Raw genomic sequence first — 144,179 nt, forward strand, 5'->3', positions numbered from 1 at the left:
GGGGGCACAGTGAAGGGAGAAGATAAAAATAAACCAGTCATTCCATAGCTCAGCTCTCACCACCTCCTAGAATGCTATCTCTGACAAGTGCCTCCTTCAGATTAAAAAGCTGGGCATGGGGGGGGGGTGGTATGAAGGGAACAACTTGGGAGTATGTTGTCTCTGATGTGTCACGTCACCCTCTGGTACCATCTGGTACCATGGTCACAACAAGAGGATGCCTAACTGCTCCTAAGTAAGCTAGATACCCAGAACCATTCCACAGCAGATGCCCTCCTCCAATATCCTGCCAAGCCTATGCCAATACAGTTCTGTGGAGCCACTGTGTCTGACTCCAAAGTCTGACCCAAAGCCAGGGTGGTAGACTGTTGCAATAATGCACTCAAAATTTTCGTGTGCCTTGTCTCCACCCACACTGACTCTGGGCTTGGACATGTGACTTGCTTTGGCCACTGAGACAAATAGCAAACATGGAAAACGCAGAAACTTAAAAAGTGTTTGCCCACTGGAGTCTGTCCCCTTTCTTAGAGTTCTTAGAACTCTTACACCGCCATAAGAACAAGTCTAAGCTAGGATCCTAAAAAATGAGAGATGGAAGGAGTTGAACTGAATCATCCCGCTGAATGAACACTGTACCAGACCAAGTAGCCACAGCAGATTTGGCAGCTGACTTCAAACACGACAATTAGCCTAGCCAAGACCAAAAGAAGAATCACCTAGCTAAGCCCAGTCCAATTTGCCAATCCACAGAATTATGAGCTAAACAAATGAGAACAGTTTGAAGTTACTATTGGGGGGGGTGGGGACTGTGATGCAGGAAAAGCTGATTTATACAGCTTTTCACAAAGATACAGAAAAATACAAAATATGTTCATGGAATGGACGATAGAAGAGTATGCATAAAGTGAAACTATGGACCTTATGCAAGAGGTTATAAGCCCTTGAAAAGGTATAATACCCAAGTTTAGCAATCAATTCCGTGATATAATATGAAGAGGTTATTACAAAGCCCACTAATTCCAAACATCTCTCTCACCAGGGAATGCTGCTTCCCATCCCATCATTGCCCAGTGGTTACAAACCAATTACAAAGGCTTCTCAAAAGGCGGCCCCATGCTGCATTTTCACCATTTTCATAGTCTTCCAGGACTGTCTATACTGGGCACTCTGCCTGGGATGTTTCCCCCTCCACGTTCCTTTCCTACCCACTTAAAAAAATCCTTATCATTTTAGGTCCAGTTCAAAAACTATCTCCAGTTGAAATGTTCTTCAATTTCCCTAGTGGGTAAAGATATGAGCTCTGGAGTCAGACTGCATCTGTTGGAATCCCAATTTCTGCCACCTACTAAACATGTGAAGCTGGGTAAGACATACCTCTCTAAATCTCTAAATCTTGGTTTCCTTATCTGTAAAACGGGGGAAATTATGCCTATTTCACAAAGACAGATAGACAGAATCAAGCAGAGTGCACTCAGAGTTAGCACTCAGTGTTACCTACCATTTTTTAAAAAGATCTTATTTATTTATTTGACAGAGAAAAAGAGAGTGGCAGGGAGAAGGAGAGGGAGAAGCAGCCTCCCCTGCTGACCAGAGAGCCTGACATGGGGCTTGATCCCAGGACCCTGAGATCATGACCTGAGCCGAAGGCAGACACTTAACTGACTAAGCCACCCAGGTGCCCCTACTTACCATTTTTTTTTATCCACCACTGAGGTCCCATAACACTTTTATTTTAGGATATTTACAAACATAGTTAATTATATTCCTCTTTCCTTACTAGGTCTTGTAACCTTTGTGGTCAGAGATCATGTTTCTTGGTTTCTCTCTCCTTACCCAGCCCCACAATAAATACGTGCTACATGTTTGCTGAAATTCATTTAAGTCCAACTGACTGTGAGTGCTTAGTTTAGGCATTTAATCCTTCTGATGGAACTTCAGTTTGCTCAGCCATGATTCAAACTTTAATGTGTGGGACTAGATCAGTGATTTTCAAGGATTGTTGTTCACTGTTTACAATGACATTCTTTTCTCAAACAAAATTTTACATACTAAAATATGAAACAGATTCTGTGCAGACCTGTTGCACTTGAGGAGGACTATGAAGGACAGATCTTACCTGTCAGATCCCCTAATTTCTCAGGCACTTCTGCGAATGCCTGTAGCTTATAAGCACCCATCTGGACATGCCCTCTGACAGTTCAGACTTCTCCATAGAGTGGGGCCAGATCCCCAGACTCTCCATGGCCCCAAGTGAATCCAACTCTGAGCATTAACCTGTTAAAGATGAGGAAAGATATTTCTGGAGGGAAAAGAAACCCTCCAATCGTGGGAGAATGCTTCATGATAGAAGAATGACTAATGCTCATTTGACAGCACTAACACAGAGTAAGCGTAAGGTTCAAACCAGGGGATCTTGAATTAAGTCCTTTTGAATTGTCCTCTCAATTACAGGACACAGGAGAAAGTTGGTCCCTGTTAGCTATACAAGGGTCTAAAGTTTTGCAGCTGCCAACCAGAGTTTTAGGTGCTAAGAGGAACTGACAAAAGTTGTAGTAATGGGGGTACAGGAACTATTTAAGTATTTCAAGAAACCAAATGGAAATGTGCAGGCTGAGACACCAAGCTCCTTTGCAACTGGCAGGGATGACATCGGTGGGAGAACTCAAGCTCATTGGAGCTCTAATTGGCAGGTGTACATGTCTTTGATGAATAAATAAATTATTGCCTCATAAAATGAAGTTGTTTCCCAGACAATTTAAAAAAAACAAAACCATAGCATCTGTTGAGAAATCATAATAGAAAATGTTTACCAAGTGCTCACTATGTGCCAGGTGATTTATGTTCATGCCTCATCAAGCCTGTGATTACCAGCATTACAAACAAGGAAACCAAGTCAGGAAGGCCAAGTTGGTTCCTTATTGTCTGGCAGCCAGCAAACAATGGCACGGGATTGAAAACTGTGACTCCTTTATTCCTCTACTTCCCAACCTTACTCTCCAATGGACTACTTCTCTGCTGATTAAAAGGCTATTACCCACCCTCTAAGAGCTACAACTGAATGAAGGATTTGATAACATTACTTCTTTCTTCGTGGTTCTCACAATGCATAGGAATCAGCTGGGGAGGTGTTAAAATGCAGAAAGATCCTTGGCCCCAGAGATTCCGAGTCGGTAGGGCCTGAGAATCTGCATTTTAACTAGTACAGGCAGTAATTCTGAAGTAAGTGCGCTGCAGCCCCCTACTTTGAAAACACTGCCTCAGGGAAACAATCGGTGTTATCAATAAAGAGGATGTTCAGAGAGCTTTGGGCTTGCCTTTTATTTTACAATCTGAAAAGTTTCAAAACATTTAGAAGCTTCCAGACCAAGAGTTGCTCCTTAGGGTTAATAAGGACAGAATGTGGTTGGTATAGAGGGCAATCCTAAATTTGTTCCGGTCCCCCATCATCCCAGCCAGGAAGATGTCACTAATCTTCCGTGCTTGAATAGGAAGAGAAAGAAAGGGCACCCCTGTCCTTCCTCTTTAAAACAGAAAAGTAAAGACAGCAAGGAGAATGCTGATGGTGACAGATGTAAGAAGTTTATTATATATTGCAGAGATCCAGATTAGGAAAAGCTTTCTAAATCCAATTTTTCTGCTTAAAGCAGAAAGCAAATAAGGCCGTCCTGGTGTGCCACCGGCTTCACGGAACTCACTGACGGGGAGCGTGCAGGCTGTTTGAAAACCTGGCTGCGGTGCCAAACGGATGGAGTTTTGAGGATGTAATCATGGACCCCATCTTTCTCACTTAAAAAGAATCTGACTCGGGTGAAGCAGAGCAGGCAGTTGTTTTGCTGAGATGGGCTTCAAGACCAAAACGACTGGAGATGATGGGATCTGGATAGGATGGGGAGCATTCTGGCAGGCGAGGACAGAAGTGACCCTGTCTTTGTAGCGATAACAAATGACACCCGCACCCCTCCTTCTCTACTTTGTCTCCAAATTTAACATTAAATTGAGTGTCAGATGGCAAGGTGCTGTCAAGAGTAAGTGGAGAGCTCAAACAAATACGTTTTACAAGCTCCCACCTCTGCGATGATCAAACAAATCATTTTATCTGCCTGGCTGATAACTTAGCTCTTTTTCCAAGTTTGAAAATAAAATCAAGAGAATTCTGTGAAGATGGCTAAGTCATGAAAGTACAAGGAAACTGCTCTCCCCAATACTCCTTCAAGTATCTGCTAAGCCTTATGAAAGGAAACTTTTGTACAGCCACATGAGAAGCAAATGGTATGTGTGGGTGCTGGTGGGAATTTGTGAAATGATGGGTCAAAGATTAAGAATCAGCCCCTGTCAGATTTGAGTCCCATGTATCTATTTTCTCCAATTCCAATGAGCATTCAGTTTGCTATCCCCAAGCATCTGTATGTTATATGCTGGAAGTCCAACTATTCTTTGATTGAATCTGCACTTCCCAAACCAAAAGACCTCCTAGTCTCTCCTGAAGCTTCCTTACGCTTCTGTAGACCAAGGGTCTTCAAAGATCAGGAGCTGCTGGCCGGTATCTCCCTTCCCAGCTAGATTCAGAATTACTCTTGCAAGAGATATTTTCTCCTTAACCTGAATGCTTTGAGATGCCAAGAGCTCTGCTGTCCAATACGGTAGCCACTAGCTACATATGGCTATTCAAATTCAAATTTAAATTAATTCAAGTTAGATTCAATTTAAAATTCAGGTCCTCAGCCACATGCCACATTTCAAGTGCTCAATAGCTACGTGTGGCTAATGGCTACTCTGTTGGACAGAGCACATATAGCACCATGATGATATAGAATCATCTCAGAAATTTCTACTGGACCGCCCTGGCTTGGAGGGCTGGACAAACTGAGAATTGGGCACACAATTATTTCTACAAGACAAGAACTGCCGTGGCTGACCTGAGAGACGGAATGCACAGTACGCAGGCACAACACAAAGGGGCTGATGGCAAGCCTCACTTTTTGACTCTCTGCCGCCACTGAGCCAACATTTCTCCTAGTTCAAGAACAAAGGACTAGGAAAAGAATAAAATCAAGTCAAGTCCATCCAGCACAAGGTAATAAGAACTAATTCCTGCACCATCAGGGTAAAATTCTTTCACTGAAATAGATTTGCTCCAAAACCGTACCAATATGACAAAAAAACAACTGCTTTGTGTTTTCAATAAGATACAATTGGACATGGCTTTTACTGAATCAAAAAGACTACTTCAAAATAAAATTGCAGTAGCCATGTAGTAACCACCTTTTGATTAATGAAGCAGAGAACAAATCTGAAAAAACACTCCTAAAATTCAGAGAAAGCAAATGAAGAGAGGAAAGAGATTGCTCTGTAGAGAGGCCCACAAGGGAAAATAGAATAACAGTTCATTTCACACACACACACACACACACACACACACACACACACACACACACACAGCTTATACACCATACTTCTTGAAATCTGCACCAGCTGTCAAGCTTGATTGATCTCAAAATATGAGATTTCTACTTATAAAAACTTTCACTCATAAAACCAGAAGATAAAAAAATTATGGCATAAGTGAAGAGACCGACAGTTTAAAAAAGAAGAACCAATCTGAAAATTTTGAGGCAAGTAGTTCCCATTGAAATAGACTGGAGTCAAGAAATAATATATCATACTTCTTGAATATACATACTTATATACTGAATAAAACACAAGCAAATGTAGCAACTGGAAAATAGAGAAGTGTTATTGGAAAATGTCATAAATCCTGCCCCTCCCTTTTTTTCTAAACCGAATAAAGACGCTGAATAGCAAGGTATGTAAAAAAAGGAGGGAATATTTTAAAAGAGTGGCTCATAAAATTTTTGTAAATGTCAAGAGAAGATATAAGAAGCAAGGAAGATGGGTGCAATACATCAAATTCCTTTATACTAGAAGCTGAGGACAGAAAACTAGCAAAAATCAGACTTCTTATTAAAAAAGGAAGAGTGAACACATGCATTTAGCAATACTAGAATCCCATTAAAATGACAGTAAAGAAAAGGATGAAAGGTAAACTTGAGGAATTCTCCCAAAATCCAGAGCAAAAAGCCAAAGAGACAGAAAATAAGGGACAAATATGAGAAAATCAGAAAACCAAACTGGGAGAATGGAGACCAGGAGGTGTTGTGTGTGGTACGAATGGGGAGGGAGGCTGCTAAGACAACTTCCCTGGTGGGAACGGAACAGGTTCGAGATGTAATACAATAAGCATGTTATTGGGAAAAAAATGGAGGTTAAATAACGAAGATTTGAAAGTAGATGCCGGTGGAAAATAGAAAAATACAGGAAGGGGGATTGGCTCGTAGGGAGATGGATGGTCCTCATAGTGAGCCTGTGGGAATACCTGACTCTTTAAATAATATGCATGTAAAACTTTGGTAAAAAGAAAAGCTAAATTTTAAGAAGCCATGAGGTTCCAAAAGAACAGAAGAACATTTTCCCCAGAAAGATTTTATTCTTCCGATTGAAAAGAGCTGACTGTGTGAAGGCAAGATTATTGTTGAACGAATTGACTTAGGCATAATCAGGGGAAACGATTATCTACAAAGGAAAGAGAAAACTGGGATCAGGGTAATTTCGTTTAATAATTCTGCTGTCCGGCGCGCCTGGGTGGCTCCGTCGTTAGGCGTCTGCCTTCAGCTCAGGTCATGATCCCAGGGTCCTGGAATCGAGCCCCGCGTCGGGCTCCCTGCTCCGCGGGAAGCCTGCTTCTCCCTCTCCCACTCCCCCTGCTTGTGTTCCCTCTCTCGCTGTGTCTCTCTCTGTCAAATAAATAAATAAAATCTTTAAAAATAATAATAATTCTGCTGTCCATTTCCTAATAATGTGTGTGTGTTTGTGTGTAGCGTTTGTCTTTGGACAGTAGAATTTACTAAATAAAACTAGTATTTAGGTATTTTAAAAAATATGAATAAAATATGACATACAAAGTCAGAGAGAAAGACCTATAAACTTTTTTTTAATGAAAGAAACTATTAGCAACAGATACACAGATTATAAGAATGAAGGAATACCGTTATATTTGAAAACACACACGAAGTTGGTAACACTTTGGAAAAAATACTAAAATTAATGCAAAATAAAACCTGAGTAGAATAATAAGTAAAGATAAAATTTAAAAAATAGAATATCCCTCCAAAATCCCTGGCATGAGTTGCTCTTACCAATTTTTTTAAACTTTCTAAGGAAAATAAAGAAAAAAAGACCATTAAAATTTCTATAAAATTTGATGAATACAAAGATACTAAAAGCCACACAATTCTAAGCAAATATAAAAGTGTCACAAAATCTAAAGTACATGGGATAAAGACTTATAGAATCAAAATTATGTATAAATACAGATATAAAAATCTCAACTATAATAGTAAATGAAATTCGATAGTTAACTTAAAGACCTGGCCATTATAATCAACAGGGAGTATTTCTGGAAAGTAATGAAATTGTAATAATTTCACCACAATGCCAAGTAAGAAAAACCAGATTACTTTATCAAAACATGAAGAGATATTAGGTAAAATTCAATACCCACTATTCGTAAAACATCTTCAAATGGTGGAAATAGAAGCACGTCTCACTCAATGTACAAACATTTGTTTTGAACCAACAAATATCACCACTGGAAAGGAAACAGGAAAATTATACTGTTTATAGAAATCCATTGAAAAAAGTATTTGAATTAATTTTTCAAAATCAATAAAATTACTAGATAAAGATATAGAACATTTCATGGGGGAAAAAACCCCATTCCCAATAGAACACAAAATATAAAATCTGAAGATAGAATCTTAATGGGAAATGTGTGTGACCTAGATTGGGAGAGATGGGGGTAGGAGCCTTGAGAATTTCCCTGAGAAATATAAAATAAAACTTGACTAATGGAAAGACTCAGCGTGTTTCTCTATGAAAAGTCTAAATATTTTAAGAATGTCAATTTTTTCAATTAACATATTGTATTAAAGCAATTTAAATACAAATCCCAGTAGGGTTTTCATTGTTGTTGTTTAAACTGGATAAATTTATCGTAAAATTAATTTGGAAGAATTGAGGAAAAATATTTTCTAAGTGTATTAAAACATAATGTGAGGGTGAAAGAAGCCTTTCCAAAAGCCAGAACATACAGTAAAATTATCAATAATGAAAACAGTCTGGTACTAATTCCAAGATTATCCCTCAATAAAGAAAGAATGATTTCTCAACAACATAGCGGCCTCCGCTGTGGTTGCATTTATGCCTCCAGAGAAACAGGACGACTTTGATATATGGGACGGGGAAGCTTCCTTAGTCTGACTTCACCGAGTGGGAACTTTCACACCCTTGGCCAAGTGCTTCTCCAATATTCTTCCTCCATGTCAAATGATCAAGCCTCATTTCTACCAGAATAAAACTTAATACGACTGAAAGCCATACTGAATAGAATGCTCTGACCTGGCTTCATTGCTCCACCTCTCTCGGGGCTGCTCTTTACCATGGCAGGGTTTTATCTTCTGAATCCTTTATATTTTTTTTTTTTAAAGATTTTATTTATTTATTTGACAGAGAGAGACACAGCGGCAGAGGGCACACAACCAGGGGGAGTGGGAGAGGGAGAAGCAGGCTCCCCGCCGAGCAGGGAGCCCCATGCGGGGCCCGATCCCAGGAGCCTGGGATCATGACCTGAGCCGAAGGCGGACACTGAACGACTGAGCCACCCAACCGCCCCCCTTTTTATCTTTTTGATCCCCTATCCCATCCCATACCTTTTGACATTTACTAATAAAATAATGTGATATCGGGGTTAACTGTTTATGTGTTTTATATCATGCCATGGGGCAAGATAAATTCTGGAAGAATTAGATGGCTAAAAAATTTTAGAAAAATTACAAGGATAAAACTGAATGTTCATATGGTGACCTGAAGTGCTGAATTATAAAAGGATGGATTAATTACAAAGTAAAAGATCAACAAATATCACTACCTAAAAGTCTAAGCTAATATATATCTAAAACATTGTGTGAAAGAAAGGCAAATAACAGGCTAACAAAATATGTTGAAGACAATACAAGATGAATAACTTTATTCTAGAGTGAGCCCATAAAACTGATTATCTTAAAGCCCTAATTATATCTCAATAAATATGTACCAGTAAATAAGTGTTTATAAAAATATTCAATTTACTGGTGTGAAAGAGATCGAAATTAAGACCACTTACTGTTATAAAAGTAACAATTTTTTTTAATGGCAATACCAGTTGTTGGCAAAGCTTCAGGAAAATTGATATTCTTTATATTGCTAGCAGCAATAAAATTATTACAATGTATTTGTAAAATAATTTGGCACTCTTGATCAAAAGCTGTCAAAATGTTTTTGACCCAGTAATTCCATTTCTGGGAACCTAGCCTATGAAAACACTCCGAAGCCTGGAAAAATATTGACGCAGGAAGGAGTCCAGCTCAACATTCTAACTGCAAAAACGTAAAAGTATATACAAAAAAGCAATGTAATAAATTCTGACAAATCCACTGGAATTAAATATTAAGCACCGTTCAAAATCATGGTTCTAAAGATTAGGAGGCAATGTGGAAAATGTGCATAATTTTCGCTGATTACAACTCTTAAAAAAAACATGACAACAGACACATGGCAATGTACTATAAGGACATGAATACTGATATTAATACTACTAATAATAATAATATATTGGGCACCAACTATGCCAGACACCTTACAAACACAATCTTCAATCTTCACATCAACTCTAGGAGATCAGAGAAGCAGGTAACTAGATAATAAACTAACAAGAGCTGCTAGCTTCTTCCATGAAGTGCAAATGTCCCACCCAGATCACCCATCATGCAGCTGATCCTGGTGTCTCAGCCATCAGTGCTCCCCCAAAACTGCCCTCAGCTGAAGAAAAAGGTCACTCAAGGTCACACCCCATTCCTATACCCAGTATAGGACCAACGATACTAGTATCTAGTCATTGCAGAGGTATAAAGGTCCAGCTCCCCAGCTCTGAGTGGGAACAATACTGAATGACCACCCCAGCCTTTGAGCTCTTGTGTGGTCAGCTGAGGCCTCTGGTGGGACTGCTCCATAGCCTCCATTCTCCTTCCACCCCATCCTGCCGCCTACCCTTCCCCACAGGTGCTGATCCTCAGAGCATTCTCTGATAAAATCCCTGCAGTTGTAGGGATCTCTGATCCAGAGCCTGCTTTCTGGGGGATCTCAACGTGCAACAGTTAAGGCCAGGAATGGTCCAAGACAGCAACATCAAGGTGGGGCTGGGAGTCAGATCAAGGGCACCACTGCCAGGGGTAGGTGGATCACAGTTTGCGGCAAGCACACACGCCCGCGCTACTGTTACAACGTTCACAAGTGGTGAACTGGGGTGGCATACCTGTGGAAGGAGTGCAGTAGGCTAAACATTTAGGAGCTATAGGGGAAGTGGACATGTTAAGGACAATAGACTTGGGTGGCAGTTGTGGGGGACACCTGAGACTTCAGAGGAAGGTAAGGAAATGCTAAGAATGGTGAATCATCAGTTCAAAGCTAAGTGTGAAAACCATTCGGGCTTCCTTGGCGGGGGATGGAAAGGTAAAACTGAGGATCAGGACTAAGACCAGGACTTGATCACAAGAGCAGCAGAGCTCCAGAGAAGGTTCAGTTCACAACATGGGCAGGTCTACTATGCTAAGGTTAGGGCCCTGACGAGGAAAGGGGGGGACCCTGAAATATATGGCAGATCAACTGGGTTAGTGCAGTAATGCATTTTGATCCCTAGATTCCCCTGGCCTGCAGAAGTATCCAGCTCTTCCCTATGAGGGCCAGTGCTTCCCAGCATCACGCCCATATGTTGCAGAGGCCTCTCCCCTCTGAGACAGTACACGCGCCCCAATCCCCGGGATCTGCCTCCTCTTTCCTTCATGCCCAACAAACAGGATCAAGTCAAAATATAACCTAGGATTTAAAGCTAGAAATGATAGTAAGAAATAAAGAATGATAGTATACGCAGATAAAAGGGACAATAAATCAAGAACACGTAACAGACGGTCTTACTTGGTTCTCTTTGTTTCTCTGAATCTAAAGATTCCTACTGGCCATTTACTCTCACTGTCCTCTCACCCATCCTATGACTGGCCTCTGGCTCCGTCCTCCGTGTCCAACCTGCTGCCCATTTAGTTAAAAGGCACCCTCCCTGCACCCCTTGGAAAATCAAGTATTCTGGTCAGAATCTTGTGCCCACCCCAAAAGGGGGCAGAGCCAGAGCAAAAAAGGACAAACTGTGGCACTGAAACTTAGCTCTTTAGCCCATGACCCTCCTGCAACAATGATCTGTAGATCTGGTCAGGAATGGTAAGTTTTACTGGCAAGTCACAATTACGGGATCAAATAGTGCTTGCCTTTTGAAAATTCATTTTCTTACAGACCAACCTGAGGTTGCACTGAAACCACTCAAGTTTGCATTAAAATAATTTATCATCCATATGTTAACAATAATGGCAATATTTGCTAGACATCTTAATATCAATGTAGTCTGCCTTAACTATTTCAAAGGATCTTTCATCCATTTTTTTTCACTGCTATATGATCCAAATTCAGATGCCCCTCTAGTATTAGAGATTGCATGAAAATATAAAACAAAGAAAAATTAACGAAATATCTAGGGGTGGACTCAGAAGGATGGCTCACAATGATGCTACTTTAAACATCAGGATAACCTGTGCTACAAGAGGGATGTATTTTAAATATCTGGTTCTTTCTTATTTTCTAATCTGGCAGCTCCCCTATATGAATTTTGCTTTTAAATTTGTGTTGTTTATTTCTCTCTACTCACGTTTGTGCCCACCCAAAATGACTTCGTGTTTGCAGCTTTGGACAGCAACTGCGAATGCAGTTGCAAAAGAACAGGTAGCCAAGATTCAGAATGTCCCAATACGGAGCTTGTGTATTATGGGATCACTACTGCAATCTAGCTTTGTTTTGATGCCGAAATCACTCCTCACTGCTCCAATCAACTGACAAGAACATCTAGGGGTGAGGGAGGAGAGAGATGGATATGCAGTTGTCACATCAGAGAGGCACCATTGTTATAAAAGTACCTATCTTGTTGACTCCAATGCTAGAGGTCTGAGGTGCATGGTACAACTTCCGCTCTTCACTGTGGTAGCTAAAGAACTGGTGCTGAATATATGGGATCAGCAAAGCAAAATGTGATATAGTTTATGCATGTAATGTATCTTATCTAATAAAGGAAATAACCTATTCTTGGCCTCTAAAAAACAGAAAATGGGACACATCTTAATTCTAAAGTAGAGTCTTTAACATGTTCTAATTTTTATTTAAATTGTTAAGAAGCTTGATGTTATTAACATCAAGCAATAGGCGATCTTCCCATAAAATCTTTAATGTATCCCTAAAAAATGTTGAAAGCTGTCAATGGAAGAGTAAGCATCTAATAGTTCTGCCTACAATTGATTTATTTGTCTTCAATCGAGTTGCACAAGCTAATAAAAAATATATAATGACCTACATGTACCTAAAACATAGCCTTGAAATAAGAATGTTATGGAAATAATAAATCAGTTATAGTTGAAGATTTTAACGTACTTCTCTCAGAAAGTAATAGATGACATAGACAATGAATTAAATGTAAAAAATTTTAATAGCATAATTAATAAAAGTTTTACCAAATGGAGACCATGAATTCATTTTTGAGAATAAAATTACCTATGTACTGGCTTCAAAGGAAGTTTTCATAAATTCTAAAGTATTAATATTTTACAGTCTATTTCTGTGACCATAATGAGATATCAATTACAAAATGATAGATTTACAAAAACTTCCATATATCTAAAAATGAAGTAACATCATACCTATAGGTTAAAGAAATGATCACATAAGAAATTATGAAACACAGTCATTGATTTTATAGTATTGATTATGTGTTCCTATAAAAGTACTGTGTCATGGCATTTCTAACAATAAAAGTAACAGAACTCGAGGGTAAAAAATTGGTGAAAATTATGGTAGGCAGAATTCAAAGCATGACCCCAAAGATTTCACTATCTAATCTCTGGTATCTGTGCATTTGATGATATATCACTCCCATTATTCAGTTATGTTACATGGAACAGCTGACCTTAAGAAAAAAAAAAAAAAAAAGGAGATTATCCAGGTGGGTCTAACTTAATCATATGAGCCCTTAAAAGGAAAGACTGGGTGGTATAAAAGGAGGGTATAAGAGAAAGTCAGAGAGACTGGGAGCATGAGAAGGATTACATGAGCCACTGTGGCTTAAAGATGGAGAGGTTCACATGAGAAGGAATGTGGGTGGTCCTAGAAGAAAAGAGCAGACACCAGTTGACAGACAGAAAGGAAATGGAGACCTCACTTCTAAACAACAAAGCACTTAATTCTGCCAAGTACCAATGACCCTCTGCCCCAGAGGAGAACTGAGTCATGGTGGATACCTTGATTTTAGCATAGTGAGACCTGAAGACGAAAATCCAATCACACCATGCTGGACTTCTGACCTACAAAAACTTCTGTAGTGTTTTAAGCCACTACAGAAGTGGCTTAGAAAACTAATACACAACACTTTCAAAAACACCTAAGAATAAACCTAACCAAAAGAGGCAAAGGATCTGTACTCAGAAAACTATAGAACACTCATGAAAGAAATTGAGCAAGACACAAAGAAAGAGAAAAATGTTCCATGCTCATGGATTGAAAGAACAAATATTGTTCAAATGTCTATGCTACCCAGAGCAATCTATACATTCAATGCAAGTCCTATCAAAAAACCATCAATTTTTTTTCACAGAGCCGGAACAAATACAATAAAATACATTTTTAAATAAAATTTGTATGGGACCAGAAAAGACCCCGAATAGCCAAAGGAATGTTGAAAAAGAAAACCAAAGCTGGTGGCATCCCAATTCCGGACTTCAAGGTCTATTACAAAGCTGTGATCATCAAGACAGTATGGCACTGACACAAAAACAGACACATAGATCAACAGAACAAAACAGAGCCCAGAAATGGACCCTCAACACTATGGTCAACTAATCTTCAACAAGGCCAGAAAGAATATCCAATGGAAAAAAGACAGTCTCTTCAACAAATGGTGTTGGGAAAATTGGACAGCCACATGCAGAAGAATGAAACTGGACCATTTCCTTACACCATACACAAAAATAGACTCAAAATGGATTAAAGACCTAAATGTGAGACAGGAATCCATCAAAATCCTAGAGGAGAACACAGGCAGCAACCTCTGTGACCTTGGCCACAGCAACTTCTTGCTAAACATGTCTCCAAAGGCAAGGGAAACAAAGGCAAAAATGTACTATTGGAACTTCATCAAGATGAAAAGTTTTTGCACAGCAAAGGAAACGGTCGACAAAACCAAAAGACAACAGACAGAATGGGAGAAGATATTTGCAAATGTCTTATCATTTGGCTACTATCCAAAATCTATAAAGAACTTACCAACTCAACACCCAAAGAACAAATAATCCAATCAAGAAATGGGCAGAAGACACAGACATTTCTCCAAAGAAGACATACAAAGGTCCAAAAGACACATGAAAAAATGTTCAACATCACTCTGCCTCAGGGAAATACAAATCAAAACCACAATGAGCTACCACCTCACACCAGTCAGAATGGCTAAAATTAACAAGTCAGGAAATGACAGATGTTGGCAAGGATGCAGAGAGAGGGGAACCCTCTTACACTCTTGGTGGGAATGCAAGCTGTTGCAGCCACTCTGGAAAACAGTATGGAGGTTCCTCAAAAAGTTGAAAACAGAGCTACCCTATGATCCAGCAATTGCACTACTAGGGATTTACCCCAAAGATACAAATGTAGTGATCCCAAGGGGCACCTGCCCCCCAATGTTTATAGAAGCAATGTCCACAATAGCCAAACTATGGAAAGTGCTCAGATGTCCATCAACAGATGAATGAATAAAGAAGATGTGGTAGGGGCGCCTGGGTGGCTCAGTTGGTTAAGTGGCTGCCTTTGGCTCAGGTCATGATCCCGGGGTCCTGGGATCGAGCCCCACATCGGGCTCCCTGCTCGGCGGGGAGCCTGCTTCTCCATCTCCTTCTGCCTGCCTCTCTGCCTACTTGTTCTCTCTCTCTATCTCTCTGTCAAATAAATAAATAAAATCTTTAAAAAAAAAACACAAGAAGATGGGGTATATATATATACAATGGAATACTACTCAACCATCAAAAAAATGAAATCTTGCCATTTGCAGTGACATGGATGGAACTAGAGGGTATTAAGCTAAGCGATATAAGTCAATCAGAGAAAGATAATTATCATATGATCTCACTCATATGTGGAATTTAAGAAACAAAACAGGATCATGGGGAAGGGAGGGAAAAATAAAATAAGGCAAAATCAGAGAGGGAGACAAACCCTAAGAGAGTCTTAATCATAGGAAACTGAGGGTTGCTAGAGGGGAGTGGGCTGGGGGGATGGGGTAACTGGGTTATGGACATTAAGGAGGGCACGTGATGTGATGAACACTGGGTATTATGTAAGACTGATGAATCACTGAACTCTACCTCTGAAACTAACAATACGTTATATGTTAATTAATTGAATTTAAATTTAAAAAGAACATGTACAATTTTATGTAACACACCAAAAAAATTTTAAAAATTGCTACCCAGTTTTAAACATGTTAAATACCTAATAAATAAATACTATAACATAACACGTGCTTTCTTTAATTTTTGTCTACAGAATTCCATATATCTTCATGAAATTATACTTGCTAGTTTTGTTATTCAAGCCATCTGCATCTTTGCTATTCTTTCCGTATGTCTGATGTATCAATAAACAAAAGAGGTGAGTTGAAATTCCCCACTATGATGGGGGCTTTATCAATTTATCCCTATAGCTTTATCAAGTTTTGCATTATATATTTTAAGGCTATTTTATTAATTGCATAAATGTTTGGAATTGTTATATTTTCTTGGTGAATTTTATAGTGACCCTTTCAAACTGCAAGGTTGCTTTTTTGTTTAAATCTACTTTTTCTGCTACTGATATATCAATTTTCTTTTGGTTACTATTTACATCATATATCATTTCTCATCCTTTTACTTTAATTGTATATTTCACTATGATTTAGTGTATTCTAAATAACATAAAACTGATTCTTAAAATCTATTTTGGCAATCTCTGTCTTTGAGAATTAATTTATATTTATAGCGAGTATTTATATATGAGGATTTATTGCTAAAATTTAATTTCTAATTTTAATTTATTAAATATTTTCTGTGTTCTTTTAATCTCCTCTCTTGCCCTTTTTTTAAAAATTGATCTATGGCTTCCCCCTAGCAAAACAAAAACTTCATCTGGCTCTCCTATCCCTTGGTTTCTCTACTTACTCACATGCTCCATTCCAAACTCTCATGTTAATACTCTGTAGAATTTTAATTCTAGGTTATCCAGTATATGCTTTCTCATTTTCTTTCTCTTAGCTTTAACTTTAGAGACCAAAAATACCAAACCTTTGTCAAATATTTGGTTATCCTCATTATCCTTTCATCAAGATGAAAAGTTTTATATATATAAAAGTTATATATATATATATATGCATCTATTGGATTTGTTTATCTGACTACTTTCTTCAAAATTATTATCAAATATACCACTTGAAAATATATTCTCCCATTCAGTAGGTTGCCTTTTCATTTTGTTGATAGTTTCATTCACTACACTTTGTGTAGTCCCAATAGTTTATTTTTGCTTTTGTTTCCCTTGCCCAAGGAGACATATCTGGAAAAATGTTGCTAAGGCCAGGGTCAAAGAACTTACTGCCCATTTTCTTTTATAATTTTTAGGGTTTCAAGTCCCACATTTAGGTATTTAGTCCGTTTTGAGTTTATTTTTGTATATAGTGTAAGAAAGTGGTCCAGTTTCATTCTTTTGCATGTAGCTGTCCAGTTTTTCCAACATTTATTGAAGAGACTGTCTTTTCTCCATTATATATTCTTTCCTCCTTTATTGTAGATCACCAAGCCCTCCCCCCCGCCCACAAATACTCTGATTAAAAATGGGTGACTCGGTTGCTTAAGCATCTGACTCTTGATCTCAGCTCAGGTCTTGATCTCAGGGTGGTGAGTTCAAACCTTGCGTTGAGCTCCATGCTGGGCATGGAGCCTACTTAAAATTTTTTTTAAATTAAAATTAAAAACGGGCAGAAGATCTGAATAGACATTTTTTCAAAGAAGACATACAGATTGCCAGCAGACGTATGAAAAGATGCTAAACACCACTAATCACCAGGAAAATGCAAATCAAACCCACAATGAGATATCGCCTCACACCTGTCAGAATAGCTAGAATCAAAAAGACAAGAAATAACAAGTGTCGGTGAGGATGTGGAGAAAAAGAAACCCTGGCGCACTGTTGGTGGGAAATTGGTGCAACAACTGTGGGAAACAATATGGAGGTTCCTCAAAAAATTAAACACAGAAATACTATATGATCCAGTAATTCCACTACTGGGTATTTACTCAAAGAAAACTAAAACAAAATAAAACAAAACAAAAAAACCCCATTGATTTGAAAAGGTAAATGCACTACTATGTTTACTGTAGCATTATTTACAATAGCCAAGGTATGAAAGCAACCCAAGTGTCCATCAGTAATAGATGAATGGATAAAGATGCAGGACACACACACACACACACACACACACACACACACACACACACACAGGAATATTATGCAACCATAAAAAAGATCTTGCCATTTACAACAACATGGATGGACCTAGAGGGTATTATACTAAGTGAAGTAAGTCAGACAGAGAAAGACAAGTACCATATGTTTTACTTATATGTGGAATCCAAAAAACCAAAGAAAAGCAGCCTTTTAAATGCAGAGAACAAACTGATGATTGCCAGAAGGGAGACTGGTAGGGGGATGGGTAAAATAAATAAGAGGGATTAATAAACACAAACTTCCAGTTATAAAATAAAGAAGTCACAGAGATGAAAAGTGTATCATAGGAAATATAGTCAATAACATTATAATAACATTGTTTAGTGACAGATGGTGACTACACTTATCATAGCAAGCACTGACTATAGAATTGCTGAATCAATATGCTGTACACCTGAAACTAACATAATATTGTATGTTAATTATATTTCAATAAAATATTTTAATGTGGATATTTGTATTTGAAACCATATGCAGGCTTGTAGACCTGCAAATACTATTGTTATGTGTTCATATTTGATTGATAATATGGCTGGATATAAAATTTTAGTTTTAAAATACTATGGGTCCTTGTAAGAGAAAGGATAGGAGATTTGACACATAGAGACAAAGCGGGAAAGTCTATGTGAAGATGAAGGCAGAGGTTGGATGCATGCAGCCCCAAACCAAGCAACAGCAAGGACTGTCAACAATCAAAAGCTATGAAAAAGGCGTGGAAAGGATTCTTCCTCTGAGCCTCGAAAACGAAACAGTCCTACCTACACACTGATTTCAGATTTCTGACTTCCACAACTGTAAGGAATTTCTGTGTTTTCGGAGCCATGCACTTGTGGTACTTTGTTATAGCAGTCATAGGGGACTAATACATAGGGGTTAATTGTTTCTTCCTGTGAGAACAGATCCCATTTTCCTGGCTCTTAATGTGTTCAGTAATTTTGAATTGTATTCTAGAGAATGTAAATATTAAGTGGTAAAACCCCTAATTATGTGACATCCCTTCAAAGACTGTTGACATTTTTGTTTTAGTAAATAATTTTCTTGGTTAGACTCAGACTGAAACTGTCACAACTGAGGTGGGGAACATTCAGACTTCAGTTCAATTCTTGGCTTTAGCGGCATTATGTTTCCAATTAGTTTCAAGCATTCATGATTTAGAGATTGGTCAGGAACTTGGGCTGTGATTAAACACAGAATTTGTGGCGTTCCTCTTCTCTAGCTCTTTCCTTTTCAGGATTTCCCCCTCATACACTGGCATCCCTGATTGACCTGGGCTCCTTCCCCTAGTTCCTCTGTCCAAAAATTCAGAGGGCTTTGTATCAAAGTTTTAGCTGCCACTGAGCCACAGACTTACCTCATGGGAGTTGCTTGCTTCAAGGTTCAATTCACCTTCAAAATCTGCTTACTTCATTTCAGTTTCCAAAGCCCTCAAGGAATTTTTTGGCATTTTGTCTAGAATTTATAGCTTTTCTTTATGGGTTAACTGGCTTGTTAGATGTCTGCTTTTCCAAGTCAAAGCCTTCAATATCACTGTGCTAGTGATCCCAATGTACAAGGTAGACAGCCCGTATGCTAAGGTTTAATCTATGGTCGACTTCAGGGGTAGGAGAGAGTAGCCCATGTCAACTAGCCATGTAGGCAAGAACTAGAAACCAAGCTAGAACATGGGCTTATTTTAATTTGTCTCTGATTCCAGAGCTGAAGCTCTTAGAGACTCTCTTACAATTGGCTGAAGTCGAAAGTAACTTCTGTTTTAGGTTTGGTAGTTGTGTAAATATTGGATCCTTTTTAGAAACTAGGACTCAAGATTCTGTTTTCTTCCCTTTAACACCAGTTTTGTCTTAATACTAATTTCTAAAGTAATAGGAATCATACATATATACCTTTATATTCAGAGCTCTATCATATCCATCCATCAAAAAAAAAAAAGCCAACTTGTGCCTTTCACAAGCAGATAGTCCTCTCTGAATATCAGAAATCTGTATTTACAACTATGCCATTCAGGGCATTTATGAACAATATGGTGTGTGATAATGTTAAACTACTTCATGCTGCATTTATCAAATGGCTGGTAGTAATTAATAGCCTCCATGTGAAATCTCATTTTTTTAAATAGCAGAAAGGATTTTTCCCAGATCCCCTAGAGGAAACTTCATCAACCATTATTTCCTTTGTCACTTATAAAGGAAAATAGTGAGCCCAGGCAAACTCCAATTTGAATCTGTTCATCTCAGCCCCTGCCTTGCATTAGAATTGAAAACGTAATTTCCAACCCTTCTTCACAAATGGAATTGTTGTTATTATTCAGTTTTCCACATGTGAGAAGCTGTCACCTCAGCTTCAGCGCATCTCCATTTGTGACTCCAAAACCAGACTCACAGGTCTGAACACACACTGTGCATCTCAAGTGAAAAGGTAATTTCTCTCCTAATGCATCAAGAGTCCTACTGATAAAAGCCAAGTCCCTGGTTTGAATATTTGTTCCCATCATCCCCTAATAACATATTAATGCATCTGATGCCCTCCACATATGCCAGACATCTCTTCTCCTTGGATAGTTCCTGACAGGGGATCCAGGAACTGTTATTACCTTATGCCAGAAGGATGCTACTTAGGGCAAGATTATATTTAATTCTCAGTCCTGCTTCATGGAAACTAGCCTCTGGCTGCTATGGTCTTGCTAAGACACCTCCTCTCTCCCTAACTATGAGCATGACCCAGTCCTTTCTTACAGAGAACAAAGTTCATTACTCTCTAGTTCCTTTCTCTCCGGAGACTGACCAGCCAGAATAGATTTGATACTAGAAACAGTCTGAGACCCAAGAGGTAACTTCAGAGGTGGGCATGAAGTTGTTAAAGGTATCCCACTCAAAGGACATCAGCTAATAATCATCCTAAGCATAATGGGTCAAAACAAAACACTGTAAGCATTTCCAAATTCCAGGAGTAAACAAATTTATCTCAGGAGTGAAGATAATTTTTGAAGGTCAGAGGCTTGCATTGGGTTTTCTGCAAAGAAGGAAAGAAACTGAAGCGAAGAAGAACTGAACTGATCTGCATGATAAAGCAGGTCCTTTGAGGGAGAAGCTATTGCACTATAAATTGAGTTGAGGTTTCCCTGAGATATCAGAAAGAGGGAGTGTCAGAGGGAGGCAGAATTTAAGTAAGAGAGAAAATGAGAGGGAGGATTCTGATCTGAATGAATTAAAGAATGGGCCCTTAATATCATGGCAGGGATTAATGACAGGTCCAGGAGGGGCTTCCCGTGATGGCGCATGCCCAGTGATGGGCTTAGGGGCAAGAATATTTGGTTTTCTTCTGTTCTTATCCCCCTAGCCAACCCCAGTCCTCAGTCAAGTATGTGAAACACAAGTATTGAGACACAGTGGGAAAGCTGGTGTCCATACCTGAGGCAATGAAGGATGGGGAAGGCAGTCTTGCTTTTGCTATCCATCTCCTGTGGCTAGCATGAAGTGGCAGCAAAGTATCCAGAGAGAATGGGAGGCTCTGGTAGATTAGTGAGTGCCGGGAGTTGAAAAATGACAAGGAGAAACCAAACCACCCTTTTCTCAATATACCAGAAAGTCAAGCCTCAATCCTCCGGTAATATGTCTGGGACACAGTCAGGTAATGGTAACTAGCTATACCGAATCCAGTTTGTGAGAAAGGATGCGTCATGGGAAGGGAAACATGGCACACAAAAAGTCTGAGACCAAGCATGGACTCTCACATGCATGTCCCCTAATTAATCACCTGGTGTTGCAGTATTTTTATGGGCTCTGCCATTGGTAAAATTTGAGCTTGCCCTGGGTTCATATTAAAGGTGCTTCTCTCATAATAGGCAATGTTCTTCTTGATTTGTGTATGGAGTACTTTCTTACCCAGAAAAGATCTAGCTAAGGCCAAAAATTTCATCATTCTACATTGCAAGGTCCCTAGACATCAAATTCATTAAATGCAAATACTGAAGCACCCATTGCAACCCTGAGATGACTGAATCAATTCCAAAGAAGCCCTCCAAGCAATCAGTATAAACAACCTCTTGTTTCTCATCAAAGACTGTCTGAACCTAAGACAGACATAGCAGAGCCAGATGTTCTAAGAAATTGCTAGTGTCGTCAGATAATAAGGATCTTAATTTGGTTAAAAATTAGAAGAGAATTTGATTTTAGCCATCCTGACAGGTGTAAGGTGATATCTCATTGTGGTATTGATTTGCATTTCCCTGGTGACTAGTGATGAGCATCTTTACACGTGTCTGTTGGCCATCTGTATGTCTTCTTTGGAAAAATGTCTATCCAGGTCCTCTGTTTATTTTTTAATTCATTTTTTGTTTTTTTTTTGGTTGTATAACTTTATATATTTTGGATATTAGCCTCCTGTCAGATATATCATTTGTAAATATCTTCTCCCAATGGCTAAAATAAAAAAAAAAGACAAGAAATAACAAGTATGGGTGAAAATGTGGGAAAAAAGGAACCCTTGTACACTGTTGGCATGCAAATTGGTATAGCCACTGTGGAAAACAATACGGAGGTTCCTCAAAAAATTAAAAATAGAAATACCATATGATCCAATAACTCCACTACTGGGTATTTACCCAAAGAAAATGAAAACACTAATTCAAAAGGAAAAATATACCTCTATGTTTATTGCAACATTATTTACAATAGTTAAAATACAGGAGAAACCTAAGAGTCCACTGATAGATGAGTGGATAAGGAAGATGCGGTGTGTGTGTGTGTGTATGTATAAATGTATATATAATGGAATATTACACCGCTATAAAAAAGGAAGAGATAATGCTATTTGTGACAGTATGGATGGATCTAGAGGGTATTATGCTAAGTGAAATAAGTCAGACTGAGAAAGATAAATACTGTATGATTTCACTCATACGTGGAACCTAAAAATAAATAAATAAACAAAAAGCAAAATCAGATTTGTAAACAAATAGAACAAACTGATAGTTGCCAGAGGGAAGGGGGGTGGGGGATGGGCAAAATGAGTGAAGGGGACTAGGAGGTACAGGCTGCCAATCCTGGAGTGAATAAGTCACAGGAATAAAAGGCACAACATAAAGAATGCAGTCAATGACATCGTAATAGCATTGTATGGTAACAGATAATAGCTACACTTGTGGAGAGCATAGCATAATGTTTAAACTTGCTGAATCACTATGTTGTACACCTGATACTAATGTAGCATTGTGTGCTAAATCACTCAGATGAAATCGTTTTTAATTAGAAGAGAATTAATGTTTGTTGAAGTCCTACTTTGGGCCAAGCTAAGTTAGACGTTTTCACATACATGTGATCACCCAATCCTACAATTCCCCTGAAAAGTAGGCATTATGAAGAAACAGGAGCTTAAACCACATTGGCATCATGTTGGCCCCTGGTCTAACCCCAAAGCCCATGACCTTTCCACACTGACATCCTGCCTCAGAAGGTGCACATGTCACGAAGATACAGCTCAATGACTCTTTGCAGGATATCCTGATATTTCTGCATGCCATGGAATATTCCAGTGATCCCAAGCTGAGGGTTACAGCCTATTTGTGCATCATGACTTCAGTTTAGTGGGTCTTAACCAACCCTTAAAAAGTGGAATAGAATGGAATGGAATGGAACAGGAATAGAATAGAAAAGAGCACAGTACATTGCACAAAGTACAGATAAGTACTAATTTGTGAAAAAACAGTAAATATATGCCTCACATACATGTATGAATTGCTTCATTACGTAAAATATGCTTTTTAATGTGAGTTTTGTTCAAAAACATTTGAAAAATAGCAATATAAATTAAGATAGGAATTACTGAATAAAAGCATCTTAGGAAATTTTATTGGCTTCATGGTGTTCCTTATGCAGTGGGAGTCAGGAAATATGCTAAACCAATCTGATTCATAGAGAGAGGCTTCAAAAAGAATGTCTCTGGCCACAATTCCCACCACATCCTACTCTTCACATTACTGGTTCTAACCTGTGAACCCATCATCATCACCCCTACTTCCATGAGGGGGAAGGAAGAGTAGGTAGATGGATGTCATGAATAAAGAGGCCACTGCTGGACCTAGGAGGCTCGGACTTCACCTTCTCCATTGGCCATAGGTGTCCTCATAGACCTCTGCCTATGATACACCTGACCCTCTGGTATTCCAAATGGGCCACAACCCACAAGGTCTAACCTCAAAATTCCTTAAAGCCTAACACATTTATGTACCACACAGGAAGAGATCAGATACTCCTCCCCTTTTTCACCAATGACCTCATTGGCAGCCACTGGGAGGTATGTAGCAGAGGTATCCCAGCTCTGTCTGGACTAGCTAGAAGTATTTCACAGTGTTTGTCCTGTCAATGCCTTCCTGCTTTGAGACACTCTTTAGCAATGACTGGGGAGGGGAACAGCTTTGGAACATGTTCTATCTCCCTCAAAATTTTTCATTAATTCTGCTTTAAGATGACATATCTATATGCTCTTATAACTACAGGGAACATTTGCCTTCCATCTCTTCTACTCTCCCCACTCTTGAGGCATCTCGGAGCAAGCTTCTTGGCAGTATATGATATGGACAGAAAACAGAGGAAATGATCCTTGCGCAGAGCGGTAATTCTTCACAATTATACACAGCTTTATAGTTAACAAAACACATTCAATGCCTTATCTCAATTAATCATCTGTACAGTAGGCATTAACCTAACTCTTAGAATTGTCAGAACCTCAGAGATCACAGAGGCTAAGTGCCTTGCCCATGCTCACACAGCCTGTGTGTGCCAAAGTCAGAACTGAAGCCTGACACTGCTAATTCTAAATGCCAAGCTCTGGCTAGAGCCAGCAGCGCTCATGGCAGACAAGCCCTCCATTCTGGGACCTTAATAATAACAATAACAATCCCCAACATGATATCTAGTATATACTGGGTTCTGCTCTGTGTTGAGCACGTTCCAGGGAGCACCTAATTTGTTTTCTACAGCAACCATTTCAGTTAGGGAGTCTTGTTTTGCCCATTTTGTAGATGAATTAATGGAAGCTTACAAATAGTAAGTACACCAATCTGAGACCCCTTGGCTAGGAAGGAGCCATCTAGAACTTGAGCTGGGTGGATTTGTGCACTACATCATCTCACACGCAGTAAGAACAGCCTCCGGATTCTCAGAATGGAGTAAATAGCCATTTCTGGGCTATGTTTTAAATTTCCCCTGAGCCTCAGTGTATTAGTCTGGCAAGGGCTGCCATAACAAAAGACCTCAGACTGGGCTTAAAGGCCAGAAATTTATTTTCTCACAGTTTTGGAGGCTAGAAATCTGAGATCAAGGTGTCAGCAAATTTGGTTTCTCCTGAAGCCTCTCTCTTTGGCTATATTCTCCCTGTGTCTTCACATGCATATGCTTCATGCGCATGTATCCTCGGTATCTCTCTCTCTTCTGGTAAGGACACTGCTCCACGCGGATTAGGGAACCCCCTCACAGTTTCATTTAACCTTAATTACTTCCTGGAAGGCTCTGTCTCCAGGTACATTCACATTGAAGGTTAGGATTTAAACATACGAATTCTGGTCCATAACGCTCAGTTTCCTGATGGCAACAATGGGGACACTACTGTACCCCTCACCCACACTCTTCTAACTATGGTGAGGATCAAGTAAGAGGGTGAACAGAAATCATCTGGCACAGTGCCCAGCTTAGGGCAAGTGCCTGAGCAATGATTGTTTGCTCTCACCCTGCCCTCCAAGTAGGGTAGTGAGCAGAGGATGGAGGACTGAAAAAACGTGCTAATGCATCATCGCTCAGAAACCAGTCTTGCTGGTGTCGGGGGAATAACAAGTTCTTGAGAGTAAGAAAGCAACTTGCTGTTCGTTATGCTTCCAATTGCCACAGTTGGCATATTATATTAAAGACACTTAAGAGTTGGAGAGAAGAAAGCTGCTTTGCAGGCATAAAGAACTTTATGGAAATGGAGATTTTAGCATGCTTCATGTTGATTGACAGGATGTCTTCTCCTTAAGTGAGAGCCTGTCAGGCACCATATTGTTAAGAGCTTATCAAATTTGTACACAGGATATTCTTTATTGCATCATTCCATCAGAGCCTTGCAATGTTCGTGTAAAATCAAATGAAGAGTCATGCAAAATGCTGGACACTAGGTGACAAGCTCTCCATTGTCAGATGGGGACAAGCATCATCTTTTTAGAGATCAATGACTAAATGACCTGCACTATGAAAATGTCACAAACCAAGTAAAACAGCACCTTTTCTTGGGTTCTAATGCTTGTCCGGTTGCCCTTCACCTCTGTTTTAAAAATAGAAGTACAAAGCAAAGACGGACGCCAGTGACAGTGGACACATTAAATATGTGCTCATGGGTGACCAAGAGCAACTCATGGGGAAGGGAGGTGCAGGGAGAACATGAGCCAGGGTTCTAGCATGAGTTCAGCCACTGACCCCATGTGCCCTTGACCTCTCCATTCTCAGTTTCCTGCAGATTGAGGTGGTACACTGAATGATCTCCAAGGTCCACCCAACCTGGACTGTTCAAATGATGCTAAGAAGGTCACTCTCCCCACATGCAGGCCTCTCCCCTTCCCTCTTCTCTGTCTACATCCACCTCATCTCCTTTGTCTACTCCCTGTGGTTCTCGAGTCTGCCCCTTCAGCCCTGACCTCTCTTTTCAGCATCAGTCTCATGTCTCCTGGGGAACCTTCAGTAATTCCCATTGTCACTGAAACTCAAGATGCTTAGAAATGGACTTGAGTCTGTTTCTGCAATCTGTTTACTCATTCTGACTTGCCCAATTCTGTCCCAGAACAGAGGGAAGACCATAGGCCCCAGAATCAGATCTGAGTATGAAACCTGTCCAGTACTCTGGTTTCTTCTTTCATTCCCAAGGATTGATTTGGGGTTTCTCCTATGCCAGGATGTTTTGAAGATACACAGATGAATCAGATACCCCCATCCTTCAAGGAGCTCCATGTCCAGCTGTGGGACCCTGAGAAGAATAACCAACCTCTCTGAGGCAGAATGTCTCATATTTTAAATGGGAAAACACCCACCTCTTAGGGCTGCTGTGAGCTTACCAGCTAAGTTAAGCACTGTGTTCCTTTTTGGCATTTTTGCTCCCTTACCAGCCCACATGGATTTCTCCCTCTGCTCCCAGGGTCGTAAGGCCTGACTGCTCTCTGGCGTGGCCACACACTGCTTGGCCTGCACTCCCTGGACAGAGGCTGTCTTATCTCTCTAGATCTCTCACAGTTCCTAACATACATAAGGTGTTCAGGCAAGGATTATAGTTACTGTGCTATAAGGCTGACAAACTTCAGGCTAGAGAGCTTTTGAGCTCCCCGAGGACAGGGGATTTGTCTTTCTCTTCTGGCCTCAGTGCAAAGCACAAAGCCCAACACATAGTAGGTACTCAAAAAATAATAATTTTCATCATACCATAGAGAAGGCAAGGCCCCCGATGCTCACAATTCTTCACTTAAATACAGGAACCCTCATCTCTCTCTTGCATGTGTCAAGGAAAATTAACAACATGATTCGGATGAACAACAGGGAAGCCAGCACAATTTCCCCTGACTTCCCCATCACAATTAGTAATAGACTTGTTCTCTCATTTCTCCCTCCCTTATCTTTTCATTGTTCAGTAAAGAATGAAATGTGCTGATGAAAACTCACAAAAGGTGCTGAAGCCAACTGAAAAGGCAAAGAGGAAAAAAAAAAGATTTTTAGGAAAGAGGGAAGTACAATAGTAGGAATAATAAACCAAGGCACCAGGAAAATCTCTGCCAGGTGGCCACAAACGGTTTTCTATTTCTGTCCTTGTCAAGTGCATCGTAGGATGAGACCATGCACAAATACTTTCTCTCTGACAAGAGACACTTTTGTGCACTGAGTCCTTCATTAGTTCTGTTATATCAGGTGAGCTCCTGTTCCTCTGAGCAGTTTTATTAGCACTCTCGATCCTCAAAACCCTTAAACCAAGTCACCATCACACTGATCATTATTAGCATTGCTCAAAGTACACGTTCTAAAAACTCATATTAAAAATGCCCTGATTCATTTCCAACTAAAGAGTTTTTAGCCCAAGGAACTTGGCACATCTGTTTTAGAAATCAGTCATCTATGAAAGGCTTTTCTCTTCTGTACATTCTGTAGGCAGAGAGCAATAACCCAGCAGGCTTTCCTTTATCTTTGGAAAAAGGAGTCAAATTCCATTTATAAAGGAATCCTTAAAATAACTTGGAGAAACATCTGGCTCTCGTGAGTGGTCCGGGTCAGGATGGCAGTCACCAATTAGTTAACCATAGGAAAACAGATGGATTCAAGTGCCAAAGCTGTGCTAGGTGTCCTTGCCCCCAGGTTAGTGATCATATTCCTTCCTCCCCCTCACTGGGAATATGGCAGGGGCAGGGGGGGATTCCGATATGAACAATACAAGCCAGGTGATCACAGTGGAGGAGGTGGTATGCCAGCTTGGACCTGACAGGCTGGGTAGGAACTGGATAGAAGGAGGGAGAAGGGAAGGCACGAGTGAGGTCAGAATGCAAACAAGGGCCTAAGGTTCCCTTCGTTCACCCAACTGACCTTCTACTAGGTGCCTTTGTGGGCAGGTCCAGAGCCAAGAGGACAGAGGCGGATGAGCCATGACACGAATGAAGGTTAAGGTCATATAACTTTATAAAATTGGCAAAAAGTAGTTTAACTTCATTTGGCTTAGTGCTGTCTCTTACCAATCCAATTTTCCCTCCATTGTCTTTCCCCTTCGGAGTCAGCGGCCATTAGAATGGCCTTGAACATTTGGGAGATAGGACTTTTGGGAAGTTGAGTTGGGGAAACATTTCGTCTAGCTTTAGTGGAATGTATTTATGTAGAACATGATAACTTCCGAGTATAATTAAGTTACTGCTAGCCATTCTGGCTTCCAGAAACACTCCTAATACAATCCATTCAAAGAGCACTGAAGGTGAGCCAATGAACAGAAAAAAGTGAAATGCCCTGAAATCTTACTTCTTATAGGTGTGTGTGTGGGGGGGACCTGATTGGTGTTTGCCCAAACTTGACAAAAATCCTAAGAATTTACATGAAATTACCAATAACAATTTGTGAAGCTGAATGAAACTATCCTAAATCATGACTAACAAAAATCAATTCCAATCAACTATGAGAGAGAAAACAGTGGATAGTCTATTTTTTCTATAGGCAATATTACAAAATCATTGTAATAGGAAAAACTGATCAAAGAGTGTGAAACAAAAATGTACAAATAAAGAGGCTTATCTATTGATTCGCTGATTAAAACAATGAACAATTTCCCCAAAGTTTGTGACATTTGTGCTGTCAGCTTTTTAACCTTTGTCATTTGTTATGATTCCTTTTCTCATTCTAAATGGATAATTTTCTGTCTAATTTTTCATTCTTTTTCCTAAAGTAGATCCCCTGGGATCAACAGAATAACACATGATATGTTTTTTAAAAAGCGTGTAAAGGTACAGTAAGGGCCCCCGAGGAAAGCTCTCCTAAGTCAGCCCGAGGTGCTGGGAAAGAGGACACACAGGGAGAGGAAGGGCAGCATTTGGGCTGGTGTTCCCAAAGATGGCAGAGCTCAGCGTGGAAGAGTGGGTAGAAGGAGGCAAGGTGGCCCCCAGCAGATGGCCCGGGGCCTTCCGATGGCCCAGGTGGATGGCTGGGCCGTTCTCACGTAACCGAGGCCCTTTGAATCCTGCAGCGTCTACCCATGTTTTCGTGTCTTACCATATTCTGTACTTACCAAAGAGCATGTTTTCACTTGCCAAAAATTTAAAAATAAGTGTAACCACTTTTTATATCAGTAGCAACCATGGAACCAATATATACCATCCTAGCATTCGCTCCATTATTAGCATACATGAAGTGAGACTATTTTTCCTCACAGACCTCCATCACAGACCTTCTATGCATCCTCAAATGGGAGCCTGCTCATTACTGTCTATGCCCTCCTGAGGAAGGACAAAGGGACTGCCCAACCACCCACCCTCCAGAGTGATAACTAGCTCCCTCACGAACATGTTGCTATTAGTTCACTTATCTTTTTCCATAGTATACACAAAAAAGGAAATTGAACTAGAAGAAAGTGGATGATTGTATATTGGCAAACATTTCCTTTATAAAATGACCCTAGATTGTGCCTCTAAAAATGAAAAAAGAACATTGCTTGTGTACCTGCCATGTGCTGCACATTATGTTAGCCACCTTATAGACATTATCATATTTATTTCTCATTCCAACCAGTGCAATAGATGTCATTATCCCCGAGAAGTTAATTAACTTGCCTAAGATCACAGAGCCTGCCAGAAGTGACTGGCCTTGCCTGACCTGAAATTCCATTCATTTCAGTACATCCTTGCCTCCCCAGCCTCCCCTTTCGTGTTTCTCTACCTCCAAGTGGTTGAACGTAAAATAGAGTCACACTTTGGGTACAAAAAAAAAAAAAATCACCTTTCGGTGAATAATCTCAAAAACGCAGGGTAAACGCATTTCTAAGATGGTTACTTGTCTTTCTCACTGGCCTACTCTTAGTGAAGCCACGTCTTTGAGTTGATCTTCCGTTGATGGAGGAAAATCTAATTTTAAATCAGCATTTGGCCAAGAACAAGACTACCTTTTCAAGGTTTACCCAACACTCAGTGTTGATGAGCCATCCTTTAAAGAGAGAGGGAATGGCAGGGTTGAGAGATTCTAAACCAGGCACCACAAAGGCTCCTATTGAAAAAGAACAGAATCCCCTGCCTCCCGCGGCAGATGCCATTCACTCCAGGGACTGGATGTCAGCACAAGCCCAAGCAGATTTCATTCATCCTTGTCCAACCCCAGGGAGCCAGGGCGCTTTATTCGAGGCAGAATTTTCAAAGTCTCCACCATCCCCCTCCTTGCCATCTCCCTTCAGCCAGGTGGCCAGCTGATTCTGATTGATCCCAACGTGTTTCTTCTCAGGGCTGATTTTTACAAGCCTGTGAGGAGTCTCAGGCGTGGGCTTCTCCCCCTAGCACTTCTAATAAACCGGGTCCTCACGCTTGCAATAAAGCCTGCTTCAAGAGACTCTCCCTGGCTAGCCATGCAGCCCTTCAGCAGGTGATCCCTCTCTTTGGGGGCTTTCAAAACTTCAGGATCTAAAAATCAGACGCTTGGAATGACAGCACATGACATGACCCTGGAGAAAATGTGCTTCCCTTTTTTGTGGGGTGTCTGCTGTTTTAGAATTCAGGACACTGTCCTGGCTGAAGGAATCTTCAGGGGATGAAAGCAAGGAAGATGGAACCAAAAGATTTCATTATCATCGCTGGCAAGGGGTTTTGGGTTGGGAGGGGGGGATCTTGCCTGGGAGGCCCCCTGCTGTCCTGGGTGCCATAATTCTAGAGATTTAACAGTCAGAGCAGACCCGCTGGGATGGGAAGCCAGGATGATCAGCCTCTGCAGTGTTAGGAAAGCTTTCAAACGGTACAGCTTCCTCAGCCTGAAAAGACCAGAACTCAGACACAATCCAATCAAAGTCTCCGAAGATAATGATGAAGGGAAGTGAGAAGTTGTACAAGGCCCTGTTCAGCTAACCCTACACATGAGGACTGGGGAGCAGGCTCCAAATTGGAAGGAAGCCATTTGGGAACAATTGAAGGGAAATATAACCTCACACAGCAGGCAGGAAACTTATGGGACTTACCAGCCCTGGAGGTGGTATAGGCCACTTATAAATAGACTCAAAGCACGTTTAGAGGCATTTGTGAAATAAGAGATTCACTGTGGATCACTGAGGAGAAGGCAAGGTGTTTGGCGTTTGCCATAATCGTTTGAAATTGACCTAATGTGCAGTTACTAAATTTTTTGCCCCATGGCACACAAGATAGATGACATTTACAAACACAACACATACTCTCATGGTATCTCCAAATTTTGGCTCCTGGCATAGACAAAATATGAGTCATACCTCCACCACTTTATCATTTACTGAAGCAATGATAGTAGAATGCATGTGAACCTGAATAACATAGTATGGCTATAATCTGAAATTTTTTGGAGCACAGATTATTTGCAAATTTCACTTCGAGAATTCCATAGCCTTCTCATAGGCACGTTCTAACTCATGCAGCCATGGCTTCAGAGCATGCTAAGACCTCAGTGATGAAACCTCAAGAACAGGGGAGTAGACTGAGTCTGGAGCAAGACTGAGATGCTCTAGGAGGAAAGGAAACATGGCTGTGGCTTTTAGTATTGTTAAACTAACACACAGTATAGTGCCCACAAATATTTATTTAATTTATTAATTACCCAGTAACAGTAGTCTCTCTCACTTGCCAACCTAAGCCCACCCAAGGGATGCACAAGCAGTATCAATCATAGTGTCCCCAAGAACCTGGAAAAATTAGGGTATGATTCAAACTGAGCTCAATCTACAGGGAGACGGATCACACAGGCAGAGCACCTGTCCACTAACAAGTTCTACTCCAAGCAGGCCCTTCCAAATGGGTCCAGCATCACTGCCAGTAGCCAGGATTGCAAGAGCAGGGGTCTGGCCCTTCGAAGGGGGCTGGAAGGAAAAAGAAGATGTGCCAACCAAGTCAACTAACCATAGATCTGGTCTCTGGATGTGGCAACAAACTGGAAAACCAACCAAAACAAAACAAAACAAAAAAATTGTTTTTAAATGGGAAAATTCCGGGGTATTTGGACCAAGGGCCCCAAATGGGGTGAGGCCATGTCGACGAGTTACCCAAAGCAGACCAGACACCAGGTCTGCAGATTATTCCAGACAAACTCAATGATGGTAACAGGTTTCTGAAACACGGCAAGGTGTGATCTCTGCTGTCTTTAAGGCCATGAGCAAGTCTCTTAAACCATCTGAGCCTGTTTTCTAATCTATAAAATGGGCATTATAAATAGTAACTTGCAGTGTTTTTCTAAGTATTATATAGTACCTATAACAATGCTAGAATACTCTTTCATATATTGTGGGAACCTGATAAATGGTGGCTATTATTATTTAATGCTTGTCAACTTAGCTGAACCAGGTAATGGAGCTGAGACCTTGCCCTGGCAAGTCATGCACCCATGAAATTGACTCCACAGAATTTAGCTGGTTTAATTGCTAACATCTCTGGTGGCTATCTTGTCATGTGAGCATACCTACAACAAAAACAAAATTTGGAATTTGAGTGAGGGGCTAGTTAGGTCCTTCTAAAACACTGAAATTTTAATTGGTTGTTGTGGGTTGAGTTCTGTCCTCTCAAAATTCATATGTTAAAGTCCTAACTCCCAGCAACTCAGAATGTGACCTTATTTGGAAATAGGATGTTGTAGATGTAATTAGTTAAGATAAGGTCATACCGGAGTAGGGTGGGCTTCTATTATGACTGGTGTCCTCATCAAAAGGGGAAATTTGGACACAGACATGCATACAGGAAGAATGCCACTGAAGTTCTGCTGCCGAGAGCCAAGGAACTACCAGGATTTGGGAGAAAGGCTGGAACAATCCCTCCCTAGCACCTTCAGAGGGAACATGGCCATGCCAGCATCTTGATCTTGGACTGCTGGACTCAAGATCTATGAAACAATAAATTTCTGTTGTATAAGCTGCTCACTTGGTGGTACATTGTTTTGTTTTGTTTTGTTTTTTAAGATGTATTTATTTATTTGAGAGAGAGAGAGAGAGCGTGCACGTGAGAGTGAGGGGTGGGGGGCGGTGCAGAGGGAGAGAATCTCAAGCAGACTGACCACTCAGCACGGAGCCTGACCTGGAGCTCTATCTCACAATCCTGAGATCAGGACCTGAGCTGAAATCACAAGTCAGATGCTCAGCAGACTGAGCCACCCAGGCACCCTGTAGCAAACGAATACACAGGTTCATACAAAATGTCTAAATGCAAATGATTAAAAATTAACATGATGGAATCATCTTAGGAGTGTTCCCATTAGAAAGAAATTTAAATTCCTAACTTATTAGCAGCTGAATGCTATCTGTATGGAATGGTTTCGTCTTTCTGAAATCATTAGTGACTTAGTGGAGATGGACTGACTACCTTGCATAACAAGTTAGGATGAGAACCCATTTTGAAAACCCCAAACCTTCATACTGAATTCTATGAATTTATGAGCAAGGACTAAAAGGAACAATGGAAAAATCCAAGAGCTTTTGTATTAAGTAAGCATGGCAAATGGTGACTATATATAGATGATATAGACAAAGACACCCACATACATACCTACATACACACACACGTGTCCATGTATGTGTACACATATATATATACTCATATATTATCTCTAAAGCTATGGTGTCTTCTCAATGTTGAAGAGATTCATCACCATACTAGCATGGGTTGGATGTTTACCCTTCAGCCTCCTGTCCCGGCCTTGTGTCTAAGTCGGCTTATAAGTGCTGGCTGCTCCCAGAGGCACCTATTATGAAAGGCCCACCCCTCCCTGTTGATTCTGAGGGCCAAACTGCTACCCAGAAGATGCAGCCTTTAAAAGTCAGACCCACAGAAATAAGAACCCAGAAAATAACTGCACTTCAGATCCAACGATTTTGAAGGGAAGAAAAAGGAAAGTGAGAACAATTAAGAGAGTGAGAGATTGATTCTTTCCTCACAAATGAAGTCAAGATTATTCATTCTTGCCCTTTTTTAAGGACAATTAATAGGAATTTCTAAAACTCAGAATGTCGAAATCATTAGTAGCTGATCACTTGAAGCAAGAATGCAGCTGTTATGATTAATGGCTGAATTTTAAATACTTGAGACAGATCGAGGCACTCTGCCACACCACCCTGCTTGTCATATGTGCCTCCCCAGGATGCTGCACAGTGTGATGGCATCTCAACAGGTTCTTTCCTCACGAAAATTTTGTGTAATTCCCCCTGAAGAAATTCTCACTAAAATTCAAATTCACTCGTTCATCAGACAGCATGAGGTAGGAGGGTATAGTAGAAAGAATATTTATGAATTTAGAAGGGGAAAAAATGGCTTTTGGTCTTTGCTTTGCCATGTCATGCAACCTTAGGTACATAATTCAAATGCTTATTTTCTAATCTGAAAAATGGAAGTGGGGATGATAAAGCCTTCCTTTCCTGATATATAGATGATTCAGGCACAATATTATGTGTTATCCAAATATAAAGTATCAGTACCCGCTATGGGCAAGACACATAATCAATGAACCAAATGAGAGGAATGGGGTATTAAGAACGAACAAGAGCTGATTCTGACCTCAAGGACATTTCAGGCTAGAAGACACAGAAAGTCATTTTATAAATAACCAGAATTTCAGGTGGGAAAAAGGAAATAGCATAGAGGTAGAGTCCCTTCAGGATTGGGGGATGGCAATGAATCCAAGAAGTCTTCACAGAGGAAGTGATATTTGTGATACAAGGCAGCTGAGGCTTGGAGGTCATGGTTTCTGAATTTTGCTGAATATGGGAAGCCAGAAGGGAAACCAACACCAATTCCCTTGTCGAAGCAGGAACCCAGCATTCTTGTTAAGCTGCCTGAAAGCATGGCAAAAATAGAACAGGTCAAGCGCGTCTCCATATCAAACCACTTCCATCTCTCCAGTGTTACTAAAAATGAAAGTCAGGGCGATCATCTGGATGGGGATGATATGCCCTTGTTCTTGTCTATCAGATGCTTTAAAGCCCCCAAAAAATCCTTGCAATACCTCAGATGAAGGAAAAGGAGAATGCCATGGTGGGCGACTTTTTTTTCCTAATTTGTCTAAATAGAGAATAGTAAAATCTAAAGGAAGAGTTAAGAAGATGGAAACAATGGGGAAGCGTGACTGGCCCTCTTCCCTTGGAGCATGATGAGAGTAACTAGGGCTTTCCATTCCAATCCCCCCTCTGCACCTCTCTCAGTTTCAGCTCCTTAAAAGCCAGTTTTGATCACACCACCATTATGCTCAATGGACATGGCTCCCTGGTGCCTACAAAATTAAGCTGACATTTTTTTTAAATTAAAATCCTCCACAAGAGGATCCCAACCGATTTTTCCAATATTATCTTCTTTTTTTATCTTCATTATCGCTTCCCTTTGTTCCAGCCAAACTGGAAGACATGCTCTCCCTGAAACTGCTCTGAACTTTCCTTCCCCCTTCATGCTCAGACTCTTGTTCCCTGGTACTTCAAGCCTTTGTCCTATATCCACCTTTCAAACTCTTAGCCTGTTCTAGGACCAATTCAAATCTTATCCCCATCGAAATTAAATAATCACAGCATTGAGCCCCTTCCAGGAGCTCCTTCCATTTGTTCACTGAAGATGCAAACATGAGGAGCAGCTATCCTGCCTTCTAGTTGCTTCCGAAGAGAAGGAAGGACAGATGCAATTGTAAACAATTAACTATAATACACTGTGCTTGTATGTATAATGCATCATGTAGACAAAGATAAACTCTTAAAATATTCATTCTGTATTGAAAACAGATCATGGGAAGGCTCAGAAAGGTGGTGGCATTTCAGCTGAGGCTATGAGGAACAGTGGATTTCAAGTGAATGACAAGAAATAAGAGAATGGTGCATGCCAAGGCAGAGGCAAGTGCAAAACATGATCAAGAACAAGGGTAGGCTCAAAGTGGTTAGAGCCAAGAGTGTGTGCAACAGGAGTAGGGCATAGGTCTGGAAGGAAATTCTGGGACCTAGTGCATTGGCTATGCCAAAATAAGAGTTTGGACCTTAACCCATAGGTGTGGGGATCTTTTAAGGGTCATTTGAGGATCAGTGTCTGATATTACATGTTGGATAGTATCAGGTAACTCTGGAAGTAGTATGGAGGGCAGACTAAGTGCAAAGATAACAGTTAGGAAGCTACTGTTATAGTGCACACAATACATAATGAGGAGTTTGCACCATGATAGGGCAGTGTACATAAAAAAGAAGGGACACATATGAGGCTTCTCATCTATTAGGTCTTTCCTAATCTACCGCTCATTTGTGAGCAGATGTTATTTCTCCCTGCTATCTCATTTAAACCACAACCCATATCTTTATATATATTAGCATTTTTTGACTCATATTGTAGTTAGTTTTATGTTTTATCCTCCCAATATTAAACCAAAAATTCCTAAGTCTGAATTATGGTAGTTGCTCAAGAAGTGGGTGAAGGGACTTGCAAAAAATTGTCTTAGGATGGTTCAGTTGCTGGAAATAGAATCCCATTCAATATAACTTGAGGAAAGGGAGGTTTGTTATTAGGATACAAGCACAGCTCATGGAAAGTGGGGACAGGAAACAGAACCAGACCCCAAGAAGGAACTTCCAGGTTGGGGACAATTATGAACCAACTCTCAGACTCTGGATCTCTCAGTTCAGATTCTCAAAAGAGAAGATCTGACTATCTATCCCAGGTCTAGTCAACTGTGGCTGAGAGGGGTAGAGTCAAACAATACAAGCATGGCAAAGTGAGTCTACCCCTTACACTAGGGCTGATCATTCCTTGCCTGTGTAAGACATCTTTGCTAGAGATAATAATAATTTTCAAAATACTTCACAGACGTTGGTCTCAATGCTTCATAAACCACAATCCTGTGAGGTAGAGATGGGTCCTTTTTCTCTTAATCTCCTTTTATAAGCAAGTGAAGAGGCTCAGAGAAGCAAAGGGATTTGCCAAAACCACACAGGAAGTCGTTTGTAGAGCAAAATAGCTAAACCTAGGCATACACATTCCTCAAACCCAAGACTGTTTTGATCTGATATCTAATGTTTCAAAACATTCATAACTCATTCATTCACTGACCAGTATTTGCTGAGCACTTATCTGGACACATTTATATGAACTAAACCCTGTGCTTGGGATGGGAGGGAATTTTTTAAAACAAACCCATTTTACTCATGCTAATGAAGACAGAAGATATCTTTCGTTTACCACTCAAGAAATGGGCCAAATAGGATAGTGGTTTATTAAAGTACTGAAACTTCTCCCCAAAGTTTCTATAATTAGTTCAGGTACTTAGTGATATTCTAAAGTTATTTTATTCGGCAATAATATTTAAGATTAATATATTCTCACTGGTATCTATAGTAACCGGTCTTTCGGCATAGTATTAAGATTGGGGATTTATTTATATTTAGGCTTCACCCAAGAGGAAGATTTTTGTATAATTTATTGTTACATTTAGAGAGCATAAAACCTTTAGGCCACAATGTGTAGTTAATATTCAAAATTAAGTCAGTTTATTATGCATCAACTGGTAGGTCAAATTCAGCTTTGTGTGCTATAATTTATAATACAGGTTTTTGCCTGGAGCAACAGGGAAGGCCTGGAGCAGGGCTGTGAATTATTACAACTAAATCGGGCACTACCTGCTAAAATATACACTATTGCTTGTATTTCTATTGCATGAAGACTATAAACATTATTTCCAAGAGCTCTGTGCTGCAAGGACATCTAAATAAAATATCAGTTTCATGACCGGTGTCAGCATTAAGAAACTTCTTTCCTTTATTTGCAGCTGCCGCAAGCCTGGGTTTCTGTGGCAATTCACTTCTTAGCCACTTACAAAATGGCAGTTCACAGGTTTTATGACTACACAGTGTTAGCACATTTCTCTCTTTTAATGGGTGCACCACCTACACTGTAGTACACTCATGATCATTATTAAAAGTGTATTTGAAAAGCAACTTTAAATATGGCATTTAAGAAGCCAAAATATTTTAATAAAAGATTCAGTGCGTACTTAAAGTATATTATGAATTTCTTTCGTTGAATACCATTTGTGTTTTTGATCACTGTTCACCCAGCTCCTTGGCTAAGATTGCTAAACTAAAACATGGAGGAGTTCTTTTTGAACTGTGGATTTCAATTGTCTTATTTCCAAGGGATATTTTATGTCTGCACAAAGGCTAGCAAATGCGATCACCTCTTGATTATGTGAGAGTGGATTTCCTATTTAAAGATCTGTAAAAATTATAGAAAACAATTTTAATCTACATCACAAAGTAGGAGAAGGTTAAGTAAACTCCAGAACATGCATTATGTGTTGATGGCCATTTACATGATGTTTACAAAGAGCATACAATCAAAAGTTTTTAATTGCTGAATTCTGATCTAGCCTCTCCCAGTGAAGGTCAAAGTCCAAAATTAGTGTTAAAAAAACACTGAAGCTCAGCTAGTGAAAAATTAGATCACACATTCCAGGCACTTGGGAGATGAGGTGGATTTCAGCAATACTTGTCTCTCTCTTCTCTCTTAAAGGGGTTGCCAAGGGGTACATGCTATTGGCATCAGTGGGAAAAATTTAGCCAAGGAGGAAAAGACAAGGGGAAACAGATTTGCCCTAATAAAAATTAGATATTTCTTATAGTCATTATTATTCAACACGTCTTCAAAGTAAATAAGGGCAAATATCCTGGGGTGGGAATGAACTTGTCATATTCAAGGAACACCGAGAAGATCTGTATTTGTAAGGAAAGGAGTTACAACTCAAACTTTTAAATAAACTAGCAGTTTTAGTGTTGGATGCCAAATTTTAGTAACCTCTAGTAATTTACACTGTAGGAATCTAATAAATAAAGTCCTTAGTCCTATATAAAAACAAAAGTGAAAAAAAGAGAAACTAAGAAGATCTTTCATATGGATGCAACATACACGCATAAAACTCAAAGAAAAGGACTGGGCTTTTAAATCAAATCCTCATCTATCAGGAAGTTGGCCACAATCAAGCTTCAATAATCACCAGACGAAACCAGGGTCTCTCACACTTATTCCCAGTTAGTGTACCAGATGTTGCTCATAGCCAGGAAGCCAGCACATTCATGCTGCTGAGCTAGGATATCTGGGAATGCCCAGGGAGACATAATCCATGGTATGATATCAGCTGTCTCATGTGATCCACAGAGGGGAGGCAGAGAAGCAGAGATAGCTGTCCAAGCAACAGTGGTCACCTGGCTAGCTCAACTGGATGACATTTAAGGTCATTCCAACTCCGAAATTCTATACACCTATACCTCATGCCTAAAAGTACAGGGATGTACCGTTCACTCAGCAAGCATGTAACAAGAACCTTCGGCACCATGGCATGCTGCCTCCAAAATGGCAGTAAGCTACTTCAAAGCAGTGATTATATTTAATACATGTTTTATATCATTTTGGCTTGAGTATGAAGCATAAAGGTGTGGGAAGAGACCCCCCCTTTCAGTCACAGGGGCCCATCCTGCCCCCAGAGGTGCAGTTGCTTCTTGTCACCTGAAATGGAGACTCTTGAGTATGCATCTAAAGGTGAAATTTGGCTCATGCCATAAACACTTTTGCTTGCCTGACCAAAGAAAACAAATGTGTGGCTACCTCATGTAAGGAAACTCACTGCTCAGTGGGCCATGTGGACTAGGCAATCTGGAGCAGGTGTGCAGCCTGGCAGGCAGACCCCAGACAAGCTTCTGGAAAGATATAGGACAATGACTGCAATGTGCTAACTAGCTGCTTTTTGTGTTGCCTCACAAGCCATGAGGTTGAGAAGATGCTAAAACCTTTGCTACACCAGCATCAGAGAGAACTGCAGGTAGCAGCTGTTAGGTTTAGGGTCAAAGCCAGATGGTCTTTTGGGCAAGTAATCACCAACTTGGGAGCCTCCATGCTTCAGGAAGTCCCTAAGGTTTAATAAGATGCCATCATTCCATTCTTCACCTATTCAACAAATATTTGTTGAGCACTACTCAAAGCAGCTTTAAAAATCTTATATTAACCATCTACTATGTTTCCCACATTTACTAAAAGATTACCATATCTTTTGACTTGGCCTGGGATTGCAATACTTTCTGAACCCCCACCAACATGTTTGTTCCTATTTTAATAGTTTTTTTAAAATCAGAACTCCTATAATTATTTCTCTTTTCCCAAAAAATCTGTAATGTAGTACACATTAGACATAATTATTTGATAGTATCTTAGCAACTAAAAATATCATATTTCAATCAATTCTTGTTGACCATGATTAGCTTTTATGAACAAAAATTCTGATTAGGGCCTTTTCTTTTAAAAAATGGGAGAAAAGGAACAAATTACTGGTGCATGCAAAAATATGTTGAATCTCAAATATATTAAGCTAAGTGAAAGAAACCAGACACCAAAGGCTACATCCTGTTTGATACCATTTGCATGATATTCTTGAAAAGACAATGCTGAAGGGTCAAGAACAGATCAGTGGTTGCCAAAGCCTGGAGGGAAGAGGAAGATTTGACTACAGTAGAGATGAGGGAATATTTGGGGGTGATGGAACCATTTTGTATCATGGTTGTGGTCGTGGTTGCATGACTATATAGTTTCTCAAATCTCTTAGAGCTGTACACCAAAAAGGGTGAATTTTTCTGTATGTAAATAAATGAAAAGTGAATAAAAAGCAAAATTAATTTCAAATAATTAAAGAATTATGTTGTTGAGCATGCACAAACAACTGGGGCGGGGGGCTTAATTATTATTGCACTGTGTATGATAGACAAATCCTTCCTACATAAAGGTCCACAGTAGTAAAATGTTTGAGAAACCCAAGACTATAGGGAAGACCCATAGTTTATTTTAAATAGGCTCAGATTATTCAGACAGGACTCATATTCATGGAGCTGCTATAGCATGTTTGTAACCTCAGATGCATCCAGAGGGGAGAAGAGAGAGAAGCTAACCTCCTTCACCCTTTCTGCATGGGAAGAAAAAGAGTCCCCAGCACAAAAGAACAGATATCAATTTACTAGAAAGCAAACTCCACAAGGGCAAGGAATTGAATTACATATTGATGCATAGCTTGTATTCTAGGAAGTATTAGACACATGAAGGGCACTCAGAAATATAGTGTTGAATGAATGAATGAGTTGCAGCCGACCTGCCTACATTTACTCAAGTGATCATTCCCCAATTCCAAACACATGGCTATATCAGATAAAATCTAACAAAAGAATGTTGGATACATAGCAGAGTTTGAAAGCAAGGCAGGTGACAAAAATGAAGAGAGAACTCAAAGTCAGTGTGGTGAGCAAGAACAGAAACTAAAATGGCCCATGTGAGTCCTGGATCTGGATTTAAGTCCTAACAGCTGTGGGATGGGTTTCTGATGTGTGAAGGGAAAGGAGAAAGACCAATGGCTTTATGCTCCTGAAAGTCTAAAACTGATCTTGCCAAGACCCATGAAGAGCTGCCTCAAATCTGAATCAGAGTCTAGAAGAGCTTTACCCATTGATTCAGGGAAGCAGAAAGTAAGGTTGACATCCACTGCATGAGGGTGAAGAGTCACCTGCAAATAGTTGGAATGTCCAGTTTGTGCCATGTAAATCTGTAAGTCTAAATTCACAATTTTTATATTGTGTATTGAAAGTGTGGTCCTCTACCCTTGCTGAGAAATTAACATAAACATTTACTGGAACCCAGGTAAAGGCAACCACCAAGTTACTACTGGCCTGCTGGACTCCCACAGAAAGCAAGTCCCACAGAAGTGGACTTCATAACCCATGGTTACAGATAATGAAAAGTAAAACCACACCATGGAAAGAGTCCACTGATGCAACTGTTGTACCTAGATAAAATAAAGTGAGATTTGAAAGAGGCTTTAAAATAATTATGATTGAGATGGTCACAGCAGAGGCAGATGTATTACAAGGTTAATGGAACTAAAGTTTCAGGGCCTCTCACTAAAACTGGGCTTTTCCAAAGTCCTGAGAAGGAATTGAGCAATGTACTCAAGTGGCCTCATATTTTCATAAAATTTATAAAAGATATTTTAACCTTAACTGGTTAAGGTTACCTACTACTCTCCTTTCTGCCTCTATCACATTTCTATCTTATTTGAAGGCATTGGAATGGCAATGGGCCATTTCGTTTGGATACATTTAGTGTGGATTTAGTGAAATGTATTTATGTGGTTCATAGTCATTTCCATATAGTGACACGAAGGTACAGGGCCAGAGACTGGATCCCAATATAAACTTGTCCTACATTACCTGAATCACAAATAAATAGAAAAGAAAAAAAATTGAAATGTATAGAGCTAGATGCTAATATGTAAAAATTCTCTCAATTCTTACAGCTTGTATAAATTAGAGGTTTTCCCAAATTTGACACCAATTCTTAAAATGAATGATATTGCCAAAAGCTGTATGTGAAGCCAAAGCTAATTTTTATAAACCACAAATGATAAAAGTTGGTTTTATAAACCACAAATGATCAAATATGCTAAATAAAAGGCTAAGTTATCTTTTTATCTTCTCCTTTAAAATAATATTATAAATTTCTCATACGGAGAGGAGGTCAGTGATTAATTAACAAAAGTATATTGTTATTTTTCTAGATTTTGTGTGGTATTTGTGGTATTTGTCAGCTTTTTGAAATCTTTTGGTGTGTGATTTTTTTCTCATTCCAACTAAATATTCACTGCTGCACTTAATTTTGTATTTGTAATTATATATTCTTGTTCTTAAAGAGAGGCCTCTCAAAATGGACAAGCTTCAGGTCCCACAAAACCTTGATCTGCTTCTGGTTCAAAAGTTAACAGCAAGAATAGAAATTATATGGTAAAAATAGGGCAACAGGAAAAAGAAAAGATTTGAAGAATCAAATATGAAATCTAGAAATAAAATTATAGAGCCAGTGAAAAAATCCAGTGGAAGGGTTGAACAGAAAAAACTAGATAGAACCACTGAGACTAAGTGAATTATAAAAGTAAATATAAAGAAACTCTCAGAATGTAGCATGAAGAGATAGAAAATATGAAAAAGAGTGAAGATACCTGGAGATACAGTAATTTCTAACACATATATTAGGAAATCAAAAACATGCAAATAGAAAGAATGGAGAAGAGTCAATATTCCAAGAAATAATACTCAAGAATTTTCCAGACTTGAAGACAGAAGTCCTCATATTGTAGGAACACACAAAATTCTGAAAATAATAAATTAAAACAATGCACACCTGCACACATAGTACTATAACAGTGCATTATAAACAAATAGATAACTTTAAAAGCCGTTAGAGACAAAATGAGAAATTAACAAGTAGCAGCAGTTAGGCTAACTGAAGACTTCCTATAAGCAACAACAAATGTCAGAGATATTGGAACATATTTTCCAGCTAAACTAGCATTCAAGAATGAATGCTAAAGGGGCATCTGGGTAGCTCAGTCAGTTAAGCGTCCAACTCTTGATTTTGGCTTGGGTCATGATCTCAGGGTCTTGGGATCGCACCCCATGTTGGGCTCCATGCTCAGTATAGAGTCTACTTGAGATTCTTTCTCCCTTCTTCTCCCTCCCCCTCTGCTCCTTCCTCCTCCTCATGTACTCTCTCTCTCTAATGAATAAACAAAATCTTTTTTTTAAAAAAAAAGAATGCTAAATAATGGCACTTTCAGATAAAGACTGAGAGAATTTACCACATACAGATCCTTTTGGAAAGACCCACTAACAGTATACTTCAGGAAGAAAAAAGTGAACCCTGAATAAAGAAAAAGGACTTCAACAGTAATGATAAGCAAAGATAATGGAAAACTTGTGGATAAATCTAAATAAGCATTGACTGATTATCATAGTAATAATAATGACAAGAATGAGAAGAAATCAAGAAGAAAATTAAATAGTGGAGGAAAATAAAATGGAAGGCATGAGTAGAGAGCAAAGTTTAAATTCTGACATTGTTCACTCTGATAGAGTGAAAATAATGGATGAGGATTAGAGTCTACTAAATTAAAACTGCATGTTAATATAGAAGCCAATAGCCCTCTCTGTACATAATAACCAGTTACAGGAAATAATGGTAGAAAAAGAAACTTACAATAGCAAGAGATTAAATACCTAGGAAAAGACTTAGTAAGAAATGTGTAAAATCTATATCAGCAAAACTTTAAAACACTCCTGCAAGCCACAGAAGCAAACAGATAAATGGAAGGAATCCATTCTTGGATAACATGACTCAACATCACAAAAAATTGTCAGTTCTCCCTTGATTAGTTAAGAAATTTAATGCAAGCTCAGTAAAATTCCAACAAGAATTTTTAGGAAGTTAGGCAAGTTGATATTAAGTTCATAGAAAGAAATGAACATGCATGGATAGCCAGGAAAACACAAAAGAGAGAGAGGAGAAGGAGGAGGAAGGGGAGGAAGAGGGAGGAGACACAGCAAAAAGACAAAACTACAGTGGGGAACTAACTCTGTCACACAAACATTAAAACATAATGTAAAACCTCTATAATTAAAACAGGTGGTACTGGCTCATGAATAGACAAATAGACCGCCCAAATAGAATAGAAAGCCCAGGAATGGCTCCAAATACATGTGGCATTTTAAAGTATGATAAATTGAAGTATCCCAAATAATGGAGTCAAAGATGAACTTTTTTTTTTAAAGATTTTATTTATTTGACAGAGAGAGACACAGTGAGAGAGGGAACACAAGCAGGGGGAGTGGGAGAGGGAGAAGCAGGCTTCCCACTGAGCAGGGAGCCCGGTGTGGGGCTCCATCCCAGGAACCCGGGACCAGGACCTGAGCGGAAGGCAGACGCTTAACGACTAAGGCACCCAGGCGCCCTAAAGATGAACTTTTGAATAGATGATGCCAGTGGGAACTAGGTAGCCATCTGGAACAAGGTAAAATTAAATCAATGGCTCATACAATAGACAAAATAAATTCCAAATGGACTAGGAACTTAAATTAGAAAATGGAACCATGTAGGGGTGACTCAGCTGGTTAAGGGTCTGACTCTTGATTTTGGCTCAGGTCATGATCTCAGGGTCACGAGATCAAGCCCCATGTTGGGCTCTGGGCTGAGTGTGGAGCCTGCTTAAGATTCTCTCCCTCCCTCTCCTTCTGCCCCTCCCCTCTGTGCCCCCTCTCTCTCTAAAGAAAGGAAGGAAGGAAGGAAGGATGGAAGGAAGGAAGGAAGGAAGGAAGGAAGAAAGAAAGAAAGAAAGAAAGAAAGAAAGAAAGAAAGAAAGAAAGAAAGAAAGAAAGAAAGAAAGAAAGAAAGAAAAAAGAAAAAGAAAATGGAACCATGTAAATACTAAAGAAAATATGAATGTGAATTTCTTTTTAACCTCAGTGTAGGGAAAGGCATTCTAATAATGACTCAAAATCCAGAGATAACAAAAGAAAAGATTGATAAATTTTTCCATGAAATTTGTTTACAAAAATAAACAAATATTTATTTTTAAAATTTTCTTAATTATCTATGGAAAAGAAAAAACAAAGTCAAAAAGACAACTGACTACTACTACTTACAGCTGATCTCACAAAGGGCTAATATCACTAACACATATAGAACTCTTGGAAATAGACAAAATACCAAAATTCCAATAGAAAAATGGGGAAAACACATGAACAGACAACTTACCAGAAAGAAAAAGATATAAATATGGCCCCCAAACATAAAAAAGATATTAAAATAATTCATAACTAGATAAATGTGAATTTTAAAAATTTCTCACCTACCACGTTAGTGAAAGTTTAAAACTAAGACTACGCTTTCTACTGACAAAGCCATAGTGAAACAAGAAGCAATCACTCTCAAACACCACTGTGAAAATGGAAACTGCCTTTTGATGCAACAATTCCACTTTTAGGAATTCACCCTGAAGGTATACATCCAACAACACAAAAATACACCTTTAAGAGATTATTCACTGCGGCACTGTTTATGATTGCAAAATACTGAAAACAACCTAAATACCCACATATAGGAGAATAGTTAAATGAATGATGTACATCCACACAGTGGAATACTATACAGCTGTAAGAAAGAAAGAAGATTCTTCGAACTTACAAGAAATGATTTCCCAGTTTTATCTACTAAAAGTACTTAGAAGGAATGACACCACAGTAGCAAGGTGCCCACCCAGCAAGCAACCACATCTTGATTTCAGACTACAGTCTCTAAAAAAAGGAACCAGAAATCCTTGGAGAAATGGCAGATTTCAGGGCTGGCACAAGGATAGGAAAAGGTGAGCCTGGAGCATCTTGTGCTGCCAGAAAGTAAGGAAGTTATCAAAAAAATAATGGAGATACATCACAAGGACATAAGGCCAACTGGAAGAAACTCCCAATGGCAAATCTGAGAGGTTGTGAGCAATAATATAAATAATGATAGTAATGGATTAAGACCCATATGGGGGAAAAAGTGAGTACACAGGAATTTAATAATTAAGTAAGTATATATGCAAAAGGGACAGCTCTTCCTCATAGTATATTTCAACCAATAAATGTAAAAGAAGTGATGGAAATAGAAAAATCACCATTTTGCAAACACAATAATACTAAGTATGACACAAGAATCATCAATGGATGCTAAAACTGCATGAGTGTATGATGAGAATCAGGATGTTCGCATACCTCAAAATATCCCCCCCAATACACAAAATATTTCTCAAATGCAAAAGGAAAAATGGTGACTTTACAATAGAAAAGCCAGACAGACAACACCAAAAGTGATCAATGCTAACATCACCAGTAATTAAACAAACTGGTATCATCTTATACTATGAAAAGCACAACATCATGTTTGTGGTATATTTCCCAAAAATACATAATCTGAATTTAATTATGAAGAAATATCAAACTAACCCAAAGTGATGATCATTCTACAAAACTTATTTGGCTAGTACTCTTGAAACTGTCAAGGTCATGACAGATAAAGAAGTGAGGAACTGTCCTCGATTGGAGAAGCCTAAAGAGCTATGATAACTAAATGCAATGAGTGATCCTGAGTTGGTCCTAGAAAAGGACATTATAGGGACAACTGGGAAAATGTATACAAGGTTTATAGATTAGTGATTATTATTGTACCAATGTTAATTTCCTGGTTTTGATCATTTTACTGTGATTATCTGGGGAATGAAGAAGGACATGCTGGAATTACTTATAGTATTTTTGCAACCTTTTGTAAGTCTATAATTATCAAATGAAAATTTAGAAATAAAAAATATATTTAAAAGACCACATATTAAAATTTTAGAAGTACCACCAAGAAATAAAAACAAAGAAAATAGAGAAAACTAAAGCAATCAATAGAAAGCAAGAAGGGGGGCTGGAAAGAAACAAAGAAAAAGCTTGTCACATACAGAACACAAAATAAGATGGTAGAAAAAAAACCCAAGATATCAATAATCACAAGTAAAATTAAATCCACTAAGTAAATGAATATATATTATTCATTTATATATATTTATATTTATATATATTTATATTTACATATAATATAGTCATATACATATTTGGGAAATACTAACAAAATAGGAAATTGAATTTATGGCAAAAGCATAATGACAAGAGTGTATTTCAGGACAATTAACACTAGCTGTTATGACTGACAAACCTCTGAAATCCCAGTGGCTTAATAGAGAAAGTCTACTATAGGTGAGGAGGCCTGCCTCCACATTGTAGCAATGTCATCTGGAACATATGGCCTCCAAGATGATGTGGGGGAAGAGAGAAATGAAGGGCATTCCAGAGGTGACACAAGTCATTTCTCATAGTACATTCTCCAGGACCAGTCAGATGGCCCCAACCTAACAGCAAGAACATAGAGTACTAACTATACCTTCCACAAAACACACAAAAATCCACCAAGAAAATACAGCCATCATTGATTCGCCTGTGCCCAACAATATCTTCTCACATAAAGCAGAGAGTGACAAAATTGCATTGATAAGTTGACAAATCAACACAGCTAGTGGGAATTTTTTTTCACACATCACTTAGTAAGAGATCAAGCAAACCAAAAATTAGCAAATAGACATGAACAGGACTCATATCAATCTTGGTTGACTCATGATACAGAGTGCCCTGCGACCCACCAAGCAGAAAATATGCCTTCTTTTAACATTCAGGCATAGACCTACCAGGTCACAAAGGTTGTTTCCAGAAATTCCAGAGAATCTATGTCATAATTCACTATATGACTACAAAGGAATCAGAATGAAAATAAAACAAAAAGAAAAAAAAAGCATAAATTTAGAAAGTACAAATCACTTCCAGGTAACTAATGAATTAAAGAAAAAAACTCATAATAGAGGTTATGAAATATTTGGAACAGAATAAAAATGACAGCACTATGTATCAAATTTATGGGAAGCTGTGAAAGCAGAGAATTATAAAGAAATTTATAGTCTTAAATTCATGTATTATATATTGAAAATAAACGAGTTAAACATTCAATTCAAGAAGTAGGAGAAAGAAAAACAGATTAAACCCAAAGAAAATAGAATGGAATAAATTTTAAAAGATAGGAAGTAAAATTCATAGAGAAATATATTAATGATCTGTAAAACTAAAAGCTGGTTTTTCAATGGCTGGTAGGAAAGAAAAATTTAAAGCAAGTCTGCCCAATGACAAAAGAAAAAGTGAACGGTGCCTACATAAGAGTATCCTATGAAAGAACAGAATTCTTATAAATTCAAAAAATTATGTGACATGGAAAATTATAGCTGAATCAAAATACAGAGAGATAGACATGTGAGTACACGTAGAAATACGTGTGTTTTCACACACACACACGCACACAAATTAGAACGTCTGACTAAACCAATAACCATTAAATAAGTTGAATCGCTACTCAATAATTGGTGTTCCACATGGCAAAAGTAAAACTGAATTCTTGGCTTATACTGTACACAAAAATAAATTCCAGACATATTAAATGCCTATATATAAAAAAACAAACATTTATAAATTATTATAATAAAATACAGAAGAATATATTTATGAACTTGGGGTAAAGCTGGCTATCTGCATTTGAATGCAGGTCATGTAAAGAATTCCTAAAATCATTAAGAAAAAGACAAATACACCACTTGAAAAACAATCAAATACATGGAGAAGCAATTCATAAAGGAAGGAAACATAACGTCCCTAATAATCTGTTAGTTGCAAATTTAAAACTACAAGGTATCATCAGGTAAGTTAAATAATACTGGAGAGAATGTGAGAAAACAGTAACTCTCATACAATCCTGGTAGACATATAAATTGGTATAATCACTTAGGAAAGCAATTTAGCAGTTAAAAATGTGCCTATCTTTTAGTTCAGCAATTCCATTTCTAGTCAAATATCTTCCAATATCATCATTCCTCCAAAAGAAAACCCATCCAAATGGTTTACAAGTGAGTTTTATCAAACCCTCAAAGAAAAAACAAAAACAAAATGTCACATATAATCCTTATATTATCTAGTTTCAAGCAAGTGGGGGGGGAATGAAAAATTATGCTATTCATTTTATATGATAGCTTGATATCCAAACCAAAAATCTTGCCCCATTTTCACAGAGAACGGTACAAAAATGCTCACTGCAATACTATTTGAAATGGCGAATATCCACAAAACGGAAATGCCCATCAGTAAGGAAATGGACACATCACAGAGAATTCACCAGATGACCTATGATGCCGCAGTTAAAATTAAGAGACTAGAGATCCGTATTGACACCGACAGATTGCAGCAACACAAAATGAGTGAAAAGAGAGTTGAGAACCCTAAGGTTGGTATGGTATCATTTGGGTCCTATAAAAGTAAACAGGTAAATAGATACCACACCATATTCCTGTCAGTGGAGAGGAAAAGAGGAGGCTGAAACCAGAGGGTACAATTCTTAAATCTAGAGATTTAAAAAAAGAAAAAAAAAAAGACGAAAACAAAATCAAGTTCCCTGTGAATCCTTCCGCCCAGGCCCGCATCCCCACTGAGGGTCCCCACTGAGGGTCTGCGCCAGGACACCAGCGCAGGGACAGTGATTGCTTTCGCCAAATCTGAATCATCAGCATAGGAGCCAGCAGCCTGGGGGCCACATTGTTGCAGCCAGAAATATTTTAAGTTTCCCAACCTTCTCCCCTTCCAAGAACAGCTGGCTTTCCGGATTTCCAACAGGGATTCTTTTTAACATCGCCTGGGTCCCTGGCAAACAAACATCTGTAGCTCTCTCTTCCCTTTTCAGGCTCTGCTTTCATCTTTGAAACCCTGACCACATACAAAAGTTAGTGTGCTCTGCTTTGCTCTACAGGACTCTCCTTTCCTGATGGAAAATTCCTTCAGGGTATTATAGCATGGTAATTGGAGTGTGGTCTCTGGAGTCCAGTTGTCAGGATTCCCACTCTGTCTGTGTGACCCTGGGCAAAGCACCTAACCTCTCTGTGCCTCGATTTCAGCCTCCATGAAATAGAAATAAAAATAGAACCAACCGGGATGTTTCTTGGGAGGTTTAAGTAATGAGTTCACGTTTGTCACATACTTACTATGCATTAGTCACGAGGCTAAATGCTTTACCTCTCTTAACTTAGCTAATCCTTTCAGCAACCCTATGAGGTAGACATTTTTCTATCTCCATTCTACAGTGAAGGAAAGAGAAACACAAGTAGGTAAAATATTTTGTCTACAGTCACACTGTGAGCAAACAGCTTGACCCTAGCTGGTGGGTCTTTGGCCCCTATGCTATACTGCCTTCATGTATAAGGAGGATAAAGAGGTTCTTCTGTAGGGCTTCATAGTGCTAGAGACACACAAAACACTCAATACATATTAGTAGTAGTTGATATCTATACCCGGGCTCTTCAGCATAAAAGCACAAACAGTACAGAAGTTGCCAGGCACGGCCTACCAAATGAATCACTGAGCACATAACTCACTCTTGGGGAGTAAACCCGTAATGTCGAGACCTGTTTGTGAAGGGCAATGTAAGAGAGGGTAAGAAAGCCATGTGCTATTTGGATAGCCATGGCTCTATCTCGGCAAACCTACTGCTTGGGCAGTCTGACAGTGAGTACCATGGCTGGCAAGGAGCATCTGCCCTACATTGCTCATTTCATGTGCTGGAGTTTTTCTAGGCCATGTAATAATGCAAGCTCCTCAAGAGTAGGGACTTTCATGTCACCTCCCTCCATCCAGTGGAGAACTTATATTCTCATTGGAGGATGTGTTTATTGTGTTTTAAATAAATAAGTGGTTGGCTTCTTTAGAGACAAACTGTTTCAACCCAAAAGACAGAGAATCTCTGAAGCAAGTCAAATTTCTGAAACATGGTGTTGGTTGGGATGCTGCTTTGGTGTCTATGGGACCTGAGGAATGAATCAAAGTGTAACTCCTCCCTAAACTAAGTGAATGACTAGAGAATGCTTTTGTCAATTACGGCATGGCCATATAAAGGAATATTAAGAAGCCAATAAAAATCACAGTTATAAGGGTTTTCATGATATGGGAAAATGCTTGTGGTATAAGGTTAAGTGGAAAGTAGGAATAATTGCATGTAAATTGCAATCTCCACTATACATAAGATAATCACAGAAGAAAGACTATAGGAAATGCAGTAAATGCTAATAGTGTTTGTCCCTGAATGGCAAGATCCTCAATGATTTGTGACTGTCTTTAGATTTTTCTGTTTGAAGTTTCTACAATAAGCACTTAGGACTTTTGTATCGGAAAGAATGTTAACTTTTTCAAGTTTTCTTCACACATTCCTACCAAATGTAGCTTGCTACAAAAACTAGTACCACATCCAGGGTCATCTGCCAAAGACAGCGAAGGATTAAAAGCACCAGGGGTCAGAAAGCTCTTTCTGGGCTCACATCCTTCCAGCCACCAGTTAGGGCAGCTTGGGCAAGTCACTGAGAGCCTCATTTTCTTCTTTGGACAAACAGGAGCAACAGACCCACCTCACCCAGATATCGTCAGGACTATGTGATGGAACAGAGGGGAAGGGGCTGTGGAAACCCATGTACCCTCTAAACTTCAGCTGGTTTCACTTGCTCTGTCATGATGGCATATTTTTTGAGTATTGGCCACCCCCCACCCCAGACACACACACACACCCACACACACACTTTTCTACTTCAGTACGCTTATGTGGGAGAGAACCCTTAGTGTACCTGCCTTCTACCCACCCCCATGCTGGGCCACACTCTACCACTGGGATCCTGCCACCTCCCCAGCACTGTCAGTACCTCACCAGTGACCTGCTGCTGCTGAGAGGCTCACGGCCATACTTGTTTATCTAGAAGGGGTTAGTGTTTGAGCAGAACAAGGGGTGACATCATCTTGGGTGCCACCATGAAGTGGGCACCAGGCCAGGGCAGCCTATGGCAGGTGCAGGAAGAAAAACAAATGCAGAAACAAGAGCACCAGAGGAGAGAGGGAAGAAGATGGCGGATATTGGCTTCTAGGGCACTGGTCTCTCCAAGAGGACCAGCCAGGGTGGGACAAAGAAAAAGCTTTCTTAGCGGTTGGTTGACTCTCCAAGATCAGCCCTGTTGATCAGTGCCCGATTCACGAACCTAAGGAATCCTTAATCAACAGTAACATTTTACGGTCCTTATAGGTGGCAAAATATTTTGACATACATTTTCTCCCTTGATCTTCACAACATGTCTGTTTGGAAAATACCATATTCTCCATCATAAAGATAGAAAAGAAAATCAAATCTTGGATAATTCGAAGGTATCATTCAAGACCATATACTCTACTCTCAATTAGTCAGTCGGATCTCAGTTAATCAAACTATGCCTGGTCCCAATTCCTCTAGAGTCTACAAGTAACAGATGTCTTGTGTAAATCTGCTAATACTGTTCCACCCATACTTTCCAGACCCAGCTATTTGGGGGTTTTGTTTGTTTGCTTTTTAATTTTAACCAATTAAAGGAATTACATCACTACTTGGGATTAGTCATTCATTCCCACATTTATTAAGAGACTATAATGCATCAAACACTGTTCCTTGCAATAGAGGGTTGGAGGGACATGGAGGAATTCTACAGGATTGCTGTCTTACTATCTCCCTCGTCCTCATTTTGGTGGCAAAAATGCACCTCTCACATCTCTCTCCTCTCTCCCCCTTCATCTTCTCTCTCCTGGACTGTTTCAATAGGCTTAGAACAGGTCTCTGGGCCTGCGGCCCCACCCTGCTCCTGTCTATGTTTTTACAGCTGCTCAGGGCCATGCCTCTCCTCTGCTGTAGCCCTCCACTTGCTCCGCATGGCCTCAGGATAGGCCGCAGGCGGGGGTCCCTCTGGGTCTTTTTCTTCTCTCGGCCCCCCATTCCTCGCCATTCTCCCTGACACTTCAATAATGCCCCAGTGATAAGCCACTCACACGCCTCCCACACTGTTGTCTTAGCTCATCCCAGCCTCTGCCTAGACAGCGCGCTCTGCCTGCCATGCTCCCTCCTTCTTCTTGCCTAGCACATTTCTATTTAGCCTTTTCAACAAAACGCAGACATTCCTGTTCCTTAGAATGCTTTTCTGACCGTCTTCCCTGCCTCCCAACAGCTGCATCTGCCCATATGGAGCCGACCCCTGCCGTGCCGCACTGCAAACCTCCTGTACTTGTCTGTCTCTTCTTCCAGACTGTGATCTCCCAGAGAGCACAGCGAGTTATCATCACATTTTAGCACCTAGCACACGGCCTGTCTGGGACATAGTAGAGGCTCAATAAATAGTTTTTAAGTGAATTAACTGAACAGAGGGAACGAACAGTATTCTTAATCATACACTTACTCCCCATCTGAGAGAAAGTCTTCTTTTGTCTTCACATATCCTTTCGCCTGGTAGAGGGTAGGATGGAGGAGGGACCACATGATTACACATGCTATCTGTTCTCTTGTATTAATCGTAAAAGTATGCATTACATCCACATTCATTACATATCTATTGAAAGCGGAACGCTGTGTTTGATTTTGTGTGCAGGAATTACAAAACAGTTTCTGAGCTTCTACTATGGGCTCTGCCCTTGCAGGCATACAATAGCATTAATTATGCTTTCTACCTGCAAGGAGACAGGTCATTCTTGAGAATACGATCTGAGCACTTGGCTGGGAGGATGCTGTACCCATGAGTCCAGACGTGGGGATGAACAATCAGTAGAGGGGGCCATCACGGCAACGAGGGCAGATGAGCTGTCTGGGGTACAGAAAGCAGAGCTAAGAGCAAAAGCTGAAGTCTTGAGTCCTGCGCTCCCTGAGAGCTGAGCAGATGAGGAAGAGCAGCCCTCCACCGTGTGAAGTGCAGCAGGGAGGTCAAGGACAAAGGAGATGGTCGACTGGTAGACAAGACAGATTCCCTAAGGGCAGTCAGTCTGGTTGGACTGTAACTACCGAGAGGCTGGGGCCATTTCTGTAGCTCCTTTTAGAGCTCCATAAGTGTTTTTCTATTATTGTGTTTTCATCAACTGATTGACAACGTGGCTTAAACAGGCTCGGTGAGGCCCTTAAGCCAGAGCAGATCCATTTCTCTCTATCGAGACAGGAGCAGGTGGAGCAGGGGTAATTTCCCACCCCTGGCCTGCAAAAATCAGCTCCCTGCACATTATGAAGCACCACCACATCAGTATTCCAACCCCAGAGTCCCTCCAAATACCCATGTAAACATTCATTTACATTTAGATTGTGCTTCTCTGGATTCAGACTCTTTCCCTGAAAACTCTAACAATCCAATTATCAAGAAAACCAACATGTCATTTCTAAGCCTTTTGGGTGGAGCCCTTCTCCTCCCCCCAGGAAACTCCTCTGTTGAGTGTGAAGCAGCTCCAAGTGTCCCTGTCTGGATGGATTTGGTCAGCATCCCGGCATATTCAAGGAAAAAATTAAAAAGATATGTGTTCTTCCATAGGGAAAGATGAAGGCTGGGGAAGCATGGGCTCAAATAATTCCTCTCATTTTGGTGGGTAAAGAGGGAGGGGTTGTCAAGGAAAACTTTAAAGAGGAAAAGCCTTGAAGAAAACACTTGGGATGGCAGAAAAAGTTCTGCTCTAGAATTACAGAGAGTTTACTTCAAATTCCAGCCTCGTGGCTTATTTTCTGAGCTTCAGTTCATCTCTACATCTCTACATGGCCGGGGCGTGGGGGAGGCAGAGAGTTTCAGTTAACTGGGTTAATATGTACCTTAAAAGGCTGTCCTGATGACTAAAGAGAGCAAAGTATATGAATATCTCTGGCACCAAGTAAACATTCAGGAAACACTATTTGCTTCTTTGTGAAGGATAGGGAAGGTGATTGGTGGAAAGCAGGGAGAAACATCCTCCTGGGAACTGGGAGCCTCTGGCTCAAAACACAGAGGGCTGGGCAGTGAAGGAAAACATTTATCAGTTCAGTGCCTTACCAATTACTTGCCCCAGTGAAAATAGGAGCTCTTTCACCACATCTCGGGGACTAGGAGATAAAGGGCGAAATTTGAGGACAGGTAAAAAGGGAAGTACTTCTTCATCCAGCAGGTGATTAACACTGGGAATGGGTCAGACCTGGGGATGCACCAAATCTATTCCCTCTGAGATATCAGCAAGTAAGTTCTACTTACTAGAACTCCAAACCAAGTCAGGTGAGGAAAATAGAGAAAACAGTAGGAGTCAAACAGCTGACACAAATGCTTCACATTCCACACGCACACATGTCAGAGCACCTACACACAAGCAGGCCCTGGTGTTGTCATTGGCGTGCAATGAAACTATCAGACCAATTTCTGTGAAGGTTCCATATGGTTAAGGAGTATCCTCTCTAACAGATGTTAAAAACCCAAGGACATTCAGTCAATACCTCCATAGCATCTGGTGGTCCAAGACGCCTTCACAGTACCCCTTCTTGTCAGCAACCCTTACAGCCATTTTTGATGGAGAGAAGATGACTCCATCTTGCTGGATATTTTGGAAATGGGATAAATGAAGAAATTGGGATGCAGGGAAAAATCTGGCCCAGAAGCATCAAAACCGGATCTTCTTAGTGCTCACCTTTCATGTGGCTTTAAGCCTGCCTCATCTCATTATCCCTGTCTTCTCATTAGTGTAAGGAAGATGTCATCCATGTAATACTCACAGTAAATGTCTGGGTAAGGGGTACTAAGAGCTGACATTTGTGTAGTCCCCCAAAACATATTCACATCTATTTTCTTTTAAGATCTTCACAGCACTGTTGAAAGGAAGGCTGAGAAAATGGCAGTTTCTTCCCTTCACAGCTGAGGAATCTAAAATTCAGAGAATTTAAGTGGCTTCTCAAGAGCAAGTCAAGAGTAGAACTGGCCCCAGGCCCAATGCCCATTCCACTCCAACCCACTGCCAATTTTCGCTATAAAAATTGATTGTAAATTATTCATAAAATATGGTGTTTCTTTTTATATAATTTTATTGTTTCCCACTTTAACCAAAGTATTGCATATTCATCATAGAAAATTTAGAAAGAACAAATAAGTAAAAGGAAGAAAATCATGATTACCCGTAACTCCACTGAAATACAATGTTGCTTAAAGAAAAAATAAAAAGACAATATACCACTCTACTGAACCACATCCTATATGATCCTGAGATACTGCAAAGATGAAAGAGTTCAAGAGTTGCACTGGGCAGCAACCAGCGACAGCACTTTTGAGGAGAATGGCTGTAATGAGGAGTGACAGGGGCAGTTGTTAAAGGGGAACGTGGAGTCAAAGAGTTTTAATTTTTAAGATAGATCTGTATGCTGTTGGGAATGATCCAGTGGAGAGAGAAACAGTTGATGTTCTAAGAGGGAAAAGAGAGACGTGCTGGAGCAGTACCCTTGAGGGGCAGTGCCTGATTGGAGGGGTAGGACCTCTCGGGTTTTCAACCATAGCGCAGACAGACGAAATGGCACAGGATGGAAGGGGCTGCGGGGAGATGTGCTGGTGAGTCAGTGGAATTTCTTCGCTGGTCCCTTCTTTCTTAAAGTTTTTTTGTTTTGTTTTTGTTTTTGTTTTTGTTTTTGTTTTCGGTGACATAGGAGGCAAGGTCTGATGGAAGAACAAGAAAGAGATTTGGGAGCTTTGAGGAGAAAGGAGAAAGTGAAAACAACTGTCTCAGAGGGGAGGAGAGAGAACAGCCCAGAGAGCTCTGTTCAAGCCCTCACCTCGGTTTTGTGTTTGGCTCCACGTGCAAAGGCACAGGACTCTGGGGGACACATGGCTGGGCTTCACCAGGTTTGTGGTTAATCAAGCCAGAATGTAGAAGTGGGAGAGAGGCGAGGGAGGCGGCAGTACGCATAGGAATGGAAATGGTAAGGCCAGAAGGGGAGGCTTCTGGAAAGTGAGAGAGAGACATAATGTCAGTGGATCAATGGCTAACAGGTGAAGGGTTATTGGAGCTGGCACAGGAAAGGAAGTAAGTCAGAGAGAAGGTAGAGGTCAGAGAGATGGAAACTTGGAACGGAGGTGGTGGCACTGCAGTTACTAGGAATGACAAGGTTTAGGATTTCACCTTGAAAGTGAGTGGCTGAATTTGTAAAACACAATCATTGGCAAGAGGAGCTCAAGGAACTGGGAGCCAAAATATTGGAAACATCACATATGTCTCTAATGAAATTAGCAAGAATTAAAACAGAGTAGTGTCAGAGCCTGTAAAGGGAAACAGAGCTAGAGCTGTGGAAAAAATGTGCATAGTGACCTGAAGATAAGTAGCCAGCTTCCAACTACACCAAAGAGTAACACTGAAAATGTCACGGAGTATCTCGGGACCCTGACAATCAAAAGTATTTACAGTAGGGTATTACTTAATTGGAAATAATTTAAGGATAGAGATTTTTTTTCCAATGGGTAGAAATCAAACAAACAGGCAAAGGATATAAAATCTTAAAATGCATATATTCCCAGCCTCTTCTACCTAGGGAATTCTATCATTAAAAGTATATAGGCATTGTGAACAATATGTCATAGAGCTTCCTCTGAAGAGTGCTGAGTTTTGTCTCTGCAGACATCTAAATTACCAGGGGATCACCTTGAACTAGTGGAAGCTTGGTTTTAGGCTTTGTTAGGGCAGGTCTATATCAGTGCCTTAGTTCTAAAATGTGATCTTTTACTATAACGTGTGGTCTTCCTGGGGTTTTAATGATAAGCTCAGGGTGTTTACCCAGTCCCTCTATGTCTTGGCAGGATTCAATTCCACACTGTCTCCTTACAAAGGCAGAAATCTCTACTGAGCCCTCGTAGTGATCTGTCATTTTTCCTCTGGGGTCCTGGAATCTCACTCTGTATGCACAATTCAGGGGGCAGCCAAGGAATTGAGGGAAGCTTGTACACAGCTTTTGATGGCCACCACGTTTCAATATTCCTGCCTCGATTACCCATAGCTTTGGCAGCCCCGATAGCCAGTATCAGTAGGGCTTTCCACTTGAGCTTCCCCACTACACCTTGCACAGACTGGGAAGTGCCCTCAAGAGAAAAGCCTTACGATAAGGGCCTTGCTCAATATCCTTCCCTTATTTCAAATGTCAAGTCCCCCTCCAGCTTCTGCCTGCTATGTATTTCTTTCCAGTGCCTTTAAACAATTGTTCCATATATTGTCCATACTTTATATCAGCAGGAGGGTTAATCCAATAAAAGCTACTTTATCATTATGAGTACAGACACTCTCAGAATGAGCCTCCTAAACTCATGTCATACCTTGTTTCTCCTCTACTCAAAACCACCCAGAGTACCAGTCCAAGTTCTTAATGCAATGGGTCTACATGGTCCGCCCTCTGGTAGCAAGAAAGGTGTTTCCAGAGAAGATGTGTTCTTAAACTGAGACTTGGGGGAGGGAGGGAGGGAGGGAGTGAACGTGAGAACAAAATAGCAAAGTGCTTTTGGGGATACCATGGGCAAAGGTGTAGGGCACGAGGCACGGGAGTTCAGGGAGAGGCAACTAGCTCTCAGCACACTGAATGGAAGATATGATGACAACAGGTAAGAGAATAGTCTAGAACAGTGGTTCTCATCCTTAGTAGTACAATAGCATCAGCGGGGTTGCTTGGTGAAATGTAGGTCCCTCAGACGATCCGACACATAGAAGCTTGGAGAACTCCAAGTCCAGAGATGTCAAATGGCTCCTGAATGGCTCTGTGCATGGTAAAGAGTTTAGGTTTCAATCTCTGAAGGTGTGAAATCACTGAAGTTATTTCTCACCAAATTCACCAGAGGAGAAACAAGTGTGTCCCCGTAGCCAAATGTATTTCAAAGCCATGCTTGCCCTCTCTTACTTAGCCTAAGTGAGGGGTTTTCTGACATTCCAGGAAAATATAACCTTCCTTTATATCAGATGCTAAAAAAAAAAAAGACCTAGCATACAGTAGGTTCTCAATAAATGCTAATAAATCAATGAAACGTAAAATGGTTTATAGAATTAAGTGTCACCTCCATTCAATAAATTTCACACTTGATATCTCCCTCTTTTAAAGGCCTTATTTATATATTGTTAAAGTCCCTTTTCAAGTTCTAATCCCATTCAGAAAGCTTTGGATTCAGCATGCCTTCGTTCACCAAATTTATAGGAAGGACAATCTTGAGCCATCTGGTGCCTATTTAATTTTTAACCACCTCTCCCTTGAAATATTTCTTTCTTCATTCTTATTTTGTCCTAAAAACTTGGCTATGAGCTAAACTGCACCATCTGTGACTTCCAGTAAATACAACTGTTGCTAATGAAATTACCCAGTTTCATCATTTTGATTTAAATGCCTTGCCTGCTTTTCCTCTGACCTTTTGTTGCTTGCCATCACACTCAAGCTTTTGTGAATTTAGATACATACGTCCATGTAGGTCAGTCTTGAGGACTAAATCTCTGTGAAGTACGAGAACCACAGCCAAGCCTGCTCAGCAGGCTGACATGGGAGGTGGGGGCCGGGGCTGTGCAAAGAAATATGGATGGCACTTGTGCCCGTCCGCTCAATGTGCGCAGGGCCCCGGGGCAGACCCCCGCATTGTGACCAAGTGGCTGCTCTGTCTGGCTCTCCGGCCTCCCATTTGTTAGGATGCTGACGATATTAATGAGTTGGGGTGTTGGAGCCCATTCCTTGGCCTTTGGTGTTGGTTCCCCCCTGCACAGGATCGCCTGACCTGATTGAAGAAAGGAAAGTTCAGATACTCCAAACTTTGCCCAAGTGGGGAGAAGGCTTTCCAGAAAAGGAGAAGCTTTGCAAGAAACGAGGTCCCTCACGACCCAAAACAGCTTTTCCATATAGGTAGCATACCGGTCTTTGTCAACGGACCCATCAAGAGAAAGCAATAAGCATTCATCCATCGAGTTATTCAGTCATCAAGTTGTTATGATCAGTACTGTTGCTTATTACGTTAGACAATTAAAGAAGTGGAGCGTGTTATTAGCAATCGCAGCAGCTGACACTTACTGAGACTTGACTGTACCAGGCACTGGGCTAAGCACCTTACCCCTCTAGTCCTCACAACAATCCTCTGGCTGCTGAAACACATTAACTAATTTGCCCAGGGTCTCACAGATTCTACTTCCTGCCCATAACCTTGATGCTTTTCTGCTTTACATTTACTGGTGCTCTCTTGTGTGCCAGATACTGTGCTAGGAACCGGGATATAGAAATGAAAAAGATGTAGTCCTCGCCCACTAGCTGAGGGAGCAAGAGATAAAAATGCAAATACACCATCTGAATGAGGCTACAACAGAGTAGGAAAATATTCTGGGGTCGCAGAGAGAAGAGAGTCCATCTGGCAGAGCCAGGGAAAGATTCACAGCAGAGGAGACATTAGATCTAGGATTTGAAGGAGGAATGGGGGTTTGTCCACCAAAGATGAAGGGAGATGCAGGGAAGTGGGAGCAGAAGGAACAGCACATCCCCAAAAGGGGAAGTATGAAAAGCAGGCCAACAGGCAGGGAATACTTAACTGAGCTGGGAGGGTGGGAAGGATTGGAAGGTATCCTTCAGTCCAGGCAGAGGAAGCTGGGATCAGGAGTGGGCAGTCAACCTCAGGACTTGACATCAGTGCTTTCTGTCACTGGGTCTCTATAATAATCTGGAGGGAGGAGGTGGGGGTTATCTAAGGCAGCCAACAGATGTGATTAGTAAGTGGCCTGAGAGGCAGCAGGACTCAGCTCTCATCACTCAACTTCCCTTTGCCTTAAGGACTTCCCCTCCCCTCCCCCAAGACGGTCAAGTCCTCAGGGCAATGAGGAGATACACAACAGGCCTGAAGGGGTTAAACAGTAGCCCCCAAACTGCCCTAATGTTCCCCATTCTTGCCTCTATCTCTGCCTCCCTTCTAATTTGAGAATGCTGATCCTCATGAGCAGGAAAGAGGTCTGTGAGCAAAAACTCTTCTCAGTTCTACCCATTGCAAAAATATGTTCAGTCTCGGTAGGTGTCTTGTCAATGTAGTATAACTTGAGTGAAGACCAAATTTCCACAATCCAAAATGCACCCCACTGATTCTGCCTTCAGTTTCTACTCTGCTTCATTCTTAGGACAAGGCTTTTAAAGGCTGATGCTAAAAAGAGAATGCTACAGACGAAGGCTGACACCAGGAACGATTTCATCAAGAGAATGTCTCAGATCAGCCAATGTCCTCCAAAAGCCCTGAGAGAAGAGACAGGTGGGGCAAGAAAACCATGTCTCAGAGCAAGGGTCAGCAAACATTTGCTGTAAAGGACCTGATAGCAAATATTGCAGACTCTGAAGGCTACTCGGTCTCTGTCGCTACTCTTTAAGTCTGCTGTTGAAGCTTGAAAGCAGCCACAGAGGACGCGTGAATCAACAAATGAATAGATGTGACTGTGCTCCACTAACACTTTATTTACAAAAACAGAGGGTGCGGGCTGGATTTGGCCCACTGGCTGCACTCTGCTGACCACTGCATTCGAGGATCCCTACTAAAACAGGTCAGTGGACACTTGTAAAGGGAAAGAGGACGCCAATTTGAAAAGGGCACTTGGGATGCTAAAATTGGCCACCTGCATGACTAATTTGTCGTGGTCAGCCCCCAAGATATTAAGGCTCCCAGAGAGTGCTCACGGGAATAACCCCTTTCTCTGACCTCTAAAAAACAGTCTCGGCATCACCTTGGCTTCATTCCTCATCTTCACCTCCTTTACCCAATCTGCTATTTCCTCCATTGAAATCTCTGAAGCCAGAGTTGAAGAGGTTAAGAATCACATCCATAGCACAGCAGTAAGTGACAAAGCCAGGACTTACACATTTGTCTAACACTGAGGATGCATGAATATCTTCACTGCCTCTTTACTTTCCAAGAGCCCCTGGGAAATGCGTTTGGTGTAAAGCAGGCCAGGGTGCCAGACCTTTGGTGGCAACACAGAGCATCTCTGGGAACTCTTCCCCCATGACCCTTCCTGCTATACTCATAGCTAGTCTCCTGCAGACCTCAAAAGAGATACCTGGAAAATGAGACCCAGTTTTAAATATAAGTGCAATTGCTTGTGGATGCTGGGACTGTAGGCCTGGAGCCAAACTGTGGTGTGTAAATGGATGAGTCAGAATGTGAGTTTTTCACAGGTGTAAGTTTTAAAACAACTTTATCAGAAAGTAAAATTTTCACAATAAAAAAACCCACATGGTCTGAAATAAATGTATATGAGTCAGCAGCATGGGGACCCGATTATTTTGGGATACCCTAACTTTATTCTTTAATTGTTCATACCTTGTCAATTTCTAAAACTGTGTGAGATGGCTTACATATACACTTAATTAAAACAAGGATAAAAAGGTGAAAGCTAAGTAAGAAAAGAAGAGACTGTTTGAACAATAAGCCACAAGGTTCAAAATCATATGCTATAATCACAATCAGATCGAGAGAAATACTGTTTTCTTTCATACAAAACTCTAAACAACTGTGTTTCTCAAAATTAAGGATCCCTAGAAATGACCTGGAGAGCCTGTGTGAAATAGATTCCTGAGATTCCCCTTTCAGATTCTGACTCATTTGCTCTTGCCTGGGACCCAGGAATCTACATTTTCAATACTCATTCCTGGTAATTTTGGTACAAGTGATTTAGTGATCACACATGATAAATACTGATATTCAAGATATTCAACATATTCTGGTATGTTCCTTGAACAACACAATGATCATCATTATTATCTCAGGAAGCAATTTAAGGAAAGAAATGTTCTTGGAGTGACTTTTCAAAAAGCTCAACTCTAAATAAAACACTGCATTTGAGATCTTTCTGTTTTTCTTGATGTAGGCTTTTATCACTGTAAACTTCTTGCTTAGAACTGCTTTAGCTGCATCCCATAAATTTTGGTATGTTGTGTTTCCATTTTTGTTTGTTTCAAGGTATTTTTTTATTTCCCTTTTCATTCCTTCTTTGTCCCACTGGCTGTTCAAGAATTTGTTGCTTAATTTCCACATATTTGTCAATTTTCCAGCTTGCCTTTGCTACTGATTTCTAGTTTTTTCACTGTAGTCCAGAAAGATAGTTGGTATAAATTCAGTCTTCTTAAATTTGCTAAGACTTATTTGGTCACCTATCGTATGATCTATTCTAGAGAATATTCTGGGTGTGCTTGAGGAAAATGTGCATTCTCCTGCTGTTGGAAGAAATGTTCTGTATATTCTGTTAGGTCCATTTGCTCTAACATATGGTTCAAGCACAAAGTTTCCTTTTTTATTTTTTTGTCTGATTGATCTACCCATTGTTGAAAATGGGGTATTGTCCCCTACGATTACTGTATAGTTGTCTATTTCTCTCTTTGGATCTGTTAGTATTTGCTTAATATTTTAGGTGCTCTGATGTTGGGTGTATATATATTTATGATTGTCACAGCTTCTTGATGAATCATTATATAATGACCTTCTTTGTTTCTTGTTACTATTCTTGGCTTAAAGTCTATTTTGTCTGATGTAAGTATAGCTACTCCTGCTCTCTTATGGTTTTACTTGCATGGAATATCTTTTCCCATCCCTTCACTTTGAGCCTATGTGTGCCCTTAAAGCTAAAGAAAGTCTTTTGCAGGCAGCATATAGTTGGATCTTGGTTTTTGTTTTTGTTTTTGTTTTTTCATCCAGCCACTCTAAGCTTTTTGATTAGACAATTTAATTGAGTTACACAAATAGTAATTATTGGTAGGTAAGGACTTACTAATACCATCTTATTAGTTTTTTTCTGCCTCTTATGGAGGTATTCTCTTGTTCCTTTCTTTCTCTCTTGCTGTGTTCCTTTTTGAATTGGTTTCCCACAGCAGTATGCTTTTATTCCCTTCTCTTTATCTTTATGTATCTATTGTAGACTTTCGCTTTGTAGTTACCAAGAGACTTACATAAAACATCTTAGAGATATAACACTCTATATTATGCTCAATGAAGTAGAAAAAGAAGAACAAACTAAGCCCAAAGTTAGCAGCAAGAAGGAGACAACAATGATCAGGGCAGAAATAAATGAAATAGAGACTAGAAAAACAATAGAAAAGATCAACAAAACTAAGAACTAGTTTTTTGAAAAGATGAAGAAAATTGACAAATCTTTAGCTAGACTAAGAAAAAGACAAGACTTGAATAGATAAAGTCCAAAATGAAAGAAGAGACATTACAATTGCTACTACAGAAATACATAGGATCATAAGAGACTACTATGCACAGTTATATGCCAACAAATTAGATAACATAGGGAAAAAAGTATAGATTCCTAGAAAAATGCAACCTATCAAGACTGAATCATGAAAAAGTAGAAAATCTGAATAGACCGATAACAATTAAGGAGATTGAAACCCTTCCAAAAGAGAAAAACCCAGGGCCGGAGGTACTTGCTGGTGAATTCTACCAAATATTTAAAGAAAAATTAATACCAACTCTTCTCAAACTCTTCGAAAAATTAGAGGAAGGAACATTTCCAAATTCATTTTATAGGATCAATATTGCCTTGATACCAAAGCCAAATAAGGACAGTATAAGAAAAAAAAAAAAAGGACAGTATAAGAAAAGCAAACTATTGGCCAATATTCCCAATGAATATAGATGCAAAGACTCTCAACAAAATACCAGAAAACTGTATTAAACACATTAAAAGGATCATACACCATGATCAAGGGGGTTTATCCCAAGAGTGCAAGGATGATTCAAAACCCAAAGATCAATGTGATACCCCAAATTAATAGAAAGAAAAAAATCATATGATCATTTCAATAGATGCAAAAAAACTACTTGACAAAATACATCCTTTAATGATAAAAAGTTTCAACAAATTGGGTATAGAAGGACTATGATTCAACATAATAAAGGCCATATATGGCAGGCCCACCGCTAACATCATATTCAACAATAAAAAGTTGAAAGCTTTTCCTCTAAGATTAGGAATAAGTCAAGGTGTGTCTACTCTCACCACTCTACTCAACATAGTATTAGAAGTCCTAGCCAGAGTAACCAGGCAAGAAAAAGAAATAAAAGGCATCCAAACCAGAAAGGAAGAGATAAAATTGTCCTTTTGTGAAGAGGAATCTTATACACATAAAATCCTAAAGACTCCACCAAAAGACTGTTAGAATTAATCAACAAATTCAATAAAGTCACAGGATACAAAACCAACATCCAGAAAACAGTTGCATTTCTATATAATAACTATGAAATATCTGAAAAAGAAATAAAGGTAACAATCCTATTCACAACAGCACCAAAAATAATATTTAGGAATAAATTTAATCAAGGAGGTGAAAGATCCATACACTGAAAATTACAAGACTTTAATAAAAGAAGTCGAAGAAGACACAAATACTGTGTTAATGGATCAGAAAATTTAATACTGTTAAAATGCCCACGCTACCCAAAACTATTTATAAAGTCAAGGCAATCCCTATTCAAAATTCCAGGATATTTTTCACAGAAATAGAAAAAAAATCCTAAAACTTATATAGAACTACAAAAGACCCTGAAAAGCCAAAACAATCCTGCAAAAGTACAAAGCTGGAAACATCACACTTCCTGATTCCAAAGTCTACTGCAAAGCCATAGTCATCAAAACAGTATGATGCAGGCATAAAAACAGACACATAGACCAAAAGAACCTAATAGAGAGCCCAGAAATAAATCCTCGCATTTACGATCAACTAATATTTGACAGTGTAGCCACAAATACTCAATGGATAAAAGATGGTCTCTTCACTAAATGATATTGGAAAAACTGGATAACCACATGCATAAGAAAGAAATTAGATCCCTATCTTATACCACTCACAAAAATTACTTGAAATGGAGTAAAGACTTAAACGTAAGACCTGAAATCATAAAACTCCTCAAAGAAAACACAAGGGGAAAGCTCCCTGACATAGTCTTGGCAATGGCTTGTTGGATATGACACCACAGCACAAGCAACAAAAGCAAAAATTAATAAGTGCGACCATATCAAACTAAAAAGCTTCTTCACAGCAAAGGAAACCATCAACGAAAGGAAAAGGCAACCTATGGAATGGGAGAAAATATTTGCAAATCATATATCTGCTAAGTAGTTAATATCCAAAATATATAAAGAACTTAAACAACAATCTAATCAAGCAAAAAAAATTAATGATTAAAAAATGGACAGAGGACCTGAATAGACATTTAAAGAATACATAAAGATGGACGATAGATCCATGAAAAGATGCTCAACATCAGTAATCATCAGGGAAATGTAAATCAAAGCCATAATGAGATATCACCTCACACCTCTGAACGACTATCATTAAAAAGACAAGAGATAACAAGCATTGGTAAGGATGTGGGAAAAAGGGAACCCTCGTGTGCTATCAGTGGATTGTAAACTGGTGCAGACATTACGGATAACAGTGTTGAAGTTTTTAAAAAAAATATTAAAAATAGAACTACCATATATCCAGCAATCTCACTTCTGGGTATATATCCAAAAGAAATAAAAACAGGGTCTTGAAGAGGTATCTGCATTCTCATGTTTAGTGCAGCATTATTTACAGTAGCCAAGATATAGAAACAACCTAAGTGTCCATCAACAGATGAGTGGATAAAGAAAAACAATATATATATATATATATATATATATATGTATGTATATGTATGTATATATATATATATACATACATACATACATACATAATGTAATTTTTTTAGCCATAAGAAAGAAAGTAACCCTGCCATCTGCAACAACATAGATGGACCTTGAGCATATTATGCTAAGTGAAATAAGTCAGAGAGAGAAGGACAAATACTGCACGTTCTCGTGTCTGTGTGGAACTAAAAAAGCTGAACTCACAGAAACAAAGTGGAATGGTAGTTATCAGGGGCTGGTAAGTGGGAAAAATGAGATGCTGGTCAGAGTAAAAACTTTCAGTTAAAGGATGAGTAAGTTCTAGGGATCTGATGAAAGGAGGGTGACTATAGTTGACAATAATACATTGTATACTTAAAAGATTCTAAGACAGTAGATCTTAAATGTTCTCACAAGAAAGAAATGATAATTATGAGGGGTGATGGAGGTGTTAGCTAATGCTACGGTGGTAATCATTTCTCAATATATAAGTGTATAAAATCAACACATTGCACACCTTAAACTTACACAATGCTATATCTCAATTATATCTTTATTTTAAAAACTGAGGATGGAGCACTATGCCACTGCCCTAGGAAGACTATCCTAGGAACTGGGGAGTTCAGCGCAGACGTTTAGCTTTCTGATAATCCCACTTGCTTCATAGAGGGAACTCAGAGAGCCTAGAAGAATGTATGGTTGATTTCAGTCTGACACCTCTTCAAAATACGAGAATACTCTTCTCATCTGGATTGTCAGAAACTATCTATCACATGTCCTCTTGCCCCTGCCCTCTTCATCTCCTGTCATAGCCCCAAACAATCTCATTCTTCTAAATACCATTCTACTGACCTTTCCGAATGCCTACTGCTCTAGGTTCTTTCTGTCCATTCCCCCTCTCCCCCTTCTCCACCTTTCTGTGCCCAAGAGATAGAGCATCTGAACCATACCAATAGCTCCCTAGCCTTCCAAGTTATGGTTCACTTTCTGCTAGGTCACAGGGTGCCACATTCATTCTTCTGCCAGAAGTCCCAGCTCCTGACCAGCAGCCCTCTTGAACAGCCCTCCTCTCTGGGTTCCAGCAACCACTCTGCCTCATGCTCCTACAAGCCCAGGTGGGAACAGTTCCCCATCAGTTTTAATCCTGGGATAGGATACCTCCTTTGGTAGCACTTTCACCTTGCTCAGGCCTTTGTAAGGCATCTCTTTTCTCAATTTCCCAGTTCTGGGAGCCAGGAAAGGGATGGAGTCAAGACCATCCAAGAAATTGCAAGGATGTTAGAAGCCAGATCCTCTTTAGAGTAGTTGGAGGCAACCTCATGTATTCTATTTGTAGTAGAAAGGAAGCAGCAGGAAAAAAATCATTAGCAGAACTTCATAGCACAATTTTAGCAATTCTCCACGCATTCAGGGTGTCCAGGCCATAAGTGAGAAAATTAACAATGAAAGTATGTTACACTTTCTTTAATAAAGGGTTAAAAATGGGGCACCTGGGTGGGTCGGTCCATTAAGTGTCTGCCTCTTGATCTCAGCTCAGGTCATGATCTCAGGGTCGTGGAATTGAGTCCCACATTGGGCTCTGGGCTGAGCGTGAAGTCTGCTTGGGATTCTCTCTCCCTCTTTCTCTACCTCTCCCCACGCTGCACACACACACGTGTGTGTGTACTCTTTCTCAAAAGAAAGAACGGAGGAAGGGAAGGAAGGAAGAGTTAAAAATAATAAATACTTAAAGGTGTGATGAATTCTGTAAGTAAAACCAGTTCTTCTCATTTATAAAACTAACTATTATTATCATCCTTACATTAGAACAGTTTACCAAGGGCTTTTTCATGTATTTTCTCATTTGGTGTGTTCCTCACATCAGCCTTATAAAGTGGGTAGTATTGTTCTCCTCTGTAATGTAGAAAAAGAGACTCAGAGTTTAAGGGAGACGCTTACAGATTCAGAAAAGGAGGACAGGTAGATTTTCAGGGCTCTATCCATTGCACAGGCCTAGTTCAAGGAAAGGAGTACACTGCAGTGTCAGGCTGGCCCGCAGATTTCACACTATGTCAATTCCCATCAGTTGATTGTGGTTGCCTAGAGTACTGTGTTAAGAAGGATTCTGAGGCAGAGTTTAAACTCAAGAGAAAAGTGTATCTTGATTAGATAGCAACATCTGGCAAGACACAGAACTGAAGAGTGTTAACACAACTCCCCCATATTTTCTACCCATGGCACAGTGTTTGAGAGCATGGGTTCTGAAGGTTCACAGACCCGCATTTGGGTCTGATTCAGCCTCTTCTGCTCAACCTTCTGGGCCTTGGTTTGTTCATCTACAGTCAAAAGACCATAATACTAACTGCTTCATGGCAGTTAATTCCTTTTCTTTCCCAACCTTAATTTATTTTCATATGAAAAGCAGCTGTCCTCCTCATCTAAGAGGATAAATCATTCACAGAAAACTATCAACAGTATCCATTCTAGACTTAACAATTCGGTCAATAAAGAAGCAAAGTGCAGGAGGGGAAGGCCCGGGCTTAGAGACAGGCATCCTGGAGTCTGGTCCAGTTCTGCTTTTACAATTTGTTCTAGAGTCACAGAGATGTCCAGGAAGAGTTCTCACTGGAATGTAAGTCCAGTGAAATGCACTAATCATAGACTCCTGGTTAGACACAAGCTGGAATCAGTTGATGGCACTTGAAAATCAACAAGGAATTCTCCAATATATTTTATCAGTCTTCCTTAAATGTGTGTCCTGTTTGTATGTCTTGATGAATTCTGAATGAGCTATGTCATCATGAGCAAGTCAGTTAATTTTTCTAAATAATAGTTTTTTAATGTATAAAATTGACCTATAAGATTGTTGAAACAAAATTTTTTAAAGAGTAACTTTCATCAGTCAATCAGAGAAAGACATGTATCCTATGACCTCACTGATATGAGGAATTCTTAATCTCAGGAAACAAACTGAGTGTTACTGGAGTGGGGGTGGGGTGGGAGGGATGGGGTGGCTGGGTGATAGACATTGGGGAGGGTATGTGCTATGGTGAGTGTTGTGAATTGTGCAAGACTGTTGAATCACGGATCTGTACCTCTGAAACAAATAATGCAATATATGTTAAGAAAAAAAAAAAGAAGATAGCAGGAGGGGAAGAATGAAGGGGGGAAATCAGAGGGGGAGATGAACCATGAGAGATGATGGACTCCGAAAAACAAACTGAGGGTTCTAGAGGGGAGGGGGGTGGGGGGATGGGTTAGCCTGGTGATGGGTATTAAGGAGGGCACGTTCTGCGTGGAGCACTGGGTGTTATGCACAAACAATGAATCATGGAATGCTACATCGAAAACTAATGATGTAATGTAGGGTGATTAACATAACAATAAAAAAATTTAAAGGAAAAAAATAAAGAGTAACTTTCATATTGGAGAAAGGATTATAGGAACAATGTTGTCATTTTCCCAGCTTCTAATAATGTTACATCATCTTTATAATAAAAAAACAGTCATAATATAATAAAGAATTTAACATTGGTTTGAAATGTTAATCTCCTTAGAATCAACTTATCTTTCTCTTCTATTTTCCCATTGCCTTTGATTCCCTCACTCACTTTTTAAGTTTTTGTAATGCTTTATTTTTTTAAATTTTTACAAACAGCTTCATTTCCTTGCAGACTGCGGTATGTTTGTACTATGCGCAATACATTGTTCATGTTAATGACTGAGGTATGCCAGAAAGCCTTCCAGCGTGAAATACATACTCCTTGTGCCTGAAATTCCATCTTTCTTCTAATAGTGGAATCTATTGCTCTCATTTGTGTTGTCTTTTCCGTTACAAATGCTCCTGGGAGGGACAGCAGCATAAGTCCCCAAACCTTGGTACAGCTGAGTTAATTAGAAGTGTTCCGGAAGTTACGATAGTAGTTTGATAGTACTGAGGCCCTGGGGAGGGTGAGAAGGAGCTTGAAACAGGGAGGCTGCTGAGTGTTACAGGATTCCAGAGGGCTGGTCCCAATCGAAAGCTAAATACAGAATGACATACCTCTCAAACTCCTCTATTTTAAAGCACAGTATTTTAAATTGGATATGTGTCAGCCATTAAAACCATCATATTCATAGGAATTCAGTGTTTAAAATTGTATTTATGTTATAAATACAATTAAATTTTTAAAAATCTTTGTAGGTAGCAAAATCATTGTCACTTGATCAGAAGAAATGCAAGTTGAGCTCAGGTTTTTGCTCATAATCTATAACATGCAGATGGCATGTGTTCTCTTACTCCCTAAATCTGGAAAGATGTGTTTCATGGTGTCTCTGATCTCATGTATTTCTAATTTTCTCTTCTGATTGGTCAAAATGTCATTCTGAGATCCAACAATGAATGAGTGAACATCATGTGTGTGTGTGTGTGTGTATATATATATATATATATATATATATATATATATATATATGATGTTCATTATATATGTATACATACACGCATAAAATACATATCTCACAGCTCACATGTCTTATTTAAGTGGCTCTTCCAGGAAGATTTATAACACTTTGCTTTACAAAGAAAGTTTAAAAAAGAGAAAGAAAATGAAACGAAACAGTGACTGTCCCCTAGTGCAATTACTGTGTCAAATACTCCCCTAGGGAAAGGAATTTGCTCTTATTGTGAAATAAATTAATATAGAAACCAGACTCCTGTGGTAACTTTTCTTTATCCCCAGGCAGTATTTTCCCACTACTGCTCTCAAAATTCACTTTTGGCGATACACATATGGGAGGTTGGAAATAGCTAGAAATTATATGTTAGAATTTTAAATATATTCCCATTTCCAAAAATGTCAGCAGCTCCCCAAATTATCAGGGTGTGCACAATCGTTTAGAGATTGCCTGCCCCAGAAATCAATTGCTTGTTTTCTTCATCCTTAGGAAGGAAGAGAGCTTTCTCTCTCCATCCTTTCCCCCTTCCACACATCAGGATTTCTGTCCCAGCAGCTGCCACTTCCCCAGAAAATTTGAAAGGACAAGGCCCACCAGGCTGCAAGAGAAGTGCCAAAATGGCCAAGCTTAGCTCATCCTTTTTCAAAACCCATAACCCAGCCTTTACTGGGTACATTCACCACCCAGGCTGCTAACCTAAGCCTGCAATTTCTAATTAGGTCCTCACTGTTCAATTAATACCCCATTAGCCTCACACTCTGTGAACATCAAACCACTGGACACAATTCTCTTCACCCTGGCCATATTACGAATGAACTTAGAATCAATCGCTGAAATCCATGCCGGGTGAAATTCACTCTAACCTAATCTTAAATCAACAACATAAGGGCAGTGTATGCAAAATTGATTAGGGGAAGTCTTAACCAAACTACAGTGCAAACCAGGGTCTTTGAGGACGAGGTTATTTACGGGAAATATAGTGCAAATAAATATCAGGCCTAGAAATGAAGATAATGACTGACTGTTCTATGTTGACCTTTATGGTCTAAGAGTGTGTGCTTGGCCTTTCTCTGTCACGGGAGCCTTGCTGATGAACTAGCTCGAACCTCTTCGTGTAGTTCCCTCATAGGCAGATATTTCTGTCCCTAAGTAAAAAACAAAACAAAACAAAACAAAAACTCAACAAAACATAGCAGCAACTCACATTTACTACATTCTTTGTGTCAGGCTTTGATTTAAGAGCCTCATATGTTTTAACTTGTTTAATCCACACAACCTGAGAGGTAGGTATCATCATGAGCTCCATTTGATGGGAAAGAAAACTGAGGCATAAGATCCTAGCTATTACTGCAAAGAACAGAGACTAAGCAATCCCTACACATCAGAGGCACTATGAGCATTGTCTACTAGAAGGAGTTTTAAATGCCAAAAGGTTCAATAGTAAGTGTCGTTATCTACCATTTATTAAGCATCAACGATGTTCCTTTGGGGTGGGTGTGTATGAAAGTATAGTGTATTTGCACTCTTTTATTTTTAGAATCATGCTGACTCTTGGCGGCAGGATAATGAACTGGTTAAGAGCAAAGCTGTGGAGTCAGACTCTCTCGGATCAAACCTCAGCTCCACCACTGCTGGCTGTGTGACCTCTCGCAAATTACTTGACCTTTCTAAGCCTCATCTATAAAATGAAGACAATAATGGCACCTGCTTGACGGGGTGGTTGTGAGCATGAAAGGAGATCATCTAAGGAAAGTGCTTAGAATGGGGCCTGGTGCACAGTGAGAGTTAAATAAATGTTATAATGATTTTCCTCTGTTGACAGAGAAAAGGTTTCCATAGTCAATACGTAAGGAGCCAGTATGACTCCACCACTAAAAATATAACTGGTCGCATTATGGTTTTACACCAGTAATCACTAAGACAATAAATTTTCCTTTTTTATGATGTTGATTTCGTTTCGTTTCCTTGGGCATATCAGACAGTACATCTTTTGACCCATTTCTGGTATCTTCTGTATTGGGCATGGACTGAAGGAGACAAAGTCACTGGAGGGTGGGGAAGGGCCACAGAAACAGAGGAATGCCGAAAGCATTCTAAATAGTTTCCTCTACAAAGAATGGTAAGGCATTGTATCCTTTTCTATTAATTCTTACTATTATTGTATTATAAATAATACCTTCTCATTGTACAGAACTTAGAAGACAGAAAAAAGGTACAAAAATGTTAAGACAGAAAGAAGAGAAAATTCAGTCCCATTATCTTGCCACTGTTAGTTTTTTGAGAATAGACACTCAGCCAGTAAGCACTGGCGTGACCATACCAACCAAGAATACAAGAGGTCCATTCTGATTGATCAGTGCCTGCGATAACAATGTTTATATATTTTGAACATTACCCTGATGCCTGTATGCATGGTTCACCCCTGTGCATTTATTTTTTAATAACATTAGAAACATACTAAATATTGATTCATTCAGATTTTTAAATTGTTTCTTATCACTTATATAATAAACTTTTCCTGTCATTAGACATTCTTTGAGGGCATCATTTTTAAATCATCTACTAATAATGCAATGAAATATATATACCATGATTTATTTATCTGTTCTATTACTGTTCAATATTCATGTAATTTCTCTCTTCTTTTTGCTGTTATAAATATCTTTGCACATAAAACTTTGAGTAGCTAATGTGTTGTCATTTGAAGCACATATTTACTTCCATAGCAAAATAATGTTTTAATTTTAGAACAAGCTGTTACTTCTACAAATCACTGGGTTATTTGGTAGGTTTGTAGGGATTCTGCTCCTAGAAATGCAGTTTCTTGCATATATCATTAAATGTAAAGGAATGTGAAAGTGTCCTATAAATGGTAAACTGCTATTCAACTATTATTATTTATGGTAGTATTAACATCAACCATTGGTATTACAAACTCTAGATTCTACCTTGACTTTGGGGCTTTTAGGACCTTAAAGTCCTCATAACAGCCTTATTCCTCACCTAAAGAACACTATGATGCGATTTTTTCTGCCTCCACACAGAGGTATCACATATCCTTTTAATGATCCCCATGTGATGATTCCACCATTGCAAACCCCAATAACAAGCACCTGGACACATTTCATTAAACACGTGTCCCAGGTAAGAGCAAAAAGGAAAGCAAAATAGACATTTGTTGTTTGCTGTCCAGCACACATTTTCCCTCTTTCTGGACACCAATACTCTGAATTTCTGTCCCATTATCATCCAGTGGAGGTGGGCCCTCCACTCTAGATACAGGGGTGATCTCCCCAAGGGCTTCAGCACTTAGTATATGCCATCCCCAGCCACAGTGATTTGTTCAGGGATGGGCATGCAGCCCAATGTGAGCCAATAAGACCCAAGATGTTTCCAACAAAGTAAAAGTACTCTTTCTTCTAGGAGAGCTACCATGTTTCCTCTGGATTTGTTTGTGTGAACATCTGGAACTGTTGATGTCATCTTGGTAACACAATGAAGAAGCTTATAGCCTTCCAGACACTATGATGTGGAACCTGAGGATGGAGTCAGCACTAGACACAGCCAAGCAGAGATAAAAGGAAACTAGGTCAAACTTGTAGTTCTAGAAAGATAGCAGACTAAAGATAACCTGAAAATCCTCCTACCACAAATATCTAGAAATGCTGGATATACACTATTTTCTCAATGCCAAGTCTGAACACCTACAGAGGAGGGAAAAAAATGTGAGCATTTTTGAGCGCACACACACAAAGAAGTCAAGTCAGAAGTTAGCATGCTTATTCTTAATCCTAGGCTGCAGATGGTAGAGTGGTAGAAAATGATAAAAATGTCCGAAGGGGAGCCCTGATCCCACTAATAAAGCCACCTAGACGACAATAACTTAGCGAGTAGTAGTTATGCGAGTGATGGGCATCTCTATCTTTCTAAATGGTCAACTTAGAACACTTAGGTACTGGGGAGGAGTGACCACCACAGCAGAGGGCACTGGAGATGGGGTTCGCAAAACAAGAGAAGACAGTTGGCAACAACATAAGGAAATTATTCCCAGGCCTTGTTAAGATGACCTCTGTTTGGTTATCTAATAATACAATTTTTAGTACTTTCAAGCAAGTGGATTTTATGCTGACTCTCATATTTATGCTGTAATCTTTGCCATATGTTAATGAGATCGACTGTACATGAGATAATCAATTATTTTCAGCAGCTTATATCTTAAATGTTATTCTGGTCATCCTGATTATGAGCTTAAATACCACCCTTGTGATGGATTCGCCTTTTAACTTTTCTCGCTTAAAAAGAGCAAAACTGGGAAATCGAATACACCTGACATAGATTTTTCAATATGTAGTGAAAGTTACTAATGGCACAGTTGTAGCTGAGCTGGCATTTAAACATGTAATCTGCTGACCTTGAATTCCAAAGCAATTTCTTGTCCCTTAAAAATTTGGAACATATAAAAATATTAGCATCAATTATTTTAATAATTTTTGTTAAAATTTATATTCCTCAGTTTTAGTGCATTGGTATTATAACCCATTATCTCTGTTAGTCTCATATTCCCTCATTAATATTCATTGGAAGTATCTGTTACTTCAATAAACCCAGGCTAACTTCTTATTACATATTCATAAGTATTACTTTCAAAGGTTTTAAAGGTTCCACCTTCATTGAAAATAATAATTTGTGCTTCATATTAATGTACGTGACACCCCAGAGGTGGGCTGAAGTAATGAATCAGGACAGACTTCAACTCATCCTAGCAAGGACCTAGCTTCCCCACTCTGCAGCCGAACATCGTATTGTTCTCATGTCCATCAACAGTCTCCATGCCTGATGGAGGTCCGAGAATAAATACCACAGTTGGTGACTTCAGTTCAAAGCAGGGTTTCTTAATACAGAGTCCTTGGCAGGGTTTCAGGAAGTTTGTGAATCCCCAAAATAGTATGCAGGATTGGGGGTGCAAGTATATGGCTTTTTTTTTTTTTTTTAAGAAAGGCTATAGTTTTTATGAGATTCTCCAAGGAAGCTGTGATGGTGATTGAGATGATGATATGATGATGATGGTGGTGGTGATGATCATAATTTTGAAACCCTAGGCTATGAAGTAATATTTTGTCTGGATTTGCTTCCAGTGGTAAGGGGAGGCAGTACATAGGAGATGAGATTTGTTGGAAAACCATTCGATGAGGATATGTAGGGTCATATTCTCCAGAATGAAAAGTTTCTAGGGACAAATAAAGAAATGCTATATGAGTCTAGGCTTACCTCTCTTCTAGACCGGTTAGACCATTGGTTCCCAATGCCTTCAAGTGGATCTTAAGAGGAGAAAAATTTTTTTTAAAAATCACTACTAAAGACATGATCAAAAAATTTTTGCAACAGTTCCAGCCTACCATACATAGAAACAGATGACTGTAGCCCAAAGGTGACTCACACACAAATGATCCCAGGCATCTAAGGCTTTCTGTACCTACTCAAACAGGAAGCAGGCAGTCATGCAAGTAAGTCAGACTAAGAAACCCTGGCACCAAAGATGACCCATACTCAGCCTTTCCTCAAGTCAGTTCCCCATAGTGACCCACGATACTCTGAGGCCATGTCCAAGCTACCTATGGGGAAGCCCTCCCAGAAAACTGACAGTTGCCCTACAGAAAGTAAGTTTGGGGGCACCACCAACACAAAACCATCCATGAGAATGGAGCCTGGGTGTGAACTTTGCTCTGGCCTACCTTTTGCACTGCCTCTTGTATTTGACCTGCTAAGCTTATCCCTATCCATCACCAGCCTCCCTCTCTCTGGATTGGTTCCCTACCTGCAATCTTAACTTTCCTAGCTTATTTCTCTGATTAGCCTTTATTTGAACATTCACTCATTCACCAAGCAAATATCTACCAGTTACCAGAAGGCCCTGGCGAGAAGCTGTGCAGCTACCAGGAAAAAGTCACAATCCCTTGCCTCCAATAAGCTCATGGCCCAGGCCCTGGAGAACTGAATATTTAGCTTTAAGACTATAAGGTCAAGTCATAAAAGAGCCTATGGCTTCTGAAAACACTATTGTATCATCTTCCTTAAATGCAAGGGTCCTTCACTGATATGAGGAATTCTTAATCTCAGGAAACAAACTGAGGGTTGCTGGAGTGAGGGTGGGGTGGGAGGGATGGGGTGGCTGGGTGATAGACATTGGGGAGGGTATGTGCTATGGTGAGCGCTGTGAATTGTGCAAGACTGTGGAATCACGGATCTGTACCTCTGAAACAAATAATGCAACATATGTTAAGAAAAAAGAAAAAGAAGAAGATAGCAGGAGGGGAAGAATGAAGGGGAGTAAGTCGGACGGGGAGACGAACCATGAGAGACGATGGACTCTGAAAAACAAACTGAGGGTTCTAGAGGGGAGGAGGGTAGGGGGATGGGTTAGCCTGGTGATGGGTATTAAAGAGGGCACATTCTGCATGGAGCACTGGGTGTTATGCACAAACAATGAATCATGGAACACTACATCAAAAACTAATGATGTAATATATGGTGATTAACATAACAATAAAAAATTTTTAAAAAAATGCAAGGGTCTTCCTAGAATGAAAAGATCCTAGTGCCTCTGGATTATACCTCTGATTTGAGTCACATTCCTGAGCAGCCTTGTCAAAAGCCAATAATCTCCCCTGCTTAAGAAGTAGGCAATGTTCCCATAACGGACCACTCCATGCTTCTGAAATATACCACTTTTCAAAGAATCTAGAGGCCTCACAATCATTACTCCGAAGGAATTTAAACTGGCAAGAACTCAGATCGCAATTTGATTGCACACCTATCACGAATAACTTTGGGGTAACGGTGTATCTTTTAACATCTATACAGTGGCAGTCCCTATGCCTCATACCCTACACATCTCATTTAATCCTCATGACAACTCTATGAAAAATTCATTACTACTTTTTTACAGATGAAACACTGAGACTTGGAGAATTTCACAAGAGTACTAGTATGCAAAACTAAAATCAGACTTCTGACATTTGTTCTCTGTATCTTACAGATATTTTCTGAAAATTATCTTTTTCTGTAAAGTTCTCTTATGGTGCCCAGATAAACTCTGTGCCTCTCACCTTAAGTGTCTGGGTTGTTACAAGCCATCTGCCCACTGAGTATCATTTCCCTTGTGACAGGGAGTGAGAGTTAGAGAAGATATCAAGTAGTATTTTTAAGAATTCATTTACCCATTCAATGTTTACTAAGCATTTTACTATGTGTCAAATGCTGTATTGGGAACCTCAGCGGAAACATCATGTTGACCCTTCACTACCTATGCATGGAAACGAGATGCCAGAGGACATCTAAACACCAAAACCCCTATAGAATAACTGTCAGACTAACCACATCTGTCTTCCACATCCTGTGTCTCCTCTTTCTATGGATTTTCCACCTTCCTTTCTCAGATACAAAAACTCTCATGCTCTTTCCTTCCTCCCACATCAATATTTATTTTAAGGAAATATCTCAATCATTCATTTGTATTTTCAGTAGGAATTTCATTATCTGAGAGGGATGTCCTAGAGCTTTTAAAACTAACTTCCAGGGGCGCCTGGGTGGCTCAGATGGTAAAGCATCTGCTTTCAGCTCAGGTCATGATCCCAGGGTCCTTGGATCGAGCCCTGCATCAGGTTCCCTGCTTGGTGGAGAGCCTGCTTCTCCCTCTCCCTCTACAGCTCCCCTGCTTGTGCTCTCTCATTCTGTCAAATAAATAAATAAAATCTTTTAAAAAAAATAAAACCAACTTCCAATGGGAAAAATAAACTGGTTTCTTATTAAAGAAATCCCACACATTGGCAAGCATGGCTGAAATTATAACTTAGAAATAGCCAAAGTGCCTTCCCAGAATCATATTTGATACAAGCAGGTGTTGGAAGAAAGTGTATTTCGGAAAAAAGAATTATAACCCAAAACTTTATTGTCTGCCCTATCCTTCGTGTTACCTTCTTTATCTGTTACAAGAAGCTGCCTTCTTATTTTTCTGAGATCTCTGGCATGATCTTTGCAAGATGATTATTTCCAGAATTTCACCTGTACTAAATTCCTACTAGAGCGATTCTCTCCAAGAAGAGAGAATCTCTAAAGGGCTAGATCAAACTCCCCAGGTGGGACAAGGAGACAGTATGTAGTTTGAGAAAACGTATTCAGTATTATGCTTTTATAGTTGAAAAGTGAAAACACAACCATTATTTTCACAGCACAGAAACTGAAGTCCAAAAAAAAATTGTCTTCGCTGGTGAGGATACACAGAACACATTGATTTTTAACATAGATGGTGGAGGTTGGGGGAGGTAATAAGGAGTATATCATAATCCTGGCAGTGAGGGAAGGGAATTTTAGGCACATCAAAGTAAAGTACAGGTTTTAAAACAATGAAAAATACTGGCCTGTTCCATGCTCAACTTACATGGTGAATGACTAAATAAATTAATGTGTCTATTTCCATCATCCTCTTAGTCATTCCATATACATTTTACTACTACCAGATCCCTTTAATCAAACCTTCTGCAAGTGCAGAGGAACCAGCTACAGTGGTCCCCAGCATGGCTGAACCCTGTGCAACTGCTTTTGGGTCACCTGGCCCATTTCAGCTTCCATGGTAGCCATGGTACCACACAAAGAAGAAGGGCAGACTATTGCACCTGATTCTAAGATCCATAACCAATGCAACCAGCACATTCAACCACACCGTGCTGGAGACCTGAAGGGCTGACTTGAATCTTTATAACCCAGGTGCCCTGGATCCAAGCCAACAGTATACAAACTCAGTTCCCTCCACAGCAAGGCAGCCTCCAGGCTGTAAAATTTTAGAGTGCATTTAGGTATCTTCTCTACGAAGTGTCTCCTTTTATCTCTTCATACTAGGCCCTGATGAAACACCACCACCAGCAACCTTGCCACGGGGCTCCCCAGCAGTGGTCATGGCACATGTGGACTCTGGGTGATTTGTCACAAGAAGCTGGTCTTCCTCCTTCCCTAGTGACTTCTGAGTAACACCAGGAGAACAAATTCTATTTAAGTGGGTATGAACAGCTGAGGAGCTCATCAGAAAGCACAACTTGGGAATTATTGTGTCTGTTGTTTTGTTTTATTTCCGCAGAAATCTGAGGACAGAGGAAGCTAAAGGAATGGATGGGGTCTGCGAACAGCCAGCTTGGCTGGTGACCCCTTGCCCAGGAGGGGACTGATTGATCCCTTGTGGAGAGGACGTGATGCGCCAGAGCCAGCTGCAGGTTGACCTCCTCCTTGGAGGACAGCAGGATTTGGGGATTCAAAACTAGACCTTCCTGTAGAGAAAAGAAATAAATTTTCTCTTCTCCTTGTTCCATAAAAAGTTCACTCCTCGAACTTGAATGTGCATATGAATCACCTGGGGATCTTAAAATGCAGATTCTGATTCAGTCAGCTGGGGTAGGGTCCAAGACTCGGCATTTTTAACATGTTCCCAGGTGAGGCTGATACTGAAGGTCACTTGACCTTACTCTGAGCAGCAAGTCATTGTAACACACCCAATTATTCAGATAGGTCACCCCTGAGGAGTGGGCTGGAGGGAGGGGAGGGCAGGAAAAGGAAGGTAGAAACATAATTGATATTTCATGCACTTGTACATTATTCCATTTTTTTTCTGTCTTGTCTTTGTAATTAAAAAAAAAGTCAAATACATAATCTGGTGTGTTTTTTAAAAAAAAAAGAGAAAAGTAAAAAGAACCAGCTCTATATTTTTTTCTGGTTACAATATCAGTATTTGCTCACACCCTGCCTGAGGATATGGCTTGGAAATTCTGGTATATCACAACCTGACCCTCAAGTATGCGGGAATTAGAAGACTTTCCAAACAGGAAAAGAGCTGTCCACTGTCATGGTCAGACCTCGATTAGATCTGTGCTTCACAAACCAAGAAGCATGGGTGATCACAGGCCGGGAGGCGGGGGCCCAAGGCCATAGGATAACCAAGGTGCATCTCCCTGGATATGAATAGATTCAGGTGGGAGCAGTTAACACGCATCATTTAACTGGTAAATATTTTAAAACATAATTTATATCAAAGTAAACACGGATAGTTTATGTAACAGAGTTCAGACATTAAATATATCTTTCAGATAAAACAGGCACTTGAAAGAAACTTTCTCCTTGTCGCCCAGACCCGAGTCTCCCCTGTGATGGAGGGGCATCTTGATAGAAAAACTGAAGAACTGTTGACCGACATGAACCACAGTGAGGCTGAGACTATAATAATGCCACGACTGTCTCTGGGAATGCAGACAGGGAGACTCCCCAGCAACAGTATTTCCCAAAACTGCAACCCCCATTCAGTCATCCACAGAGAGCTTAATTGTCCTGTCCCATCTAGGTGTCACCCCCCAGGTGTACAGGCTTAAATTTTCAGCTGAACTGAACATCACCCACCACTAATCGCACGAATATGAATACGAATACGATGTATCTACAACTGAACTCCTTCCAAAAACTCCTTGGCTCTACACCCACCCCTTCCAGACTTCCTCCTCTTCTCACAATACACTTATCTCCCTGAATCTGTTGAGAAACAGAGGACTTCTCCAGCTTTCTCTATCTTTTACCCACAAGATCCAGTCTCTAAATCTTGTCAGCTCTGACGATGCCAACCATCTCCTGAGGCCACTCCCTCTCCCGCATGGCTCAACCCTCATCTTCTCTCACCGGACTGTTGCCATGGCCTCCAAGCCAGTCTCCCTGTCCTGGGCTTTTCTCACCTCAGTACTTCCTCCACGTACTGGCTGCTGGAGTAATCTTCCCAAAGCATGAACCCAGACATGTTCTTTCCTGTTTAAGAGCTTAACTTGATTCCGATCCCTCCGATCCCTTGTCGCCACACTTCTCTCTGGGTCAGATCCAAACTCCCAAAACATGCATTCTAAAAGGGCCACCAAACTGCTGTTCTAAGCTCAAGCCCTTTGCACAGGTCCTCTTCTGCTTGACTTCCCCTGACCATACCCAGCTCCAGGGCCACTGCTTGACACACAGTGGTCCTTCTGTCTAGAATGAGTCTTGTACCTTCTCCCCCTGATGAAATCTCCTATCCTTCAAAGCCCAGTTTAAATGTTACAAAATTTATGAAACATTCTGCAGACCTCTTGCTGATATAATCCTTCTCCCTCCTGGCTCCCACAGTCCACCTTGTCCTTGTCTCTATTATTGTCCTTTGCCACAGCATCAGGGCTGAGCTCTTCACAAACAAGAGCTAAGTGCCATCCACCCTTGTAGCTCGAGTCTAGTCCCCACTGGCCCACGGAATGAGTGCAGGAATTAATGGTTTCTTTTCTACCCAGCCTTCTGTTCATTCCATTCTTGCTGACCCAAGTAGGAGTCTGCTGACCCTACCTGAAGAGAGATGGGAATGAGGGACCATTAACCATTTCTCCCCAATTAAAAAAAAATCCTGCCCTTAGCCCAAGGGAATGCCATGAACTAAAACCCTACAGGGAGGCCTGGGTCCTGCTTTCCTGGGTCTCTTGCATCAGTCCAACTGGTGGCACTACTGATTTCTAGCAGTGGGATGGGGATAGAGAGAGCAGATACATTTCTGGGCAAGAATTCAAGAGAGAAAAATTGGATGTCTCTAACCTCCGTAAAATCAAGCTTTTGTAATTTCAAAATGCTGTGAATGAATTACCAGGACATAAAAGTATACAGGAACTAGAAATCCAAGTGAATGTGATTAGAATTGTCAGTGCTTGTACACATTAGGTCTCTAATACTTATGTCAACACAAGCCAGTGCTGTCCTGAATTGAAATGTGAATGCTCATAATGTATGTCATGTCTTCACAACCAAACTGTAAGTGCCTTGTGAACATACACTGTGTTTTTACCTACACCAGTTTAATTCTATGGGCCTAATTCTGTCCTTTTAAGACAGGAGAATTCTCATAAATATTTAATGATCAAGGGTTGGCTGTATACATATGTGTCTATATACACTAAGTAATTTTTTCTTATACTTTGCCTACAGCTTTCACTTAAAAAAAAATGGAAAGAGATGGAACCAATCAGGTTTTGCAAACAAAACAAGCATATAGGCCTGTGCTGGTACCTAAATGGGTTTTGCTTTTGGTCCTGCCAGAGGCAGGGGGATAGATTAGTTAACTCCTCCAGGGGTCTTCTAGCCCTGTGGTTTCACTCTGCATTTTCCTCCTGAGAGAGTCTATGCAGTCAACTATATAACCCAACACTGAAGTGTCCTCACTGTGGATTGGATCTGGCAGCCAGAAACTGCTCTGGTGAATCTTAAGAATGTTAATATGGATAATTTAAACCTTATAAATAGCTTTCCATAATGTGTTTCTTGCCTGAGGGGGTCTTCTGGTTGGAGTGCAGTACAATCAGCCTTGAGTTTGCAACTTAAAAAGGAAAACAGAATATGAGAAGTATAAAATTTTATGTAGCTTTTTCTTTCACAAGCTCATGTTTATTGAAAGAGCCGGTGGTAAGTCAAGGGAAAATGGAGTTGTAAAAGAGACGTTGTGAGGTTGATTAAGCTCTCTGTGGGTTCTTCCTTATTAAATTGGTGTGGTTACAAAATCAAAAGCTAATTATTCCAAGCATTCTCACCTGAGATGGGCAGCCCGCCTGTGCTGTGATGGTTCACACGGACTCTTCAGCGATCAGAGATAAAATATGAGTGATATCATCTAGAGAATGAATAAAGCAGGAAAAAAGATGTAACTCTACTGCCCTAGTCCTAATTTATAAACAAACAAATGAAAACAGAAATTGGGCATAAAGACCTCGTTTAATCATTATTTCCATACCGCTTGTTATCTTTTTAAGTATATGTCTTCATTACCTTCTAAAACAAGTGTTCAGATTATAAATGAGGCTCTTATACAGATTGCTCCTTACGTGTGCTTAGAAATTTCTTTAGAGATACAGAATTTGCTAGAGAAGTTTCACACCGAGGAATCCTTCCACAAGATGTTTGTAGGCAGCCACCACCCTTGGAGAAACCCTCTTGAACTAATTTAGGAGGACATCTGCCCTTGCATTATCTGGCTACCAAATCCAGAAGTCCTTAGCAGAAAATACTGAGCAACTTAGGAGATCTTAATTTGCAATCCATTTCATAGTTACCAGAGAAATCAAACATCATGAAAAGTTCATGAAATTCTTTTTGATATATGACTAGATTGGCTGAAGAGCAACGTTTGAAAATGCATGTTGTACAGTATGAGCTTCATAGGGTGCTTGAGAGAATTAAATGGGAAAATATAATCAATGTGCTTGGATATGGTAAGTCCTCACTGCATACTTGCTATTATTATTTTAAATACATGAAATTCATTGTTCCAGAAACCTAACCAACAACAAAAATAGTTTATGATCTTAACTTCTATGAATTTACAATTAGACAAGTCTTAATACAGAATATTGCTGTATCTATAATTAATTCAAATATTTTGATAATAAATTGTTTCTCTAAACCCCAAGCTTTTAAACAAACTCTAATTATATAGTGACTTTATTTGTACCTACAATCACTGTGAGAGGGACCCAAGCTCTCCCTGGGAAGGCTTCTATCCACCTCTATGAGGGTGAGTGGTCAGGTTCACATGGCTGAGATAACCCCATGGTAGAGAGGCAACACAGTGAAAGGCAGAAGACCTGAGTGAGCTGTCAAATAGCACAAGACCTTGATCAAGCCACTTCACTTCCCTGGGTCTTGATCTCCACACCTTTAAAATGAAAAGACCCAACTACATGACTCAGTTGTCTCTGTCATCTCTTGGGTTTTATACTCCTACCCACTAACAACAAAATACTTGCCATTCTGAATAACTGAATGTTCTATTTATTTGACAAATAATGTAAATACCATATGTGAATTATAAATGTTTAAGAAAGGTGTTGTTCGTCAACAGTGGCTTGGTCTTAGAATCAAAACTATAGTGGGCATAAGGTCCTCTTGATCTGATGACTCGGCTGGTACTTTGGGATCTGGTGGGGCCAGAAGGTTGTCACTAGAGACTCAAACCATAAAACTGCACCACAAAGTGTACCAATTATGTGACATTTGCTGCTGAGGGTAAAAGTTCTACATAGGTTTAAGTTTGCTGTCCTTACATATTAGTTTTGTAAAAGTTCACAGAATATACATTTTAAGGTATGTGTGAAATGAAAATACTTCACTGGACTAGGAATCAGGATGTCTAGCGTGTCATTCTGGTTCTGATACTAACTAGTTTTATAACCTCACACAAGTCAGGTAAACCAACGTATAACACAGGGAAGTTATATCTGACCTATCCATCTCACAGGGTTAATAGGAGGATCAAGAGACATAACAGATGTGAAAACACACTGAAAAGTAAAAACCACCATACAAATGCCATAAACTGTTATTCTGCTCTGTCAAAGAACTGGGATGATCAGTTAATTCAAGTGGAATGGATTCAACACACCAATTCTGTGAGGTGAAAGAGACCTCCCAAATAGATGGACTGTCAGAATTTTCCATCTAGATGCTTACTGCCCTGTCAGTTCAACCTAACTCAACTTGAAGGCATCCCTTATGCTACATACACTGCCTTGTCAGTTAAGCTCTCCTTTAGATACTTGGGTTTTAATTACACACCAAATCTTGGCCTGCTGCAAAGCAAAACTGGTGGAGAGGTGGGGATGATCCATCTTTAAAACCTTTATGCTGAACATCCAGAATAAATGAAAAGGTAGCTAAACATTCTCAACCAGTTATCACCCATGAACTGTCACACAGTATGGAGTATGTGTTTGGTAGACTCTAGTTGTAATGTAATAGAGGACCTCATTCATTTCACTGCAAGCTTGCTATAACCACAGCTGAGTCCTGAATCCCCTCTTTCTGACCAGCCTGTTGCTACAACTTTATTGCATGAATACGTCGGTATCTTGGTTTTCAACTAGAAGTGAGAAACAAATGTTTTGAGAGCATTTTACACCTTCAATAAAGAGGGCAACAAGAAAATGTGTCGCAGGATTTTTCTCTAATCCAGAAAACTAAAATAAAATTATAAAGCCAACACCACCGAAATGGTTGTAGTAGTAAGAAAAATCAATAGCATTTAACTAGTCATAGTCTAGAAACCACAAGAGTGCCCTCTTAGCAACAGAGGTTCCTTTTCCTTTCTTCTTAACTTCATACCCAATTATTGTGATCATTGTTAAACATTTAACTGGATTGATTCCACCGACTGGCTATATTTTGACAGCTCGAAGTACCAAGTTATTTAATTAACTCATTTTCAATTAGCACAGTCGCTGCTAACCTGATGTAACTTGTGTCTCCTCAGACTCCAGAAAAAGAGAGAAAGGAGGCCAATGGGACAGAGATTTCTGTTGCATACCTTATTCTGTCGGAAGTTTCCAGTTCAGGTCAGACACATAAAATAATGCATTTTTTGTGGTTAAGTGTTAACTGGCAGCCAGGTGATAAGAGAGCGCTGAATCAGCCCAGGAGAGGGGGCAGAAGGAAGAAGAAAGTTTGGTTTATGGGCTGAAGTGAGCAAAGGAAACAGAACCTGGCGAGAGTTACATATTGCTCAAGGCAGGCACAGGTGGATGGAACTGCAGGCCAGGTCAGAAAAAGAGAAAGATTTATGTTCTGTGCAAACAAAAGGGCAGAAGAAAAATCACCAATCCGGTTGGGCAGCACTGAAGTGAAGGAAACAGCTGTTCATACAGTGAGGGAATGGTCAGGTAAGACAGGCTGGAAATAGTAATCAGAAGGCCATCTGCTGACCTGGGATGGCATGCCCTCGAGGCATGGAACAAATCCTGTCCTCCAGGAGGCCACGCAGAGGGGCCAGTACTAGGCAGGCAAGTAAACAATGCCAGGACAAGGCATTAAAGTTACATGAGCCTCACGTAAGAAGTTGCCCAGCGAGTTTACTTCCGAATGTGAAGTCGAGTGGAAACACAGAGTTTTCTTATTTGAGAACTTGGCAAACCCACCCTACTCGGCCTCTCCATGAAGCAAGAATGCCGAGAGGTAGTTCATCAAATGTCAGTGCCCATTACCCATCACCGCATCCGGAGGCTGCCGCTCCACCCCTCCTGGCAGCTGGTGGGGGGGCCATCAGGCTTGCACTTGGAGCAGCTGCCGGCTTGGGGATATTTCCATAGGACCCCAAGAACTTGCAGCCCAAGTGAGGAGAGTGAGTGAAAGGTGGTCTTTGACCATGGAAAGCAGCCCACTGGGCAACTGGATGGGCAAGCCAGAAGGGGCACAGAGAGGAAAGGGGAAACAAGAGCAGAAACTGGCAATGACCTTGCATTAATGGGCAGCACACCCCACTGAAATAAAGGCCCGTATGAGTGGGGCTTTGCTCTAAGGAAGCCGGCAGCAGCTGGGTCCTACCAATACTAATGAGCATCATTATATCTCTTGTACAAATGAGCCAAATTTCAGACAAAAGGTGGGCGAGAGAAAAGATTTATGTCATAACACAAAATACAAAATGTATGACCAAATGTCACTAAAGAACCGACTGATAATTGCTGAGACAGAAAATGCAATCAGAAGAAAGCCCTGCCTGTCCAAAGTACTAAGATTAATAAGAGTGAGTGTTTTGACATTATTAGTTAGTAACCAAAATACAAAGCTGAAGTCAAATCCCTTGCCAACCCCACTCACCCTTCTCTCTCCCTTACCCCTGATTTCTCTATGTCCTATGGGGTTATAATTTAAACACACATACGGGGACGCCTGGGTGGCTCAGTCAGTTAGGTGTCTGCCTTTGGCTCAGGTCATGATCTCAGGGTCCTGGGATCGAGTCCTGCATCGGGCTCCCTGCTCAGTGGGGAGCCTGCTTCTCCCCCCTCTCCCTCTGCTTGTGCTCTCTCTGTCGGATAAATAAAATCTTTAAAAATAAATAAATAAATAAATAAATAAATAAAAAATAAACACACATACAGTACATATACATGGGAAGAGTGAAAGTAGTAACATTTATTGAATGCTACTGTATGCCAGACACTCTTCTATATGCTTTATAGGTTTTAACTCATTTAATCCTCACAACCGGCCTATGACAGAGACAATATTTCCAGCCCCATTTCACAGATGGCAGAAAATGTGACACAGAGAGGTTATGCAAGATACCACAGCTGAGGGGCGCCTGGGTGGCTCAGTCGGTTAAGCATCTGCCTTTGGCTCAGGTCATGATCCCAGGGTCCTGGGATCGAGCCTGGAGTCTGGCTCCCTGCTCAGCTGGGAGTCTACTTCTCCCACTCCCTTTGCCTCTCCCTCTCCACCCCACCCCCTCCCGTCCCACACATGCTCTTTCTGTCTCAAATAAATAAACAAAATCTTAAAAAAAAAAAACATAGCACAGCTGATAGGTATCTGAGCTCAGATTTGAACCAGGTGTTCTAGGTCCCAGGCTAGCATCTTCAACCATAGCATTCTTTCTTCGTTTGAGATACTAAAATCTCTGACCAGGAACTTTGGTGGTAAGAGGTTAATTTTCCATTCTGAGCTCCTCACAGCTAGCCCTCTCTTCTTGCTCTCCATACTCTACTCCTCATGTATGCTGCTATCTGAGATGTCATCCCCTCATCTTCATCCATTCAGATCCTTCTCATTCTTCCTGTCACAGCTCAAGACTCAAGAGATTAACCAGCTATGTGCCAAACCATTTCCTCTTCTTCCTCTGCCCACAGCTAGACTACATTTCCCAACATCTCTTACATTTAGAGGCGGCCACGTGGCTGCACACTAGCCAATGGAATGTAAATGGAAGTGACAGGTGACAATTCCAGGCCTGGCTTATAAAACTCTGCATGTGGAATCTCCTAGTTGAATGGAGGAAAGCATGGAGACCTGGGAAGCCACACACTGAAGACAGCGAAGCCATATGACAGAAGGTCCTGATCCCTGATCCCTGCTTAGAGTGGGGTCACCCACTAATTAGGAACTCCCATGTAGGTCATTATGTAAGTGGGAAATAGACTTCCATCCATAGTATCTGAGCCATTATAATTGAGAGTTTGGTGGAGTTGGCATCTCTCTCCGATAAACCCCTCCGAGTTATTTCATCCCAGCCCATTCCCCCTTATGGCATACCTTGCTGGTTTGTGCCTCAACTGAGGTTATATGGTGAAAACTGTACTAGAAAAGTCAATCATGGTGCCTACCATGTTCACTTTCCCTGTCAAGGAACATGCCTCCTTTGCACCTCATGCTAAGGGAAGGTACCCCAAGCTCTGCCTTGAGCATGTCTTTGCCCCTAATTAGACCAAGTGTGGCCCAATCTCCAAGTTGACTACAGTCCACTGCAGTGGTCTGATGTCTCACTCTGCCTAGTGGTAATTAACAAAGCCATTCAGATTCTCCAATTTGGAAGATGCATGGGGGAACCCTGAAGGAATTAGCCTCTTGGCATAAGATGAGAAAGAAGGCAGGCAGAGAGGACCAGTGACCCAAGCTGTGCCATAACCTCACAGCGCAGATCTTGCCACCGAGGGGTACACTGGTCAGCTTCTTAGTAGCAAGAAGCAGTGGACTCTGGCTGATGAAAGCAGAAAAGGAACTCATGAAAAGGATAACAGGGAGTGTCTGGGTGGTGCAGTCGGTTAAGAGTTTGTCTTTTTTTTATGTTCAGTTAGCCACTGTATATACATCATTCGTTTTCGATGTAGTGTTCAATGATTCATTAGTTACATATAACACCCAGTGCTTATCACAACACGTGCCCTCCTTAATACCCATCACCCTGTTACCCCCTCCCCGACACCCCCTCTCTGAAACCCTCAGTTTCCCAGGGTCCAGAGTCTCTCATGGTTCGTCTCCCTCTCTGATTTCTCCCCCTTCAGTTTTCCCTCCCTTCCCCTGTGATCCTCTGTGCTACTGCTTATGTTCCACATAGGAGTGAAACCATATGATAATTGTCTTTCTCTGCTTGTTAGCATAATCCCCTCCAGTTCCATCCATGTCGATGTAAATGGTGGGTATTCATCCTTTCTGATGGATGAATAATATTCCATTGTATATATGTACCACATCTTCTTTATCCATTCATCTGTTGAAGGGCATCTCGGCTCTTTCCAGTTTGGCTACTGTGGACATGCTGCTATGAACATTGGGGTGCATGTGTTCCTTCTTTTCACTACAGCTGTATCTTTGGGTAAATACCTAGTAATACAATTGCTGGGACGTAGGGTAGCTTTATTTTTAACATCTTGAGGAACGTCCATACTGTTTTCCAGAGTGGCTCTACCAGTTTGCATTCCCACCAACAGTGTAAGAGGGTTCCCCTTTTTCCACATCCTCGCCAACATTTGTTGTTTCCCCTTTTGTTAATTTTTGCCATTCTAATTGGTATAAGGTGGTATCTCATTTTGGTTTTGATCTGCATTTCCCTGATGGCTAGTGATGTTGAGCATTTTTTATGTGTCTATTAGCCACTGGTATGTCTTCTTTGGAGAAGTGTCTGTTCATGTCTTCTGCCCATTTTTTGACTGAATTATTTGTTTTTTGAGTGTTGAGTTTGAGAAGTTCTTTATAGATCTTGGATACCAGCCCTTTATCTGTAATGTCATTTGCAAATATCTTCTCTAAGAGTCTGACTCTTGATTTTGGCACAGGTCATGATCTCAGGGTTGTGAGATCAAGCCCCGCATCTGGCTCCACACTGTTTGGGATTCTCTCTCCCTCTTCCTCTGCCCTCCCACTCATGCTGTCTCTTGCTCTCTCTCAAATAAATAATAAATCTTTTTAAAAATAAATAAATAAAAGGATAACAAGAAGCTCACAGGAGCCCTCTATCTTTGTGGCTTAAATGACAGGCATTTATTTCTCACATTTCTAGAGACTGGAAAGTCAAAGACTGAGAGGCCAGCAAATGTGATTCATAGTGAGGGCCCTAACACACTTGCTGACAGCTGCCTTCTTGCTATGTCCTTATGTGGCAGAGAGAGAGAAAGAGAGCAGGAGAGCACGAGAGAGCTCTTCTTGTCTCTTTCTCTTATTTTAATAAGGACACTAATGCCATGAGAGTGTCCTCAATCTCCTGATCTCATCTAAACCTAATCACCTCCCAGGGACCCCCCTTCCAAATATTGTCATCACATTGGGGGTTAGGGCTTCAACATATGAATTTAGAGGACAGAACGTAAACACCCCTGAAAAGAAAGCTAGGCTTAGGGGCTCTGCAGCCAGAAACCACAGCCAAAATCCTGCTGTAGATCTGTCCTACACGCCTCTGCCATCAACCACTCAATGAAGGGGCTTGTTCCATTAGCACCACTGTACCAGACGCGCCCTGTTCATCTTCTGTGACATTTGTCACCTCCCACTTTCTGCCATGATCATTGCTGACCACTTTTGATCCCCCTATGAGAATAATGGATTCATTTCTTTATGCCTCCCAGGGACTCATCAGGAGTCTTCAGCATAGTGGTTAAGTGAACCCATCAATATATATGATGAGTAAAAAGAATTTCCATGTAATATGACAGCTGCCTAAAGTAATAAAGCTGCAATAACAGTAGTTACAATGTATGGGGTATTTACTGAGTGCCAGTAACTTCTTAGGTGCTTTATATTCACCCTCTCATTTAATCTTTACAATAACCTTATTAGGGAGGTGTTATTTCCTCCATTTTATAGAAGCAGATGCATGGTCTTCGGTAAGTAACTTGCCAAATTTCACTCACCAAATAAACTGTAGGATCAGAATTCAAGCCATTAATTATGTCTCCAAAGTTACGCTCATTACACTTTTAGATCATCTAAAATAGACCTCACTCCCTGCCACATGCTCATGTTAAATGCCACCAAGATAAGAAAAAAAAATTACCACAGTCCGTCTCTTCCCCTACCTACTCTTCCCTCCTCCCAAAAAAGTTAATAATGGACAGACACATGACATATCCGCCACAGATTACTGTGTCAGTCCATTCAGCTCATTTCAAAAAAAAAAAAAAAAAAAAAGATGCTAATTATTGGAGATAATGAAAACTTGTTCTTCAACTACAACCCAAGGGGAGTAGTCCAATTGATTAACAGGGATTTCAAACCATGCATTCAATTTCTCCTGCTTGTTTCACAATGGATGAGAAAAATTGGTTTGTAGATAGAGATTTTTGAGAGCTAAGTGTCTACGACACTGAAGGGAGCCACCTCATTAAGTCCTAGGCCTGGTTAGGCAGGCTCTCAAAACCAGAGGCAAAGCCAACGGCAGGTAAACTCACTACAGGCATTATTTAATGAAAGGTTGCATTTTATCAGAGCATTCTTCCTGAGTCCTAGATTTTTCTGTGTGTGTTTGTCTTCCTCTTTCTTTTTTAACCATTCATTAGTCTTTAAAAAATGCAGCACTGAAGCAGTTAAAAATAAATCTAGGATTTGCAGAACACTAAGAACTTCATCATGGCAGCAAACTAAACCCCAGAGACAATTTTAGTCTCCAAGTTAAAATATGGTGTATCTGACTCCGAGTAAATTGACTTTTCACAGAATGCTCTAACATAATGCATAATAGTCATGCACTCCAAGAGAAGCTCCTGGGTATTGGTCCAGAGCCCACAACCAGCAGGAAGATCATAGTGTATGTTGAATAAAATTACCCATTCTAAAGGTCCTCAGCTATCTTGAATATTTTATTAAAAACCTTTTTTGTGGTGGAGACCAACTGGGACCTCTTTCTCCTAGGAGCGAGCTGTCAACGGTAGTAGAATTGAAAACCAGACAGAGTCAAGCTTAATTAGATCTCCCCCCACCTCCAACCTCACATTTCTGGTATTTTCTTTCCTGACCATGAAACTTGATAAATAATAATACAGTGGGATTCGTTTCCCCAGACCTTTCAAAAAAGAAAAGCACAATGGTGGACAGGTGGAGAAAAAAAGTAAAATGTAGCAACCAATTTCAAGACTCTAGACAAAATATTAGCTGAATGCTACTAATAACGTAATCACAATAGTGTAATCAGAAAACACACAGAGGTGCCTCAAGGGTGGCACTTGGCAAAGAGCAAGCTGCAAATTCCGATCCACAAGTAAATGGTTTCTGAGTCTTGGCTTTAAGGCCAGCACTTTGCTGGACAACGCAGGAAAAGTGACCATACGTTCTGGATTTTATGAGAAAATCTCAATGTCAAATATCCTCTTCTCTCATTCCTGTACATCCACATATTCTCATTAAAGCACATGTCCCAACTCTGGGGTCCAGAAAATATGACTGCCGGAAGGATGGTGGACATAACTCACTGCTCATGAAGAGTCTGTGGCTTAGTCACTCTAATAAAGGAGTAAAATCACCGGCACTGAGCATGGACCACAGAGTTAGGAAATCATCATTCTTTACACCACACCCACTTTTAGGAATTGCTATTTTCCATTCTGTGGCTTCAAAATTTTTCTAAGTCCTTCAGTATGTTAACTTCCCTTCATACTCCTTTGGTAGTGCAAGAATTCATATAACATTTTACTTGCCTCGTATTTTAAGGTGACTTTCTATTAATAGCATTATTTGTGATAGAGCCTCATTTTGAGGACACCCTTTCAGTTAGTCTACCCTTTGCAATAATTTTTACAGTGTTGCATTTCAGAAATAATTTAATATGAGCCTGGTTTCTTTTGAAAAATGTGTGCCTATCCAATTTTCCCTTAGTTTCACAATACACAACACATCTGCTATTTCAACGATAACAGATGTTATACTGAAATTGTAATAACTTGTGAGTTAACTGTATTCAAAACTTTAGAGTTACACACGTTCCAATAACTTAATCCTCTACCATTATCTCTTCAAATTGATTTAGCCCTGCAGAAGTCGAAGAAAATCAAATATTCATTGTGTTTGCTTTGTGCATATATACAAAAATCACATCATGATTTATCCCTCTTGGTATTAATCCTGTCTTCTTTGGAAAGATGGGGGGAAAATCATAACAGGATCAACAATCCCTCCTTTCTTTACTCATGAAGATAAATTTTATAGCCAATTCGGGATTATTATGCATGCATCTGTGTGCAAGCTTTTTATGGATTTGTAGGCGCCCTATAAATCTGATCTGCATTTCTAGCCATTTACCATTTAAATAAATGACCTTTCCTCTTATCTCAGGGGCACAAGCCTACCCCCATTTGGCCATTTTATCTTTTATTAGGAAAGCATCTCTCTTCTCCCAAAGCAAGTCACCTTTTTTCCTCTCAAACCTCTCTTTTGCCCCCACCCCCGCCACCCCAAATCCAGAGATTATAAACCCTGTGCTGAAATGTGAGGATTACAATGCAACACCGACCAGTAGACAGTAGACAGGGGGCCAGTACAGTGGAGGAGTTGGGGGAGCATGTCAAAATCACAATCTCCATCTTCTAGTACTTTCCATACTGGTACAGAGCAAAATTGTACAACAATAGGAAGCAAACCATGCCTCAGAGCTGTCTGTTTCTGAACATGCTAAGGGGCTCTAGGAAGGGTGAGGGAAGGAAGACTGGGGGACCAGGAGGGACTCACAGAGGAGCATAGCCTTGAGCTGGGCCCTGGAAATGTGTGGGATTAATGGCAAGCTGAAATGCAGGGAGAGGGCACCACCAATAATGCCAAGGCTCAGAGGGGGCTTGGGAAGATCGTGGGAGCAAGTGTGGTGGGGGTATGAGCAGAAGAACTCTGGCTCCTCCTTTGGCTGATCTGCCCCAACAAGAGGACTGTGCTTTTTTTCAATTTCCAATCTTTCCCTTTCACTTCCCTCTGAATAAAACGCAAGGAAACACTGGTCTTTTCACACATATGCTTCACCAAACACACAGAGCCAAAAGTCACCAGCTGGACAGGCCCAGGTGGGAGAGGAAGTTCTAAGGGGAGGAGCTTAAGCTTGCCTAGGTCCCGGTTTTCATTTTGGCCCACGGACTTTACTGACTTCAGAAAATTAATTCCCTATGGTTGGCTCATTCCAAGGCCAACTTGCCATGTCTACCATGCATCTTCTAGGGACTTCCCCCCAAACTCCAGACCAGTGAGAGCTCAAACAATGCAAACTGGCATCTAGCTTTCAACAACTGTCACTAGATGTGTTTGTTAGTGGAAACAAAGAGCTGCTTCAGATGGGACAGAAAATGGACTACCAAGTCAAAACTTAAAGGTTTCGATCTCATCCTCTGTGCAGCAGCCAGACTGTCTGGGTCCAAATCCCAGCTCAGCTACTTTCTAGCTGGGTAAGCCACTCAACTTCTCTGTGCTTCAATTCCCTTCATCTAAATGAACCACTATATTGGATGCCTGAAACTAATACAACACTGTATGTTAACTAGCTGGAATTAAAATTAAAAAAAAAAAAAAAAACCACTGGGAAAAAAAGGTGGGTGTGATAATAATGCTTACTTCATGGGGTTATTGCAGGGATTACAGGAGATAAAATATGTAGGTTTCTTAGAACAGAACAGCATACAGAATTTATGCTGTGTTATTATTGTTGGGGCCATGTCCCTTCATCATCAGTATTAAAGGCTAGAGTCCTTGCAGCCCACTGATGGAAGAAACTTTCTCTAGCTCAGAAATCCTTTCTACCCTCGACCTGAGGTTATTCCCTGGCCACTGCCCTGATACTCCTGCTTTGACGTCCTTGGATGTGAGTGATGTGTCAGTTGACAACTTCTGCTTTGCAGATTTAGTCCCTTTGACCGTATTGTGAATATTGTTCATTTCTCCAGAAAATATACCGTCTTCGAGGAATGGAGTGCTGGGCCCAGGAGGCACACAATGAAGGCCTGGTGGAGTGAAGCTGACCATTCTTGTTTTCACTGGCAGGCTCCTCTCAGCCCATATCATGTCACTGTTAATGACTGGTCAGTAAACATTTCCTTGCTTGTTATAAAATTCCTTCACTTGTAACCAAGTCTTCATGCAGTATGCTGTTCTTAAGGACAACAGAAAATAATATGAGCTGCATGGGTTACATGCCAAAATACTAGGTCTCTTTTAAAAGACAGAAACAAGGGAAAAACAATGATTAGATATATATTTGTAAAGAAATTCTCCCGGGGACAGAAAGACTCAAAGAATATTAAGTTTAATTCTAAATTCAGTGGTGTTCACAAGTCTGACTTGCTTGACTGTACATGGAAAAAGCATTTGTGGAGCGTGTACCCCATCTATGCAAACCCACTGTGGTATTTTGCTTCATCTTCATGCCCCCCTGAAGGATGACTCATCACTACTGAAAAGAAATAACAAGGCTAGATCTGAATGCCTAAAGAGTAGGAACAAAGAGACAGGGAGGGGGGCAGGGTCACTCAAGGGAAGTTTCATTCTATAAAATGAAAATAAAGATGAAGGAATGGAGCCATACAGTAGCCTGGTAGGACTGGCCCATGGAAGTGGGGAGGGCAAAGGTCTAGACATAGAGGAGATTGAAAACAACTGTGAAGGCCACCACGGCCCCATTAAGGCAATGGAGAGCCAAGAGACAGGTTTCTCTATTGCCCTTACAATTCTTAGAAGACTCTAACTCATCATTTGGGTACCAGTTGCTTGAATCCAGCAGGAAAACATGGGTTCTAAACCCCTGGGCCACCTTAAGTCTTAGAAAAGACCGGGAAACAAGCCTGTACTACCTCATGGGGATTCTAAGTTCTGGTGACAGCGAGATGTTCACGTGAAATTCCAAGGTGTGACTTTGGCATACCTTGACTTGGGCAAAGTGTCCTTTCTGGCTTTATGGTCCATACTCACTACTTAATAAATTTCTCCTCCAATAAAGTCCAGTTTTGCTTCTCCAAATTTATTAACTCTTCACTCAGATCTGTGGATCTTCATGGGTCCATCACCAATATGAACCATTCTTGTGAATCTGTGGCAGAAACCAGGGACATCCTCACTCCAAAGGATCCTGTGTGTACGGATGATTCTTAGTACTGCTCCTCCCAGAGGGTGGCCGAGGCTGGAACCACAGCTCTCCTCCTCCTCTATCCAGAACCAAGCTCTGCCTCCCACTGTCTGCCTGCTGATAACCCAAGGTCTAATCTACTGCAGCGTGAAGGGTCTTGGGGTCCATAGTCTACAGAGGCAGGGTATTCACAGCTATATGCATGGTTACGGAGCCAGCTTTCTCCAATGTAACACAGGCTGCTTTTGTTGCTCCACCTTACATCTCCCTCAGGTCAGCTAAGTCCTCTCCATATTAAAGAAAAGACGCTTCTTCCTGGCTCTGTGCTCCCAGACAGCCCCTAGCCCCTGTTTCAGGCCTTCAGTACCTCAACCTGGGTATTCTCTCCTCCTCGGGCTTCTGCCCAGGATCTGTCCAGCTGGATAGTTTCCCAGGCCCTGATCATGCCTTTTGAGCTTCTATCCCTGCTCCTATTTTGACTTCTAGTTTCATCATGTACATGCTATTTGCCTGGTTTATACTCCAGACCCAGAGCCTGTCTAACCCAAGCTGTCTCTCTTGCCATCATCCCTGTCTCATACCATCAATCCCTTGGCTCATCACCACAGCAGTATTCTCAGAACCCACATGCATGGACTCTTTCTTCTGTCTAGCAAAGAGGCATATAATGATAGCATGCACAACACTTCGTGGAGAACCTAATACATGTTGGCACTTTTCCAAAGATGGAAAGGGCAGTCATCACCCTCAAGGGGCTACAGTCTAGTAGGAGAAACAGAAGACTAATAGAAAATTATAACTTAGTGGTAAAACAAACAAACAAAAAAAAGATTAAGATGGTGAGAGCAAAAGAGTGTGCTGTTTGCACCGAGAAGGGTAGCTCAGCCAGCACTGAGGAAGTGAGCAAGGCTTCTAGAAGAACATAACTTCTGTGAGAAGGAAGGATGGAAGTCCTTTAAGAAGATGTGAAGTTAGCTGGGCAAGGGAGGGGGAAGAGAAGCAGAAGGATAGTTTTAAGAAAACAGGCCAGCGTGTGCAAGGGGCATGGAAGGAAGACAGCGTGCAGCGTTCTGTGACCTGCAGAGAATGTAGTTAAGAATGGAACAAAGGTGACAAGCGGGAGTGGCCTAAATTGAGACTAGAGAGACAGTCAGAGCTAGACCATGAAAGGTCTTATAAACTTGGCCAAGGATTTGGGGCTTTATCCAGGGGATATTAGAAAGTCACTGAAGTTGTTTTAAGCAAGGGCCTTAAGTGATCACTTTATTTTAGAAAGATACCGGTGGCTATGATTTGGACCCGTGCTGGAGGGGAGCTAGGTTTTAGGCAAACTAGTCAGCTAAACAGCCCTCTGCAGTGGTGCTGATGGCTTTGCAGAAGCAGTGGGAATGGACAGGAATAGATGGACTTGGGAAATGTAAGGGACTTGATGAGGCAGAGGCAGAAGCGGGGTCATCCCCAGGTTTCTGATTTGGACACCAGGGAGGACTACGGCTCCTTTAGCTGAGACAGGGATCCCACGAGGAGGAGCAGGCCTTGAACATAAGATGTTAGAGCCTGTGAGACATACAAGTGGGAGTACCATTTGGCTAGATGCGGATGTATGAAGTGGGGATTCGGCTTTGTGAACACAACCTGTGCAGCCCCCTGGAATGATGCATTCCACAGGTGTACCACCCTCTCTGTGTGAAACACAGAGACACCCCTTCAGGTGTCATGATCTCATAGGAAACAATCAAAAGCGGGAGGAAAATAATTCCTCTCCTTGCTCTTCTCCCTCTTGTTATCAGGAAGGAAAATCTTCAAAGGCTCTCCAATCCAAGACCTCCCTTAGTTCTCATCAGTCAGAATGCGGTCATGTGGAGAGCTGTTGGGGATTTTTTTTCCTCTGGAAAAGGGAAATGGGATTGCCACCATTGGCTCTGACCAATGACAATCCAACCCTGAGGCTGGGGGAGGGATTTGCCTTCCTGAGCCTGTTGCTGCCCAAGGATAACTGCACAAAATCTGTATTCAGGATGAGTTAGGTTATGCTACGGTAGCTTAAAATAACATGTACTTCTCCTTTTTGCTATATGTTCCGTGCAGGATGACAAGGAGTCTCTACTCATGGTTATCTCCCTGGGAATCAGGTGGATAGGCACTCGGTCTAGGCCCTTGTTTTCTAGATTACATTGGCAGGGGAAGAGAGCTCTTGGGATTTCATACTGGGCAATTTAATAGTATGGGCTAGACCGAACAGTAGGAACAAGTCACACTAACATCACTCAAAAGCATAAAGTTGAACAAAAATCAAGATGGCTGCACTAATGCTTCAGCGAAGCTCAATTTTAAAGTAACCTTTTTCCTCTTTTATGCAAACCTCCCCTCCTCCCTTATTAGCCTTTTGTTTCATGAACTCAGTACCACCCTGAAGACATGACCAATGAGGCTGACAGCAGGTACCCAGTTCCCATTGAAACCAGCCAGATCCTCTACTTCCCCACAAACCATCCCAACCCCCACCCCAACCCCTTCCTCGGGACCGGCCTGCAGTTTTGTAGGTCTTAGCCTGCTGCAGTCTCCTTTGCCCAGCCAAGCAATAGAACTATGGTTCCTTTTTATCCCAAACTCTTCTGCACATTATATTTTGGCTCGGAAGCACAGAGGTCTGTTCTGGACAACGGGGCCCCGCTCAACCACAAGGGGGCCAGGAATGTCAGTTTTCCAAGTGACTGGAAGGAGAGAAAAGCCAGGGACTGACAACAGCACTAATGACTGGCAAATCTAAGGATTACCCTGGGATGGGAAAGCCCCGTCTCCTGGGATTTCCCATTTGATTTTTGCTCATCCTTGACTGATAAACAATCCATCTTTACAATGAATTAAAAACCCCCACTGTGGCATCTATCCCTTGTTCTACACCCTTACAGAACGTTTTTCATCTTTCCCATGACAGACCTTCAACTATTCAAAGATACTTATCATGTCCTCCAAGGCCCTCATTTCGACAAATTGAATCAAAATTTCAATTAGTAATTCAAAATTTCAAGTGTCTACAATATAGTGACATAGAATTGCAAGCTTGGAAAAATACAGGGATTTGGATTAGTTTCTTAGAGAACCAAGCTGACATGTTGGATCAGACAAAAAGATAATGGATGGGAAAGCAAGAAGCAAGTTTCTATCTGAAACTGAGGACAGAGAACCAAATAATATACAATCTCTTGTCTTCCTGCGACTAAAATTAACTATGAAATTCTCATTTCTCAGTTGCCACTTCACTTCCGGCCTGCTAAATACACTTCTGCAGTTACCTTCCTTGACTGCTGGGGGTAGCACCAGTGAAAACATACAAAGAAAGCTTGATATCCCTCTAATTCTGCTAATTGACTCATCTTGTGTTTAGACAAGTGTTATCTGAAGTTAAATTACAGAATCTTAATTCAGATAGAGACTCTTAGAATCTATGACTAACGAATCTTTCTTTTTCAGAAGTGTTTCTTAATACAGCCACTTAACTAAAAAGCCAGAAGAGATGGCAAATACAACTTTCCTTCTTTCTGGGATGTGCTTGTAAATTGTGGGTTAATTGCATAACAAGGCCGCCAGTTAACACCTGCCTGTGGATTTACATACTTCCAGCCATATATCATCTCCCACCTGATACAGACTTTGTTGAAACCGGAATGTTTTACCAGGACTAGAAGGTCAGTCCCATTTGTCAAAGCAGGGACAGTCCCTTTGTCTTAGCCAGCCTTATCTGGGTTGTGGAGTCGCTCAAGGACATCATCTGCCTTCCGATCAGCAGAGCCTTGAAAAAGTTGAGCTGTGGGAACAGCGGGTCTTTTTATTCATTTATTTCTAGCATCTACTTTTGTCCTCATTAGTAGGCCAGAGTCTAAGACTGATAAGACAAAGACACCCATCATTTGCAAGAACCTAAGAGTATAGTTCTGTAAGACATTTGCTAACTGTACCAAAACTAATTTCAGTAGGTTTTCATCAGGCTCATTTCATTGAAGAGGGTTGGGAGGCCACTGAATGGGCCGTACTCTCATGGATAAAGGGGAATACTAGCCAAAAGGGGATAGCAAATAGCAAATTCCTTTATTGGGCACTTACTATATTGCAGGCACAGATCAGTACGACAAGTGGGGGCAAAACAAGCCTGTTCCCTGTTTTCTAGAGCTCACGGTCTGGAAGGGGGTGGGTGGCCAGGCAATAAACACATAATCACATCAATAGTAACATTCAGGGAATACTTACCAAGTGCCTGGCTCTGTCTCACATATTTTACATATACTCTTTAATTTAATCCTTACAATAATCTTATGAGGCAATTACTATTCTTATACACCATTTTACAGATGAGAAAACTGAGTTACAAAGAGATGAAGAAACTTGCCTTAGGTCCTGCAGCCAGTAAGTGGCAGGGCTGGGAAAGAAACTCAAGCAATCTGAGTTCCAAAGTCACACCGCCTCTCAGCTAAACCAGAAGCCTTCTCAAAGACTTTCCGACCACACCTTTCCCAGGCAAGATAACTGCCCCTCCTTCTGGTGCTTCCCTGAGCACCTGTTCTACCAATTACTACCCTACATTCAATGGTTACATTGCATCATCCTCAGATGCACATCATTACCTTTAAAAAAAAAAAATTTTTTTTTTGAAATCAGGATGCGCCCCACAATTGACAGCCAAAGTTTAACAGGTGGATTGTGTGTTCTTCTCAGTGGTATGTAACATAAGGGTGCAGCCTACAGTTGAAGGTGAGTGTGACTCAGTGGAAAATGGTGCTTGTCCCTGGTCAGCCTGCCCCACTGGGAAGGCACAGGGCCAGAACCATGCAGGGCTCTGTCTCTGGATGAAAGAAGTTACTCTCATATTGTCTAGTGAAGAAAGGAGAAACGTAGAAAACTATAGGTACAGAATCACACTCTTAGAGCTGGAGAGAGCCTCAAAAAGCACCCCCTCACAGGAAAAGAAACTGAGGTCTGGGAGCAGAAGCTTTTGCTCAAGGTCACACCCAACAGTGAGTTCTTGACAGAGACAAAGAAGACCCAGGTCTCCTGACCTTCACCCAGCTCAGGGCTCCTGCGGCCCTCTCCTCTTCCAGCCAGAATTCTCCTTGCCAGAAGCCCAACCACAGGAAACCCAAAGCTGAAGCAGCCCGTGAGGAATGTCTTGTTCATTTCTGTTGTTTACGTAAAATCCTTTGTTCTAACAAAAAAATCTCTTGCCTTCGACAAAGGCATTCATAACAACCAGCACATTATTTCCTCCAAGACAAGTTTGAATTTCACTTATTTACAGGGCCTCAGGTTTACTCAGTGCTTTCTTCAGTTACACTCCTAGGTAAGATTTGATGTCTGTCCATACGACCCTCCTTGAGCCAAGAACTGATCATTTCTAACCAACCGACAACCACCTTAAGCCATGGGTCTGCAAATGGCATTTTTCCCCTCCATGGAACTTCACAGCGTTCGAACGATATACGACAGTATCTTTGAACTAAAGAAAATGTGATGGTAAAAGCGCCCTTCTCTCCAGTCTGAGTTGGACAAAGGGGGAAGGCATTTGGGGCGCTTATGCTGTGCCTTTCATTAGAAGGCTGCCGGCAAGCACTCTCCCTAAAAATACTTGTCACGGCAGTGGAGTCCTCACTCTGGCAAACAGACTGTTCTGCACCAAGATCCTTTTTAGCTGGTTCTTAAGTTACAGGAATTTTAACTAAATTAGAAAGTTTGCCACTTTGTTCCTTGTAGAATAAAAGCTTTTCAAGCCAGAGCTCCTGAAACACAGGTTCAGCTCAGCTCTGAAAAACAGAAAAATGTCGCCTTCGCTTCTGGGCATAAAAAAACATTGAAGCTCGAGGGGGTTGAGAACAAATGGAACCTCCTACTTATTAATGCTTGGGTAGTCAATTTCTTCACACAGCTATTTCCTACACCATGTGCCTTTCTGCTAATGTTTTATCAGCACTGGACCACAGAATGATAAATGCTATCCTGTATAAAAAGGTAAAGATGCCTTAAAAACTCATTTGGGTGTTTCAAAGCACAGCTCCACTTTCTAAAGTGTTTTTATTTTTCTACATAAGGCTCTAATGATTCTAAAACAGACAGTAGGAATGCCAAGTAAATAAACAATTCAAAATCTGCTCAGTCAGATCTGAAAAGGGTTTCCTCAGCCTCGCTTCCAAGTTCCTCATCTTGTTTTTTAAGCTTCTCCTCTTAGCCTCTAACAGAGTCCTCGATTTCCAAGAATCTAGCATCAGCTGTTAGGCAGTTTTAAAGACAAATCCTGTTTGCATCTTTTGGTATGCCATCTTGTTTATTTTCTATTTTTAGGGTGCTTTCACTTGCTTCATCTCACTTATGCTTCCCATTCAGACCAGACTGGTTGGTGTGCTCAGGAACCCTGGTGCATGGGGCTCTCTCTGTGTCCCCAGCGATGGTACCCACAGTTACTTTTCCCTAAGAACTACTGTCATTATGATACTGTCTTGTTCAAAACGTGCCACTTCACTCCATCAATAAAAACAACTTTGAGATAGAATACCTGTGTGTGTCAATTCATGTGTTACTCTGGAAATACATTACCATATTATAAAACATTAATAAAGTTAGCAGTTAAAGAAGGTTTACAAACCTGAATAGAAGTTTTAATATTTTGCTGTGCCCAGTTGGACTGCCTAGCAAATTCCTGGAAGGAGTGGGTCCTATTCAGGGAATCCCAGTTGTTTTTGTTTTATTTTTTTAAGATTTTATTTGTTTATTTGACAGAGAGAGACAGCAAGAGAGGGAACACAAGCAGGGGGAGCGGGAGAGGGAGAAGCAGGCTTCCCGCGGAGCAGGGAGCCCGATGCGGGGCTCGATCCCGGGTCCCTGGGATCATGACCTGAGCCGAAGGCAGACGTCTAATGATTGAGCCACCCAGGCGCCCCTGGAAATCTGTTTTAGAAGACTGAGTCCTAAGTAATGAGTGGCATTCAAGGTCTCTATAAGTGAGTCCCAAACTTCCTCTCCAGAGTAATGTACCACCATTCCCCCACTCAGACTGAAGCACTGATTGCCTGGAGATGCCGAGCTGCCCAGGAGTCTTTAGGGCCAGGCTGTAAGTCTAGGCTCTTCTTTGGACTAGCTGTAATATCAGAGGTGAGCTACTCATTCTCCTTCAGCTTCCTTGTCTATGGAATAAGAAAAATAAAAACATCTGTGCCAATGTTCTTACTATGAAATCAAATGAAAATGCACACTGAGATTACACTTGGTAAAATTGTCAAGGATGACACAAGTCTTACGAATGTATTAACCCCTATAAAATACAGGTATGTTTAAAGTCCTGGGTTCAGATAAGAAAGACTCTGGATGGATTGTCTTAACAGTGTAAAACATGTTCTTTAAATACTATTGAGTCTTTATTAGCTATTTATCAGCCTCATTAACATATCAAAAAGTCTGTCTCACACAGCAATAATCTACTGAATGCAAAAACTGTGCTTTTGGCAAAAAACGAAAGGGGTAGATTAAGGCGAAGAGAAAAGCCCTGACCAGTTGGAAGAATGGAGTTCACGTCACTGAGATGAGTAAGAGTGGGGGACAAGCCAGTTTGGGGTGGTAAAATCACAAGTGCAATTACAAACATGTCAGGTATGAGATGCCTATTTGATATCTGCATGAGGATGTGGACCAAGCAGTTGGACATAGGAGTGTGGACTCAAGGAAGACGAGTGACCTGAAGATAGGAGTTTGTGAGTGATGTTCTTGTCACTCCTCAAGGGCCAGTTCAAATGCTACCTCCTCTATGGACCCTTCTTTAACTCCTCCTTATACACAGCTGCACAAAAATTCACCTTCTCCAGATTTTATAATACGTTCTGTATATTTTCTTGAGTATCTACATCTGACTCACTTTTATACCACTGTATTTATTTGTGTACTAGACCGCAGGCTCTTTGAGGTCGAGGACTATGTCACTTTCATCTTTGTGTTCTCTCAGTGCTTAGCATTGTGTCTACATTTGGAACATAATAATGTGACACTGGCTTAATTAATCTTCTCTGACTACAACAGGTTCGGCAAAATTCCTTGAGAAAAAGTAAATCCAGAATGCTTGATAAATGAATGAACAAATGAATGAATGCTCAATCAGTCCCTGGAGTCACACTGAAAGATCCAAAGAGAATTAGCCCTGTGCAGAACTGAGTAAAGCCTGGTGTTCTCCCAACCTGCCAAACCCAGTTGCCCAATACCTGTTGAACTCTCCAGGACTGTCCATCATGGTGCCCCAATTAAATTCACTTTCCTCAATCCTGTGCACTATAGCCTTTCATTTCCTTTCTTGCCCAATAAAAAAATGTGCCAGCCCAGGCAGCTGTCACCTTGGAAGTCATACTGCAAGGTAACAGCAAACCAATTAGACGGACCTAATTCATGCTGGTGTGATCACGGAGCCTACTGCCTCTGTGTCTTTCCCCTCCCACACCACAGAGTTGCATTTTAATGAGGGTCTTCAAAGACCCAATGCCTTAGAGCAGAAGTGACTTTAGGGCAGGAAATACCTGCCCTTACTGTGCCCTCAATGAGCCAAGCCATCTTCCTTTGTCCAGTCTGGACCTAAGTGCTGAAAAATGCTAGTTGGGAACGTGGATAGTCCACTCTGAACTGGAGGTTGCTTTTCTAACCAGGGCACCCTGTTCCAGCTGTGATACTGGAGAGTCCTTCAAGTGTTGGAAGCTCCCTAGCTCCCTGGGTCTAGGAAAAATAAGATTACTGAGCTGAACCTCACAGATCCCTCCCAGTCCCATAGATCAATCAAAAGCAAATTTAATGTTCAAAATTTCAAAATCTGTCTACTCTATTCTCATTTTTACATTCTGTAATATCCTTGTATAATATGGTTACAAACCTCCATTTCTCCTCTGTACAATGGTGGTGATAATAATGTTGCTTGCCTCCCAGGGTTGTTTTAAGGTTTTCATTAGAAAGGCCTTTGTGAATTCATACTTGTTGTTCTAAATTTAGTTATTATTTTATTATTAAAGATTCTCCTTTTGGGGCACCTGGGGGGCTCAGTCATTAAGCATCTGCCTTCAGCTCAGGCCATGATTCCAGGGTCCTGGGATCAAGCCCCGCATCGGGCTCCCTGCTCAGCGGGAAGCCTGCTTCTCCCTCTCCCACTCCCCCTGCTTGTGTTCCCTCTCTCGCTGTGTCTCTCCCTGTCAAATAAATAAATAAAATCTTTAAAAAAAAAAAAAAGAAGTCTCCTTTTCTCTTTCTTTGCAGGTAGGAAGTTAAAGATTGCTACCAATTCCAAAAAATTGGAAATTTTTTAAAAGACTAGATAACCTTTTGTCTGAGGCAAGAATCCTAACAAACCTTCAGAGCCAAAAGGGAGGAAAAATGTATGAATACAGGAAGACTCAGGGAAATCTCAACTTCCCTTGTACTACCAGGTCATTATGAGACCTCCTAAGAAGAAATGGGTCTGACAGATCATATATTCCTACACGTGAAAAATCAGAGGAATTCTTTAGTCCCCCCATTCCACTGTTTTCCATGCGAAGCTATTCCCAAGAGTATACCCCAAGACAGTAAGTAAAGAGCATCACAACATAGATGGATGCCTGAGCTTCTCATATTTGTAAATTACTCATGTATGGAATTAGGAAACATTGAATTCTAAGAGCAAAGAAAATAAGCATTACATCAATAGATCCTAAACATTACCTAAGGGCATTTTTTAACATTAAATGGATATTACAATTTCTTTGTGCAACTATTGAACAATCTATATTGCACTGAAAACTGAAAAAGAAAAAAAGTGCCTGTTTTCAGTCCCAAAATTGAAATACATCAAAATGTCATTAATTCAAGTAGATTAAAGAGAAAGTCTGAATTGGGAACTACTCTTTAAAGAAATGTAGCGGGGGGCGGAGCAAGATGGCGGAGGAGTAGGAGACCTAGATTTTGTCTGGTCTCAGGAATTCAGCTGAATAGGGATCAAACCATTCTGAACACCTACGAACTCAACAGGAGATCGAACAGGAGAGTAGCAACAACTCTCTGAACAGAGAAGTGACCACTTACTGGAAGGTAGGGCGTGCGGAGAAGTGAATCCGAGGCGATATTCGGGAGGATAGACGGCGGGGGAGGGGCCTCCGCCGGCCGCTTCTGGCAAGTGCTAGAGCCGCGGAGCACAAAATCGGACCTTTTAGAAGTTGGCTCGGCGGAGGGACGTCGCTGCAGTGGCTAAGCGGGGGGTGGAATCCTCCCGGGACAGTGTGGTCTCAGGACCCTTGGGGTCACAGAGAGACCGGGGGTGCCTGAGTGCGCCAGAGCTCCCAGGTATCAGAGCAGGGAAGCCGGCTGCAGAGACGGAGCAGAGTCGCGGGCTCTCAGCTCTGGGTTGCCATAAACTGTGATCTGCGGCCCAGTCGGGGCACGGCTCCCCCAGCAGGGACCCAACAAGCAGCAGATCCGGGGAGACTCCCCTTCCTTCCCGGGGAGGAGCGGTGCGGGAACACACTGCAGGGATCTGCTGGGTTTGGAGACTCCGAGCGGGGTCGGGTGCCAGAGATAGAAACGCTCGGTCACAGGCCGGGTGAGCATGGAGTGCGGCCGGAGACCGGGGACACGGAAGTGACTGCTTTTCTCTGGGGGCGCACTGAGGAGCGGGGCCCCGAGTTCTCAGCTCCTCCGGGTGGAGATTGGGAGGCCACCATTTCTGCCCTGGTCCTCCAAAGCTGTACCGAGAGCTTGCAGGGAACAAAAGCTCCTGAGAGCAAACCTGAGCAGCTTCCTTAGCCCGGACCGACAAGGGCGGGGCAATTCCGCCTCCGGCAAAGACATTTGGAAACCACAGCAACAGGCCCCTCCCCCAGAAGATCAGCACAAACAGCCAGCAAGCCAAGACCAAGTTGATCGATCAAGGAGAATAGGAGAACTCCAGCGCTAGGGGAATACTGCACGTAGATTCATGGCTTTTTTTTTTTTTTTAAACCATGATTCATTATTTCATCAAAGTTAATTTTTGTTGACTTTCTTTTATTTTTCTTTTTCCCTTTTTCAACCAACATCTTATAAATCCCTTTTTTAAAAAAAAAAACATTTTTTATTTTTTTTCATTTTTAGAGTCATATTTTATCCCTTCATAGTAGTTACCCTTGTTTTTGGCATATATATATAAGTTGTTCTCTCTTTAAAATTTTGAGGTACAGTTTCTTCTAACAGATCAAAATATACCCTAAATCACTAGTGTATGGCTTTGTCCTAGTCTCCTGCCTGATCACATTCTCTCCCTTTTTCCTTTTTTTTTTTCCTTAAATTTTCTTTCTTTTTTCAAACAACTTATCTTACCAAGTCCTTTTATAAAATCTTTTATAATTTTCATCTTTACAGTCATCTTCCATCCCTTCATTGTATCAACCCTTATTTTATACATATATGTCTTTCTTCCTTTAAAATTTTAGGAGGCACTTTTTTCTAACAGACCAAAATACGCCCAAAATCTAGTGTGTGGCACTGATCTATGCACTAGCCTGATCATATTTGATCATATTCTGCCTTTTTTGAATTGTTTTGTTTTAGTTTTTATCTTTTTTTCTTTTTTTTTCTTTTTCTCTTTCTTTTTTCTTTCTTTCCCTTTCTTTTCCCCTGGTTTCAGGTCTTTTCTGATTTGTATACAGTATATTTGCTGGGGACGTTGTAAACCTGTTAGCCTTTTGTTCTCTCATTCATCTATTCTCCTCTGGACAAAATGACAAGACGAAAGAAATGACCTCAGCAAAAAGAACAAGAGGTAGTACCGCCAGCCAGGGACCTACTCAATACGGACATTAGTACGATGTCGGACCTAGAGTTCAGAATCATGACTTTAAAGATACTAGCTGGGCTTGAAAAAAGCGTGGAAGTTATTAGAGAAACGCTTTCTGGAGAAATAAAAGAACTAAAATCTAACCAAATCGAAATCAAAAAGGCTATTGATGAGGTGCAATCAAAAATGGGGGCACTAAATGCTAGGATAAATGAGGCAGAAGAGAGAATCAGCGATATAGAAGACCAAATGATGGAAAATAAAGAGGCTGAGAAAAAGAGAGAGAAACAACTACAGGATCACGAGGGCAGAATTCGAGAGATAAGTGATACGATAAGACGAAACAACATTAGAATAATTGGGATCCCAGAAGAAGAAGAGAGAGAGAGGGGGGCAGAAGGTATATTGGAGCAAATTATAGCAGAGAACTTCCCTAATGTGAGGAAGGAAACAGGCATTAAAATCCAGGAGGCACAGACAAACCCTCTCAAAATCAATAAAAATAGGTCAACACCCCGACATCTAATAGTAAAACTTACGAGTCTCAGAGACAAAGAGAAAATCCTGAAAGCAGCTTGGGAGAAGAGATATGTAACCTACAATGGTAGAAACATTAGATTGGCAACAGACCTATCCACAGAGACCTGGCAGGCCAGAAAGGACTGGCAAGATATCTTCAGAGCACTAAACGAGAAAAATATGCAGCCAAGAATACTATATCCAGCTAGGCTATCATTGAAAATAGAAGGAGAGATAAAAAGCTTCCAGAACAAACAAAAACTAACGGAATTTGCAAACACGAAACCAGCCCTCCAAGAAATATTGAGAGGGGTCCTCTAAGCAAAGAGAGAACCTAAAAGCAGCAAAGAGCAGAAACGAACACAGACAACAGACAGTTAACAGTCACCTTACAGGTAATACAATGGCAATAAATTCATACCTTTCAATAGTTACCCTGAATGTAAATGGGCTAAATGCCCCAATCAAAAGACACAGGCTATCAGATTGGATTAAAAAACAAGACCCATCAATATGCTGTCTGCAAGAGACTCATTTTACACCCAAAGACACCCCCAGATTGAAAGTGAGGGGGTGGAAAATCATTTACCATGCTAATGGACACCAAAAGAAAGCTGGGGTGGCAATCCTTATATCAGACAAACTAGATTTTAAAACAAAGACTGTAATAAGAGATGAGGAAGGACACTATATCCTACTTAAAGGGTCTATCCAACAAGAAGATCTAACAATTGTAAATATCTATGCCCCGAACATGGGAGCAGCCAATTATATAAGGCAATTAATAACAAAAGCAAAGAAACACATTGACAACAATACAATAATAGTGGGGGACTTTAACACCACCCTGACTGAAATGGACAGATCATCTAAGCAAAAGATCAACAAGGAAATAAAGACTTTAAATGACACACTGGACCAGATGGACTTCACAGACATATTCAGAACATTCCATCCCAAAGCAACGGAATACACATTCTTCTCTAGTGCCCATGGAACATTCTCCAGAATTGATCACATCCTAGGTCACAAATCAGGTCTCAATCGGTACCAAAAGATTGGGATCATTCCCTGCATATTTTCAGACCACAATGCTTTGAAACTAGAACTCAACCACAAGAGGAAAGTCGGAAAGAACTCAAATACATGGAGGCTAAAGAGCATCCTACTAAAGAATGAATGGGTCAACCAAGAAATTAAAGAAGAATTTAAAAAATTCATGGAAACCAATGAAAATGAAAACACAACTGTTCAAAATCTTTGGGATACAGCAAAGGCAGTCCTGAGAGGAAAGTATGTAGCAATACAAGCCTTTCTCAAGAAAAAAGAAAGGTCTCAAATACACAACCTAACCCTACACCTAAAGGAGCTGGAGAAAGAACAGCAAATAAAGCCTAAACCCAGCAGGAGAAGAGAAATCATAAAGATCAGAGCAGAAATCAATGAACTAGAAACCAAAAGAACAGTAGAACAGATCAACGAAACTAGGAGCTGGTTCTTTGAAAGAATTAACAAGATTGATAAACCCCTGGCCAGACTTATCAAAAAGAAAAGAGAAATGACCCAAATAAACAAAATCATGAATGAAAGAGGAGAGATCACAAGCAACACCAAAGAAATACAAACAATTATAAGAACATATTATGAGCAAATCTATGCCAGCAAATTAGATAATCTGGAAGAAATGGGTGCATTCCTAGAGATGTATCAACTACCAAAATTGAACCAGGAAGAAATAGAAAACCTGAACAGACCTATAACCACTAAGGAAATTGAAACAGTCATCAAAAATCTCCCAAGAAACAAAAGCCCAGGGCCAGATGGCTTCCCAGGGGAATTCTATCAGACATTTCAAGAAGAATTAATACCTATTCTCCTGAAACTGTTCCAAAAAATAGAAATGGAAGGGAAACTTCCAAACTCATTTTATGAGGCCAGCATTACCTGATCCCAAAACCAGACAAAGACCCCATCAAAAAAGAGAATTACAGACCAATATCCTTGATGAACATGGATGCAAAAATTCTCACCAAAATACTAGCCAATAGGATCCAACAGTACATTAAAAGGATTATTCACCACGACCAAGTGGGATTTATTCCTGGGCTGCAAGGCTGGTTCAACATCCGCAAATCAATCAACGTGACACAATACATTAACAAAAGAAAGAACAAGAATCATATGATCCTCTCAATAGATGCAGAAAAAGCATTTGACAAAGTACAACATCCTTTCTTGATCAAAACTCTTCAGAGTATAGGGATAGAGGGCACATACCTCAATATCATAAAAGCCATCTATGAAAAACCTACAGCGAATATCATTCTCAATGGGGAAAGGCTGAGAGCTTTTCCCCGAAGGTCAGGAACGCGACAGGGATGTCCACTCTCACCACTGCTATTCAACATAGTATTAGAAGTCCTAGCCACAGCAACCAGACAACAAAAAGAAATCAAAGGCATCCAAATCGGCAAAGAGGAAGTCAAACTCTCACTCTTTGCAGATGATATGATACTGTATGTGGAAAACCCAAAAGACTCCACCCCAAAACTGCTAGAACTCATACAGGAATTCAGTAAAGTAGCAGGATATAAAATCAATGCACAGAAATCAGTGGCATTCCTATACACCAACAACAAGACAGAAGAGAGACAAATCAAGGAGTCTATCCCATTTACAATTGCACCCAAAACCATTAGATACCTAGGAATAAATCTAACCAAAGAGGCAAAGGATCTGTACTCAGAAAACTATAAAATACTCAGGAAAGAAATTGAAGAAGACACAAAGAAATGGAAAAACGTTCCATGCTCATGGATTGGGAGAATCAACATTGTGAAGATGTCAATGCTACCTAAAGCAATCTACACATTCAATGCAATCCCCATCAAAATACCATCCATTTTTTTCAAAGAAATGGAAAAAATAATCCTAAAATTTGTATGGAACCAGAAGAGACCCAGAATAGCCAGAGGAATACTGAAAAAGAAAAGCAAAGCTGGTGGCATCACAATTCCGGACTTCCAGCTCTATTACAAAGCTGTCATCATCAAGACAGTATGGTACTGGCACAAAAACAGACACATAGATCAATGGAACAGAATCGAGAGCCCAGAAATGGACCCTCAACTCTATGGTCAACTTATTTTTGACAAAGCAGGAAAGAATGTCCAATGGCAAAAAGACAGTCTCTTCAACAAATGGTTTTGGGAAAATTGGACAGCCACATGCAGAAGAATGAAACTGGACCATTTCCTTACACCACACACAAAAATAGACTCCAAATGGTTGAAAGACCTAAACCTGAGACAGGAGTCCATCCAAATCCTAAAGGAGAACACAGGTAGCAACCTTTTCGACCTTAGCCGCAGCAACTTCTTCCTAGAAACATCGCCAAAGGCACGGGAAGCCAGGGCAAAAATGAACTATTGGGATTTCATCGAGATAAAAAGCTTCTGCACAGCAAAAGAAACAGTCCACAAAACCAAAAGACAACCGACAGAATGGGAGAAAATATTTGCAAATGACATATCAGATAAAGGGCTAGTATCCAAAATGTATAAAGAACTTATCAAACTCAACACCCAAAGAACAAATGATCCAATCAAGAAATGGGCAGAAGACATGAACAGACATTTCTCCAAAGAAGACATCCAAATGGCCAACAGGCACATGAAAAAGTGCTCCACATCGCTCGGCATCAGGGAAATCCAAATCAAAACCTCAATGAGATACCACCTCACACCCGTCAGAATGGCTAAAATTAACAAGTCAGGGAACGACAGATGTTGGCAGGGATGTGGAGAAAGGGGAACCCTCCTACACTGTTGGTGGGAATGCAAGCTGGTGCAACCACTCTGGAAAACAGTATGGAGGTTCCTCAAACAGTTGAAATTAGAGCTACCGTTCGATCCAGCAATTGCACTCCTGGGTATTTACCACAAAGATACAAATGTAGGGACCCGAAGGGGTACGTGTACCCCAATGTTTATAGCAGCAATGTCCACCATAGCCAAACTGTGGAAAGAGCCAAGATGCCCATCGACAGATGAATGGATAAAGAAGAAGTGGTATATATACACAATGGAATATTATGCAGCCATCAAAAGGAATGAGATCTTGCCATTTGCAACGACGTGGATGGAACTGGAGGGTGTTATGCTGAGTGAAATAAGTCAATCAGAGAAAGACATGTATCACATGACCTCACTGATATGAGGAATTCTTAATCTCAGGAAAGAAACTGAGTTTTACTGGAGTGGTTGGGGGTGGGAGGGATGGGGTGGCTGTGTGATAGACATTGGGGAGGGTATGTGCTACGGTGAGCACTGTGAATTGTGCAAGACTGTTGAATCACAGATCTGTACTTCTGAAACAAATAACACAACATATTTTAAGAAAAAAGAAAAAGAAGAAGATAACAGGAGAGGAAGAAAAGGGGAGTATGTCAGAGGGGGAGACGAACCATGAGAGATGATGGACTCTGAAAAACAAACTGAGGGTTCTAGAGGGGAGGGGGGTAGGGGGATGGGTTAGCCTGGTGATGGGTATTGAGGAGGGCACGTTCTGCATGGAGCACTGGGTGTTATGAACAAACAATGAATCATGGAACACTGCACCAAAAACTAATGTTGTAATATATGGTGATTAACATAACAATTAAAAAAAGATTAAAAAAAATTAATAAAAAAAAAAGAAATGTAGCTTTAGTATTCTCAAGAAATATAGAAAAAACAGAAAATCTGACCAAGTATAGCCAAGTCAGTGATACTAAAATATAACCAGATTCCTATTTCCTATCTACATGTCCTGTCTACATATCCCAGCTCCTTCTACCAGAGAAAAGAAGCTGAAATCACATGAGCTACTCTGTATGTTAGGCCTAAGAGATACCTAGTCCTAGATGAGAGGCTAGCAAGAAGCTGAGAAGTAGTCCTCAAACCTGGACAAAGGAGATGAACATTTGGCAGAGCCAAAGCAAAACTTGAGAGTACAAGGGGGGATTCCTAAGAATTTTCTTTCTATAACCTTTGAGCTCAGGCCGTGCTCAGCTCAGCTTTTGCTCCACTCACTTGGTGTACTAATGGGAAGCCAAAGAATGCGGTTAATCTTCAGAGCCATTTTCTCTGACATGTTAACCTTGAATGCCCCTGCATGTCATGTGACCTGGAGAAAATGAGGAGGGGAGTTCTCTGCTTCCTGAAAACTCTTTGCCTCTATCAAGAAAAAAGAGCTATCTAAGAGAGATGAACTTCTGCTAGTTACTTGCCTAAAGAACCACAAATCACAAATTATGGAAGTCTGAATAAGGAGTCACAGAGGTAGCCACTTAAAAGTAGGTCTACAAAATAATAGACACCTCTTCACTTTACCCACAGAGGTTAAATTTTAAAACAAAACAACCCATCACAATGTTCAGGATAGCGCTGTAATCAATCAATGACTCTGAGGCCTGAATCAAGATGTTTGGAGACGATAAAAAATGAAATGCAATGGACTTGCCATCCTAAGGCAGTCATGTCAATCAGTGCATCACATAAAAACCGAGACAGAGAAGAAATCAATGCTTCCAAATGGAAAAAAGAAACACAGCTCCCAATATTTAATCTATAGAGAGCTACTGGTTTGCCTTTGTAAAATTCTTCCTTGAAGAGTTTTAAAAATTATTATGCCAAACTCAAAATTCAAGCTAAATGTCTGTTTATGTTTTCAGAATAGAATTTATTAGTGCAATAGTATTAATTACATATATTTCATAATCTTAGCCCTTGAAATTTTAGTTGGACACATATGTTTTTGACTTGTTTTAAGGAGAGTGAGAAGGAACAGCAGTTGGATTTAGTTAACCTCCACCTACTTTAAATAATAGAGTGAACTTGGTAAAAAACAAGTAAGTGAGACTTCTGCTTCTAATCATGAGGGCATACTTGGTACCAGACTATCCCTGCTGTTGTAAACAACTCTCAAACTAGACAAAAACATGAATAAGTTATTTTAAGTCACTGGAAAATAGCACAGGACTGTCATCCGGAAAGACCAAAAAAATCTATGTGGTGATCACCACTACCACCCATATTTCTGCCCAGTTAGTTTCTGCACAACAAAGTAGGGAGGTGGTTTGCAAGCAGATCTTGAGGTCTTGATGATTTGAACAGGTATAGACGAAAATTTGGGACTGATGAAGTAGATTGATTCATAGTACAGGGTAACACAGAAGAAGAAGCTGCCCAGAGGAGTTCCAGAAACCCACAGAGGGATCCCCTTAACCCTTAAGCAAAGTATTAAGTTGTAGATGCTCAGAACATGTACTAAGTTGTATATGCTCAGGCAACATGACCTACATGGAGATTCCAGAAGTCACATAGTACTGCAAAACATAGGAATTTGGTGGGGCGCCTGGGTGGCTCAGGCATTAAGCATCTGCCTTCGACTCAGGTCATGATCCCAGGGTCCTGGGATTGAGCCCCGCATTGGGCTCCTTGCTCAGCGGGAAGTCTGCTTCTCCCGCTCCCACTCCCACTCCCCCTGCCTATGTTCCCTCTCTCGCTGTGTATCCCTCTGTCAAATAAACAAATAAAATCTTAAAAAAAAAAACACAGGAATTTTGAATAGCCAGTTTACAGACCTTGTCTAATACTCCCAGTCATTCAACTGGGACTCCAGCCAGTTGTAGTAAGGGCTCATCCAAAATTGCTTTTATAAACCTTATTGATAAAGCTCAAAGGCATCAAACCAATCTGATCATTTGTTTCACTGCCTGTAGAAACAAAACTCTTTTAAAGAAAGACAATGAAATGCAATCTCTCAACAATATTCAGCACATCATTAAAAAATATTAGATGTATAAAGTCAGAAAATCTAACCCATAACTAGGGGTAAAAAGCAATAGAAAGGACAGAGATTTTAAATTAGCAAAGAATTCAAAATAGTTATTAGGTTTAATGACTGTTTAAAAAGATGGACATAAGGAATGAATATTATTGGGAAGCTCAGTAAATAAATGGAAATGATTTAAAAAACAACTGGAAATTCTAGAGCTAAAAAAATCTAATAACTGAAAGAAAAAAATTCACTGGATGAGCTCACAAATAAATCTGACACTGCAAAAGAAAGTCAACTTGAATACCATCAAAATTGAAACAGAAAAACAAGGCTGAAAAAAAATGAACAGAATCTCAGTGACGTGTGTGAAAACATCAAGCTAATATACATATAATTTGAGTCTCAAAAGTAAAGGAGAGAAAAATTAAGGCCAAAAGAGAGCTGGAGAAATAATAGCTAAAATTTATCTAAATTTGATGAAAAATATCAACCTATACAAGAAGTTCAACAAACTCAAGTAGGAAGAAGGCAAAGAAAACCACAGCCACATACATCTGAGACAAACAGGTAAAAACCGGAGATGAAGAGGCAATCCTAAAAGTAGCCAAAGAAAAGCACATACTGTCCACAGGGAACAATGATTAAAGTAAGTACTGCCTTTCCAATAGAAATAGTGCAAACCAGAAGACAATGTAATGATATCTTTAAAATGTTAAAATAAAACAACCCATCAACCTAGAATACTATATTCAGTAGAAGTATCCTTCAAAAATAAAGTGGAAATAAAAGTGAGACAATTCATCACCAGCAGACCTAGGCTACAGTAAATGTTAAAGGAAGTCCTTCAGATTAAAAGAAAACTATACCAGATGGAACCATGGACCTACATGAAGAAATGAAAAGCAACAGAAATGCAAATATGTGAGTAAAATATAAATGATGAATTTATTTAAAATGTAAGTGTCCTTTGAAAAGACAATAAAATGTATTATCAATTTATACCATAGAAGTAACATATGACAACAATAGCACAAAAAATGGAATAGGGTAAATGGCAGCATCCTATTATAAGTTAATTACATTATAGGTGAAGTGATATAATATTAATTCATGGTACATTGTAATGGGCTAGGAATGTATATTGTAATCCTTAGAGCAAACATGACGAAAAAATAGAAGAGTGATAAAAATAAAAAATCAATAAAGGAAATAAAATAGAATACTGAAATACAATTAATAGAAAAAAATAGCAAAATAGTAGACTTAAAGTCAATCATGTTGATAATTCATTAACTGGACGTGGATGGAACTGGAGGGTGTTATGCTGAGTGAAATAAGTCAATCAGAGAAAGACATGTATCATATGACCTCACTGATATGAGGAATTCTTAATCTCAGGAAACAAACTGAGGGTTGCTGGAGTGGTGGGGGGTGGGAGGGATGGGGTGGCTGGGTGATAGACATTGGGGAGGGTATGTGCTATGGTGAGTGCTGTGAATTTTGCAAGACTGTTGAATCACAGATCTGTACCTCTGAAACAAATAATGTAATATTTGTTAAGAAAAAAAGAAGAAGAAGAAGAAGATAGCAGGAGGGGAAGAATGAAGGGGAGTAAATCGGAGGGGGAGATGAACCATGAGAGATGATGGACTCTGAGAAACAAACTGAGGGTTCTAGAGGGGAGGGGGGTGGGGGGATGGGTGTTAGGGAGGGCACGTTCTGCGTGGAGCACTGGGTGTTATGCACAAACAATGAGTCATGCAACGCTATATCAAAAACTAATGATGTAATGTATGGTGATTAACGTAATAAAAAAATTAAAAAATATATATGTAGCTTTCTTATGAGATTTTGACAATGGATTTCTGCTATTTAACAACAACAACTTAGGAAGCCATGACTCTACAACACAATTTTGTTCTGGCTGAGGGTGAGAGTGCCCATCCCCCACCTCACAAGGGCACGTGGCCCCCCATACAAATGCAGACAGACACACAGAGAGTCAAGATTTCTATAAGCAAAATAAACTTTGAGCACTCATCAACTCCATCTCTGAAAACCACCCCCTCTGAATTGAAACCAAATAGCTCTAAGTGTTTTCCTGATCTGTACTGAACCCATCATTCCTTTCAGCTAGGACCCATGCTCAACAAACACGCACCCCAGGGGGATTCTGGGTTCAGAGGAATGACAATGTTGTAAACAAAATACCTTCAAACCTAGGTGAATAGGTCTATAAAAGATTAATTGTGTGCTTCCTAGAGGAACTCCTAAGGTAGGAACTTGATAGAAACTACTAGGCAGTATGGTGAGAAGAAAAATTAAAAGAAAAATGACAGTCAAGTAGCATTACCAAAAAATGACATGAGATGTGGGTGTTGTACTTGACACAGATGAAGGTCATGGAATTGGATTTCCTTAATGCGTCTCTGTTCAGGTTGTTTCCTCATCTCTATCTAAATGCTTGGCGATGTGCTCTGGAAACGCTCTCCTGTGGATTTAGACTTGAAATATGCCTGGTAGCTCTCAGAAGGACAGGGTCAAATATCTGGGAGGTAAATGCAGGCTCTTTCTTCACGTGTCACATGGCCACGTCCCCTTTGCTAGAAAATAAACAGGTTGACTATCACTCTATTCACTGGTGTGAAGTATGGACACAGAGGAAGCATTTATCTTCCCAATCGACCTTTATCCAGGACGAAGCCCTGTTCTTGCCTTGCATCAAAGTCACCTCCTTACACATGCATTTCCTCAGGAGTCAGAGCCTTTTGCCTATTAGGGGAGAAGTGAGTTGACTCTGGAAGAGAAAGCTGGGAAGTTAACTTGCAGGCTACTCAGTTAGCATTTCCTGAAGACATAAGCACATTTTTTGCTTTACTTCTCTCCTTCATGAGGGCACATAATCCCTAATAGCACTAAAGGGGGCTGCTCACAGGCAATAAATGTTGAAAATAGACCTCTTTATATGCTACCCTTCAAGTTAACATTTGGAGTTGATCAGACTACCAGATAAAAACTATTCTATATTTGGAGTGGAATCAAATTGTTCACCACCTTCCTACCTTCCCGATTAAAACATCCTGTTTATTTCTCTAACAATCACCCTCAAGGAACTCTGCAATATTTCCAGTCCATAATTTATGGACCACTGGCCTGAAATAACTTGGGTCAGAGAAAATACTTGTGGGCCTGGATGTAGGGAAAGGCTTGGGAGCTGCTTGGAAGAACAGCATTGCTGGGTAGCAGATGCAAGGAGTGAGGTCCTGGGGGCCTGTGTGGTGACAGGGGGCGTACCAACACCAAGGAATCTAAAACTTCAGGTAAGGCCCACTCCATCATCCTAACAGCCCCATTACAAGAGGGTTACTTTGTGTCCAGGAATTCTACTTGTGGATGTTTCTTTTCTTTTTTTAAGATTTTTTTAATTTATTTTCTTTCAATTTTTTATTGTTATGTTAATCACCATACATGACATCATTAGTTTTTGATGTAGTGTTCCATGATTCGTTGATTGTGCATAACACCCAGTGCTCCATGCAGAACGTGCCCTCTTTAATACTCATCACCGGGCTAACCCATCCCCCCACACCCCTCCCCTCTAGAACCCTCAGTTTGTTTTTCAGAGTCCATCGTCTCTCATGGTTCAACTCCACCTCTGATTTACTCCCCTTCATTCTTCCCCTCCTACTATCTTCTTCTTCTTTTTTTTTTCTTAACAAATATTGCATTATTTGTTTCAGAGGTACAGATCTGTGATTCAACAGTCTTGCACAATTCACAGCGCTCACCATAGCACATACCCTCCCCAATGTCTATCACCCAGCCACCCCATCCCTCCCACCCCCCCCCACCACTCCAGCAACCGTCAGTTTGTTTCCTGAGATTAAGAATTCCTCATATCAGGGAGGTCATATGATACATGTCTTTCTCTGATTGACTTATTTCACTCAGCATAACACCCTCCAGTTCTTATCCACGTCCTTGCAAATGGAAGATCTCATTCTGTTTGATGGCTACATAATATTCCATTGAGTATATATACCACTTCTTCTTTATCCATTCATCTGTTGATGGACATCTTGGCTCTTACCACAGTTTGGCTATTGTGGACATTGCTGCCATAAACATTGGGGTGCACGTACCCCTTCAGGTCCCTACATTTCTATCTTTGGGGTAAATACCCAGTAGTGCAATTGCTGGATCGTATGGTAGCTCTATTTCCCACTTTTTGAGGAACCTCCATACTGTTTTCCAAAGTGGTTGCACCAGCTTGCATTCCCACCAACCGTGTAGGAGGGTTCCCCTTTCTCCACATCCCCGCCAACATCTGTTGTTTCCTGACTTGTTAATTTTAGCCGTTCTCACTGGTGTGAGGTGGTATCTCATTGAGGTTTTGATTTGGATTTCCCTGATGCCGAGCGATGTGGAGCACTTTTTCATGTGTCTGTTGGCCTTTGGATGTCTTCTTTGGAAAAATGTCTGTTCATGTCTTCTGCCCATTTCTTGATTGGATCATTTGTTCTTTGGGTGTTGAGTTTGATAAGTTCTTTATAGATTTTGGATACTAGCCCTTTATCTGATATGTCATTTGCAAATATTTTCTCCGATTCTGTCGGTTGTCTTCTGGTTTTGTAGACCGTTTCTTTTGCTGTGCAAAAGCTTTTTGTCTTGATGAAATCCCAAGAGTTCATTTTTGCCCTTGCTTCCCTTGCCCTTGGCAATGTTTCTAGGAAGAAGTTGCTGCGGCTGAGGTTGAAGAGGTTGTTGCCTGTGTTCTCCTTTAGGATGTTGATGGACTCCTGTCTCACGTTTAGGTCTTTCAACCATTTGGAGTCTATTTTTCTGTGTGGTGTAAGGAAATGGTCCAGTTTCATTCTTCTGCATGTGGCTGTCCAATTTTCCCAACACCATTTGTTGAAGAGACTGTCTTTTTGCCATTGGACATTCTTTCCTGCTTTGTCAAAGATGAGTTGACCACAGAGTTGAGGGTCCATTTCTGGGCTCTCGATTCTGTTCCATTGATCTATGTGTCTGTTTTTGTGCCAGGACCATACTGTCTTGATGATGACAGCTTTGTAATAGAGCTGGAAGTCCGGAATTCTGATGCTGCCAGTTTTGCTTTTCTTTTTCAACATTCTTCTGGCTATTCCATACAAATTCTAGGATGATTTGTTCCATTTCTTTGAAAAAAATGGATGGTATTTTGATGGGGATTGCATTGAATGTGTAGATTGCTCTAGGTAGCATTGACATCTTCACAATGTTTGTTCTTCCAATCCATGAGCATGGAACGTTTTTCCATTTCTTTGTGTCTTCCTCAATTTCTTTCATGAGTATTTTAAGTTTTCTGAGTACAGATCCTTTGCCTCTTTGGTTAGATTTATTCCTAGGTATCCTATGGTTTTGGGTGCAATTGTAAATGGGATCGACTCCTTAATTTCCCTCCCTTCTGTCTTGTTGTTGGTGTATAGGAATGCCACAGATTTCTGCACATTGATTTTATATCCTGCCACTTTACTGAATTCCTGTATGAGTTCTAGCCGTTTTGGGGCGGGGTCTTTTGGGTTTTCCATATAAAGTATCATATCATCTGCAAAGAGTGAGAGTTTGACTTCCTCTTTGCCGATTTGGAGGCCTTTGATTTCTTTTTGTTGTCCGATTGCTGAGGCTAGGACTTCTAATACTATGTTGAATAGCAGTGGTGAGAGTGGACATCCCTGCTGCGTTCCTGACCTTAGGGGAAAAGCTCTCAGCTTTTCCCCATTGAGAATGATATTCGCTGTGGGTTTTTCATAGATGGCTTTTATGATATTGAGGTATGTACCCCCTATCCCTATACTCTGAAGAGTTTTGATCAAGAAAGGATGCTGTACTTTGTCAAATGCTTTTTCTGCATCTATTGAGAGGATCATATGATTCTTGTTCTTTCTTTTGTTAATGTATTGTATCACGTTGATTGATTTGCGGATGTTGAACCAACCTTGCAGCCCAGGGATAAATCCCATTTGGTCATGGTGAATAATCCTTTAAATGTACTGTTGGATCCTATTGGCTAGTATTTTGGTGAGAATTTTTGCATCCATGTTCATCAAGGATATTGGTCTGTAATTCTCCTTTTTGATGGGGTCTTTGTCTGGCTTTGGGATCAAGGTAATGGTGGCCTCATAAAATGAGTTTGGAAGTTTTCCTTCCATTTCTATTTTTTTGGAACAGTTTCAGGAGAATAGGTATTAATTCTTCTTGAAATGTTTGGTAGAATTCCCCTGGGAAGCTATCTGGCCCTGGGCTTTTGTTTGTTGGGAGACTTTTGATGACTGCTTCAATTTCCTTAGTGGTTATAGGTCTGTTCAGGTTTTCTATTTCCTCCTGGTTCAGTTTTGGTAGTTGATACATCTCTAGGAATGCATCCATTTCTTCCAGGTTATCTAATTTGCCGGCATAGAGTTCCTCATAATATGTTCTTATAATTGTTTGTATTTCTTTTTTTTTTATTTTTTATTGTTATGTTAATCACCATATATTACATCATTTGTTTTGGTGTAGTGTTCCATGATTCATTGTTTGTTCATAACACCCAGTGCTCCATGCAGAATGTGCCCTCTTTAATACCCATCACCAGGCTAACCCATCCCCCTACCCTCCTCCCCTCTAGAAACCTCAGTTTGTTTTTCAGAGTCCATCAACTCTCCTGGTTCGTCTCCCCCTCTGACTTACTCCCCTTCATTCTTCCTTTTCTGCTATCTTCTTATTTTTCTTTTTTCTTAAAATATGTTGCGTTATTTGTTTCAGAAGTACAGATCTGTGATTCAACAGTCTTACACAATTCACAGCGCTCACCGTAGCACATACCCTCCCCAATGTCTATCACCCAGCCACCCCATCCCTCCCACCCCCGACCACTCCAGCAACCCTCAGTTTGTTCCTGAGATTAAGAATTCCTCATATCAGTGAGGTCATATGATACATGTCTTTTTCTGATTGACTTATTTCACTAAGCATAACACCCTCCACTTCCATCCACGTCGTTGCAAATGGCAAGATCTCATTCCTTTTGATGGCTGCATAATATTCCATTGTGTATATATACCACTTCTTCTTTATCCATTCATCTGTCGATGGACATCTTGGCTCTTTCCACAGTTTGGCTATTGTGGACATTGCTGCTATAAACATTGGGGTGCACGTACCCCTTCGGGTCCCTACATTTGTAACTTTGGGGTAAATACCCACTAGTGCAATTGCTGGATCGAATGGTAGCTCTGATTTCAACTGTTTGAGGAAACTCCATACTGTTTTCCAGAGGGGTTGCACCAGCTTGCATTCCCACCAACAGTGTAGGAGGGTTCCCCTTTCTCCACATCCCCGCCAACATCTGTCGTTCCCTGACTTGTTCATTTTAGCCATTCTGACGGGTGTGAGGTGGTATCTCATTGAGGTTTTGATTTGGATTTCCCTGATGCCGAGCGATGTGGAGCACTTTTTCATGTGCCTGTTGGGCATTTGGATGTCTTCTTTGGAAAAATGTCTGTTCATGTCTTCTGCCCATTTCTTGATTGCATCATTTGTTCTTTGGGTGTTGAGTTTGATAAGTTCTTTATAGATTTTGGATACTAGCCCTTTATCTGATATGTCATTTGCAAATATTTTCTCCCATTCTGTCGGTTGTCTTTTGGTTTTGTGGACTGTTTCTTTAGCTGTGCAAAAGCTTTTTATCTTGATGAAATCCCAATAGTTCATTTTTGACCTGGCTTCCCATGCCTTTGGTGATGTTTCTAGGAAGAAGTTGCTGCGGCTGAGGTCGAAGAGGTTGTTACCTGTGTTCTCCTTTAGGATGCTGATGGACTCCTATCTCACGTTTAGGTCTTTCAACCATTTGGAGTCTATTTTTGTGTGTGGTGTAAGGAAATGGTCCAGTTTCATTCTTCTGCATGTGGCTGTCCAATTTTCCCAACACCATTTGTTGAAGAGACTGTCTTTTTTCCATTGGACATGCTTTCCTGCTTTGTCAAAGATGAGTTGACCATAGAGTTGAGGGTCCATTTCTGGGCTCTCAATTCTGTTCCATTGATCTATGTGTCTGTTTTTGTGCCAGGACCATACTGTCTTGATGATGACAGCTTTGTAATAGAGCTGGAAGTCCGGAATTCTGATGCCGCCAGCTTTGCTTTTCTTTTTCAATAGTCCTCTGGCTATTCGGGGTCTCTTCTGGTTCCATACAAATTTTAGGATTATTTGTTCCATTTCTTTGAAAAAAGTGGATGGTATTTTGATGGGGATTGCATTGAATGTGTAGATTGCTCTAGGTAGCATTGACATCTTCACAATGTTTGTTCTTCCAATCCATGAGCGTGGAACGTTTTTCCATTTCTTTGTGTCTTCTTCAATTTCTTTCATGAGTATTTTATAGTTTTCTGAGTACAGATCCTTTGCCTCTTTGGTTAAATTTATTCCTAGGTATCTTATGGTTTTGGGTGCCATTGTGAATGGGATCTACTCCTTGATTTGTCTCTCTTCTGTCTTGTTGTTGGTGTATAGGAATGCCACTGATTTCTGTGCATTGATTTTATAGCCTGCTACTTGACTGAATTCCTGTATGAGTCTAGCAGTTTTGGGGCGGGGTCTTTTGGGTTTTCCATATAAAGTATCATATCATCTGCAAAGAGTGAGAGTTTGACTTCCTCTTTGCCGATTTGGATGCCTTTGATTTCTTTTTGTTGTCTGATTGCTGTGGCTAGGACTTCTAATACTATGTTGAATAGCAGTGGTGAGAGTGGACATCCCTGTCGCGTTCCTGACCTTAGGGGAAAAGCTCTCAGCTTTTCCCCATTGAGAATGATATTCGCTGTAGGTTTTTCGTAGATGGCTTTTATGATATTGAGGTATGTACCCTGTATCCCTATACTCTGAAGAGTTTTGATCAAGAAAGGATGCTGTACTTTGTCAAATGCTTTTTCTGCATCTATTGAGAGGATCATATGATTCTTGTTCTTTCTTTTGTTAATGTATTGTATCACGTTGATTGGTTTGCGGATGTTGAACCAACCTTGCAGCCCAGGGATAAATCCCACTCGGTCGTGGTGAATAATCCTTTAAATGTACTGTTGGATCCTATTGGCTAGTATTTTGGTGAGAATTTTTGCATCCATGTTCATCAAGGATATTGGTCTGCAATTCTCCTTTTTGATGGGGTCTTTGTCTGGTTTTGGCATCAAGGTAATGGTGGCCTCATAAAATGAGTTTGGAAGTTTTCCTTCCATTTCTATTTTTTGGAACAGTTTCAGGAGAATAGGTATTAATTCTTCTTGAAATGTATGATAGAATTCCCCTGGGAAGCCATCTGGCCCTGGGCTTTTGTTTCCTGGGAGATTTTTGATGACTGCTTCAATTTCCTTAGTGGTTATAGGTCTGTTCAGGTTTTCTATTTCCTCCTGGTTCAGTTTTGGTAGTTGATACATCTCTAGGAATGCACCCATTTCTTCCAGGTTATCTAATTTGCTGGCATAGAGTTGCTCATAATATGTTCTTATAATTGTTTGTATTTCTTTGGTGTTGGTTGTGATCTCTCCTCTTTCATTCATGATTTTGTTGATTTGGATCATTTCTCTTTTCTTTTTGATAAGTCTGGCCAGGCGTTTATCAATCTTGTTAATTCTTTCAAAGAACCAGCTCCTAGTTTCGTTGATCTGTTCTACTGTTCTTTTGGTTTCTGTTTCATTGATTTCTGCTCTGATCTTTATTATTTCTCTTTTCCTGTTGGGTTTAGGCCTTATTTGCTGTTTTTTCTCTAGCTCCTTTAGGTGTAGGGTTAGGTTGTGTATTTGAGACCTTTCTTGTTTCTTAAGAAAGCCTTGTATTGCTATATACTTTCCTCTCAGGACTGCCTTTGCTGTATCCCAAAGATTTTGAACAGTTGTGTTTTCATTTTCATTGGTTTCCATGATTTTTTTAAATTCTTCTTTAATTTCCTCGTTGACCCATTCATTCGTTAGTAGGATGCTCTTTAGCCTCCATGTATTTGAGTTCTTTCCGACTTTCCTCTTGTGATTGAGTTCTAGTTTCAAAGCACTGTGGTCTGAAAATATGCAGGGAATGATCCCAATCTTTTGGCACCGGTTGAGACCTGATTTGTGACCTAGGATGTGATCAATTCTGGAGAATGTTCCATGGGCACTAGAGAAGAATGTGTATTCCGTTGCTTTGGGATGGAATGTTCTGAATATGTCTGTGAAGTCCATTTGGTCCAGTGTGTCATTTAAAGTCCTTATTTCCTTGTTGATCTTTTACTTAGATGATCTGTCCATTTCAGTCAGGGGGGTGTTAAAGTCCCCCACTATTATTGTATTGTTGTCAATGTGTTTCTTCGCTTTTGTTATTAATTGCCTTATATAATTGGCTGCTACCATGTCAGGGGCATAGATATTTACAATTGTTAGATCTTCTTATTGGATGGACCCTTTAAGTAGGATATAGTGTCCTTCCTCATCTCTTATTACAGTCTTTGTTTTAAAATCTAGTTTGTCTGATATAAGGATTGCCACCCCAGCTTTCTTTTGGTGTCCATTAGCATGGTAAATGATTTTCCACCCCCTCACTTTCAATGTGGGGGTGTCTTTGGGTCTAAAATGAGTCTCTTGCAGACAGCATATTGATGGGTCTTGTTTTTTAATCCAATCTGATAGCCTGTATCTTTTGATTGGGGCATTTAGCCCATTTACATTCAGGGTAACTATGGAAAGATATGAATTTAGTGCCATTGTATTGCCTGTAAGGTGACTCTTACTGTATATTGTCTGTGTTCCTTTCTGATCTTTGCTGCTTTTAGGCTCTCTCTTTGCTTAGAGGCCCCCTTTCAATATTTCTTGGAGGGCTGGTTTCATGTTTGCAAATTCCTTTAGTTTTTGTTTGTCCTGGAAGCTTTTTATCTTTCCTTCTATTTTCAATGATAGCCTAGCTGGATACAGTATTCTTGGCTGCATATTTTTCTCGTTTAGTGCTCTGAAGATCTCATGCCAGTCCTTTCTGGCCTGCCAGGTCTCTGTGGATAGGTCTGTTGCCAATCTAATGTTTCTATCATTATAGGTTACATATCTCTTCTCTGGAGCTGCTTTCAAGATCTTCTCTTTGTCTCTGAGACGCGTAAGTTTTACTATTAGATGTCGGGGTGTTGACCTATTTTTATTGATTTTGAGAGGGGTTCTCTGTGCCTCCTGGATTTTGATGCCTGTTTCCTTCCCCACATTAGGGAAGTTCTCTGCTATAATTTGCTCCAATATACCTTCTGCCCTTCTCTCTCTTTCTTCTTCTTCTGGGATCCCAATTATTCTCATGTAGTTTCGTCTTATCGTATCACTTATCTCTCGAATTCTGCCCTCGTGATCCAGTAGTTGTTTCTCTTTTTGTCAGCCTCTTTATTTTCCATCATTTGGTCTTCTATATCGCTGATTCTCTCTTCTGCCTCATTTATCCTAGCAGTTCGTGCCCCCATTTTTTATTGCACCTCATTAATAGCCTTTTTGATTTCGACTTGGTTAGATTTTAGTTCTTTTATTTCTCCAGGAAGGGTTTCTCCAATAACTTCCATGCTTTTTTCAAGCCCAGCCAGTATCTTTCAAATCATGATTCTGAACTCTAGGTCCGACATTGTACTAATGTCCGTATTGAGTCAGTCCCTGGCCGAGGGTACTACCTCTTGTTCTTTTTGTTGAGGTGATTTTTTTCGTCTTGTCATTCTTCCAGAAAGTGGTCGCTTTTCTGTTCAGAGAGTTGTTGCTATTCTTTTCTTCAATCTCCTGTTGAGTTCGTAGGTGTTCAGAATGGTTTGATCCCTATTCAGCTGAATTCCTGAGACCAGATGAAATCCAGGTCTCCTACTCCTCCGCCATCTTGCTCCATCAAGATTTTTATTTATTTATTTATTTATTTGAGAGAGAGAATGAGATAGAGCATGAGAGGGGGAAGGTTCAGAGGGGAAGCAGACTCCCCACTGGGCAGGGAGCTTGATGTGCGACTCTATCCCGGGACTCCAGGATCATGACCTGAGCCAAAGGCAGTCGCTTAACCAACTGAGCCACCCAGGCGCCCTGTCTTGTGGATGTTTCTATTGAACACTTGCCCAACAAAATTTGGTTCAACTATAAAATAGGAACTCTGCTGAGTTCTTGGCATAAGTGAATGAAAAATAACCAACCTGTATTCAATAAGCTCAGCCTTACAATGTGCAATTCGGCAAGTTCTGTGTTCAAGGCATGCATGGGGTGCCATGGAGACACAGAGAAGGGTGTTTTGCCCAAACAGAGATTTCAGGGAAGCCCTTCCAGATTGATGGCATGTTTGAATGGTGTCTGGACAGTGAAGAGTTGAGTAATGGAATTCCTCATATCACACAGAGCTTTTGCTTAAATGATCCTAGAAACCATAGATGCTTCACATAAACTGAGCAAGTACTGTGAGGTTAAAATGCACAGGGAGTTTATGGGAGGGTGATGGTAAATAAGAATGAAAAACTAAGCAATGGCCAGATGTGAATAGAAGGTGGTATTAATCCCATATGCAATGAATAGGAAATACTGAACATTTCCAAGCAGGAGAATGCCATTAAGAAGAGTGCTTTTCTGATAGGCCCAACAGCAGCAGTGGAAGGGGCAATGCCAGAGTCAGAGAGGCCTATCAGGGCTGTCACAGTAATCCAGGCAATGGGGGATCATGGTGTGGACAAAAAAGAAACAGTGGGGATGCAGAGCTGAAGGGAGATTCAGGAGTTTTAAAGGAGGAACAGTTTGTTTGACTTTGCCACTGCTTGTTTTGCTGAGGTCAAAGAGAAAAGTAGATTATCACCCAGGTTATCAGGGTCGGGGACCTTACTGGAAGGTGGAACCAGTTCCTGAGGTAGAGAACACTGAAGGAGAAGTCATTTGGGGGGAAGTATTTTTTAAATTAATCCATTTTAGGCATGTAGTTCTTTTTTTTTCACATCTTCTTTCCTTTTATTAAAAAAAATTTGGAAAATGGCAGTTAATAAAGGGCACGAACAAATCAACAGGGGTATAGTAGTGGAAAACACAGACAGAATAAAACTAAAAATGACCCTGGCTTCTTTAATTGGTTAAGATCACAAAATGTAATGGGCAGAAAGTCTGTTTTAAACAAATGAAAAAGCTGTGTGTTTTTTTTCCCAATTCTCCCCAAGTCAGATATATACACACCCACAAGATGGTGTGTGAAGGAAAGCTGTCATACACAAGAAGTTGTATCCCAAATTAAGGGAAATAGCTGTTGAAACAGGAATTAACACAAGAAAGTCAGCAACAGGTTAACAATTTTAAAAACTGAGTCTTCAAATGCTGTATACCACAAAGCTATAGGATATAAAGTACTGCTTGGTATGAAGGAGGAAGTCTGTAGGGTTGCTAGCAAAAAATGCTTTTCTAGAAAAGCAAATCAAAACGCTGCAATCAGAAGACCAAGAAGGATAAAGTTAGATATCAGAACTACAACTTCTCATATCTGAACTAGAAGATCCTATCCAGAATGGACTAAAAGTTCAGGACAAGACAGGGCCATTTTTAACATATCTTATTTACCCATTTTAGGTTCTCTGTTTCCTTCTCCCTCACCCTGAAATTCAGCATCATCCAGCAGCAAGACAGCTGCTTTTAGAATTGGCGGTTTTGTTTTTCTTTCTTTTTTTTAAGATTTTATTTATTTATTTGAGAGAGAGTGAGAAAGAGAAAGCACAAGCAGGGAAAACGGCAGGCAAAGGGAGAAGCAGACTCCCCGCTGAGAAGGGAGCCTCATGCAGAACTCGATTCCAGGACTCTGGGATCATGACCTGAGCCGAAGGCAGATACTCAACCGACTGAGCCACCCAGGCGCTGCTTTATTTTTCTTTCTGTGGCAAGAATGTCATGAAGCCTGGATATTTCAGGCTCATATGCATCCATGACCAGTGTCACGCTGTGGTCAAAAAGTTAGCAGTGGACTTGATGTACTTGGACTCTCACTGCTGCTTTGTTCTTCCACTCATGGAAGTCAACTTCAGAGTGTGTTTGTCAGCGAACCTTTTGAGACTGGAGGACAGTTGCCAAATATCATCAGGATCCATTCCTAGGATCTCTCCTGTGGGCCTTACTTATACTTATATGAGGATAAATGGTCAGGGTCCCCATCATCTCAAAATAGAATATGACACACAAAGCCAAAACAGGCTTAGATTCTGAAAAGGGGTGCATATAATCCCAAATCAAAGCCACTATGACAAAGGAACAGGAGATGGCACAGAGGGTGAAGTGACTGTCAGTCAGACCAAAACTCTCCACATACTTGTACTTTTCCAGAAGTACCTTTTTGGCAGAATCGCCCGAAGAATTCTTCACAGCTGATGTATCCCATTTGTCAGTTTTTACAGGCTTATCATCAACCTTCCACTTGTCCCACAAGTCTCTGTGGCTACTGCCTGTCCTGCAGCTGGGACCACCGCCAGCACCAGTCCGCCCACCCTGCGGAGACGCCGCCACCATCTTGTCTCAGGTGTGTAGTTCTGAGGTCTGACAAACGCACATAGTCACGTAACTCCCTCCACTATCGAGTTATACAATATTCCCATCACCCTATAAAGTCCTCTCGTGTTTCTTTGAAGTCACTCTCTTCCTTTTATCCCAGATCTGGCAACCGCGGATCTGGTCCTCTAGATTTTTTTGCCTTTGCAGAATTCCACATAAATTGAATCATATAGTATGTAGTCTTTTGTGTGGTCTTTTCCCACTTAACACAATGCTTTTGAGATTTACGCAGCTTGTTGTCTGTATCACTACTTTGCTCCTTTATGTCATGAGTAGTATGCCATCGTATGTAATAAGTGGTTTATCCATTCACTGGCTGAGGACATTTGGGTTGTTTCCAGTTTGTGGCTATTATGAATAAAGCTGCTATGAACATTCGAGTACATGTCTTTATGTATACATTTGTTTTCATTTCTCATGAGTAAAGACTGAGGATTTCTCAGTGGTATGGGAAGTATTTATTTAGCATCTTCAGAAACTGCCAGACTTTTCTACCACGCCTATACCTTTATAATTCCCACTAGCAATCTAAGAGTTCCAAATGCACTGCATCTTCACCAGCATTTGGTATTGCTACTAATTTTCAGCTAAGCCATTCTAATAGGTGTGTGGTGGAGTCTCATGATTTTCATTTGTATTTCTCCAATGAATAATGATGTTGAATAACTTTTCATGTACTTGTAAGATCATATCTTTGGTAAAATGTCTATTCAAATTAGTTGTCATTATTAATGAGTTGTGAGAGTTTTTTAATTTGAATATAAGTCCTTTATCACATACATTATTTGCAAATATTTTCTCCCATTCTGTGATTTGTTTTTTCATAATTCCAATGATGCTTTCAAAAAGTACTTAATTTTGATGAAGTCCAATGTATCAAACTTTTTTTAAGATTTTTATTTATTTATTGAGAGAGAGAGAGAGAATGGTAGAGAGAAAGCATGAGAGGGAAGAAGGTCAGAGGGAGAAGCAGACTCCCCGCTGAGCAGGGAGCCCGATGCGGGACTCGATCCCGGGACTCCAGGATCATGACCTGAGCCAAAGGCAGTCGCCTAACCAACTGAGCCACCCAGGCGCCCTATCAAACTTTTTTTTTTTATAGTTAGAACTTCTTGTGTGTTGGCTAAGAAATCATTGCCTTGTCCAAGGTTTCAAAATTTTAAATCCTACATTCTATTCTAGAAGTTTTAAAGATTTAGGCTTTATATTTTACATCTATGATCCACTTCGAGTTTATTTCTGTATATGGCATGAGGTACGGGTTTCATTTTTTTATCTACATATACCCAATTTTTCCAGCACTATTTGTTGAGAAGTTCAGGGACAATTTTAAGGGGAACAAGATGAGTTCTTTTTGGTCATGCTGAGTCTGAGATGCCCTGGCCCATCTATCTATGTGGTGACATGCAGTAGGCAATGAGTCTGAAACTAAGGAAGAGATGGATATAAAGATTTAGGAATCAAGTCTTTGTGATATTTGAATTCACTGGACTCGGTCAGCGCTCCAATTAAAATGGGTCTGGCCAGCCAAGAGAGAAACTAGAGGCGCAGCATGAAGGAACAGGACAGAACTTCCTTGGGATGGGGTAATGGGGTGATGGGAACTAAGGAGGGCACGTGCAGTGAAGAGCACTGGGTGTTATAGGCAACTGATGAATCACTAAACTCTATTCCTGAAACTAATAATACAGTATATGTTAATTAAATTGAATTCAAATAAAAATTTAAAAGTATATGTTTAAAATTAAATATATTTGAATATTTAATATTTAAATTTTAATATTTTATTTTAATATTTAAATTATATTTAATATTCATTAAATTGTATTTGATTATATATTTAATTGCAATGTTTAATATATATATAAGGATTGACTGAACTGTAAGGATTTAGAATAGGAGTTTAGCACCTACAACATACTTACTATCCATACATTCTATTGAAGAGGTGAGAGGCAGAGCAATGGGCTAGGAGGTTATTGCAAAAGACAAGGACAACTGTGAGGTGCTAAATTAGGGCAGTGTTAATGTTAAAAAAAGAAAAGCCTAAGTAATACATATTTCATGTGAATGTAACTTTCATGGGTATACACAAGGGGAACCAGACATACAAGAAAACTTTAAGCCTTCACAAAGAAGAGAAATTGCTAAGCTTATTCTGGTAAATTTCCCTATAAATAGGTCTTAAGTTATTTATAGGCCTAGAGTATGTACTATAAGTGTTTAAACTTGAACTTCTATTCTTTATGATAGCCTATAGTCCAAACATAAAGTTGCACAAGCCTGTTGCTTCTAGCAACACCTAACACACTTGTGTACAAATGTTCCCAGACCTGTTTTACCTCTCTCCTATAGTTTCAGAATCTTTTATCTCCCTACCCGCATGAATTGATTAGAAAGAAAGATGTTGTAGGCAAAGTGTTGAAAGGTCCTGCACTGAGTCAATTCTATCATTTGCTAACTGTGTGACCAAGCTTGTTTGCTCTGTAAAATGGAGATGCTAATATCCACTTTTCAAGGATTTAGCAAGATAATATATGAATCGTGGATTCTAGTAGGTACTCAAAAATGTTTTTTGAGCAGAACTGAAGTCATTAAAATACTATTACTGTGAGGGGCGCCTGGGTGGCTCAGTTGGTTGGGCAACTGCCTTCGGCTCGGGTCATGATTCCGGAGTCCTGGGATCAAGTCCCACATCGGGCTCCCAGCTCAGCAGGAAGCCTGCTTCTCCGTCTGTCCCTCTCCCCTCATGCTGTTTCGCTCTCGCTCACTCTCTAATAAATAACTAAATAAATCAATCTTTAAAAAAAATAAAATAAAATACTATTACTGTGAAAGAAGCATAAAGTGTGTGGCACAGTGACACAGCACAGGGAGGAAAAGAAGAGAAAGCCTCCAGGTATCTTGCACTGCTTGCTCCAGAATCACCCTTCCCTCCCCTCTGCTCTGCTGCCTGTCCTTGTAGGGTGACCTCTATGAATGTTCTAAAAGTCTCCCTTGACCTGGCTTCTGGAGGAGGGTTCAGAGAGTAAGGAACTTTAGCAAAGGATCAAGGGAGGAGGAATTCAGTAGCTATTTATTCCCTGACCATCTTCCTCTCAGTGGGGACAGCTTTGGTTGGTGCTGCTTTCAGAACAGGGCTTCTTAGCTTTCTTATGTCCCCTGGTCCTCTTGGGCAGTCTGGTGAGGTATAGAGACACCTTTCCAGATTAGTAGTTTTAAATGCATAAAATAAAACACATAAGACTACACAGAAACCCAATCATATTGAAATATGTGTGCGTGTGTGTACATATATATTTCATTATATATGTTGTGAATTTATGTATACATGCATAGTTATATATTTGTAATATAGAAATATATATATTACATTAAATACCAAGATAGCAGGCGCCTGGGAGGCTCAGTTGGTTAAGCGACTGCCTTCGGCTCAGGTCATGATCCTGGAGTCCCGGGATCGAGTCCCACATCGGGCTCCCTGCTCAGCAGAGAGTCTGCTTCTCCCTCTGACCCTCTTCCCTCTCGTGCTCTCTATCTCTCATTCTCTCTCTCTCAAATAAATAAATAAAATCTTTAAAAAATAAATAAATAAATAAATACCAAGATAGCATAATATAGGCAAGTTGAGGTTAAACTTAATTTTTATTTTTTTAAAGATTCATTTATTTGAGAGGGGAGGAGGGGGCAGAGGAATTGCGAATCTTAAGCAGACTCCACTCTGAGCACAGAGCTCAGCACAGGGCTGGATCTCACTACCCTGATATCACTACCCTGAGATCACAACCTGAGCTGAAATCAAGAATCCGATGCTTAACCAACCATGCCACCCAGACATCCCAAGGTTAAACTTATTTTTTAAAAGACGTGTAATATGGGGTACCTGGGTAGCCCAGTCGGTTAAGTGTCCAACTCTTGATTTTGGCTCAGTCATGATCCCAGAGTCCTGTGCCAAGTTCCGTGCTCAGCGCAGAGTCTGCTTAAGATTCTCTCTCTCTCTCTCTGCCCTCCCCCCAAAAGAAAGAAAGAAAGAAAGAAAAAGAAAGAAAGAAAGAAAGAAAGAAAGAAAGAAAGAAAGAAAGAAAGAAAGAAAGAAAGAAAGAAAGAAAGAAAGAAAGAAAGAAAGAAAGAAAGAAAGAAAGAAAGAAAGAAAGAAAGAAAGAAAGACGTGTAATGTAAGGTCTCCCATTGTTAAGCATGTAAAATAACATTAAACTCTGGGGTGATCATTGACAACACACAGGCACACATAAAGTTGGACATCCAAATAATTTTGACATTTTGTTTCCATGATTACAAATGTTAAAAATTCTTGTTCACAAAATATAATGTTACAAGCAGAATTAAAGTTTCCATAGCTCACGTCATAAGATCAAGATGGGTTCTCTTAAGGAACATCAAACATTTTCAAGGCTGTTTTAAAATCCAATTTCAGTGTGTCTTTTGTCCTAAAACTAACATGTTCTTTGGCTCACTCAGTCCACATCTTCAATATAGTTTGTATCAGAGAGGGACTGTGAGCCCATAATTCAGCTTTAGTGCCATCAAGATAGAGATAAATTTTGAAAAACTTTTGAAGAGTTTCCACGTGTTTTCTGATTTATCTTTTCAGAAATTGACAGAATTTTGTATCTCAACTCCATCTTGGAAAAGCAACGCCTCTAGCAATTGAAAGTTTGTAAGGATGTTGGCCTCTACTTTTTTCTTCCATATCAGTAGCTAAGGCAAGAAAGCTTTTAAATTTTTCAGTAGCATCCATAAAGGTAACTTCAAGAACCTGAACTGAAAGATTTATTATCTTATTCACATGGTTTAAAATATCTACAAGGTGAGCCAACTCATGGATAAAATTCTTTCCAAAAGGTTCAAGAGTAGGTTTTTATTTTTCGTTAAGAAGAGGTAAAATTCGGCCCTTAGTTTGCTAGCAGGGGTTAGCAGATTCTCTTGCCAAAGGACCTCTTTGTAGTAGAAAAGCTCCTCATATCCTACTTCTGTTTCTTAACAAAGTCTTTAAATACTATGATTTGGAGACCTGCTCCTGATAAAGTTGATGACTTTATGGCATTTACCAAACTTTCAGAACTGTTGAAGGAATCTAAACATAATGTAAATACATGTCTGTATGAAAGAGAAATTAAGTGACACAAATGTAAGGAGCTTCCAGTTTCACGATATACCAAAAGCAGATGCATCATCAAGTATTGTAGAAGCACCATCTGTGCAGAGTCTGAAGCTTTGATTTCTAGGCAAAGTTTTGTTTGAGGAAAAAAAAAACTTTTTACCATTTCCAAAATACTAAAGGGTTTTGTAGTTTCCAAGAGGGACTCACAAAATAAGAATTTTTTAAAATGCAGCAGCATGCACACAGGGAGCAAAAGCAAGGATCCGGCTACAGTGAAAAATGTTGATCTCAAGGCGGTGAGTTCAAGCCCCACGGTGGGCATGGAGCCTACTTTAAAAAAAAAAAATAGTAAGAAAAGTGTCTGTTTACATGCAGTCATACACTGAGGAAGAATGGCAAAACTGCCAATTCTTAGTGACAGACTTCAGAATGAATTTTTTTACATCAACTACTCTAGATCAGATGTCACCATTTAACGAGTGTTGCTATCAGCGTTTTCCTTCTGCTCCAGCCCACAAAGCAGTCCATTTGTGTCTAGTGTATATGGCTTTTCTCTCCTCTTTTATTTGACAAATCCAAATTTGGAAATACCCTATACAGAATTAAGAATTCTCACTGAACCATCCATCCAGTTTTTCAAACCCTTAGAAAACTCTGAAAGCCACTAAACTATTTTCACAAATTTATCAACAAACAGTTGTAGACAGGGAATACTGAAAAGCATCACAGGTACCTGGATTACCAAAGTGTACCTTCTTCCAGGAACATGTCTAAAAACCACTCTATTTTCAAAGTAGTGATGCACAGATATTTCAAGGTATCCACAAACAAATATACTATATTATTAAAGACTCTGTGATTTCTATTCATGACAGAATCACAGATACTACTAGCACTAATGGAGGTTATTAACTACCGTTCATAAATGAAATTCTCCATTTCAGTTAGATGTTTGTGAAAATGGGGATTTAATTATTTCCCATCCAAGTTCATGTGCTGAAATCTATCCATATGCCAAGGTTAAGAACAAGTAACATGCTAAAAAAAAAAAAAAAAAAGAATAAGTAATATGTAGAAGGAAAAATGGCCTGAAGTTCTACCCTGTCTCATGGGAAGCAGAAAGACTGAAAGAGAAGTAAGGGGACAAATTTCTCAGAATGGGTAAAGAATGTGAAGACACCTGCCCATTTAAATGCCCACTAGAGGCATCCACAGTGGAGGCAGCTCTCAACAGCAAGGTAGTCAAGATGATCAGTCCAGTGGATGTCAAGCAGTCCCTTTCCCCAGTCATCTGATACCTGCTCAATGGGTACAATGCCTACTCACGTACAAAGTGGCTTTATTTGTAGGGATAAGGACTATGCACATTTTCAGCAGCACGGTCTTACCTTCATCAAGGCTGATCTGATTACTTCCAATATTAAGTGTCCAACATGCCATCAATGGAGACCAGTGCTGAGTGGCCCCAGTCCCTGAGGAGACCAGCCAGATACCAGGTGGCAAGCTGACTACATTAGATCCTTCTAATCATGGAGTGATCAGTGCTTTGTATTTGCAGAATTAGACACACATTTCAGATATGTTTGCCATTCCTACCCAAACTGTGTCTGCTAAAGCCACTACTGATAGACTTACAGAATATCTCATCCAAGACTGTGGTACCTCATACAATGTTCCTTCCAACCAGGGGATACATTTAATAATAGTCAGACCACGGGCTCACACTGAGGAAAGAATTGTCCCTATACTCAGATGCAGCTAGCTTGATAAAACAGTGGAATAGCTTAAGGGTTTAGTTAAGTACCCACTGGAGAAACACCTCATGAGGTTAGGCTACTTTCCTACAGGACGCAAAACACACCCTAAACCAGCAACCTCTACAGGGTTTCATCTTTCCCAGTTGGGATACTGGGTGCAAGAAGCTAGTAGTAGAAATGTGAGTAGTTCTCTTACTATTTCCCATAACTCACTTAGAGAATTTTTGCTTCCCATTCCCATAGCTTTGGGGTCAATGGGTTTGTAAGTCATGGTTCCAGTGAAATGAAAGCTGGGATTCCCCCTAATCAATTTGGGCTTCTCATACTACTTAACAAAAAGGAATTTAAAGAAGTTATTCCAATGGCTGGTATGCATTTGCATGAGCCCAACTGCTGGGTTGAAAATGGACTGCTGATACTCAATAAAAAGAAGCATTAGGTTTCAAATCCCAAGTATTTGCCAGAGTTCCTTTCTCTACTCCCCAGCCCAGTGGCCTTGATCAACAGGACACAATAAAATCAAGACAGTTAAGACTTCTGACCTTATGGCAATACAGATTTCAGAATCCTTAGCAATAAGGAGAAAGAATCCCATAAAACCTATCTGTCTGACAAAGGAAAGGAGAACACGGAATTGGTGGTAAGAGAAAAGAGCTGAGATTATCAACATGGGCCTCAAGATAAGCTACAGAATAAAGGACTATCCAGCTATGTTTTATGTTACTTAATTATTTTGTTTCTCCCCTACTCCCCTAAATATTTTATATAAATAACATCAGTAGTGGTTAGTAGGTTAGGTTTCCCATATGAGTAAAACTGAATTGCTAGAATTTTTGCCTTTGTTATCTGGAGAGTATGAACTTCTCACGCAAAGAACAACAATGGATTCTGCAGGACAAAAGGGGACTGAGCTGAATATTTTCTATTTCTCCCCCAGATCCACTCTCTTTCCTTCTCTACCTGCCTTATTCTCTGCCCCCAGGCTGATCCATTTGGCTCTCAACAAGACTCCCATGCCTCTCTGGCTTCTGGTTGGGTGTAGCTAATGGGGAGCTCCAACAGGAGATCAGAGGAAGAGTGGGCACCCAGAGTATTCATTTGATCAAGTGGGCCTGATTTTTCTCAAGATGGCCTTTCATGCACAATTCTGCCCTTCTGAGTTTGGATTCTGGTAATTCCTCTCTTTTCTCACCCCTTTGGACCTAGGGATGCTGACAGGTCTATACCCTGTCCATTCTTCTGTGAATAGTACCTTTTATTGGTAACTTTATTAAACCCTCCTGGAATCACCCTAATGTGAATACACCTGTCTGTTTCCTTTTGGAGTCTGGTCTGATACAGGGATTCCCTGAGAAGAAAAATGTCCAGTTGGATCTCGAAAGATGCATGGAAGATTCCCAAGGCAAAGTGCATATGGACAGAGAAAAGCACTCATTTCACCAACATTTCAGGACCTAGAGGACTGACAGAGCCTAATATGTTCTAGAAACCACAAGGTTAACTGTAGCATAATCTTGGTAGAAATGTGACGGAAAATGAAGCTGGAAAATGCCCAGATCACAAAGAACCTGTTAAAAAAGAGATAGTAGGCCCAAAATGGAATCATTCGTGCAAAGCCCATGTCACCTAACTGAGATTTAATACCTAACCTAACTGTGGTTTCAGCCTCTCCCAGGAATGGAATCTTAACCAGTCAGTCTGGATTTCCTGGCCAGCGTTAGTGACACAACCCACTGGATGGACCCTTGCTGTCCCCTAAAGGTAGGGGACCTTGCCTGAAACAATCCACTCTTTGCTAGAAAAACTTCCTTGCCCTGCCTCCTCCTGCTGATAAAAGTCATCTATTTTGCACAGCTCCTCAGAGCTCCTTTCTATCTACCAGATGGGATCATGATTCTTCACATTTACTCAGGTGAATTTTTGTTTTTTAGCAAGCCTTAGTACCAAAGTATGAGACATCATTCTAGGAGTGGCAGGAAACAGAATCCAAAGCTGTTTTCAGATTTTTGTCACTAGAATTTATTACCTTTCCCTTCTGAAAACCATTGCCTTATTGGAAATAAATCCACATAATGATTTTGCCTCCACTGGGTGAAAAAAACAGTCACTTTAAAAAGGGCAATGACATTCTCTCTACATTTGGCTCAGAAATAACTCCCGTCCTGTCCGAAGCCAACATGGTGCAGGGAATCACCTCAGCCCACGCCATTCTGCACCAAAAGAACAATTTCCCCTTTCATTTTCTTTTCTCCATTGAGCAGTTGAGCAGACCCCTGAGAGAATCCCGACTCTCTGTTTGACAGGGTCTACGGACGTGTGTAGAAGAGCATTTTTGCTTTGTTTAGAAACATCTGTGGGAAATCATGGGCATCAAGATGGCATACACAGCAAGAGCTGGGGCTTCTGCTACAAAGCCCTTTCTTTGAGCTGAGTGGCAGCCCCTGTAATCCTTAGGGTTCCTCTGGTAGTTTGCTGACTATCTCTAATGTCAACTTGCTGCCAAACACTTAGCTGGCTTTTTACAGAGTTCCTGGGCTGATGTGTCTTAAGTTCCCATCGTTCTTTCCTTGCCAAGCACTTCTGGACTTTTGAATGTCACCAATATCCTTCAAAGCATAAGGACTGTTTAGGAGGCAGACTGTCCAAAGTTGTATGAACTGAATAACACCCCTCCCTTGGTAAAATCTTGTTGGTTTTTGCAAGTACATAAATGACCGTCTGCATTCCTTAGGCAAATTACCTTAGGCAAATCTACAGCATCTGAGCCCTCTGTAGCACTCATGTTACTAATCAGCACAATCATTCTCTTTGAGATACTACGCCACAGGATTGGTGGGGCTTCCACAGACACTAGAAGCTAAGGCTCAAATCTCTAATGCATCTTCAGCCTCCTCTGCTGCAGAGTGGGCTTCAGCACATTAACGGCCCTGCTTCTCAGCTGTCCAAGGACTTGATTTAATTACATTGCAAGTCTCTGTCTTCATTGGAAGTCTCCACACATGCTGTTTGCTCCATTATTATGGATTGCATTTCCTCTCTGCTGCAATGTCTCGTTCTGCCCTTCTTTGGGCTTTAGTGGCTAATAGACATTTGCATTAATTTTCATTTCTCCTGGTGCTTAATAAACATCCTCTTAGGCACTCATCCTGGGAGTAGAAAAACCATTTAGCTCAACTAAAAAGTTGAACTCCAGACCCTTCCTAGAACCAAAACCTGTGTTTCTGGTGACATTGTCTGCCCTACTTTTCACAGCCTCCAAGGTATGACTCCAGGGACCCAGTAGAGACCCTGCCCTTCCCTAAATTGCTTATACCTATCTGAGGTTTTCTTGTAGTCATACCCCAGTTCATCTTATAAAAAACATACATACAGACACACAGGCGTGCAAATATGCATGCACATACTTCATTAACAAAGTACGTCACCGCATCCGGTGATCCAGAAATGGTTAAGTAAATTAAAATAGTCATTCAACAGAAAAGTGTACTGTCACTAATACGCTGTATGTAAAGACTAGATAAAACATTGTGAGAAAATATTTACATTGTGCTGTCAGCAGGAAACAAATGGTACATATAGCATTAGTACCATTGTGTTTCAAAATATACATATTCACATCCCTATGTGCAAGAAAAAGACAGGAAGGAGATATATCAAAATATTTATAATGGTTATGGTTAGGGTTAAAATGTCTTGGGAAGAATTCCTTTTCTTTCATTTCAAAGAGAGAATATTTTTTTTAGGACAGAAAATAAGAACCTAAGAAAAAAGAAAAAGCATATATATCTTCTTGTCATTGGAGACCCCAAATAATGAAGCGCTAATGAGAATAAAACACAGAAAAGAAATGTAAATCGCAACTGGGTGGACAGCCAGAAAATTCAAGAGCAGTCTTAGATCAGCAGGATTCCAAGAACTTTATTTAACCATTGGGTCTGTTTTGCAGACACACCTTGAGCGTGTTAAAATTATGGGTGGAGGGAGCAGGAAGGTTGCTAAGCTCACCACCACATGGAGGAGAATGGGGGCAAACCTGTGGAGAAGGCAACCACCTGCACCGCCAAAAGGCCAGGAGCAATGGAAAGAATAGGACCGGAAACCAACTTGTGTACTAGACCCCCCCTCTGGGCCTGACTCTGATCACAAGATTAAGAATACAAGTTTCAGTACAAAAATGAACATTTATATAAAAATAAATAAGTCACCACAAATTACAAATATAGGAAGTTGACAAATATGACAATGTTGTGCTTACTTAACTGCTCTATACACCTCTATAGTAATGGGGTTTTTTTCCTACATTTTGAACAGCATACTCAGTCATTCCACTTCATGTAGCCATTATTTTGTAATATTTCCTATCTAAAAATTAGAAAGACAACTCAGTCTTTCCTCTGGTGTGGTTAATTGAATTTTTTTTTTATTTTGAGATAATTTTAGACTCACAGAAGAGATGTAAAAAGTAGTACCAAGAGTTCACCCAGCTTCCCCCAATGTTAACATTTTCTGTAGCTATAGCACCATCATCAAATGTGAGAAATTAACAATGGTACAATCCTAAGAACAAAACTACAGACTTTACTTTCTCCACTTAGTCCTTTCTCTATTCCAGGATTCAATCCACACTGCATTTAGTTGTTGTGTCACCTTAGTCTCCACCAGCCTGTGACAGTCCCTCAGCCTTTCCTTGTCTTTCATGATCTTGGCCCTCCTGAAGGACACTGGTCAGGTGCCTTGCAGAAGGTCCCTCAATTTGAATGTTCTGGAGTTTCCTCAAGATTAAATTGAGCTAATGCATTACTAGAAAGAATTTCACAGATGGGATGTGCCCCAGTGCATCATGTCAGGGGCACAGGACGTTGCTCTCTTCTTACTGCTGGTATTAACCTTGATCACTTGGTAAAGGTAGCATCTCCAGGTTTCTCCACTGGAAAGTTACTAATTCCCTATTTGTATTTAACAAATATTTGGAAGGAGATATTTTAAGATTATGCAAAAATCCTGGTTTGCCTTAGACTTTCGTCTTCTAATCTTATCATCCGTTAGTGGAGCTTGCTTAGTGACTATTATTAAGGTAATACTACGGTTTTAACGGTGATTTCATATTTCTCTCATACCTCCAACATTTACTAAATGGAATTCTTTCACATGTCCCTTCCACCGCATTTAACTCATTTAGCAGTCACTTTTCATGAGTATAGACTCGTGGCTACTTATTTTATTCTTTGAGTTATAATCCAATACTATCCTAATTGACTTTGTTGCTCAAATTCTTCTAGATTTAACCATTAAGAGTTATTTCAGATTGATTCCTGTGTCCTTCAATATGCCGCCACGCCCCCCCCCCCCCCCCCCCCGCCGCTTTTTAAGAACTTTACTTTCTGGCTCCACAAGTTGCTCCAGGCTCATCTGGTCTTTTCTCAATACCAGCCCTGGAATCAGCCACTTATCCTTTTAATGGAGAGTAGTATTTAGAAACCAAGATGGGTACTAGGTGTGCTTATTGCTCCTGAGGTGTCACTGCTTCCAGGCCCTCTTCGTGGACAGAAGAATGTTTTTGCATGTACATTAGCCCATGCGTGCATATACCTGTATCTATTTTTGTATATGTGTGTGTGTGTTATATACACTAAGAGTTCCTACTAATTCTCTGAGTCCATTCCAGCAACACAAGACTCATTCTACACTTTCCTCTTTCCTTATTTGTAACTTGGTTTTCTCACAGTGAGAAACCTGGCTCTTATTATCTACATTTTCTTATATGTTCAACCCTAGTATATACAGAAAGCAGTTTCAGAATCGCTAACCCATATCTCTGTAGGAAAAGTATGTGTGTGCAGTTCTTTTCGTCTTTAGCCTTACCGTATCAAGCCAAAACCCAAATATCCAGAAGTACTTAGGT

At 40.4% G+C, this 144,179-nt stretch overlaps 1 pseudogene; it reads right to left on the reverse strand.

Moving 5' to 3' along the window:
• Positions 1-130,687: 130,687 nt before the first annotated feature.
• Positions 130,688-131,356, reverse strand: LOC114206321 (signal peptidase complex subunit 2 pseudogene; annotated as a pseudogene).
• Positions 131,357-144,179: the final 12,823 nt, after the last annotated feature.

The sequence above is a fragment of the Eumetopias jubatus genome, unplaced genomic scaffold (assembly GCF_037043125.1).
Source record: "Eumetopias jubatus isolate StellerSeaLion01/CBP00866 unplaced genomic scaffold, mEumJub1_p1.0 scaffold_7, whole genome shotgun sequence".
Lineage (NCBI taxonomy): Eukaryota > Metazoa > Chordata > Mammalia > Carnivora > Otariidae > Eumetopias > Eumetopias jubatus.